General features: G+C 42.7%; 9 protein-coding genes across 15 annotated transcripts; 3 read left to right on the top strand and 6 right to left on the bottom strand.

Moving 5' to 3' along the window:
* Nucleotides 1-764: 764 nt before the first annotated feature.
* Nucleotides 765-2559, bottom strand: LOC134457757 (vimentin-like). Its single transcript, XM_063209729.1, has 3 exons — nt 2133-2559; nt 1096-1746; nt 765-842 (listed from the first exon to the last, which is right to left on the bottom strand). Exons 1-3 carry the CDS (start codon nt 2557-2559, stop codon nt 817-819), a joined length of 1104 nt encoding a protein of 367 aa, XP_063065799.1. The 3' UTR covers nt 765-816.
* A 3040-nt stretch (nt 2560-5599) lies between these two features.
* Nucleotides 5600-7361, top strand: LOC134457756 (vimentin-like). The gene is made up of 3 exons (XM_063209728.1): nt 5600-6038; nt 6435-7085; nt 7336-7361. The coding sequence occupies exons 1-3, from the start codon at nt 5612-5614 to the stop codon at nt 7359-7361; spliced, it is 1104 nt and encodes a 367-aa protein (XP_063065798.1). The 5' UTR covers nt 5600-5611.
* A 4647-nt stretch (nt 7362-12008) lies between these two features.
* LOC134457755 (vimentin-like) lies at nt 12009-13858 on the bottom strand. The gene is made up of 3 exons (XM_063209727.1): nt 13432-13858; nt 12401-13051; nt 12009-12152 (listed from the first exon to the last, which is right to left on the bottom strand). The coding sequence occupies exons 1-3, from the start codon at nt 13856-13858 to the stop codon at nt 12127-12129; spliced, it is 1104 nt and encodes a 367-aa protein (XP_063065797.1). The 3' UTR covers nt 12009-12126.
* A 5369-nt stretch (nt 13859-19227) lies between these two features.
* On the top strand, nt 19228-21168 carry LOC134457753 (vimentin-like). Its single transcript, XM_063209726.1, has 3 exons — nt 19228-19636; nt 20024-20675; nt 21016-21168. Coding segments are annotated over exons 1-3 (1062 nt in total). The 3' UTR covers nt 21017-21168.
* A 12035-nt stretch (nt 21169-33203) lies between these two features.
* On the bottom strand, nt 33204-35013 carry LOC134457752 (vimentin-like). Its single transcript, XM_063209725.1, has 3 exons — nt 34605-35013; nt 33545-34205; nt 33204-33405 (listed from the first exon to the last, which is right to left on the bottom strand). Exons 1-3 carry the CDS (start codon nt 35011-35013, stop codon nt 33204-33206), a joined length of 1272 nt encoding a protein of 423 aa, XP_063065795.1.
* A 2974-nt stretch (nt 35014-37987) lies between these two features.
* On the top strand, nt 37988-50014 carry LOC134458370 (cytochrome P450 3A30-like). The gene is made up of 13 exons (XM_063210664.1): nt 37988-38202; nt 38996-39089; nt 39548-39600; nt 40255-40354; nt 40892-41005; nt 41670-41758; nt 42873-43021; nt 43670-43797; nt 44039-44123; nt 45059-45219; nt 46284-46510; nt 48131-48293; nt 49826-50014. Exons 1-13 carry the CDS (start codon nt 38129-38131, stop codon nt 49928-49930), a joined length of 1542 nt encoding a protein of 513 aa, XP_063066734.1. The 5' UTR covers nt 37988-38128; the 3' UTR covers nt 49931-50014.
* Nucleotides 50015-52507: 2493 nt separating this feature from the next.
* Nucleotides 52508-55966, bottom strand: LOC134459001 (vimentin-like). Its single transcript, XM_063211360.1, has 3 exons — nt 55263-55966; nt 54284-54935; nt 52508-53987 (listed from the first exon to the last, which is right to left on the bottom strand). Coding segments are annotated over exons 1-3 (1080 nt in total). The 5' UTR covers nt 55690-55966; the 3' UTR covers nt 52508-53986.
* Nucleotides 55967-65602: 9636 nt separating this feature from the next.
* nop14 (NOP14 nucleolar protein homolog (yeast)) lies at nt 65603-96314 on the bottom strand. The gene is made up of 19 exons (XM_063210663.1): nt 95431-96314; nt 94613-94799; nt 94347-94481; nt 94019-94160; nt 93643-93788; nt 91789-91920; nt 91297-91419; nt 90729-90860; nt 89872-90223; nt 89005-89135; nt 88372-88457; nt 87146-87281; nt 86749-86850; nt 84651-84804; nt 79207-79369; nt 69742-69886; nt 68338-68456; nt 67540-67695; nt 65603-66460 (listed from the first exon to the last, which is right to left on the bottom strand). The coding sequence occupies exons 2-19, from the start codon at nt 94790-94792 to the stop codon at nt 66364-66366; spliced, it is 2631 nt and encodes an 876-aa protein (XP_063066733.1). The 5' UTR covers nt 94793-94799; nt 95431-96314; the 3' UTR covers nt 65603-66363.
* Nucleotides 96315-96344: 30 nt separating this feature from the next.
* On the bottom strand, nt 96345-137825 carry add1 (adducin 1 (alpha)). Of its 7 annotated transcripts, XM_063210660.1 has the most exons (19): nt 137675-137825; nt 125463-125671; nt 123525-123687; nt 120445-120596; nt 119595-119675; nt 118605-118754; nt 117743-117886; nt 117205-117303; nt 116671-116844; nt 115905-116174; nt 111768-111863; nt 111123-111218; nt 110959-110976; nt 108858-108944; nt 107953-108112; nt 106946-107335; nt 102384-102518; nt 100453-100486; nt 98551-98640 (listed from the first exon to the last, which is right to left on the bottom strand). In XM_063210660.1, coding segments are annotated over exons 2-19 (2445 nt in total). In that variant the 5' UTR covers nt 125658-125671; nt 137675-137825; the 3' UTR covers nt 98551-98639. The 7 variants fall into 7 exon arrangements, with proteins under 7 accessions (XP_063066726.1, XP_063066727.1, XP_063066731.1 ...); XM_063210656.1 differs by lacking the exon at nt 100453-100486 and having other exon boundaries at nt 96345-98640; nt 137675-137823; XM_063210657.1 differs by lacking the exon at nt 100453-100486 and having other exon boundaries at nt 96345-98640; nt 106958-107335; nt 137675-137823.
* Nucleotides 137826-144179: the final 6354 nt, after the last annotated feature.

Below are 144179 nucleotides of genomic sequence, written 5' to 3'. Positions count from 1 at the left end.
CCATTATGAAGACAGAGAATGTCCTAACCAAGAATTGACCATTGCATGTTATGTAGAAAGTACCAAATTTCAACTGATTTAATGTGACCCGAATTTTGATGAAGAAAAAAGTGATTTTATAACAATATTCTAATAATGCGAATTCCCCAATTCATGGGTTTTTTGAGCTGGAAGGCCAACGTATATAAAAAGAAAAAAAAATAATGATTGGAATAGTTTAAAAACTGGGCCATGAATCTACAATCCATGACAGTTTAACATTATTGATGGAATTATGGAAATAAATCAACTTTTCCATGGTATTCTAATAAAAAGGCCTGGAGCTGTATATCGCACTGGCAGTATATCGCACTGGCACTTTGATTTGAAAACAAGTGCAAGTCTCGTTCCGGTTCTGAAATCACGTGAGAGTTTCGTTGCATGAAGAGGAATGTTCATCATTTCAGAGTAAAATATAAGTATAAAGTGAAGAAGCGAAGTGAAAGCCCAACTGTGAAAGTCCAAATCCAAATTGTGACACAGCCCTCCACAGCACATAACACTTATGATGAAGCCTAGGGGTGTTTATTCATAAAAAAGTGAGAACCACTGCTCTAGGGGCTTGTGTACCAATGTACACCCCAAATCACAGAAAGACTGCAAAAACCAAGTATGCACACTAAAGTCAAGGTTTATTTTAAATAGCACATCAACTCAAACTCAAAATGGCTGTGGGAACAACACGTGTCCCCCAAACTGCCGAGTTAATGTGGGTGTGGCAGGACGTGGTGTTGGGGTTCCGGTGGAAAGGCTGAAGGTCATGTGAAGGTCGTCTGTTTATGCCTCAATGGCCAACTGGCTCTCTGCGGTGAGAGGAGAGAAAGACAAAACACATTAATGTTTTCTGATGTCTAATGACTGAATTTGCTATTTTCTAATATTAAACACATTTCCAATGTGCAATTTATCTCAGATAAACAGAAATGGGCAATGGGCAACATTTTGCCAGTTGTTTCCAAATTCTTTTTCATGTTTAACCAATCTAACACTACTGACAATTCAAATGTGTGAGTTTGATGCATTCAAAGCATAGTGGTTGCCAGATAAAGTGCGTACCAACTCCCAGCCTATTCTCCTCGCATTCCAGAAGTTTCCTGTAGGTAGTGATCTCTGCATCCACCTTCAGCTTGATGTGCAGAAGCTCCTGATAGTCTGCCATGTGCTTGCTCATCTCCATCTTTGTCGCGCTGAGCTCTGCCTCCAGCTGTGCAATGACGGCCTCCAGTGATGCTGCCTTGTTCACGTGGGCGGAATCCATGGTGTCCAGCTGCTGCTGCAGGGCGGCATTGCGTGCCCGCATGCCGTCGATCTGGCTCTGCAGGTCGGTCACCTGGGAGTGGTAGGAGCCGATCTCAGCCTTCATGGTCTTCATCTGAACCTCATGCTGGCCGGACTTCTCCTTGAGCGTGTCAAACTTGCTCTTGTACCACTTCTCGGCCTCCTGTGCGTTGCGGGCGGCAACCGCCTCCATCTCAGCGCGCATGTTGCGCAGGTAATCGGCGAGGTCCGGGCGCTCTGAGTCCTGCTCCACGGTCACCTTGGAGTCCTCGATCTGCTGCATCAGGTCAGCCACTTCCTCGTCGTGCAGCTTCTTGAGGACCTCGATCTCGGCCACCAGCTGCTCCACGCGGCTCTCCAGCTCGGCCTTCTGCAGTGTGGCACTGTCCACGTCCTTGCGGAACTCACGCAGGATCACCTCAGCTTCGTCTGTAAGTCCAGATCAAGTCAGGTCAGAGTTGCATGACAGTGTAAAGCCTCAGGATACTTTGAAGTGTTAAGAACACACCATGTAATTATCCAATTATCTGTCTTGTCGAGGGGCAGACTTCAATTACATTATCCCATTTACAACCAAGGACACTTTAAGACTTCATTCAATGTTGCATATGACTACCATCTTCTAATATTTTTTACATTATGATATTGGAAGTTGTAGCGATAGCTGTACTGGTCACAATTTTGCTCTGCATTATAATGAAGTGTATTATTGATTAAATAAGAGTATACAATTACTATTGATGGGCCTTTCCCATCTTACTTATTGATTATCATCAATGGAGGTTCATAGTATTCTTCTTCTCAGATCAGCCTACCTTTGAGGGCGAGCTCTTGCTCGATCTTCAGCCTCCACACCTCGGCCTCCTGCTCAAAGTATCCCCTCTCGATGTCAGCGGCACCCTTCTCTGCGGTCAGGGCCTCGATCAGGCCCCTCATCTCCTTGAACTTGAGCTCGTACTCGTCTCCGAGCCCGCCGAATCCCCCCTTGAAGCGTTCCTGCAAGGTGGCCAACTCTGCTTGCAGCTGGGCGTTCCTCGTTTCCAAGGATTGGACCTTGTCGATGTAGCCGGCGAAGCGCACATTGACCTCCTGCATTTCCTCCTTCTCGTTGGCGTGCTGCTTGTGGATCTCGGTGCCGACCTCAACGGCAGAGACACCGCCCTGGTAGCCAGTACGGCCACGGCTGTAGGAGGTTCCGCTGCGGACAACGGAAAGGGTCTTGTTGTACGAGGAGCCTCTCATGTTTCCTGATTCCCTTTTGGGTGTGTGTTGGTTGGTTGTAGGGGTGTCCGATGTAATACCAGTAGATCCACTGGATGTTCTGCGTCCCAGGAGGAGCTGTTGGAGCTTGCCACTGATGGTCCAGGGGGTCTTCCCTTGGCTTATAAAGGGCTGTCAGGAATCTGGCACCTTGGCTCGAAACCCTCGCAGGGTTTTGACATGTTTTAAATGTGGATCTGTAATGGTTTAAATGTGGATAGCTACTGCATGGTTTATATATCTTGGGAATGTGGCTAAAACAGGCTTTGATTTTGAAAGAAAAAGTAGTTCAAATCCGAAATATGGAAGTGTGCTACATTGATTCACAAATTAATGGCTGTGCAGCAATGTGTCAGAACAATTTGCCCATATTTTACTTTTTTTCATGAAATAGGCTCTTAGTTGTTTTGATTAACACTGTCAGACGCAACGAAAGTTAAATGAGGAATTATTTTAATAATACAACAGCAGTGACAATACATGCAGATTAATTTGAAACCCGTCAAAAACATGTAAACCTCCCTCTTGTGTTTGTGTCTTTGGTGACACCTGTAATGTAGATGACAGGGTAGCTTGTTCCACCTGTGACTAAATGGGAAAGCAAGAAATGTAATTTCAAATTCTTTGTATGACCAGTGCATGTAAAGAAACCTACTTGACTTGACTTGAAAAATGCGCTGGTTAATGAAACATTATAAGACATATAAGTATTCATTGTGATCCAATATTATAATCTTGCCGAGGGGTTCTTAAAGGAGCAGTTCAGCCAATTTCAATATGCTGTTGTATTGCTCGTGCTAACGTTGACTTGTCAGTCCCCGTCGACGCTGCATTTTTTTGCTCAGCCCTATTTCTGCGATCCTGGCTATTCTCATGGGGGCAGATTTTGATTACATTAAAAACTTTCTTAACATACGCCTACTCCAAATATTTTCCCAAAAGGTACCACTGTTTGCTAGTTGTCTGCTGATGTTGCATAACCTTTTGGATGTTTTTCAGAATATATATATAATTATTTTTTTAAATGTAAACAATCAACTGCCCCCATTACAATGACCAGGATCTTGGAAAAGACTGAAAAAACCTCTCAGATACTGACAAGTCCAGGGTAGTGTGTGAGCAGTACAACTGCATGTTGAAATTGTCTGGAGTTATCCTTTAACCTCTTTTATCCTCTTTAACCTTACCTGTTTTGAGGACAAGCCGCGCAGTCACGCAACCCCAACCTGAACTTTTACACGAGTATAAAGAACGTACGTAGTAAAAAATGATGTAAGTCATTTATTACAATGATTCCTCCTTGAGACATTAATCAATATCTTAATTAATGACTTAAAATGGTGACCAAAACATGTTTTGTCCAAGCCTCAACACTAACAAAATTCCACACACCCCCTGGAATCTCTGATGCACCCCCATGAGGTGCCCGCACCTCAGGTTAAGAACCACTGATCTAGCCTCCACTGAGAAGCACTTGGAGGCTTTTGTCACCACTATCAGACACTAAACGACGGTTTTGACTAGGGATGTAAATTATTGATTAATTTGTTAGTTGATTTATCTTATCGACTTAGGATTAATTGATAAGCTGCATTTTTCCCCAAATGTAAATATTTCTCCCAAAACCCAGATTAAACCTAAAAATCTTAATTAAAAATGAGATACAATGCTACTATGATACAATTTCACTTGCCTGTCGCCAGTTGAGTGGTGATTGATTTAATTTTAATTGACTAACGTATTCTTAGACTTAAGTCGATTAATCGATTCATTGTTGACATCCCTAGTGATATCTGACGGAGTTGACAAAAACCTATTTTGTTACATGATAGTCATAGTTTGTTCACTGTAGCTATTTTTTCCCTATAGGTACTTCATACTTCTTATCAAAAAGTATATATCCATGTTATGATCTATTTTTTATTTTATTTTTACAAAAGAAACAATGTTGACATGTTATCGTTGTGACAGTGCCCAAATCTTTGAACAAATTTAATAGAAAATAGTACACTTACAGGAGCGTCCATAATGGTCAAGTCAATAGCGCATTTCATACACATGTGCAACTCAATGTGCTTTACAAATACAAAGAGCCTTTAAAAGTATTTAAAAGCCAAAGATAATGGTGAAGCATGCAGTAGAGCTGAAGGTTTGAAAAGAGGCTAATGTAGATTACCTTATTCATGCCTGATTTTTTTCTCTTTTTTAAAGTATCTGACAGTGGTGGCGATACTTAGGGACACATTTTGAACAATTTTAGCAGAAAATAAGAGTAAATATAGTTCTGAACTCACTATTGGCAGTTCAGTAGAACTATTTCAATACAGTAATGAATAATGAAATATAATAAAATTACAATGAATCCATTAAAACAAATAAAATTTTAAAAATTTGAATTAAATTGCAATTAATCACAATTGGGTGGAAGTTACCCTATCACCACCTTAACAGGTGTCACCAAAGACACCAACATCAGAGGGGGTTTTACGGGTTTGGAATGAATCTGAAATGAATCTTCAGTGCTGTTGAATGATTAAAATGCTACTCATTTTTAATACAAACACAGTTTTTACACTTTTAATTGAGTCAGAAAGTGTCGACAAATACAACTAAGAGCCTATTTTAAGAAAAAAGTAAAATATGGGGAAATTGATCAGATAAATTGCTGCACAGCCAAGACCTTCATCAGTGAATTAATACAGCATACTTCCATATTTCGGATTTGAATTAGAATATTTGATTTTTTTTTAAATGAAAGCCTGTTTTAGCCACATTCACAGGATATATAAATAAAACAGTAGCTATCCACATTTAAACTATTACAGATACATATTTAAACCATGTCAAAACCCTGCCAGAGTTTCGAGCCAAGGTGCCAGATTCTTGATGGACCTTTATAAGCCAAGGGACGACCCCCTGGACCATCACTGGCAAACTCAGACAGCTCCTCCTGGGACACACAGCAACCAGAGGATCTATTACATTGGAAACCCCTACAACCAACCAACACACACCCAAAAGAGATCCAGGAAACATGAGAGGCTCCTCGTACAACAAGACCCTTTCCGTCGTCCGCAGCGGAACCTCCTACAGCCGTGGCCGTACTGGCTACCAGGGTGGTGTCTCTGCCGTTGAGGTCGGCACCGAGATCCACAAGCAGCACGCCAACGAGAAGGAGGAGATGCAGGAGGTCAATGTGCGCTTCGCCGGCTACATCGACAAGGTCCAGTCACTGGAGACTAGGAACGCACAGCTACAAGCAGAGATGGCCGCCCTGCAGGAACGCTTCAAGGGGGGATTCGGCGGGCTCGGAGACGAGTACGAGCTCAAGTTCAAGGAGATGAGGGGCCTGATCGAGGCCCTGACCGCAGAGAAGGGTGCCGCTGACATCGAGAGGGGATACTTTGAGCAGGAGGCCGAGGTGTGGAGGCTGAAGATCGAGCAAGAGCTCGCCCTCAAAGGTAGGCTGATCTGAGAAGAAGAATACTATGAACCTCCTTTGATGATTATCAATAAGTAAGATGGGAAAGGCCCATCAATAGTAATTGTATACTCTTATTTAATCAGTAATACACTTCATTATAATGCAGAGTAAAAGTGTGACCAGTACAGCTATCGCTACAACTTCCAATATCATAATGTGAAAAATATCAGAAGATGGTAGTCATATGCAACATTGAATGAAGTCTTAAAGTGTCCTTTGTTGTAAATGGGATAACGTAATTGAAGTCTGCCCCTCTGTATTGTCCACTTTGGATTCACATAGTATAATTGCATGGTGGGTTCTTAAGACTTCAAAGTATCCTGAGGCTTTACACTGTCATGCAACTTTGATCTGACCTGATCTGGACTTGCAGACGAAGCTGAGGTGATCCTGCGTGAGTTCCGCAAGGACGTGGACAGTGCCACACTGCAGAAGGCCGAGCTGGAGAGCCGCGTGGAGGAGCTGGTGGCCGAGATCGAGGTCCTCAAGAAGCTGCACGACGAGGAAGTGGCTGACCTGATGCAGCAGATTGAGGACTCCAAGGTGACCGTGGAGCAGGACTCTGAGCGCCCAGACCTCGCTGATTACCTGCGCAACATGCGCGCTGAGATGGAGGCGGTGGCCGCCCGCAACGCGCAGGAGGCCGAGAAGTGGTACAAGAGCAAGTTTGACACGCTCAAGGAGAAGTCCAGCCAGCATGAGGTTCAGATAAAGACCATGAAGGCTGAGATCGGCTCCTACCACTCCCAGGTGACCGACCTGCAGAGCCAGATCGACGGCATGCGGGCACGCAATGCCGCCCTGCAGCAGCAGCTGGACACCATGGATTCCGCCCACCTGGACAAGGCCACCGCACTGGAGGCCGTCATCGCACAGCTAGAGGCGGAGCTCAGCGCGACCAAGATGGAGATGAGCAAGCACATGGTAGACTATCAGGAGCTGCTGCACATCAAGCTGAAGCTGGACGCAGAGATTGCCACCTACAGGAAACTTCTGGAATGCGAGGAGAAGAGGCTGGGAGTTGGTACGCACTGTATCTGGCAACCACTATTCTTTGAATGCATCAAACTCACACATTTGAATTGTCAATAGAGTTATTGTTAAAACAGGAAAAAGAATTCAGAAACAATTGGCAAAATGTTGCCCATTGCCCTTTTCTGTTTACCTGAGATTAACTGCACATTGGGAATGTGTTAAATATTAGAAAATAGCAAATGTATCCATTAGACATCACAAAACATTAATGTGTTTTTCTTTGTCTCCTCTCTCTGCAGAGAGCCAGTTGGCCATTGAGGCATAAACAGACGACCTTAACATGACCTTCAGCCTTTCCTCCCAGGATACTCCACCACGGCTGTCCGTCATCCACCGAGACCCCAACACCACAGCACACCCACGTCCTGCCAACCCACACTAACTCGCCCGTTTGGGGGACACGTGTTGCTCCAACAGCCATTTTGAGTTTGAGTTGATGTTACCAGGTCTAATTCCGACAAAAAGGAAGGCTAATGGGGCTCCATACTCTGAAATAGTGATCCCAACACCATTATTTTTTAGAACTAATGGTAATAACGTCGTATGGTGTTGGAGATGAAGAACATTATGATGAAATATACTGTACATGCTGCCTAAAGTGAAACATGGGAGGGATGCAAATCTTATAAGGGGCACCACCTTTTGCACCACCATAATTCAAATGGAAAAATATGTCATACTAGTTATATAAATAACTTACTTTGTGGTAAGCTTCACATATGTATTAAACTTACACATTGCACATTTTGGTAATAACTTGTGTGTTTTTTGAAATATTGTTCAAAGTATTACTTTTCAAAAGGGGTTTACTCATTATTGGCGTGCACAATGTTGAAGTTTACGGCCTTGGTCAAAAACGTTTTTGCTTTTTCAAAAGTCAAAAAGCTCAAATACTCAAAAAGTCAAATTAATCTATTTATTTTCTAAAATTACCATATAACAATATGACCACCACTGATACTATCCAGAATATCAGCAATGGCCCAAACATAGTAGGCACCAACGCTTTCCAGAACAGTAGAACCTAGTAGATTTTACAGAAAAATTACAAGAAACAACGAAAGCATCCAAAGCACTTCGGCATTCCTAATTCTCACTCGCCCTGACCGTAATACAGAATGTACAGTTCAGGTGAAATGAAATAAGGAACTGCCTTGCTTTCCCTGTATGTCTGTATTTAAATGTTTGTGTGTGATACTTGTGTATGGGTGTGGTTAGGTGTAAGCAAATAATATTATTTGTTAGGTAATCAAAAATGTGTCAAGTGTAATCTGCTGCCATCCTCTTCAGACGTGGTCCTTAGGGGCTGGTTTTATCACTCTAGGTCCTCACTCATCTGTGGACATCCTGAGTCATGTAACCCTTTGATTAAACCAATACACATATAGTCAGCACACTCCTTTGTGGGTCCTTTGTACTGAAAAGATTGAAATCCAATGTTAGTCATTTCTCAATGTCATCTACTCCAGGCATCTAAAAATGATTAAGTCTCTGCTGGCCAGCATAACATCTTGTTCCCTTGAAAGAATGATAGTTCCAGCAGTTAGTCATGTTTGTTTTTCCTGTCTTCTTTCTGGACTTTGGACTCCTGTCAGATTTACTTAAGGATACAATCAATTCATCTAAAATCAAAGGACTGGTTATCAGCTTGTCTTAACAAGGTTTTGATGACATCTGCTAGACTCTCCTAAAAATAATAAGTGATTAATCAGAATTCATTTCATCTTCATCTCATGACTGTCACATGGGGCCATTACTCAATGGTTTGAGTACTCATTCTAACACACGGAAAAGCAAGACACAAAGTTATTGTAATGTTTTTAATCATTTTAAAATAGGCCTATTGTTGTAGGATTTCTTACAAATTAATTCCTGAACTACTTGTTGTAAGCCAAATGCATCAAATTTCAGCACCTCAGAATCTAGCCTATTTTCTAATAACAGTATGTACTGTGTGGACCCCAGGGAGAGTAGCTGATGTGTCTGTCAGCTAATGGAGATCCTAATAAAAACTTAATACTAAATCTAAAAAATAAATGGAAAAAATGAAATAAAATGCTAAATTTGAAATTTAGCTGCAAGCAACAATTAGGGGCCAAGCAGAAAATTCCGCGAGTCGCCACGGCGACAGAAAGAGCTGACCAGGCAGACGGTCAGAGGCACGCAGTGAATTTACACAAGCAGAAATGTACCTCCAAATTTGATGCGTGACCCCTTTTGCTAACTGCAGTACCCCCTAATAGCCAGGTCTGCTGGTGGCTCTAGAGGGTTTGGTGTGGGGGTCTACAATTTTGTACTCGGCAGACTGTGAAGAATGTGTTTGCCAAACTAGAGCATTTTCCTATGGAAAAAACATTGTTTTTTGAATTTTCACAAAATCCAAAATGGCCGACGATATGACGTCATAGAGTGTGTTGGATTTGTCTTGGCCCAAGGACTCCAACGGTTCCACCAGATTTCAAAGAGGGCATACGGTTCAAAAGTTACAGGCAGAAATGTAGCTAAAACTTTGACCTGTTGGTGGCACTAGAGAGTTTGAGCTAGGGACCCTAGCTGTAATTCCTTGTGGTACGTCATGAGATAGACAAGAACAGGTGTGAGAACTTTGGGTTCCCAAGATATGACCTCACTTGCTGTTTGGCGACTTTTAGGCCATTTTTGATTGGCTGTCACAGCCAAACAAAAACATTAGCGCAAAATCCACTTGATAACTTTTGTTCAGCTTTGTCCAAAGATCATGTGTACCCACTTACAGGACAATCCAACAAAATTCGAGCTTAAAAAAGCAATTTTATTTATTTTCACAAAATTCAAAATGGCAGGAAAACTATCATGGCGGAAAATGACGTCATATAGTGTGTTGGATTCGTCTGGGCCCAAGGATTGCAGAGGTACCAAGTTTTGGAAAATTGGACCAGCGGTTCAAAAGTTAATGTTGAGAGGGACTACACCTGTGTGCCAATTTTCAGAACTTTTCGACATATGGTTCTATGGGCTGCCATTGACGTATTACTAAGGAGAAGAAAGATGATTGAATAATAATAAGAAAACCTACTAACACTATAGGGGCCTTTGCCAGCTTCGCTGCTTGGCCCCTAATTAATTTCTATTTATTTGGACCACACAACAGAGGTCGCATGTCCGACGTGCAGCCACTAAAGTCGCAGTGCAGCGGTAGGGTTGGCTGTACCTCGGTTCACGTCAAATATGTGAGGCTCACGTTGTAGTCTCTAACACAGTTTTGCGCAAAAGCTAAAATAACCTTTCTTGTGTCCCGGAAATGAGTGGCCTTACGACGCATATCCAAACCTTTTAAATTCACTGCCATCAAATGTGAAACCCGGAGCACATGCCAAACGGGAAGAGGATTTAGCTTGACTCGCTCCATTAACTCCCATTTAAAATTTTGAGAGCTACAGCCCCATGGCTCGGAAGTAGAAGGGCATGACTTAGGTGCCCCATTACAACACTTCAAAGAAATGTGGTCAGCGAAATTTGGACGCTTAGCGTCGTGCCCCACTCCCCTTACCCGTTACAAATCGAACACAAACAACTGAACACCCATCTGAAACTATATTCCGTTTTCTAATTTACCTTTCATTCAGAAATGTCCATTCTCTCTAGGGTTCATTCTCTTGTTGAATGAATAACACTTTCACACACTGTGAATGTATGAAAGTGTGACCTCGCTCAGTGGGAACTTGTAATAAACCAGGTATAGCGCATGACTTAATGATCCACCCAAGGACGCAAAAAGTCTTCTGAATGAAAAGCATCAATCACCAATTGGCAGATTGCTGCTCCTATGTGTGTGTTCCAGACACTAGGCAGTGTATCAGAAGCAATCTCTTTTACCTCGGAGGTGCTAAAATCACACTAAATTGGTTACCACAGTAGCACAAGAATGTTAGATCTTAAAACTAATATAAAGCCACTAACTTATTCATATTAATATTAGTGAAATTGATCATATTAAAGTGAAGTGAAAGCCCACTGGGAAAGTCCAACTCTCATTGCCATTAATGAAATTGCATTTATGCCTCACCCGTGCAAGGGGGCAGCCACGAATGGCGACCGAAAGGGAGCAGTGAGGCAGGACAGTACTAGGGTACCTCAGTCATGGAGGAGGATGGGGGAGAGCACAACAACCGACAACCTTCGGGCAACACATCTGACACGCTAATTGCTTAGCCGTAATTGCCCTATTACCAGTCATTCCAGATGCTGCTGCACTTTAAATCATTCTTTACCTGGCGAAAATCCTTTAAACCTTTTTTTTTGAGTATGGGGAAGTGTGATATGTATTTATTTAATTGATTGAATCCATTTCCCTCACCATCTGACCAATGATGGACTTGCGAATGCTGCTGAAATTTGAAAATGGCATAGTATGATTAAAGGCCCTCTGTCATTTTTGGACCCAGCGTTTAGAAATCCTCAGCCCCGAGACAGCATCAATAATGGTTTGGGCAGCCATAACCTCATGGTTAGTGAGCTCGTCTTTAGATTAGAGGGTTGCCGGTTCAGTCCCTACACCCATGACTGAAGTGTCCTTGGGCAACCCCACATTGCTCTAGGATAGTTCAGAGAGATAGATTCAGAAAGATACCGCAGAGAGGCGGTGGTGCTTAGTTGCCATTGGGGGATGTTAGTCTAGTTTAATTTTTAATACTAAGGGGGGTGTTGGCAGGCATCATAAGGTCAAGTGGGCATTTGGAGGCTTATGATGAAGGCCAGGGGCGTCTATTCAAAAAACGTTGAGAACCACTGCTCTAGGGGCTTGTGTACACCCCAAATCACAGAAAGACTGCAAAAACAGTATACACACTAAATTCAAGTTTTATTTTAAATAGCACATCAACTCAAACTCAAAATGGCTGTGGGGACAACGTGTCCCCCCCAGACGGCCGAGTTAATTTGGGTGTGGCAGGACGTGGGTGTGTTGTGGTGTTGGGGTCTCGGTGGATGACGGACAGCCGTGGTGGAGCATTCTGGGAGGAAGGGGTGAAGGTCATGTGAAGGTCGTCTGTTTATGCCTCAATGGCCAACTGGCTCTCTGCGGAGAGAGGAGAGAAAGACAAAAACATTAATGTTTTGTGATATCTAATGTATACATTTGCTATTTTCTGATATTTAACACATTTCCAATGTGCAGTTAATCTCAGGTAAACAGAAATGGGCAATGGGCAACATTTTGCCAATTGTTTCTGAATTCTTTTTCCTGTTTTACCAATAACTATTGACAATACAAATGTGTGAGTTTGATGCATTAAAAAAATAGTGGTTGCAAGATACAGTGCGTACCAACTCCCAGCCTCTTCTCCTCGCATTCCAGAAGTTTCCTGTAGGTGGTGATCTCTGCATCCACCTTCAGCTTGATGTGCAGAAGCTCCTGATAGTCTGCCATGTGTTTGCTCATCTCCATCTTGGTCGCGCTGAGCTCCCCCTCCAGCTGTGCGATGACGGTCTCCAGTGATGCTGCCTTGTCCAGGTGGGCGGAGTCCATGGTGTCCAACTGCTGCTCCAGGGAGGAGTTGCGCGCCCGCATGCCGTCAATCTGGCTCTGCAGGTCGGTCACCTGGGAGTGGTAGGAGCCGATCTCAGCCCTCATGGTCTTCATCTGGACCTCGTGCTGGCCGGCCTTCTCCTTGAGCGTGTCGAACTTGCTCTTGTACCATTTCTCGGCCTCCTGTGCGTTGCGGGCGGCAACCGCCTCCATCTCGGCACGCATGTTGCGCAGGTAATCGGCGAGCTCCGGGCGCTCCGAGTCCTGCTCCACGGTCACCTTGGAGTCCTCGATCTGCTGCATCAGGTCGGCCACCTCCTCGTCGTGCAGCTTCTTGAGGACCTCGATCTCGGCCACCAGCTCCTCCACGCGGCTCTCCAGCTCGGCCTTCTGCAGTGTGGCACTGTCCACGTCCTTGCGGAACTCACGCAGGATCACCTCAGCTTCGTCTGCAAGTCCAGATCAGGTCAGGTCAGAGTTGCATGACAGTATAAAGCCTCAGGATACTTTAAAGTGTTAAGAACCCACCATGCAATTACATTATGTGAATCCAAAGTGGACAATACAGAGGGGCAGACTTCAATTACATTATCCCATTTACAACAAAGGACAATTTAAGACTTCATTCAATGTTGCATCTGACTACCATCTTCTAATATTTTTCACATTATGATATTGGAAGTTGTAACGATAGGTGTGCTGGTCACGCTTTTACTCTGCATTATAATGAAGTATATTACTGATTAAATAAGAGTATACAATTACTATTGATGGGCCATGATGATCATCAAAGGAGGTTCATAGTATTCTTCTTCTCAGATCAGCCTACCTTTGAGGGCGAGCTCTTGCTCGATCTTCAGCCTCCACACCTCGGCCTCCTGCTCAAAGTATCCCCTCTCGATGTCGGCGGCGCCCTTCTCTGCGGTCAGGGCCTCGATCAGGCCCCTCATCTCCTTGAACTTGAGCTCGTACTCGTCTCCGAGCCCGCCGAATCCCCCCTTGAAGCGTTCCTGAAAGGCGGCCAGCTCTGCTTGCAGCTGTGCGTTCCTTGTTTCCAGGGACTGGACCTTGTCGATGTAGCCGGCAAAGCGCACATTGACCTCCTGCATTTCCTCCTTCTCGTTGCCGTGCTGCTTGTGGATCTCGGTGCCGACCTCAACGGCAGAGACACCGCCCTGGTAGCCAGTACGGCCACGGCTGTAGGAGGTTCCGCTGCGGACGACGGAAAGGGTCTTGTTGTACGAGGAGCCTCTCATGTTTCCTGATTCCCTTTTGGGTGTGTGTTGGTTGGTTGTTGGGGTTTTCAATGTAATACCTATAGGTCTACTGGATGTTCCGCGTCCCAGGAGGAGCTGTCTGAGCTTGCCACTGATGGTCCAGGGGGTCTTCCCTTGGCTTATAAAGGGCAGTCAGGAATCTGGCACCCTGGCTCGAAACCCTCGCAGGGTTTTGACATGTTTCAAATGTGGATCTGTAATGGTTTAAATGTGGATAGCTACTGCATGGTTTATATATCTTGGGGATGTGGCTAAAATAGGCTTTGATTTTGATAGAAAAAATGGTTCAAATCCGAAATATGGAAGTGTGCTGCATTGATTCACAAATGAAGGTCTTGGCTGTGCAGCAATGTATCAGAACAATTGGCCCATATTTTTTTTTCATAAAATAGGCTCAGAAATAAAATAGGCTCAGGCTTAGTTGTTTTTGTAAACACTGTCAGACGCAACTAAAAGTTAAAAAAAAAAGAAAAAGAAAAAGTTTGTATTAAAATGAGGAAGTATTTTGATTCAACAGCATTGAAAACACATGCAGATTAATTTGAAACCCGTCATGTAAAACTCCCTCTTGTGTTGGTGTCTTTGGTGACACCTGTAATGTAGGTGACGGTGTAGCTTGTTCCACCTGTGACTAAAATGCGCTGGTTAATGAAACATTATAAGACATATAAGTATTCATTGTGATCCAATATCTTAATCTTGCCGAGTGGCAGTGGCGGAACCAGACATTTATTCTTGGGGGAGCAATGGGGTAGCCACATGAATTTCACAGGGGCATGCTCTTACACAAAGAAAACACAATAGAATAGATAAAGAGAATGATTTTCTCGGGTTCTTATGACACCTGTGACACCACACAGTCATTTCCAGAGAGAAAATAGTATAGAAAAGATCACATTCCAAGCAAAAACATGGCCATTTTGTATACTGCTAGCTGTCTTTTCTGAATACATTTTAACCATTGTAGAAGTAATTATTTAATATGTAGATGTGCCAAAAATGAAGGAAACATAAGTTTTTTTAGAAAAGTGATATGAAGGGCTGCTCTTATTTGGAAGGAAAATACCTAATACCTGGGTGCTAAGCCATTGGAATACACAGACAGGTGTGTACTCCTGTAGGCTATCTGTGTTTGTGTATACGAGAATCATATAGTGATTTGAGATGATAAAGATAAGTGTTTCACTGAAGCCCTATTGCAGATTTTCAACGTTTCTACAGAATTCTCAGAAATGAACTTAAAAGTTTCTGCATCAGAGACTTAGTAAAATTAGGTTGAAAGGAAATTAATGCTTAGGTGTCTGAGAGTTAATCAAATTATTTTCTACCATCTGTGTTTTTATGTGATTTCAAATTTCAAAGTTCAAATTGAACTCAGACTGCACATTAAAGAGTTACTTGAATACTAAAATCCAGTCACTGTAATGTTGCAATGCTGCTAAGAATTTGCTACAATTCACACATATAACAATGCTATCAAAGGTGCTGTACGGACATTCTTTTAAAATACTCATTAGCATCTAGTCTATTCCAACACAAAGACAGCAATTAGCATATGCCAGTGAATATTTGGACTTTAGACATGAGGTTTGAGTTGAATTCACAGGAATTAATCATGAAGCTACTTTCATTTACCACCAACAACGAATCTATTGATTTATCACATGGGATATAGAACATTATATAGAACTGAAAAAGCTTAAATGGCACACAGCTAACTTTTCATTAAAAGGTAAACGTCTCGACTGAAATAAGCAGTTTTTTTCTAATGCTTTTCTTCTTCAGGATGGAAAAGCACACATCTGCCATTCACATTGCCGTCAGACCGTACAACACAGAGAGTTCCTATGCATACCACTAGACAGACGGCTTTCTATGCTTTCGAATGGTACCCCTTATGCCCCAATTCATGAGGCTGGTGTGTACACAAACTTGCATCAAAATGTGTGTGGGGAAAATGGTTATCCTTTCTTCACTCGCGATACCGATTTGCGGGCGATCTATGCGCTTCGTGTAACACGAGTGGGCGGGACTACTGTCCATTTTCTGGGGGAGCACTTGGGGTAGCCAATCACATTTCAGGGGGGTCAAATGCTACCCTAGCCACCCCTGTAGCTCCGCCCCTGCCGAGTGGTAAAGGAGCAGATCAGCCAATTTCAATATGCTGTTGTATTGCTCACGCTACCTTTGACTTGTCAGTACCCACCGCCGCTGCACTTTTTTGCTCAGCCCTTTCCGAGATCTGGGGTCCGTATATCGAAAGCGTCTTTGCTAACGACGGTAGCAACGTCCTTCGTAAGAGCAACTCAACTCTCTCTCGACAGCGACGCTCACCACTAAGTCCAAGGGAATAGTGAGACGGTCTTAAGACTGTCTTAAGACGGTTAGCAACGACAAGAATCGAGAAACGGACCCCTGAGCTATTCTCATGGAAGCAGCTTTTGTTTACACTACAAACTTTCTTGACACACGCCTACTACAAATATTTACCCAAAAGGTATCGCTGTTTGCTAGTTGTCTGCTGATGTTGCATAACCTTTTGAATGTTTTTCAGAAAAATTTTACTTTTCTTTTTTTATGTAAACAAACAATTGCCCCAATTACAATGACCAGGATCTTGGAAAAGGCTGAAAAAAAAACTCTGACAAGTACTGACAAGTCCAGGGTAGTGTGAACAGTACAACTGCATGTTGAAATTGGCTGGAGTTATCGTTTAACCTTTTTTCTTATCGCACCCCCTTACCTGTGTTGAGGACAAGCCGCGCAGTCACGCAACCCCAACCTGAACTTTTACACGAGTATACATACTACAAAATGATTTAAGTCATAAATTACAATGATTCCTCCTTGAAACATTAATCAATACCTTAATGACTTTAAATAGTGACCAAAACATGTTTTGTCCAAGCCTCAACACAAACAAAATTCCACGCACCCCCTGGAATCTCTGGCGCACCCCCATGGGGTGCCCGCACCCCAGGTTAAGAACCACTGATCTAACCTCCACTGAGAAGAATTCGGAGGCTTTTGTCACCACTATTAGACACTAAACGACGGTTTTGACTAGGGATGTAAATTATTGAGTAATTTGTTAGTTGATTTATCTTATCGACTTGTAATTGATAAATGTCAATGTTTCTCCCAAGTCTAAATCTAAAAATCTAAATTAAAAATGAGATACAATGCTAAATTTGAATTAATTTCATCATGCTGCATTTCAAGTTTTTTTTTCAGTTTCTTCACTGAAGCTATTTTTTTCCCTCTGTAGGTACTTTACCTCTTATCAAAAAGTATATATCAATGTTATGATCTAATACTTTTTTTTTTTTTTTACAAAAGAAACAATGTTGACATGTTAACGTTGTGACAGTAGCAGTGCCCAAATCAATTAACAAATTTAATAGAAAATAGTACAGTTAAGCCTGATTTATCCTTTGGACGGATAGCCTCTGCGTACGTCCGTCCTGTGTCCCCCAGAGGCGCAGAGGCTCTGTGCCTGTCGTCGAGCGGCTCAAAAAATTCCTGACTATCTGTTGGACGGACGCGGAGGACGCAGACAAAAAGGCGCGGCCATTGGTCGTCTCGCTACTTCCTTGTTCTTGTGGCAGCGCAATGCCAGTAGTATTAATGCCTAATGTGTAAATGCATGTATATACACGAAGCTACAAGCTAAGTAACAAATGCATCAGTAGAACATTCGTGGCACAATGCCTGCAGTCTGACTACCATAGCCTGTTGTTCACCGAATGCAAACACAGATCGGCAGAGTCAACTGTTTTGCTCGCATTTTCTGCATGTGAAAACAGACTGGGTATGTCAAATAATTATAGGTCTACCAGTACATTGCCTTTGCAGTTTGTGCCTCTTACTGCAGATGGGGTCGCCGGCGGGCCTATTCACTATTTGCTGAAAATACTCAACTACATCATAACAACATTGCTATGACAGTGTCGAGAGTAACAGATTAAGGCATAGACATTACAATTTTGGTGACAGTAAGGTTATAACATAGGTGCTGTGCTAAGGGGTTAATAATAGCCGCAGTGCTTGCAATGTAGCGAAGCGTTAGCGAGCGCTATTTCAAATGTGGCTCGTGACACGAGACCTCGGGCGCAGATGCATGAAGGAAAAGCGGGTTCGTGACCACTCCCAAGCGACATTTGACGCGTGCAGTTGCTGAAGTCTAATCTGTCCTTTACAGGAGCGTCCGTAATGGTGAAGCATGCAGTAGAGCTGAAGGTTTGAAAAGAGGCTAATGTAGATGACCTTATTCATTTTTTCTCTTTTTGAAAGTGTCTGCCGAATACGTAGGGACACATTTTGAACAATTTTAGCAGAATATAAGAGTAAATATAGTTCTTAACTCAATATTTGCAGTTCAGTAGAACTATTTCAATAAAGTAATGAATAAGGAAATGTAATAAAATGACAATGAATCCATTAAAACAAATCACTTTTTTTTTTTAAATTGCAATGAATCGCCAACTCGCCCTGCTGACAGCCAAGTGAAATGGGCATGATAAAATTAATTTCAATTTAGTATTTTATCTCCTTTTTAATTTTAATAATTAATTAATCCATAATTTACATCCCTAGTCAAAATTGTTGTTTAGTGTCTGATGGCAGTGACCAGGCCTTGGTGACCAAATGCTTCTCAGTCGAGGCTAGATTATAATATTGGATCACAATGAATACTTATATGTCTTATAATGTTTAATTAAGCAGCGCAATTTAGTCTCCGGTGGAACAAGTTACCCCATCACCACCTTTACAGGTGTCACCATAGACACCAACATCAGAGGGGGTTTTACGGGTTTGAAATGAATCTGCCTACCATATGTATCTTCGGTGCTGTTGAATGATTAAAATGATTACTCATTTTAATACAAACACAGTTTTCAAACTTTTAATTGAGTCTGACAAAACAACTAAGAGCCTATTTTATGAAAAAATATGGGGAAATAGATCCAATAAATTGCTGCACAGCCAAAACCTTACTTTGTGAATTAATACAGCATACTTCCATATTTCGGACTTGAATTAGAATATGTGATTTTTTTCTTTTAAAATGAAAGCCTGTTTTAGCCACATTCCCAGGATATATAAATAAAGCAGTAGCTATCCACATTTAAACCATTACAGATACTTATTTTAACCGTGTCAAAACCCTGCCAGAGTTTCGAGCCAAGGTGCCAGATTCCTGGTGGCCCTTTATAAGCCAAGGGACGACCCCCTGGACCATCAGCAAGCTCCGACAGCTCCTCCTGGGACACACAGCATCCAGTAGATCTACTACATTGGAAACCCCTACAACCAACCAACATACACCCAAAAGGGAACCAGGAAACATGAGAGGCTCCTCGTACAACAAGACCCTTTCCGTCGTCCGAAGCGGAACCTCCTACAACCGTGGCCGTGTCTCTGCCGTTGAGGTCGGCACCGAGATCCACAAGCAGCACACCAACGAGAAGGAGGAGATGCAGGAGCTCAACGTGCGCTTCGCCGGCTACATCGACAAGGTCCAGTCCTTGGAAACGAGAAATGCCCAGCTGCAAGCAGAGTTGGCCGCCCTGCAGGAACGCTTCAAGGGGGGATTTGGCGGGCTCGGAGATGAGTACGAGCTCAAGTTCAAGGAGATGAGGGGCCTGATCGAGGCCCTGACAGCAGAGAAGGGTGCCGCTGACATCGAGAGGGGATACTTTGAGCAGGAGGCTGAGGTGTGGAGGCAGAAGATCGAGGAAGAGCTCGCCCTCAAAGGTAGGCTGATCTGAGAAGAAGAATCTGAACCATCTTTGATGATGATCAATAAGTGATATGGGAAAGGCCCATCAATAGTAATTACATATTCTTGGTAATCAGTAGTATACTTTATTATAATACAGAGCAAAAGTGTAACCAGTACACCTATGTGTAAAAATATCAGAAGATGATAGTCAGATGCAACATTGATAAAGCCTGTTGTCTTTTGCTGTAAATTGGATAACATTATGAAGGCCATGCAATTGAATTCTGTCCCTCTGTCTTGTTTTCTTTGGATTCACATAGTATTATTGCATGGTTTGCTCAGTTCAAAGTATCCTGAGGCTTTACATTTACATTCAATTTTGACCCATTTCTCTATTGCCCCCCAATCTGGACTTGCAGACGAAGCTGAGGTGATCCTGCGTGAGTTCCGCAAGGACGTGGACAGTGCCACACTGCAGAAGGCCGAGCTGGAGAGCCGCGTGGAGCAGCTGGTGGCCGAGATCGAGGTCCTCAAGAAGCTGCACGATGAGGAAGTGGCTGACCTGATGCAGCAGATTGAGGACTCTAAGGTGACCGTGGAGCAGGATTCGCAGCGCCCGGACCTGGCCGATTACTTGCGCAACATGCGCGCTGAGATGGAGGCGGTTGCCGCCCGCAACGCGCAGGAGGCCGAGAAGTGGTACAAGAGCAAGTTCGACACGCTCAAGGAGAAGTCCGGCCAGCACGAGGAACAGGTGAAGACCATGAAGGCTGAGATCGGCTCCTACCACTCCCAGGTGACCGACCTGCAGAGCCAGATCGATGGCATGAGGGCGCGCAACGCCTCCCTGGAGCAGCAGCTTGTCACCATGGACTCCACCCATCAGGACAAGGCGGCAGCACAGGAGTCCGTCATCGCACAGCTGGAGGCACAGCTCTGCGAGACCAAGTTGGAGATGAGCAAGTACATGGCAGACTATCAGGAGCTGCTGCACATCAAGCTGAAGCTGGACGCAGAGATCGCCACCTACAGGAAACTGCTGGAGAGCGAGGAGAATAGGCTTGGAGTTTGGTACGCATTGTATCTGGCAACCATTATGATTTGTCCTTTTTGTTGAGGCTAAGAGGCTGAGAGCTTCAGACATTAAGCTTTTCTGTAATGGCATTTTGAATGCATCAAATGCACACATTTGATTTGACATAACTAGTTTACACTCCGTAGAGTTAGACCAGTAAGGCATGAAAAATATTTGGGAACACCTGATTGTAAGGGGATATTTGCCCACTACTGCTTCTATTTACCTGAGAATAACTACACATTTGAAATGTGTTAAATATTAGAAACTGAACAAATATATGCCTTAGAAATCACAAATCAAGAATGTTTTTTTCTTTGTCTCCTCTCTCCTCAGAGAGCCAGTTGGCCATTCAGGAATAAACGGACGACCTTCACATGACCTTCACCCCTACAACCTGGACGCTCCACCACAGCTGTCCGTCATCCACCGAGACCCCAACACAGCAGCACACCCACGTCCTGCCACACCCACACTAACTCGGCCGTCTGGGGAGACATGTTGTTCCCACAGCCATTTTGAGTTTGAGTTGATGTAAAAGGATGTTCCCAGGTGCTTTTTAAAATAAAGCTTGACTTCAGTGTCCATACTTGGTTTTTGAAGTGTTTTCTATGTTGAGTTTTTGTATGGTTTAAATGTGTGGACTCCAGGAAAAAATGTATAATTCTCCTGCTTATAGGTCCATACAGTGCACAACAGAAATGAGTACACCCCTTTTGACAAGTAACATTTTGAAAAATATTTCCGTAAACACAAAATATATGCATAGGCCTGTGTAATACAATATCTGTTGAATGTACAACATAAAAGTAAGTTTTATAATATGACTCTTATTATATATTTTTCAGTTTTGATCAAATTAGGGTGGAAATGAGTACACGCCAAGGACAGTTTTAGAGGAAAGTTAGAGTTTATTAATTGAGTCAGCATTAAATCAGTCTCAGAAGAGTTTAAGGATTCATTACAGCTTTCTATCAAACAGTTGCCTATAAAACCGTATTTCGCAGCGCAAACTCCTTCCCATTCCTGGCTGTAAGCAATGCCACCACATGGAAGAGAAAGGGCAAAAGGCCAGACCAAGAAGAAAAGGGTCAATGCTATTAGAAGACCATCAAAACTTACCCTATCAGTCAAAAAACGGTATCTATTGTGGTCCAAAACTTTAGGACGGATGCATTTGCAACTGTCTTGCAGAGACGTCCAGGTGGGCCACAGACATCGAAGGCTAATGGGACTCCATACTCTGAAATAGTGATCCCAAAATCATTATTTTTTAGAACTGATGGCATCAACGTTGTCAAATACTGTATACAGTTGAGGACGATATTATTAGCCTCCCTCCTGAAATTAGACATTTCTCTTGATTTCTCAGTAAGAATGATCATTATGAACCGTTACTGTTATTCTGGAAACAAATACACTCATGGAGATAATGTCCAATGAGTTGAATTTGCATTTTTCTATCGTTACAATGAGTTTAATCAAAAAAGGTAAAAAAATGACAAGGACAAAATTATTAGCCCCCTGATCATTAATAGTCAATATGATGCCATTTATGATCCAAAAGGCACTTTGATCAGTTCTTACTTAGGTTGGCACATGCTCCACTAGAGATTTTGGCCCATTTCTTCACTGCAAAGTGTTCTAGCTGGTCCAAATTGCATGGATGCTGAGCATAGACATTTGCCACAGACTCTCAGTGGAATTGAGGACTGGACTATGAGCGGGTCATTCCAGTATCATGGTTTTAGTGTCCTTGAAGAACCTCTGAACTAATTTAAATGTTTACTTTGGGTTACAATGTTGTTGGAGGACCCAGCAATCCAGATCCAGACCCAGTCTCCCTGTGTCTGAGGCTGAATAACAGTCTAAAAACTAGATGCCCCCACCACTATGTGTAACTGTGGAAACTGCGTAGTCTCATTAGACCAAAGAAGCATTGGACACCTGCCTAGATGATTGTTATTGACCTGGCCTCACCTGGAGTTTTTATTTCAAGAAAGACAACTGTTAGGGCTTGTCATCATATTGGGCTTTGGGGCCATCATCACAGAAGAACCCTTTTACTAAAGGCGGTGCATATCAGAGTGTTATTGAGCTTTGCCTATGAACATTTGAAAGTCAAAAATGAGTTTTGAAAGTCTCTGCTTTCATCTGATGAGATTCAATTGCACCTGCTTTGATGCATGAATTCTGCTCCTGTCAGGTGAAGAAATGGATAGTCCTTAAAATTTCATAACATGGTTTCCACAATTAAACATGGTGGTGAAAGCATCATTCCGTGTTGGCCTCAGCCACAGGAAACCTTGTTTGGGTGTACGGCACCATAAAAACAGAAGATTATGATAGAATGTGGAAGGTGACCATGCAAAAATATGCTCATAGAGGAAGCTAAGATCTTCACTGGATCTTTCAATAAGATGATAACCCAAAACTATCATCCAAAATTGTTCAAATGTTCTTCAGGGATACTAAATGTGTGGTGTGGTTCAGATCTCAATCCTTTAGATAGTCTTTGAGGAGTGCTGAAAATGAATGTCCATCCTCAACATCCATGCAATTTGGACCATCTTAACTATTTGCGATGAAAAAATGGACCAAAATCCCTGGTAGGGCATGTGCCAACATAGTTAACAACTAATTAAAGTGCCTGATGTCAGTTTTGGTTCATAAATGGCACTCTATTGACTATTAATGATAAGGGGGCTAATAATTTTGTCCTTGCCATTTTTACCCTTTTTTGTTTAAACTCATTGTGAAAATGGAAAAATCCAAATTCAACTCATTGGATATGATCTCCATCAGTGTATTTGTTTCCAGAATAACAGAAACGGTTCATAATGGTCATTCTCACTGAAACATCAAGAGAGATGTCTAATTTCAGGAGGGGGCTAATAATATCGTCCTCAACTAGAGATGATAAAAAACCCGGAGGATCCGGTTGGAGAGCCGGGTAAAGACCTCATCCGAACAGACCGGATGGCTGTCGTGCATTGAGCCGCCAAAGGCGGGTCAGACGGCATTTCATTAATATGTCAGCAAAATGGCAGTTACAGCGCGAGAAATTGTGAAACCGGAATATAGGCTATCCTCTTTAGTTGACTACAACAGCCATTCTCTAATCTCCCTAGTATGCTGTTCAGTCACGAACACTCACTGAGTAAAACTGAACCAACTCCCGCCTCGTCATTCATCGAGCCTGTTTGACCCGTCCAGCCTATGTTGTGGCCAATTGAGTGTTTGAGTCGCGGATCCCCGCTCCCTATGCGTGTGCTTCTGACTCTGTTGAGGTCTACATTTTAATGTTAATAGTGCTCTGCCAACGCTTTAACATCTCAGTCTGTAGGCTACTCTTAGGGAAATTATAGTCTACAGACGTGACTCGATCACTCACTGCGTTACAGCGTAGGCTACAGTCTTTAAAGCCACTGCTGCCGTCACTCCCCTCGCTCAGCAGCGGCGCCCTCGGCGACTCGGTGAGACGAATCCTGACTGAGTTGTTGGTAGCAGCGAATCCCCTACGGATCGGATCAATCGCTTAAGTTTCGTTTTTGCCACGAGTGTGTGAGTCGCAAGGCAACTCGGCAGCGGAAGCGAGTGGTCATCTGCTGCTCGCCTCCTGACTGTCCCTGCTCAACTAGACTTCTGCTCCCAAATGTTTGACTTTTAGTCTTAAATAGGCTACAAACACACACATTATTTATTGCAAAATCAGGAACATGCCGTTTCACTGCTGCCAAAGGCTGTTCGAGTTGTGGTTGCATGTTTAGTGAGGAGACCCAGGTGGGTCGGATCGCAGCATGAGTTTAGGAACTGTTACATTCATAAAGTGAGTTTTGTTGATCAAACTGTCTTACTCTTTGATTTATCAACGTGAATTGATAAATGGAACAACAAAGGCGAGGCGCATAGCTACTTAACGGCAGAAACGTTTTAAAAAATACATTATTTTTTATTTATTTTTAATTATTTTAAATAAGTGATCCGTGTGATCCGATTGATCCGTCTAATCCGGGTACCCTCCTTGGAATGATCCAATCAATCCGGACGCCTCAAAGATTCGAGTTAAGCACCTCTATCCTCAACTGTACATGCTGCCAAAAGTGAACTCAGCAGTCTGAGGACACTTGTTTCTTCCACGGCCATTTTCAGTTTGAGTTGATGTGCTACTTAAAATAAAGCTTGTCTTCAGTGCACATACTTGGTTTGTGCAGTCTTTCTGTGATTTGGGGTGTACATTGGTACAAAATCCCTAGAGCAGTCGTTCTCAACATTTTTGAATTAACGCCCCTGGGCTTCATCATAAGCCTCCCAAAGCCCACTTTACCTCATCATGCCTGCCAATAACCCTTAGTATTAAAAAATAAAAGACTAATATCCCCCAATTTCAACTAGCACCAGCCCTCTCTGAGGTATCTTTCTGAATTTATCTTTCAGAACTATCCTAGCAAGGTTGGGTTAGGTTACTTGCTCAAGGACACTTCAGTCATGGGTGCTGCAGGGCCTGAACCGACAACCTTCTAATCTAAAGACCAGCTCACTAACCATTACGGTATGGTTGCCCAAACTATCATGAATGCCGTATCAGGTAAAGTGCAGAGGATTTTAAAATTCTGGGTTCAAAAATGACAGAGGCCCTTTAATCGTACTATGCAATTTTCAAATTTCCGTAGCATTCACAAGACTGTCATTGGTCAGATGGTGAGGGAAATGTATTCAATCAATTAACTGAATAAATATTTCACGTCCCTATACTCCAACAAAAAGGTTTAAAAGGTGTTCACCGGGTAAAGAATGAATGTAAGTGCAGCAGCATATGGAATGGCTGGTCATGGGGCAATCATGGGTAAGCGGTTGTGGCATCAGACTTGCAGTCCTAAGGTTGTCAGTTTGAGTCCCGGCCCGCCAGGTTGGTGGGGGAAGTATTTAACCAGTGCTCTCCCCCATCCTCCTCTATGATATGGTACCCTGAGCATGGTACCGTCCTGCCGCACTGCCCTCTTTCGGGTGCCATTGGGGGCTGCCCCCTTGCATGGATGAGGCATAAATGCAATTTCATTGTGTGCAGTGTTCACTTGAGTGCTGTGTCACAATGACAATGGGAGTTGGAGTTTCCCCGTTGGGCTTTCACTTCACTTTAATTGGATCAATTTCGCTAATGTTAATATGAATAAGGTGGTGGATTTATATTACTGTGTTAGGATCCAACATTTCTAGTGGCACCGTGGTAATCAATTTAGTGTGATTTCAGCACCTCTGAAGTACAGTAAAAGGGTTTGTTTGTGATGCACTGCCTAGTGTCTAGAACACACACATAGGACCAGCAATCTGCCAATGGGTGATTGATGCTTTTCATTCAGAAGACTTTTTGCGTCCTTGGGTGGATCATTAAGTCATGCGCTCTACCTGGTTTATTACAAGTTCCCACTGAGCGAGGTCACACTTTCACACATTTACACACACATTGTCCATCGACTGTTATGGGCTTTTGCAGGCGCGCGCATAGTACCAACAAGTGATGAGTGAAAGGCTGCTTATTATAAAGTTGTTCTGTAATGTTTCCATGCCAATAATGTGTGAACCAGGCATATGGTTTTGATAGCAAGACTTGTGGCTTTGTTGTCGGATGGTGTCACGTTTCTGCAGTGTGCAATGTATTTTACGTGGAACGTTTAGAAATTGCCTCTCAGCCACTACGTATTTGGCTAGCATGACAAGCAGCGTAAGCAATGCAGTCAAAGAAAGTGGATGTAACCAAGAAGCGTCATTTTGTTTCTTTTCTGGTATCCACTTTATGTCGGGTGAACGCCCCTTTAGGAGACCTTCGGTTAGGAGACCTTCGGAGTCCTGATGTTGAGAATCAATGAAGTCCCCTTAGCGCTGTAGATGGCGGTAGCGCACGTCTTGCGCAAACACCTCAAAAAGAGAAGAAGAAGTAGGGGACAACGCCCCCTTAGGAGACCCAACTTGAGCACACGCTTTTGCATTGAGTGGGCGTGGTTTGCGATATCTTTGTTTGATTCAGTATTTTTGATGCAGTCTTTAGACAGAGAGCGCCAATCTGCACCAATCTTTGTCTACAGTCAGTAGGCTATTTGACCACATGTAGCAATGGGATTTCACTTCAAATTCCCTGGAGTGTCCCTTTAATAACTCATTAGTGACGTTTATATTTTCCAACATTGAACTAATAGATAAGGGGACCGGGACCCATTCCTCTTAGTACTGTTTTCAGGCCGATAAGAACGGAGCCGGAGCTTGTGCCGGTGCCAGTGCCTGTGTAACAGGTTGGACTAGGTCCCCTGTTAGTGTGCATGTTGTAATTGAAAACAGCTGCCCGTGTGGGCGAGGGTGGAGCCCTTCCGGTTAGTATAAATTGCCTACTATGGGGCACCTAAGTCACGCCCTTCTACTTCCGATCTATGGGGCTGGAGCTCGCAAAATTTTGAATGCGAGTTAATGGAGCGAGTCAAGCTAAATCCTCATCCCGTTTGGCATGTGCTCCGGATTTCACATATGATGACAGTGAATTTGAAAGGTTTGGATTTGCGTCGTAAGACCACTCATTTTCGGCACGCAAGAAACGTTATTTTAGCTTTTGTGCAAAACTGTGTTGGAGACTACACGTGCGCCTCGCATATCTGACGTGAACCGAGGCACAGCCAACCCTACCGCTGCACCGTGGCTTAAGTGGCTGCACGTCGGACATGCGACGTCTTATGTAGTCCAAATAATTACATATTTTTGCACACACACAACTCAAAAATCGCTTGCCAAGTGAAGTCAGTAAGCACACCATTGGTTGTTATTAATTCTGAGGCACAGCATATGTGTGATCGAAGGGGAAATGCGAGGTGGGTCGGAAAATAGCTTTGATCAGTCCATTACAGCCCAGTCAAAAGTTTTTCCGTTGCCAGCCCCACAAGCCGCCCGGAAGGGGTGGAGACTTAGGTGCCCCATGTTGGCTGTTAGCCAGGTGTGGCTAACCTCAGTACCGGTTGGCGCTTGGGGAAGCCCTGTACGCTGGGTGAAGTAGGTGATGTTGGCGTGTTGGGTGTTGGACCCACACTGGAGCGCGTAGAGCGCAGCTGAAATGCGGACGCCAGGTTGCCGCATGTAGCCTAACCGGCTCGAAGGTAAGCCCTTCTGTGTGCACCTGGCGATACCCAATTATGTTTGTACTGTGGCTAACGTGATGTTGTTTCACTGCAGCATTGAATGGTGAAGCAAGGGTCAACCGTAGACTTCCAAGCTCGGTCCAGTGCTTACCAATTGCGACTTAAGGTAATTTCTAATTTACCGTCACTCTGTGCCTGTGGCTTTCACGCCACACCTTGCACATTGATGATGGCATTTCCCTGGCATTAACCCAGTCTCTCTTGTGCTTCTAGGTTGAGCACATATTGTCTATGGGCTGGGGTGGGGGGTGCCGCCGTCTTTTCCCTGTTTTGTGTTTTGTTTTACCACGAGTTCTTTTAGTAAGCAGGAGGTAGCGAGTGGCTTGTTTTAGGCCTACACAGAAGTACGTTTTCTCACTTTGTGCTGTCTGGCACGACTGGCTCTGATCATCCACTCCTGGGGCCAGGAGTGAATCACAGGAGACCAGTTGGTTGGCTCGGTTTCATTGTGTAGATTTATTGTGACGGGGTTGACCCACCTGAGTTAGTGCATAATCTCTCATCGGAGTGGTTTGATTCCTGAATATCGCTTCACTGTGAAATATCTTGTGTGCTGTGATTTTCTTTCTCTTAAGTTTTTGAGGTATTTACTTTTGATTTATTTCTCATTTTGGCGTTTTATTTAGGCCTCTATGTTTTCCTTTGTGTTTGATTTGCTGTGTGGTTTTTTTGTAGTTCACAGTGTTGCGATTGTTCATTTAAATTTATATATTGGGCTACTCAGTGGCATCAGGCCTCAGCCTTCTGGTTTGCACATAACCATACTACCTTGTGGAAGCTTTTGTGTGAATATCTAGTGAACTGTACTTGTTCTCCTACCTGCCTACCTAGACCCTTTTTAGAGAAAGACTTGATGTGCAAGGAGAAAATAAAGAGAATCATATGTATTAACAGCTGTGTCCCCGTTCCTCATCCAGAACCTGTCGGGGGAAAATTGTTTTTTAACATCTGGGTTGTCTCACCCTTTAACGAGACTGGCGTAGTCACCTTTTAAAACCTAATTGCTTAAAAGTCTGAAATCTTAGGAAACTCCACTCTGCTACACCTGCACCAGTTACGTTTGCCACTAAAGTGCTTACCTGCGAACCACCCGTGTTCATACAGAGTTCTGAACTTTTTCCGCACGTGACTGTGTTACCTGGATGAACCTGCTGACGCCCGCATTGTCGTCACCGTTGGTGGACAAAAACAATATTTTTTAGGCTTGCATTGCGCACCAACTTTTCGGTTCACGAAAGCTAAGATCTGCCAGAGCCATACAGAGGGGAGAGTTACGCGATTGGAGGACCAGGAATTAAATTGCAGCCCCCCCTTTCAACGAGATAAGGTCGTGCCTAAGGCGGCTGTCTTTCCATAGACTCAACATAGAACCACCACATTAACAGCCAAAATTAAGGACTAACGAACTATACTGCGGGATAATCACCACAAATATGCAGTGTTTCCCATACATTGAGGAAACTATGGCGGCCCGCCATAGTTTAAATTTGGCCGCCATAGTTTCCGAAAATGTAAAAAAAAAAAAAAAATTTTTTTTTTTTTTTTTTTTTATTTTTTTTTTTATTTTTTTTTTTACGATTTCCGTGTTTGTTAAAAGCGATTTCAATTACGATTTCCTTCGCATGTTCCTCCTGGAGTAAATACATCCTATAGAGAAAACCACAAGTGCTTGAAAGAGAGAGGGATCAAAAGCCTTGTCAAGTTGTTGTAGTTAACTTGGGTTTGGGAGCAATAAAAAAAAAAAAACCTTCCGAGAAGGGACAGTTGGGATGAGTTTACTAACACTCCCCAGCCCAGGCTTTGTTTTACAGTTGTAATGAGTTAGGTGACAGGCCTTCATTGACAAGGCAGAGGAGACATCGGGCTGCATATAGAAATGAATGTGTATAATGAATGTGAATATAGACATAAATGTGTAATATGTTGTTCAGCCCTTTTAATGGGAGGAATTTTGAAAAACTGGCCCTGTGACCAGCACCCCTCATGTAGAATGTGTGTGTGGGGAAAAGGCATAGCCTACCCTCTTAGACCATTTTTGTTTATGCGTTAACAATTTCACAGCGATCTTAAATTCTTATCTCTGCTCCTATTTTGTTTTATTATTTTTTTCATTACATAGACCCCTGCATGTGTATTATGTAGCCTTATGTCTCAAAATATAAATGGCTGAAATGTAGGCGTAGGCCTATAGTTTCTCCATGCGCCAATGTCATACTGTACTCATTGTTTTGCCATTTTGCATTTACACTGCGTGAATATCCCCCCCCCGCCCCCCCCCCCCCCCCCCAAAAAAAAAGGCCCGGGAAAAGACACCCAACCCCCCCGCCCCGGACAAAAAAAACCCCCGCTGCCCCCATAGTTTCCAAAATTTCTGTGGGAAACACTGAATATGTAAACTATCAACTGTCTCGGTGGTGATAATCACAACAGTTTTACCATCTGTGATGTTTATCTGAAGTTATTACTACGAACAGCAAGTCTTGTCATATTCCCTGCATTGCATCGCATTGCATTTGCTGTGTGCTACGCCCACTACTAGGCACTAATATTCACAATGCTGAGCAGTACTGAGAAGATAAAACAGCTAAGTTTGCTAATGAGGAAGTCGGCCCAAGCACACAGCAGAGATTGCCTGACTTTGTCCTCTGTATGGCTCTGCTGTGAGTGTACTATTTTTTTTTTGTTAGGACACTGCTACTGTCACAACGATAACATGTCCTCATTGTTTCTTTTGGATAAAAATATTAGTAGATCATAACATTAATATACTTTTTGAGAAGAGGTGTGAAGTACGTACCGAGAGAAAAAATGGCTATTATGAACAAACTTTGACTATTACATAAAAAAAAATAGGCCACTAGGGATGTCAACAATGAATCGATAAATCGTCTTCAGGTGATTAAAACAGTAGACGATTGAAATCTCAATTATTCACCAACTCGGCTGGCAACAGCAGGTGAAATGGGCATGATGAAGTGCGTGCGAAGAGAGGGATGTTAAGAGTGGGAACATTTCAATCCCCTTGGGATCAAATAATATAAATCATTACACAGTAAATGTTGTGGTGTTAATTCAGCACTTAGAGAGTTCATTTGAGTCCAAATGATGTCAAATCAACTCTCTACGTGTTAAATGAGCACTGCAGAATTTACTGTGTAACTTCATTAAAACTTTGCATTTTATCTAATTTTTCACTTCCATTTTTAGATTTAGTACTTGGTATTTTATTAGGATCCCCATTAGCTGACAGACACATCAGCTACTCTCCCTGGGGTCCACACAGAACATACAACAGACAAGACATCAACATTCAAGACTACAGATACAGTGCAGAAGTTTAAAGGCCAACTTCCGATAAAACTCAGTTTTACTCACTCCTTTTGAAGATCGGACGGTCACCCCAAGTTAAACTCACTTGCAAGGCTCTCATAGCGGTGCGTCAACTCTCCTGGCTGTGTTTCCCGGTGTTTCCCAATTTACATAAATATTGCAGAGAAACGAGCGAATCACGAAAGCCTTTCTGTGTTTCGTCACGTCGAAAGAAGGCGTTGCCCACAAAGGTTTATATCGACCCATTTATCTAAAAACATGTCGAGTAATTTTTTTCTGCTTGTTTTCAAAACAAGCAACATCTTGTGGCCCGAAACATAGCTTAGCTTAGCTATCAGCTGGTTGCTACTCTCAGGTACACACACAGCACAAAGCCTCATACATAAAGCCTGCTCACTCTGGTTGCTCCGTGCCTGCAGCTCGCCTAGGGGTCGCTGTCGAAAGAGCACAGCCCTGAATGGAGCCTGCACGCCTCCGTTGGCGCCCCTATAGTGCAGTACCACCCGGGGAAGTGGCGACTTTGTTTCCCATTACATTCTCTCCAAGAACTGGAGGACTGAGCCAATCAGAGACGCGTTTCTTCGAGAGCAGGAGGAGTGAGCCAATCAGAGACGCATTTCCACGAGAAACACGGAACACTCTCTCGTTTCTCCACAAGCCACCTTGCCAGCTTGCAAAAACGTCTTGAAACAAAGCAACCAGAACGTTTTTTAAAACAGGACCAACGCGTAACACATTCAATAACAATTGGGAACACGGCAATATTAATTAAATGACGTTGAGAGGCCATCTTTAATGTAACATCTGTGAAGCTATTACCACAAAGTAAGTTATTTATATAACCGATATGACATATTTTTCCATTTCTATAAAATCATGCTGGTGCAAAAGTGAGTATACCCCAGACTAATGCAGCTTCAAAACTGCCAATGTATGTTCAAATGAGTTCAGGTCAGGTGTCGTGCTTAATCACTGATACACCACTTCAGAATATCAGCATTGGCCATAGGCGTGTGTTTGGAGTCATTGTCAAGTTGGAAAACAACACAGTAGCCAACAATGGAAGTCATTGAGTAACAGTACCATAGCTTTTTGTAGAGCACTGTATGTAGAGCTATGTATTCATGCTTCCATCCATGAAAACAGCTCTACAACACCAGTAGCACTCATGCAGCCCCACATAACACCTGCATCCCTCCAATGTTTCACTTTTGGCAGCATGTATACAGTATTTGACAACGTTGATGCCATCAGTTCTAAAAAATAATGATCTTGGGATCACTATTTCAGAGTATGGAGTTCCATTAGCCTTCAATGTCTGTGGCCCACCTGGACGTCTCTGCAAGACAGTTGCAAATGCATCCGTCCTAAAGTTTTGGACCACAATAGATACCGTTTTTTGACTGATAGGGTAAGTTTTGATGGTCTTCTAATAGCATTGACCCTTTTCTTCTTGGTCAGGCCTTTTGCCCTTTCTCTTCCATGTGGTGGCATTGCTTACAGCCAGGAATGGGAAGGAGTTTGCGCTGCGAAATACGGTTTTATAGGCAACTGTTTGATAGAAAACTGTGTAATGAATCCTTAAACTCTTCTGAGACTGATTTAATGCTCACTCAATTAATAAACTCTAACTTTCCTCTAAAACTGTCCTTGGCGTGTACTCATTTCTGAACCACCCTAATTTGATCAAAACTGAAAAATATATAATAAGAGTCATATTATAAAACTTACTTTTATGTTGTACATTCAACAGATATTGTATTACACAGGCTTATGCATATTGTGGAGATACATTTTGCGTTTACGAAAATATTTCTCAAAATGTTACTTTTCAAAAGGGGTGTACTCATTTCTGTTGTGCACTGTATATATGGACCTATAAGCAGGAGAATTTTTTTTTTTTTCCTGGAGTCCACACATTTAAACCATACAAAAACTCAACATAGAAACACTTCAAAAACCAAGTATGGACACTGAAGTCAAGCTTTATTTTAAGAAGCACCTGGGAACATCCTTTTACATCAACTCAAACTCAAAACGGCTGTGGGAACAACATGTGTCCCCAGACGGCCGAGTTAGTGTGGGTGTGGCAGGACATGGGTGTGTTGTGGTGTTGGGGTCCCGGTGGATGACAGACAGCCGTGGTGGAGCATCCTGGGAGGAAAGGCTGAAGGTCATGTGAAGGTCGTCTGTTTGTCCTGAATGGCCATGTGGTTCTCTGAGGAGAGAGGAGACAAAGAACAAAAAACATGAATGTTTTGTGATTTCTAATGAATACATTTGCTAAGTTTCTAATTCTGAAGCTCTCAGCCTCTTGGCCTCAACGAAAAGGACAAATCATAATGGTTGCCAGATACAATGCGTACCAAACTCCCAGCCTCTTCTCCTCGCTCTCCAGCAGTTTCCTGTAGGTGGCGATCTCTGCATCCAGCTTCAGCTTGATGTGCAGCAGCTCCTGATAGTCCGCCATGTACTTGCTCATCTCCATCTTGGTCTCGCTGAGCTGCGCCTCCAGCTGTGCGATGACGGACTCCAGTGCGGTCGCCTTGTCCACGTGGGCGGAGTCCATGGTGACCAGCTGCTGCTCCAGGGAGGCGTTGCGCGCCCTCATGCCGTCGATCTGGCTCTGCAGGTCGGTCACCTGGGAGTGGTAGGAGCCGATCTCAGCCCTCATGGTCTTCATCTGGACCTCGTGCTGACCGGACTTCTCCTTGAGCGTGTCGAACTTGCTCTTGTACCACTTCTCGGCCTCCTGTGCGTTGCGGGCGGCAACCGCCTCCATCTCAGCACGCATGTTGCGCAGGTAATCGGCCAGGTCTGGGCGCTCGGAGTCTTTCTCTACGGTCACCTTGGAGTCCTCGATCTGCTGCATCAGGTCGGCCACCTCGTCGTCGTGCAGCTTCCTGAGGAGCTCGATCTCAGCCACCAGCTGCTCCACGCGGCTCTCCAGCTCGGCCTTCTGCTGCGTGGCGTTGTCCACGTCCTTGCGGAACTCACGCAGGATCGCCTCAGCTTCGTCTGCAAGTCCAGATTGGGGGGCGAGAGAGAAATGGGTCAGAATTGAATGTGTAAAGCCTCATGATACTTTGAAGTGTTAAGAACAAACAATGCAAATCCTGTATACTATGTGAATAGAAAGTGGACAAGACAGACGAGCAGAATTCAATTGCATGGCATTCATAATGTTATCCAGTTTACATCAAAAGACAAAAGACTTTATCAATGTTGCATCTGACTATTATCTTCTTTACATGTACACATACCGTAGGTGTACTGTTTACACTTTTGCTCTATTACAATTACGTATACTACTGAGTGCCAAGCCCATGTAATTACTATTGGTGGGCCCGCCTTTCCCATATCACTCATTGATTATCATCAAAGAAGGTTCATATTCTTCTTCTCAGATCAGCCTACCTTTGAGGGCAAGCTCCTCCTCGATCTTCAGCCTCCACACCTGAACCTCCTCTTCAAAGTATGCCCTCTCTATGTCGGCAGCGCCCTTCTCGGCGGTCAGGGCCTCGATCAGGCCCCTCATCTCCTTGAACTTGAGCTCATACTCGTCTCCGAGCCCGCCGAATCCCCCCTTGAAGCGTTCCTGCAAGGCGGCCAGCTCTGCTTGCAGCTGGGCGTTTCTCGTTTCCAGGGACTGGACCTTGTCGATGTAGCCGGCGAAGCGCACATTGAGCTCCTGCATCTCCTCCTTCTCGTTGGCGTGCTGCTTGTGGATCTCGGTGCCGACCTCAACGGCAGAGACACGGCCACGGTTGTAGGAGGTTCCGCTGCGGACGACGGAAAGGGTCTTGTTGTACGAGGAGCCTCTCATGTTTCCTGGTTCCCTTTTGGGTGTGTGTTGGTTGGTTGTAGGGGTTTCCAATGTAGTAGATCTACTGGATGCTGTGTGTCCCAGGAGGAGCTGTCAGAGCTTGCTGATGGTCCAGGGGGTCGTCCCTTGGCTTATAAAGGGCCACCAGGAATCTGGCACCTTGGCTCGAAACTCTCACAGGGTTTTGACATGGTTTAAATATGTATCTGTAATGGTTTAAATGTGGATAGCTACTGCATTATGTATATATTTTCAGAATGTGGCTAAAACAGGCTTTTATTATGAAAGAAAAAGTAGTTCAAATCCGAAATATGGAAGTAACCTAGGCTATAGGCCTATTATCACAAAAGAAGGTCTTGGCTGTGAAGCAATGAACCTCCCGATATTCTACTTTTTCCATAAACCAGGCGCTTAATTGTTCTTGTTTTATCCAAGTGGAACTTTAGAGGTTATCCTAAAATAATAATCATCAAACTGATACTTGTAATTGCACGACTACGCCACTGGGGGACCTCCACCCCAGAATATATTTTGATTTCTACCAATAAGGCACAACAGGTTCGGATAGAATGGACAAGAGACATACCTTTGTTTAAAGGAATAACAATCTTTTCTTTATTAATACAATTGAAGTCAATAGTTAAAACCCTGCGCCGCTGAGATAAAAACAGTAATGCTCATTAGAACGGGGTTGGCTGCCACCGGATAAAGGGTTTCACCGAGCTAGGCCAGCCGGGCAGGCTTACTAGTTGAGAATAAATTAGTTCACCACTCGTGCACGAAACCAAGCCTATGGTAAACACCAATCACACACGCTCATAGGCTCACTACGCTATGTAAGTGATTAAATCACAATAGGATATCCACTACACACAGAATAAATCCGTAGAATAATACACACTCAAACTACTAGTCTACTGTATGGCCCTGCCCGACTAGAGCAGCATACTAGAACTGTGACAGCCAAACCCCGTCAGATAACAAAGTGACAAGCTGAAGCGGCGGACAGGCAAAAGAAAATCAAACAAACAAACAAAAAGGCTTTACTTTCGCTATGGGCAAAACAGCGGTGAGCAGCTGCCGCAAGCCGTCTGCCCACAGAGACCCTCGACGTACTCTGAGGTGTCTGGAATCAGGTGAACACACACACACACGGATCAGTACATGTTACATACAAATAGTGGACAAATGTTTAACATGAGCTACGCCTATAAAGGATCTTTACAAGCTCACCTCCACAACACTGAGGGGGGGGGGAGCCACGAGACTGGGGTTAGACACCACGGGAACTCTGGCTCCTGAGAATGAACAATATATGTTTAAATACACATCTCTAGATGGTTGCAGTCATCTAGACAAAACTGTGATCACACATACCTTGCTGCACCAGTAGCAAAGGCATCGGGCATCATCAGCGAATACCGGCACACCGGGAAGGCTCCAATGAGCCGGTCTAATTCATCTGATTTTATAAAAACAATGGCATAGCCACCAATTACGGATTAGCCACTGAGCGGCTACCTGAGTCCCGTGACGTCATTTGGGTATGGGAACTGCTGAGGGACACACCTTACTGAACAGACAGTGCGCCCTGTTACATTGTCAACACCGTCAGACAAAGATCGTCAAAGTAAAAAAGATGTGTTTGTATTAAAATGAAGAATTGTTTTAATAATTCAACAGCACTGAAGATACAAAAGTATATTCAATTAAAACATGTAAAAAAACATGTAAAACTTCCTCTCATGTTGGTATCTTTGGTGACAACAATATAATCTTAGTGATGGTATAATGGTGTTTCAACTGGTTAATGAAACATTATAAGACATTTTGGACTTTGGCCTTCATTACGATTGGACAGTGAAGAGAGACGGGAGTGTGTGAAGAGAGAGATGGGTTAGGGTTGGGAAATATCCCAAGCCAGACTCCAACTTGTGTCCGTGGGCAATGTGGGCCGTTCATGGCCAGGTATATTCGCATGCTATGCCACAACACCCGAGGTGGAGGTTTTTACTCTACATGGACCAACATTGATAGAGTGCCCTTTGGCCATAGCCTATCATACAAATTGGCATACTTGAGTCCATTATCGCTCAGATAGTGAGGGACATGGTCTCAATCATTTAAACCAACAATATCCTATATCAAACAAAACATTTTCAAAGACCACCAGAAATGTCAGTAACACTTAACAATAATGGTGCATGAGTTATAGTGGAATAATGTTGTAAGTAACTAATGAAGACACGAAATATGTAGGAAGTGATGTTTACAGTAACTCATTAGTCATCAATAATGACTCACCGTTGACCAGTTTTGACCTGAAAATAGCTCGTCGCCCTAGGTAGCCTATATACAGTAATGTTCCATCTGACCTTTTGGTTGAAATTGCCCTAATCATATTGCAGTACCATTGCTTGCTTATGCCACCCTAGAAGGTGTTTTTTTTTAAGTTTTATGCATTTTTGGAGTGTAATTGTCAAACCTATATGCTTAGTTCTATGAATTATAAGGGTCTATCTGATGGTATGCAGCATCTTTAATCAGCTGTTTTTCATTTGTCATGAACTAATGTTTCCAGTGCTCCAGGCTCAGTGTTAACATTGGGTTACAAAATGGTGCAACTATGAGCTTCTTTTTGTCATACACAACGGCAATGCAGACTCCAATGCAACCCTGTTTATTTGGCCTGCAAAAAGCGGTACAGCTATGCACCGAGTTGGACCTTGATCATGATATTTATCACTTAGATGAAAGCGACACTGACGTAGGCTGAATTTGATGTCGAAACATATTCAAGGTATAAACATATACCTTGTGTCCTTAAATCCAAAGGGTATTGATCAGTGTTTGCATTTCAGGTCATATTAAACCACAGGAATCTTGATAATGCAAAAAACCCTGTTTTGGCTATGAGTGCATTTTGCACAGAGTACCCACATTTAAGTTAATGAGCAGTCTTCCATGTGCCAACATGCCTGGTGCAAGCCGTATCAATAAATGATTTACCAGATACACAGCGACAGGTAGTCTATCTATCTACAGCAAGACTGGACTGCATACACAGTTTACTGTAGCTTGCTTGCTTGTTTGCTCTCCAGGTGTTTTCATCAAGATGTGGCATTACCTGGGCTTCTTACCTGTTCACACCTGGGTCCTATTTCTACTCTTCCTGGTGCTGCTTTTAGTGTAAGTTACATTGCTTTATAACCTCATCATAATGCATGTCATTCCTGCAGTGGAACTCTCTACAGTGGGCTACTAGTTGTTCTGGGTCATGACACTGACGTGGTAGGCTACTGCAGGTCAGTGGGTCCTGCTTTCAAGTGTAGGTGGCTTAGCTGTTGCATCATCATGCACACCAGTGCTGTAGGCACAAAACACAAACACAAATAAAGTGTTTTGCTATATTTGTATAGATATGGATACTGGCTCTATGGACACATATGAGCAGCCTGTGTGTTTTTGTTTGTTGGCCCCATTTTCCATGAAATAATTGACAGTTTAGTTACTGCATTACCATCTAATTACTTCAATGACTTGATTAGTGTCTTTCATTCCTTTGCTGTGTAATACCTGACTGTAACCATGTAGGCCTACTTACTAACATTTAACTGTTTTAGTTGAAAGCTGTATGCATTGCTATTACCAAGAAAGTGAAGCGTAATTGCACTGGATACTGCGTGGTCATTTCTTTGATATAGTTATAAACAATCATTACCATGCAATGACACTGAAATTAAACTAACATGCACTAACAATTATTCCACACCACAATATACAAATTTGCCACCAGCTGGTGTCACGATGGCACCTTCCACTGCAAGAGGTGGCAGCAGGCTGGCTGGGATAGCCAACGCTGTGTCTGGCAAAGATCAGAAGGTTGCATTTGACCCCACATTGCTACAGGGACTACTTCCATGAAATTACTACCTTATTAGCGATCCGTAATGTAAAGTGTTATGCTACTTTTAAAAAATAGATATGGATACTGGCCCTATGACACCTTCCAGAAACTGGGCATCCCAGGCCCAAAGCCTGTGCTGTTTTTTGGAAACATGCTCAACTACAAAAAGGTCAGTGGTCTTTTTATTTTAAGCAGAATTCACCTTTTAAACAAACATCAGTGTGCCCCATCACTATAATTCATCATGTGCTCATAGGGGATTGCTTGGGCTGCCACTGTACACACACTGGCGTAACACGAGTACTTCACGCCCCCTTGCAAGTTACCACCTCGTATGGGCCCCCCTGCCTTGCGGGGGCTGCGGTGGTATACTTGCGGTGGTATACGTATATGCTGTTACATATTAAACCTTTTCATTGTTTTTCAAATCACAAACATGAAAATTTTAACTACAATTTCAGAGCGAGATAATATGACGTGTCATCAAATCACCTCTTTGTTGACACGACAGACCAGAGGATAGTAATCCATGCCTATCCAACTAGCAGCCCGCGGGCCAGATATGACCCATTAAAAAATCTAATGGCCGCAGCAACTGACTTCACATTTTATTGTTTTTTTTTTTAGGGTTTCCACAACTTTGACATGGAGTGTTTCCACAAGTATGGGAAGATGTGGGGGTAAGAAACTATTTGGATTCTAGGTCACCTTGAAAGAGTCATGGCCAGATGTGGGCTATGTGCAAGGAAATTCGGCTTCTGTTTTTCGTAATTATCACAAAACAGTGTTTACTTGCATTTCAATGGCTGGTAATGGTCAAGACTTTTTGAAGTGTACAGTATAATATAGCATCATAGGAGATACTGATTTTGAGTCATTTTTTTGACTGCACCATGATTGCTCCTTGGAAGGTATAGCTGGGAGCACCTTGGATCTGTCGTGGAAATTCTTGGTAGGCACATATGGAACAGGATAAACCAACGCAGTCTCACCCCAAGTAGTCAATTTCTGACTACCTTGGACCAGACTGCAATTTTTGACGTCTTGGGTATTCCTTCCACGTCACATTTTGACTATGTGGCCTAACCCTAAACCTATTCCTAAACCTAACCTCAATGATGTTATGCTGCCACAAGGGGGCGCCTTTGAGGACATAGTCAAAATGTGACGTGGAAGGAATACCCAAGACGTCAAAAATTGCAGTCTGGTCAAAGGTACTCAGATATTGACTACTTGGGGTGAGACTGTGTAGCATAAAATGGGTGGCTTCTACAGTGCTGGCACTTCCCCCACACCCGCTTAATAAGTCCCTAGTATTCGTTTCCTTTTTTTAGAATTTTTGATGGGCGGCAACCTATCCTCTGCACCATGGACACAGAGCTGATCAAAACGGTCATGGTGAAGGAGTGCTACTCCTATTTTACCAACAGACGGGTAAGCTACTGTTAAAACGTTACATTAATTTACATTACATTACATTACTTCAGATGGGTAGGCTACTCTCATTAGATTGCATTACATTACATGACATTGCATTACGTTACAGACATTATATTATACTACATTAGCCCACTGTCATTACATACGTAACATTGTTACAGGTAGACTGCTGTTATTATCACATTGCATTAAATTACATTACAGACATATTCCATTACAGACAGGTATGGCCACTGTTCTCACAATATTAGTAGTTTACTGTTATTACATTACTTTACAGCAGGGTAGGTTACTACCATTATATCACATTCAATTACATTACACACAGGTAGGCTACTGCTTTCACATTACATCATGCTTTCACATTACACACAGCAAGGCTACTGTTATCTCATTACATTACATTACAAAGTGGAAGGCTATCTTTATTACATTACAAATGGGTAGGGACCTGTTATTACATAACATTGCATTACATTACAGACGGGTAGGCTACAGTTGTCACATTATATTATATGCCTCTGCTCATAGAATTTTGGTCTCAATGGGCCCATGTATGATGCAATCTTCAATGCTGAGGATGAGGACTGGAGGAGGATTCGCAGTGTGCTGTCTCCCTCTTTCACCAGCGGACGACTGAAGGAGGTTTGTCTACCTGCCTGACTGCTTGTACAAGATCTTCAGTGAAATATAATTTAATGTAATCTATTTCAGATCTGAGGTTTGGAACAGCATGTATGCATATATCTTTGTTCTCACAGGAGAACAGGCTTCTTGTGGTTGTGTGTCTCTCGCTGGAGAGCAGCTGTCTGAGCAGGTGGACCGATCATTAAAGTGCGATTAGTGGTGTACGGAGATTACGATTAGAGTAGTGTTTTGGACAAGATCGCTGGCCATGGTGCTGAAGTACTGCCAAGCCAGAGAAATGCCTACGTGGTAAACATTGTCAAGGTTGGGGTACTGGACTTGGGAGGAAGTGAGGGCAGGATCGAACATCGGTAGAAGGGAGGCGAGTGGGGAGGTGGTGGGTGCGAGCGAGAAAGGTTTCTGCCTGGAGACAGGTGAGCGGAGAAAAAAAGCTGTGTGATTAATTAAGGGGCGTACCAATTTCGTTGGGCTTAAATTACACCGATTGACAGCTGAGCGGAGAATAAGAAGCAGGTGGTTAGTTAGGGTGTCAAATTTCGTTACGCTTCTCCCAAACTTTCGCTTTTAAAGGTGCACTGTGTAATATTTTTAGTTTTAGTACTCATCTGATAATGTCATGTACACGAATTTCCATATCCATGTTCCTATAATCTTCCATCAGATGTTTGGGATCATGAAGTCTCACTCCTCCAACCTGGTCAAGAGCATGAGGAAGGATGCTAATGTCAGCAAGCCTTCCAACACCAAAGAGTAAGTGGTCAAGATTCCAGAATATTCCAGAATATGTGGTATCCATGCATGCTGTGTTGTCAGTAGTCAAGCTTCCACAATATTCCTTAATCCATGGTATCCACATACGTCGTGTGAATAGACAAGCTTTCAGAATATTTCAGTGTCCCACGTGTAGCGTTAGGAGGATGTTGACCTGGTCAAGCCGTATAACACTAAGGAGTGAGTAGTCTGACTTCCAGAATATTGCAGAATCCATGCATGCCATGTAGTGTTAGAAGGATGTTGACCTCGGGAAGCTTTTAGTTTAGTTTAGTTTATTAGGATCCCCATTAGCTGTTCTTCCTAGGGTCCAACTATAAAACACACACAGTTAAACACAAATCTGTACATTAATTTAAGCACCATACATTGAAAAGAAAATATATAATATAAACATTTAAATTACTATAATAATGGTTTAAGACCTTGTGAGAAACATCTCTACCTCTGCACTAACCTAGTTTATGTATGATAGGCTCAGATGTTTTTTCACTTGTTTTTTAAAAAACAGTTTACTCTATTGCTCTTTGGGATGCTCAGTCTCCCTGCTGCTGCAAGCCTTGTGTTATATGTATATGAATATCACAACTTTTACGGAGGAGATTATAGCGATTTAATGGCGCTTTGTTGTGTAAAACTGCCAAAGTTGATGTTAATAAAGCCTTCACTAAAGAATGGTTAAACTGCCAGAATATGCCAGAATCTACGGTGACCACGCAAGCTGCGCGTAGTAATCAAAAGATTTTTACATGGGCAAGCATTCCAACACCACAATTAACACTATTTTTTAAGTGGGACCAGCAGTTATCCAAAACTGAGTTAAGCAGTGGTATTAGCACTGGTATTTGTACTGTGCCGAGAATGCAGTCTGTTTCCCTTTCATGACAAGATGGAAGACAGCCCATATTGTACAACCTGTCCAACAAGGTTGACACACTAAAAAGACTAAAATATAAACAGACAGACAGAGAACATGGGTCATGAAGAGACGATAAAGAAAGAAAAAAGATATCAGAGAGAGAGAGAGAGAGAGAAAGCTTTTTGCCTGTGTACAAAATGCTGTGTCTTTTTCATAACTCTTTTTCCCCCACAGGTATTTTGGTGCGTACAGCATGGATGTGGTGACCAGCACTGCGTTCAGTGTGGACATTGACTCCCTCAACAACCCCAAAGACCCCTTCGTCACCCACATCAAGAAGATGCTCAAGTTTGACCTGCTGAACCCTCTCCTCATTATCGTCTGTAAGATACTGTCTCATATATTGTCTCAATGAATGAATGAATGAATGAATGAATGAATGAATGAACGAAGGAATACCTATTGCTCACCTCCATCCTCCACCATTCACACAGACTATTCTATTCTATTCTATTCTATTCTATTCTATTCTATTCTATTTGTATTCGATTAATGTGTTTTCTATTCTAACGTAGCCCCTTAATGCACGCCGTAACTCCTGTGGCACGCTGTAATAGACATTGAACATTAACTACTATAGTACTACACTACTATGACAGTGCACAGGGCCTTTAGTAATACATTACAACTTGGTCATTGCCATTCTGGTAACAGCTCATTTATAATGCCGTGTCTTAAGGAGCTAAATGTATTCTATTGTATACGTTGTACAAAGGCACAGCACTTTGCCTTTTATCTTTAGTTGGATAATGTGAATTTACCTCTGAGCAGAACAATTGATGGCATTTATTAATATTTAAGCACAACAACAACCAACTCACAACAAAGTAAAACACAGCACAATACAAAATTACCCTCTCCTCTCCATATCTCTTGTAGGCCTATCTCTCAACAACACAGCACAATATAATATCAATCTCTCCATTAGGTTCAAATCTAATAATGACTTTTCTTCTATTTTTTTTCCACAGTATTCTTCCCTTTCATGACACCTGTCCTGGAGAGGATGGGGTTCGCCCTGTTCCCCCTATCTGTGACAGACTTCTTTTACGCTTCCCTGAAGAACATCCAGGCCCAGAGGGAGACCATCACTCCTAAGGTGCAGAACAATGACTACATTGTGTGTGTGTGTGTGTGTGTGTGTGTGTGTGTGTGTGTGTGTGTGTGTGTGTGTGTGTGTGTGTGTGTGTGTGTGTGTGTGTGTGTGTGTGTGTGTGTGTGTGTGTGTGTGTGTTTGTGTGTGTGTGTCTGTGTGTGTGTCTGTGTGTGTTGTCACATTTTAAATATAACATTTTGATAAACTGATCTTATTTACTGCTATGTGTTTTTGACGATTGCAGAAAAGAGTTGACTTCCTACAGCTGATGATGGACTCACAGTCCACAAAGGCTAGAGACAACATAACAGGAGAAGAGATACACAAGGGTATAAATCATCTCTCTCTTTAACTTTATAAGTCAGTACATATAAGTATACAGTATATCAAGCGTTGACTCAGATCTTCAAACTCTCTCTACTGTCCTCTCTGAGCTGAACACTGGTATTCCGGCGCAGTCTGTCACTCAGGGCTCAACTTTCTGGTTACCCGGAAATCGCTATTCAACTCGGATATTTAAATTCATCTAAGTCATTATCAAGCATAGGTAGAAATAATAATAAAAAACATATTGTATATCAGAGGAAGAAATACCCAAAGATAGCATCCGCATTTTTTGGAGCATGGAGTTCTGTTTGGAACTTGGTAGCTTTGCTCTCTTTTGTTTCTTGACACAAAAAGAAAAATAAATGATAAAGGTCCGCAAGACTGTGTTCTATGCCCCCAACAAAGTTTAATGGCACAATGTTTTGGACGCTCAGACCTTCCTCAAAGTGCAACCTGTGAAGGACTGAGCGTCCGAAACATTGTGCCATTAAACTTTATGGGAGCATAGAACAGTGCTTCGGACCTTTATGATTTCCTTTCATTTCCTTCTGTTTGGTCCAGCACCTGTGCTACTGATGTGCGTGCATTTTCTGAATTTCTGACACAAAAAGGTCACTAAACCCAAACACAGTAGCCTAGGGCCTAGCAGCCTAGGGGCTCCACCTGCCAGGAGGCCCCTGATTGACCATAAGTAAAAAAAAGATAATAATTTAAAAAAAAATGCAGGATTGTGACAGGATGCAATATTGAAAAAATCATGTGTCATTTTGAGTACAGTTGGTTGACATGTTATCTTGAATTCCTAGCTTGCAATTATGACACCGTCTATGTAAATTCGTCAGGAAATCTGCCTTCCAGGGGGCCCACAGCAACCTGTAGTCTTGAGGCCCCAGACCATCTTAATCCGGCCCTGTATGTGTGCATATATCTCATCTAGGTCTGAACGACCATGAGATTCTGTCTCAGTCGTTGCTGTTCATCTTTGCTGGCTACGAGACCACCAGCACAACCTTGAACTTCCTGTGTTACAACTTGGCCACAAACCCAGACACCATGAAGAAGCTGCAGGATGAGATCGATGAGGTCTTCCCAGACAAGGTGACCCTTCACCACCACTTCCTGCACTGAAAAAGGGCAGCTGTGGTACCTGTGGTGCCCTGTCGTGGCCTAACGGTTTGGGAGTTGGACTATAGAGCAGAGGTTCCATAGAGGTAGAATATTAGACTAGAGTGAACCCGCTCCCTTTTTCACAATAATTCAGCCATTATTTGGAGGTAGACATGGAATGTGAATGAATGGAAAAGGGGGCTCACCTCTGTCAAAAATGGCTTAATAATGTAAAAATGTCCAGCAACACACTATGCACTGACAATAGTTGAAGTGTGTTGCTAAATACTGTATTTACATAATTAATATAAAGTGATTTTAAAATGTATTTTATAGACACATACGATTTAAGTAGATATTCAGCCTGACATTTCACACAGTTTTAGTAATTTTTTGACAGTGGTGAGCATGCTCTCCATTGATTTGCAATGACTGAAGAGTACCTACACTACCTACACAAGATGGAGGCTGCACTTGCCATTTTCCAGTGCTGTTACAAATTGTCGCGTCAACTCTAATATCCTACCTCTATAAGTGGTTCTCAAAGTGGGGTCGACAAACAAGGTTGTTAGAAATCCATACACGAAAATGCTTCTGCACCAGGCAATTTTTCTAGGAACTCACTCTGTGGGAACTTTCAAGTCTCTTCTCTTCTCTTCTCTTCTCTTCTCTTCTCTTCTCTTCTCTTCTCTTCTCTTCTCTTCTCTTCTCTTCTCTTCTCTTCTCTTCTCTTCTCTTCTCTTCTCTTCTCTTCTCTTCTCTGTTGTTCTTCTCATCTTTCATCTGCTCACTCGCTTGCCCTTTCTTCTCTTCTCTTCTCTTCTCTTCTCTTCTCTTCTCTTCTCTTCTCTTCTCTTCTCTGTTGTTCTTCTCATCTTTCATCTGCTCACTCGCTTGCCCTTTCTTCTCTTCTCTTCTCTTCTCTTCTCTTCTCTTCTCTTCTCTTCTCTTCTCTTCTCTTCTCTTCTCTTCTCTTCTCCCCCATTCCCCTACTCTCTTCTTCTCTCCTTTCTCCTCTCCTCTCCTCTCCTCTCCTCTCCTCTCATCCTCTACAGTCCGATGTCCAATACGAGCCCTTGATGCAGATGGAGTATCTGGACTGTGTGATCAATGAAACCCTACGCCTCTACCCGCCCGCTGCTCGCGTTGACAGGGTCTGCAAGAAGACAGTGGACATCCGCGGCGTCCTCATCCCCAAGGGGATGGTGGTCATGGCCCCCACGTTTCCCCTCCAAAGAGATCCGGACCTTTGGACCGACCCAGACACTTTCAATCCAGAGAGGTGGGCAGAGGTTTGATCGAGTCGCAAAGCAGTATTTGACAGCAGCCTCAGGACAAGTTGTTGGACAGACAAGCAGGCAGACATGCAGGCAGAAGAATAATGTAGTACAGTGTAGATAGATATATACGTCAGGCTTGTACGAAATTCCAAATTGGATGAATTTCAACTCAAAGTATACGAATAATACGAACACTAGGTGGTGTCATTACCTTGAATTTCTTTGAATTTACAGTTTTTCTCGATTGCCTCCACACAAGTTCTGGTACTTCACACACAATTCTCGGAACATCTCACCTATTTCTCAACTCCCCTAACCAATGTCACTGAACACTAAACACAATTCCTTATTTACACTCATATTTCAGTTTTAAAACACACTCTTTTCAAACCACTACACACAATTATCTGGATTACACACAATTTCCATGAAGGAAATCCCTCGTACACACTGTCATTCAAAATACTAAAATCAACTGCCATACTATGTTCACTTCCTCATCACATGGGCAGACTCTCTTCATACCAGTTTACAATCTGAAATCATCACCCCATAAGGACACACCTTGCATGTGATATTGATGAAAACATGAGTGGATGCAGTGAGAAAACACATTTGTTTAGTTTTTGAACTCCAAAATGTTATACAGGAGATCACTTTCATGTGGCTACCCAATATTTTACAATAAATTAGTGCAATTTTTCAAATGTCAGAAAATATGTAAACTATACAGACATCTGTGTACTCCAATTCCAAAAATAATATTTCAGTATTTTACTACAGAAAAATACCCTCTTTAGTAAGTAGAACACAAAGAAAATAAGTTTCTACTGTGTGTCAAGTTGAGTATAGAGTTTTACCATGTGCATATTACTGTTCAATGGTTCACATAAGAGTGTATTAAAATGACTGCTCGTGTGTGTCATTTGAGAACAAAATGACCTTTTTAGAAGACGTGCATTTTTCAGAGGTAGTGAGGAGTTTTGCCCACTGTGTGTGAGGTATGGAGATTTGTGTGTAGAGTTTGGAGAATTCGAGAACTGATTCCGAAAATTGTGTGTAAGCAATCGAGAAAAACTGTAAGCTACACCACCCATTGAGAGTACATAGAACACCACCACCTAGTGTTCGTATTATGGCATTACTTTGAATTCAAATTCATCCAATTCGGAATTTCGTACAAGCCTGAATACACGTAGACAGACAGGCAGACAAACAGAGAGACTCTTTATTACAAATATTCACTACACACAAATTCGAACAGTTGAAATTGCAGAATCAATGTCGATGAGTGATGCAATGCACCCTTGATGTTTGAAACAACGATTTCATTTGTTTTCCCCTTCTCCACCATGTTTAAACTTTGACTACATCACAACTTTGAAAATCCTGCAAACCTGATTCGCTCTATTGCATTTTGGTTCGGGAGCAGGGCAAATCTGAAGATCCTCCAGAACCTTGTGTGAGCTGACACAGCTGTGCGCAAATACACAAAGATCTGGCGAGAGTCAGGCTACTTTGATTGAAGTTGTAAAGAAATATTGACTATCTCTTACTGTAGGTTCAGCTTTGATTGAAGGTAAACCCAAGAGCCGTTTTTTTTCCATTGTCTCCTCTCGCAGGTTCAGTAAGGAGAACAAGGACAGCATTGACCCCTATTCATTCCTGCCGTTTGGGATTGGACCCAGGAACTGTCTGGGGATGCGGTTCGCTCTGGTGAGCATGAAGCTGGCCATTGTGGAACTCCTGCAGAACTTCACTCTCTCCACCTGTGCAGAGACAGAGGTGAGTTGAGTGGCTACAAGGCCAATTTGGCAAGTATCGTGCATATTATGATACAAGCATTAAATTTGGCAGGTATGTGCTTAAGATTAATATAATCAAATCTACCCGATTTACCATTTGCAATAGTGGTCATTTTCCAAGATGGCCACCAAAGAAGACCTCAGAAATGGATTGATTGCACAGAATTGACCTAGCAAATTACGATACAAGCATGCAGTAAAATTCTACATGTATGTGCTCAAGACCAGTACAATTAAATGTACCCAATTTGCCAATTGAATTGGTGCCAATTGAATTTTCCAAGATGGGTGCCACAGAGGACCTCAGACATTGATTTACTTCACATAGAATTGACCATGGTGTCACAATTCTGCAATTATTCATCCCCCTCTTTGGCCAAACAGGGGGCCCCTGGCAGGTGAGGGGCTCTCTAGACTGTAGCCCAGGGCGATTCAAATGGCGGCCCTTGGACAGCAAGGTTCTGTCCCCCCACAAGCCCCTTGAAATCAGTGTTGCCAGATTGGGCGGTGTCCCGCCCAATTGGGCTGCTTAGGACATCCGTCTGCGGGAAAAAATGGATTTTGGAGAAACCATTTTGGCCATAGAAATCAATAGAATTGGGCGGGATTTAGTGCTTCCAGGTGGGTTTTGAGAATTTTTTTGGGCTGGAAATCATCAGCCTCATCTGGCAACCCTGCTTGAAATACAGAATCATTTTTCGGAATTTAGAGATAAAAGTATGGCTTCCATTATCATGCTGAAACGGGACACAGGCGTTAAAATGCTGTAAATTACATCTAAGAAATGCAACATTTTCTGGGGGAGGACCCCAGACCCTCCGATTCAATTAAGTCTCCCATATTTTTTTCATTGACCGTCTGTTACCACCAGGTTTAGTTTGGTGTTTTTTTTCCCTATCAATTCCTGTCTTGTTGGGACCCTTAATTTAATGGTTGCCTTCAACAGACTTGCAGTGCTGATCAGTGGCGACAGCTGTGGATTGGGGCGGAGCACTGGGTATTTAACCGGAGGGTGACCACATCTCTCCCTCCTCCATCGAGCATCCGGCTTTGCACTTCCTCCGTCGTGCCCTGACTACCTACTACCTTTGACTTTTTGAAACTCTCGCCTTTTTTGTTGATGTCACTGTTTAGAGAAGCGTTTTTGGTTTTGTTTATATGTAGGAGCTCGGCTCCTCTTTTTGTTCATACCCTAGACTTTGTTTAATAAATATCCTTTTTTGATACCGTTTTTCACTTCTCGAGTCCCCCTTATGTTGCGTTTGTAACACCGTCGGCAATCGTAATACATATGTATAGTTCGACCCCTTTACTGGGAGGAATTAGAAAAACTGGCCCTCGTCGCCATTTAATTGAATAGCCCTGCTGTAGCCATATCTAGCCTGTGCATTAATTCGGCCCTAGACAGAGGTGAGGGCAAAGGATACTGTACTGTGGGTTTTATAGCAATTTGGAAAATAACTCTTTATCATATGGGCTACTAATCCTCACAGATCAAATCTTCTTGTTTAGATCCCACTGGAGTTGGACACGTTTGGGTTCATGGCTCCGAAGAGATCCATCAAACTACAGCTGGTACCCAGATCATCTGCAGCTCAGCCCAGCCCCAGAGGATGAACACACACACACACACACACACACACACACACACACACACACACACACACACACACACACACACACACACACACACACACACACACACACACACACACACACACACACACACACATCCAAATGCACTGGATATCTAGCATCTCTCACATTGCTATCTCAATGGAGCTATCAAAGGATGTTAATTATGTAGTCGTCACCACCACCCACTCTCCCATGCGTGGGATATTGCACTGTCTCCTAAACTCAGTGAAATGCTTCTAGATGATTTGTTGACTGATAGCCATCCACATGCACTGAATATCTCACCCCCCTCCTCACCTCAGCTGTCCATTATGCTAGTCATATAGTATCATCCATCCACATACACTAGATTTCTATCTCATTTCTAGCCCAACACAGCTGTCAAATTATGCTTTGGATAAGTCTCTGCAAAATGTAATGTAATGTAATGCAATGCAATGGAATGCAATGTAATGTAATGTAATGCAAAATATCCAAAGAAAGTCACGGCAAGTTCATGTTCATGTTTATAGTTCAAGGTCAGGTTTAAGTTGATTTATTTGCTCTCAAAGGGAGCAGGACAGGTATTTAAAAATACACACAACAGACACCAGATGACATATAACAAAAACGTAACAAAGACACTGAGACACGTGTGATCGGAGCACATACAGACATGTCCAACACAGAAAAGGCACAGGCCATTTCAGCTGTAGACTGAGGGTCCAAACAGAGATGTCCAAAGTAACAGTAGAAATAAATGAATGGTGAAAGCACAGCACACCAGTACACATGATGCAGTTAATTGTTACACCAGTTATTCCTGCTTAAAATGTCATCCAGCTTAGAGTCAGCTGATCATAAGACCACTGTAGCCTACAGTCATTTCTAAACCAGTTTTTCTCTGTGAAGTCATCTACTGTAGGGTGTTGGAAGGAAACTGTAGCATTTTTGTTAACTTCTACTTTAACTCCTGACACCTCTGAGACCAATTCACCAGGGCCTAGTTTCCCGATAACGATGGTTCTTAGCCTTACGTGTGTCGTTAACCAGTGATCCTACGAATGTTCTTAGATTTCCTACGACTGTTTCCCAAAGACACTCGTACATGAACGCGCGTGCACAGCCTCTAAGATCATTCGTAGCGTCGCTCTTAAGGATCGCTGTCCACATATGTGGTGCTGAAGTGTAGCCTACTCGGAGTGAACTGCGCCGTCATCTGCTGCTAAACCATTTACAAAATGTAAGGCGTGTGTCAGTATCAAAAGTTGTTTTCTATAAGGGTGGGACTACATTTGTAGCAGTTTGCAACTATCGACAGGAGTTATTGTTGGCAAATGAAATAAAATGCACACACACAATGAAATCATGCAAAACTCCCAACTGACGGCAATAATGAGCTACGCCGTTAAGACCCAGATAAAGCGCGTGCACTTGGCTACTGCAGCTTAATATTTAAGAAGACAAGTAGGCTAGGCCTAGTTGGAGTTCCAAATTGGGATGCGCAAAGTTACAACCTCAAGGCGTTCAAGGCTTGACAACTGTCGGGAGCACGTCGGCATGCTGTTATGAAAAACAATGTCCATCAAAATGGACACATCCTCTCGCTGCCTTTTTGTTATTGCTTAGCCTACTAGAGTCGGAATAGGGAGAGGAGCTTGGCACATGTGGTGAGCGGTGCGCAAAGTACCGCACGCTCAAGACTTTCACAACTGTGAGGACATTTTTGCACGGCAGTCTGCTGTTATTAAAACAAAAAATCTACACGAATCCCCATCGCTGCCTTTTTATCATTTTATCATTTTTGTCATAGCTTACCCTTCGCCTACAACTATCATGTATTTTCGGCGTCGCCTTCCCTTTCTTAGGCTACTTGAAAATGAAAGAGGGTGCAACAACTCGCTGACCATTTTTCTTCAAAAAATATAAAATAAATAAAGTTTCGGAAGTGGCCCTCCGACATCAACACTCTTGTCTCTGGTTGCCGAAGAAGCCCCTTATTCATTTTGCCTTGTTCTTGTTCATGAAGCACCCACACAAATTATGATTGATCACAGTTTAATTATGCCCAGGTTTATCAAACACAGTCGAACTATTTCACTACCTGTAAAATATTTCCAAACACATTACTTTTATTGTATAGGCCTACACATCCACAATTAATGTTACCTTCTTATTTTCGTTGCAGTGTCAACTGTGCTGCCATGATATTTAGGCTACACTCCCGTCTTAAAACATCAACTTGAAGCGCAAGTTTCCTCTTTTCCTATGGGTGTCTCCACTGTGCCATGCCTCTCGCGTCTTAAAACAGCAATCTTATGCGCAGGTTTCTTCTTTTCCCTTCATATCCTGTGGGTGTCTCCACTGTGCCATGCCGCTACGATCAATCTTAGCGCGTTAAGACTACTCTAGACCACTCGTGGATTGCTCTTAGAGTTACGTGTCAACCTGCGATGGTTCTTTGCTAAGTTGGCTTTGGGAAACGCTCCGTGAGCTCTACGATGGTGTTACGTGTGAACTTAAGTAGCACGTAGCGTTAAGTAGTACTTACGGCCCTTTCGGAAACGAGGCCCAGGTAAGTAGTCCAGTTAGTAGTCCAATTAGTGAAATTGATCTTATAACCAGATATTAGATGCTGCTGTATGCCTACTTAAAATTATTCTTTACCCCGTTCACTGTCATCTTCCACGGTCTGATAAATAATTGGAGTATATTATTTAATTGATTGAAGCCATGTCCCTCACCATCTGACCAAGACTTGTGAATCCTACTGAAATTTGAAATTTGCATTGTACTATTTAAGGGCCCATGTCATTTTTGGACCCATAGTTTGGAAACCCGAGACAGCAGCCACAATGGTTTGGGTAGCCATAACCTAATGGTAAGTGAACTGGATTAGATCCAGTTGATCTTCAGATTAGAGGGTTGGTGGTTCAGTCCCATCACCTATGGCTGAAGGGGGCGTTGGGAGCTCTAGGAGGGCGTTCAGAAAGATACAGCTGAGAGGAAGCATTCAGCCCCTCTGAAGTTTGAGAACCACTGCCTTAAGCTATTCATAGCCTATTTCACGATTTTGGCTTTGTGCCAACTAGCAAATCAGTTCTATGGGTAGTTAGCCAATTCAAGCTACTTGACCTACAAACTGTACATTCACAATGTTTTGTTTGGCACTGAACGTTTATCCTTGATTGTGCAAATGGGGAAGAGAAACGCATGTTAGTCTAAATTTTCCCCCAGTTGAACAACTCATTGCCTACAGCATTTAACTCGTTTGGTCTTCTAGTCTTATGGAATGTAAACAAACGGCTTTTGCAGAGGATACTCCTGAAACACAATGTTGCCCTCTGGTGAGAGAAAGGGGTTCCATCTGATGTGTGTGTGTCTGGGCCATGACCTGCTTTGCAGCATTCAACGCAGCTTCGTTGGTAGTATGAGAGACCCCTTTACCCTTGCCTCCATTTTGTTTGTGTCCATTGAAGGATGCAGAAGAACTATAAATCAAGGGGGTGTTGGCAGGCTTATGATGAGGTCATGGGGTTGTTGGGAGGCTCATGATGAGGACCAGGGGGCATGGGAGTGTTGGCAGGCTTATGATGAGGTCAAGGTTGGGGCTTATGATGATGCCCAGGGGGCGTTTATTCAAAAAAGGTTGAGAACCACTGCTGTAGGGACTGTAACCAATAGCCTGGTAAGTTGCTTTGCATAAATGTGTCTTTTATGTGTAATGTCTTGTAATATCCAGAATGCATACACCCCAAACCACAGAAAGACTGCAAAAACATGTATGTGCACTGACTGACGTCAAGCTTTATTTTTATTTTTTTTAAAGTAGCACCATGTGACACCTTTTAGATCAACTCAAACTCCAAATTGCTGTGGGAACAACACATGTCCCCCCTACATCCGAGTTAGTGTGGGTTGGAAGGACGTGGGTGTGTTGCGGTGTTGGGGTCTCGGTGGATGACAGACAGCCGTGGTGGAGTGTCCTGGGAGGAAGGGGTGAAGGTCATGCGCAGGTCAAGGTCGTCTGTTTATTCCTGAATGGCCAAGTGGTTTTCTGAGGAGAGAGGAGACAAAGAAAAACATGAATGTGATTTTCAGCACACAAATTCACTAATTTCTAATATGTAATGCATTTCGAATGTGAAATTATTCTCAGGTAAACAAACGTAATGGGTAAATTTTCCCTTCCTGGGCTTTTTGCCAATGTGTTCTAAATTCTTTTCTAACAATTGATCTAATAATACTGTGCCAACTAATCATGTGAATTCAAATGTGTGAGTTTTATAAGCTCAACCTCTTGGCCTCAGATTAAAGTAAATAAACATAATGGTTGCCAGATACAATGCGTACCAAACTCCCAGCCTCATCTCCTCGCTCTCCAGGAGTTTCCTGTAGGTGGCGATCTCTGCGTCCAGCTTCAGCTTGATGTTCAGCAGTTCCTGATAGTCTCCCATGTACTTGCTCATCTCCATCTTGGTCTCACAGAGCTGTGCCTCCAGCTGTGCGATGACGGACTCCAGTGCGGCTGCCTTGTCCAGGTGGGTGGAGTCCATGGTGTCCAGCTGCTGCTGCAGAGCGGCGTTGCGCGCCCGCATGCCGTCGATCTGGCTCTGCAGGTCGGTCACCTGCGAGTGGTAGGAGCCGATCTCAGCCTTCATGGTCTTCACCTGTTCCTCGTGCTGGCCGGCCTTCTCCTTGAGCGTGTCGAACTTGCTCTTGTACCACTTCTCGGCCTCCTGTGCGTTGCGGGCGGCTACCGCCTCCATCTCAGCGCGCATGTTTCGCAGGTAATCGGCCAGGTCTGGGCGCTCAGAGTCCTGCTCCACGGTCACCTTGGAGTCCTCGATCTGCTGCATCAGATCAGCCACCTCCTCGTCGTGCAGCTTCTTGAGGAGCTCGATTTCGGCCACCAGCTGCTCCACACGGCTCTCCAGCTCAGCCTTCTGCTGCGTGGCGTTGTCCACGTCCTGGCGGAACTCACGCAGGATCGCCTCAGCTTCGTCTGCAAGTCCAGATTGGGGGTGCAAGAGAGAAATGGGTCAGAATTGCATGAAAGTGTAAAACCTGTGGATACTTTGAAGTGTTAAGAACAAACCATGCAATTATACTACGTGAATCCAAAGTGGACAAGACAGAGGGGCAGAATCCACTTTATTCAATGTTGCATCTGACTACCATCTTTTTTACATTATGATATTGGAAGTTGTAGCAGCTACAGGTGTACTGGTTACACTTTGCAATTACTATTGCAAACTATACTATACTTTCCCATATCACTTGTTGATAATTATCAAAGAAGGTTCAGATTCTTCTTTTCAGATCAGCCTACCTTTGAGGGCGAGCTCTTCCTCGATCTTCAGCCTCCACACCTCGGCCTCCTGCTCAAAGTATCCCCTCTCGATGTCAGCGGCGCCCTTCTCTGCGGTCAGGGCCTCAATCAGGCCCCTCATCTCCTTGAACTTGAGCTCATACTCGTCTCCGAGCCCGCCGAATCCCCCCTTGAAGCGTTCCTGCAGGGTGGCCAGCTCTGCTTGCAGCTGGGCGTTTCTCGTTTCCAGGGACTGGACCTTGTCGATGTAGCCGGCGAAGCGCACATTGAGCTCCTGCATCTCTTCCTTCTCATTGGCGTGCTGCTTGTGGAGCTCAGTGCCGACCTCAACGGCAGAGACACCACCCTGGTAGCCAGTACGGCCACGGCTGTAGGAGGTTCCGCTGCGGACAACGGAAAGGGTCTTGTTGTACGAGGAGCCTCTCATGTTTCCTGGATCTCTTTTGGGTGTGTGTTGGTTGGTTGTAGGGGTTTCCAATGTAATAGATCCACTGGATGCTGTGTGTCCCAGGAGGAGCTATCAGAGCTTGCCACTGATGGTCCAGGGACTCGTCCCTTGGCTTATAAAGGGCAGTCAGGAATCTGGCACCTTGGCTCGAAACTCTCGCAGGGTTTTGACACGGTTTAAATATGTATTTGTAATGGTTTAAATGTGGATAGCTACTGCATGGTTTCTATATGTATCTTGAGAATGTGGCTAAATGAGAATGTGGCTTTCATTTTGAAAGAAAAAAAAAGTTAAAATCCAAAATATGGAAGTAGATTACATTATCACAAATGGTCTTGTCTGTGCAGCAATGTATCGGGACAATTTCCCCATATTTTACTTTTTTCATAAAATAGGTTATTAGTTGTTTTTATCAACACCGTCAATTAAAAGTAAAGAAAACACTTTATTTTAGTGTTATGATTCTATTAGCACTAATACATGTAATGTTAATGCCTGTATACATGTAAGTAACTTGTAAGGCATGTAATAAGCAAAATCAAACATTTGCTAGGCATGTGTTCGCAAATGTCTTGTTCATGCACAATAAGGGATTTATTACCAATATAACCTTAGTAAGGACCTAGTAGGCCTAGAGTTCTATTTATTAGTAAGCAGTAAGTGCCAGATGCAATGTGTATGTTGGACTAGCCACCTGGCATAGCAGGCATTTCCCCACCCTGGTGGGCCCCTATTTTCAGAATTTTTTTTTAAAAAAAAAAGTTCTGCACCGCTAATGATGAAGAGCACCTTTAAGCCAAAAGTGCCCGGGCCCTATTTCTCCCCCAGACCGGCCCTGCTTGGTACACTGTGTGAACAAACCCTGAACAGTGTGAAAACAGATGTGGGCCATTCTACGAAATGGGTGCCTTTTCCATGTCAGAATTGGTCAAAAATCAAGTTTTTAATTTATTTATTTTAAACACTGAATATAATATCACACACATTTACCTATTTGAAAAAAGGTATGGGGCCATCTTAAAGCCTCTTAAATATATATTTTTCCTGTTTAAAAAGCTTTTAAAAGTATCGTGCTCAGTCCTGTTATCAAAATATATTCGGCTTTCATCCTGTAAAATCCCTTATTGAAAACAAAATGACTGTCCTTTTCTTGAAATAACTTACATTACTCCAAAATGAACATACATGAGTGAATGATTTAGTAACAGGAATGAACTGTTGATAACAAAATTTTAACAGTAGTGAAATGTAGCAATGTGGAGGTTATGCTATCAATGCAAGGTCAATTTGCACATTGTTGTAATTCACCAACATTAGTGATTTTTTAAAATCAACAAAAAAATCTGAGACATAATTTAGGTAACGGGACTGAGTACCAAGAGTGTGCACTCTTATAAAATAAAATACAGAAATTTAAATATTGACCAGATCATCAGAGAACATGCTTTTGCTTTTCCCATGTCCTACAGAATGGTAGAAGGTATAACTGACTGTTGAATATGAATGTGATTGAATATGATCGGGGAAAATCCCAAAAATGTCAGTGCAGCGATGTGTTAATGGCAGTCATGGGTAAGCGGTTAGGGTGTCAGACTTGTAGCCCAAAGGTTACCGGTTCGACTCGACCCGCCAGGTTGGTGGGGGAATAATTAACCAGTGCTCGTCAAAAAAGGTACTGCAACTATGCTGCTCATTGAAACTGGGCTGCCTATTGCCAAATTTGATCTTTACATGAAAGTTTACTAAGTAAACTTACTTTTCAAGTAAGATCCAAGTACAGTCATTTTTGCAGCTAAAAATGGCTATTTTTGGAAATTCAAAATGGCGGACCATGGAGAAGATCCCCCTTTTCATGTATGAAAAGTGCAATTTTTCTAGTCATAATGAATACTTAGAATTTGATGGTGGTGGTCAGTATTCATGAAAAAGGTAACATTAGTGAATGGGCAGCATGAATTTTGGAAATAAATAACAACAAATCTCACACAGTGTCCCTTTAAGGATTTTATTCATTATTATTTCATCGATAAGTTAAGTATTTTAGCATCGGGACAGGTATGAAATGCATGTTTATCCATATTCAGGGTAGCTTTTCAAAATGTTTTCATATCTTTTTTCAAGTTTTTTCTTCAAAATGTATCTAAGAAATGTTGATTTATTAGGACCTACAATTCATAGATAATTTAAAGCTATTTTTCATCATAGTTAAATGCTCGGACATAAAAGGCACCGATTTCGTAGAATGGTCCATGTAGAATAAGCACAAATGACAGGCCAACTCATCACTCTGGGTCACTAAAGTCAGGCATTGCTCAGCCCAGGAGGCTTAGTTGCCCCCAAGCTACCCAGGGCCCACCCTTGAGCGGCAAAGTGGAAGAATTTAAAGAGGCCATGCCAATTTTTTTTAAACCTTCTTGCATGATTATATGTTATAACAGCTCATAATATCTTTTCCTGGTCGTGTTAATGTGAAAGATTTTTTTTATTTCGTTTGATTGTTGTAGTTTATGAAAATAACAAAACGGCTAAGCCTGACCAATTGAAAAAACAGGGCAGGCTTACGTCACCCTGACTACCCGCCACTTAGCCACGCCCACTTTTGACGAGTCAAAATTAATAAACATTATGAATGGAGCATCTTGGCAACTCGTTACCAAACCTTGTTACTCATATCACAATAAGTCCGTCTCCCAGAGGTAGCAAGACTGTCCTCTTTCATGACTATCTACTACTAGACCAATGCTTGATCTGCCCTAGCCCCAGGCCAGACTCTTGACATGATGTGTATGTGTGTGTGTGTGTATTCTACTTTACTAAAAAAAATCTAACTGAGCCTTCTTCACATCTGCACTTGTTATGTATATTTCATGTGCACTTTGAAATTTAGCTCCAAGGTGCATGATGGGTATGGCTGATTCTACGACTCGGGTGCGCTTTTAAGTCCATGGATTTTATTTGCCAATTCCACTAACTATTAACGACATCCAATGATGTTTTGGACATTAGCACACATTTATCTTTCATATAATACAGAAATTGAAGACATAACATTATTTTCCTCTGCAAGACTGAATATTTTATTTATACAGGTTTTTGGACGTTTTCATGCCGTCCTCGTTTTCCAAATGTCAGATTCAGTCTTCCTATTAGCATGTAAAAAACATTGTTATTTCCAAGATTATTGCAAATGTTGATTCACGGTAGTTATAGCAATAGAACAAAACTGTTAAAAGTCTATTGTGCTTTCCATTATGCATTAAATTAGCCATTTTGTGTGCGTCCCAGAAAACTGTGTTAACCATGTCACACACTGAAATCCCCGCCATAAATCAGTAAGGGTTTGGTCCTAAGTCCTCTAACCAACCAACAGCATAAAATGTCATTACCTCTTCGGGTGGTGATATGAAGACTGTTCCATGAGTTTTGAGTTCACCTCTTCCATAATTTAATTCATTATTCTTTATGGTCTTACAGCAAGAAAATTGCCTGTCAACCGTATTCTCAACATAATCACAAGAACCTGAATTGGAAATCAAAAGTAGAAAAACAGACGAAGCGTACAAAGGCATAAATTGATTAAGGTGTCTTGGTGGAAGCTCTGAGGTTTTCAGTTTGCACAACAACCTGAAAATGGCTGAAATGTCAAGCGGTGTCACCGTCAACTGTGTTACGCATCAGTTATGACAGTTGAGGCGGAGTGTGTTTTTTCCAATTTATCTCCATACTGATGGACAAACAAACAAAATCATTTTTTTTTAGGGAGAAAAAAAGTGCCGACTTGTTCCCCTGCACTGTTAACTGTAACACAGTTGAGTAACACAGTTGACTGTTTTGAAAGTGGTGTTGAAAAAACCCTATGAACAGATACTAGGATTATCTCTAGAGAAGGAGGTTGACTAAATTCAAATCAGACGTTACAGGGATTTTTAATGAAAAAAAGTGTCAGTCGGTATCACAGTGAATCATAAAATCCTACTTATGAAGCTCAACAATCACATTTTCCATCAATTACACAGATTAATGACAACAGTGTTGCTAATGGACATAAGAACTTTCAAACATCACTCAACTGTGTAGTATTTTTATATATGCTTGAAATGACATAGTATTTGTCCATAACACTGTTGACAAAAAATAAAGCAAATGTTCGCTTTCATTCAAATATTTAACAAATTAAGCTTGGCAATTTGTTTGTTTGGAAACTTAAATGTATACACTATGGAAACATCTAGGTCATTTTTTTTTAAATACAGATAATTGACATAAAAGAGGAAAAAGGAGAGTGCTGCGTTGGGTCAATTGTTTGTCAAAGAATCAGGTGCTCTTCAGAAAGGACAAGATAACTTCATTAATTGGCTTGTGACTATCTCCAAAGTGTGAAGGTCCAAAAAAAAGGTTCCTTGTTGAAAGTGGTAGTCAGAAGAATGATCCGAGGCACACTGATCTTAGTGAAAAAAGTTAAAAATCCTTTATTTTAATGGATAACGCCTACGCGTTTCGAGTCTTCATCAGGGCAAACTTTGTTGCTTCTTGCAAAGATGTTTTTAAAATGGATTCCATGTCATGTGACACAGAGACACAGCCAATCAAAATCAGTGCAGTGTGACATACATTTTAACATAAAAATCCCATCACCAGTGCATTTGCAAAGTAAACAATAGACAAGGACAAACAATAACAAAAAAGTCTTCAAGGGCCCAGTTAAGTTCTTAGTTAAAACAGGGGCCTAGATGCAGACATCTATAGGTGCATAGGCAGAGGTAAATTCAGAAGACTATGGCATTTTCACTGGCCATATAAGGCAGTCTACAACACAACATAATTAAAAAATACGATAAGGGGCAAACATGGGGTACTTCATAAAAAAGGAGAAAAGTCTATTTCTTCATTAAGACCAGGGTAGGATGTGGCCCTCAATGTATGGATCCAAAATGTTTCTCCACAGTGGGTTTACATACAGTGTTGAATCTCGCCCTCAAACCCGTGCCTGCAGTTCACCTAGGGAGCGCTGTCGAGACAGCAGAGGTCATAAGGCTGGCGCTAATAACTGACAATTGTGCTCGCTGTCTGCTGAAACTTGACAATATTACTGTAAGTTCTGTGAAACCAATGTGGATTTCAATGAAATGTACAATAATATGGGAGTTATGTCCTTCTGATTTCCTACAGCTTTGGCATTTATGAGTCAGGCTCCGCTAGCATCTTGCTAACAAAATTGCTTTACGGCCGTCGTGATCACAGCAATGCAGCCGGCCGACCAATCCAAACGCAGTGTGTGAAGCCACTCGTGACGTCATATTGACAATAAAGACGTATTTTACAAAGATCCAGCAAGTTTAAACATTCAAACTAACTGCTGTTTGAAAGGATAATCCATCCTGCCTTTTGGAAAAATAAAATGAAACGATGATACCAATTCTCTCCCAAAGCAATGGCAGCATCGTGGTTGAGCTCCATGGGACCACATTCATTTCAACAGCCTCTGCGCTCCTTGGCGCTCCTCTGCGCTGCCTGGATGGCGCCACTTAGTGGACAGTACCACCCGGAAAAAGTAGCGAGATTGCTCTCTCGTACTACCCATAAACACTCTCTGGTTTCTCTCTGTAAGAGCCGTTTCAGTCTGTCACCCCCTCTGGTGCTTTTTGGAATGGTTTCAATGACCATGGCTTTTAGAGTCATGTGGTTGGTATGACCAGCATTTTTGTAGTGTTGAGCCATTGGGTAGTTGGGGTTCACTGTTTTGATGGCATTCTTATGTTCAGCCAGTCTTTGCCGAAGTTTTCGTTTGGTGCGGCCCACATAAAAACATCCACATTCACATTCCAATCTGTAAACCACAAATGTTGAATTGCAATTTGCAAATTCACGACAATAGAAGAGTCTCTGTGTAAAAACATCCACAAACTTGTCCTCCCTCTTAATATTGTCACAGTGATTACAGGCACCACATCTGTAAGTGCCTTTTGGCTTAGGGAAGTGCAGCTTGGGTTTGTCAGCTGGTAAGTGGCTTTTGACCAAACTGTCTTTGAGTGTTGGGGCCCTTCGAAAGGAGACAGTTGGAGGTGCTGAAAACAATGAGGAAAGCGTGTCATCGCTCAATAATATGTCCCAGTTTCGTGTGATTGCATTTTTTACTTTGTAGGCCATGTTGCTGTATTGTGTAGAAAAAAATATTCTTGACATTTTCCTTTTGCCAAAAGCGCATTCGAAACGTAGAATCAGTCGTATGCAATCTACAGACAACCTACCCTGCTCTGAGCCTACCTACGTCCTTAGCTCCTCTTCCTCACTCATGCAATTGAGTTGTTATCCAAACAATTTTGCCCATCTTCTAGTTGTTATGAGCTGATATTTGTATCTTTATTTGTATTTTATTTAGTAATGTTTGTTTTTTTATACAAAAGAAAGTGTTGACGTTATCTTTATGACAGTAGCAGAGTCCAAACCAATTGACCAATCCCAAGCCCCGCCCATTGATTGTTACATCATGCTTCCTCTGACAAATTCGATAGGATAGGATAGGCTATTGTTTGTGAACTGTAACAAATTTCATGAGAATAATGACTAGTATTTTTTATTTCTCTTTAGACTAGGCTACTTTGAAGACAGGAGTAGTAGCAGTTTGAACATTCTCCTGGTGCAAGTTGTCCGAGGGTTCTAACCAGCTGAATTATGATGCACCAAAAATGGGCGTGGCTTGTGATCGGTCAATTCACAAATTCATACCTGCCAACCTTTTAAAAAAAAATTGAGTAGCAACTTATCGCGGCGCGGCAATTCACGGCGCAACAACTTGGCATGGCAAAGCAACGGGGTCGTCGGCGGGCCCATCTGAGAGCCTACTTTGTTTTGCATAGTCTGCCCTACACCTAGGGTTGCCAAATGTCAACAGGGAAGATATGAGACACTTCATTCAGGCAGGGGGGTCCTCCCCCAGAAAAAAATGCTTTTCTTAGATGCAATTTCCTGCATTTTAATGCATTTTAGCCTAACATCCCGTGTATCTGGCAAATAGTTTATCTTGCTCTTCACAGTACTTTGAACTACCATAATTTATTAAACTTTCATGAAAGATTTTTTTTTTTTGTTTCACACCATAACACCAATGAAATGCTATGATATAGTGTGCTGGAATTCAGGCCTCTAAATTAACTTTACTGATCACCAGCCAATATTGCTGTTAATCTTACTAGTCAAACATACCACCAGTCTGGCTAGTAGGCCTAAGTGGCTATTAAGTTATCCTATGTACCAGCCAAACAGAGCATTTGGTCACTTGGGGGGTGTTAAGGAGCTGGAATTGAGTATGAAATTGAAGCATTTGCAGATTATTTGTTTGGCTGTAGAAGGTACATGTAGGAAAATGTATAATTTGATCATAAAATACAGAGGCATTTCAGTGATTTTTATGAACAAAAAGTTGAATTGTAATGATTCTTACATCATCTCCCCCAATACTAATAAATGGTGATGTCACCTTCTGTGAAGAAGCATCAGCAGTAGAGAAAAAGATAAAGAAAAGTGTTATCTACAGTAAGATAGGATAATATCAGGTTAATATTATTACCTTGGGGGCTAACATCAAAATCACACTTTCAGCATTCATTCAGTACAAAATGCGTCATGTAGTGGCTCTGAGGGACGGGGGCTAATGGCCAATGCTCTTGGAACTTCCACAGTAACTTTTGAGGGGCATCGCTTCTTTTTTTCACTTCTCTGCATAATAGTAGGCCTATCTACCCTCATCTGCCGTCATGAGTTGGCTATTGTTCACTGTTCGGCACATATATGATGATAGGATAATTGATTTTATTAATAGATTGCCATACGTGATTACGGATAGTAGTCGTGGAGTGATGCATATTTGGTATGACGCACGACCTGTTACACCTGTTCACAGAATGGGCCATGACTCAGGGGGAACAGTATTCCTATACGGTGTCATGGTAGGTTACAGATGTAGACCTACTCCGAGCACAACCGTTAGAACTATCGCATTATTTTCCCGAGTTAAAATGATCCGGCGCAAAGGGAAACCGAATTTAGTTTGCTGCTAATCAGCTAATTTATAGCGCGGTCATCGACACATTTTCTCATTCGGAAGTAATCTCGTTTCGGTCCAATATCAAAACAAGCAACAACATATTGCCGTCAAATACGGCAAAACATTGGGTGAATCATTACGACAGACCTCGGCCTTTATTTATTTTCATAAGTTTAGGGATTTAGCAATTGGACGCAATTCACTATTCCCATACAGGCTATTTCTCAAAGTCCATTTACCTTTGAAACGGTGATTTTGACGGTGCTCACTTGTAAAACTACAGCGACAGTACCAAGATGGATAATACATGATGACAGGAGGAGGACACTTGTTTCAGAGATTATAGGAGTAGGCTACATTAACCAGTCTCTCTGCTTGTGTGATTTCGAAGCAAACTTTCTGTCGGCACGCAGCTGATGCCTCGGCTCGAGAGGAGCGCAGCATAACAAATGAAGACATCCAAACTAGCGCTCTGATTGGTCAATATTCCCCCCCACACGTTGCTGGCCAATGGAAAGGCCAGCGCGAGACAATTGCAAGCAGAGCCATGTCTACGGCTCTGTCTGGTTGCAAGTCTACAGAGCAATTTATAAGGGCCCATGAACACACTTTGCTATTGGTTTTTCCCGTATTTTGAAGTGACAGCGCCGTAGTTTGATGTCAAAATCCGTATCTGCTACACAAAATGCGTAATGGTCGGCAGGTATGCAAATTTAAGAGAAAATAGTACACTTATTGACCCGTTCAGAATCGACGACCTCACTGAATGCGTGCGCATCGTTGACTCAACACACCAGAGATGTTTTAAGGGTATTACGAGAGACTCCCCTCTTCCGGGTGGCACTGCACTCTAGGGGCGCCAACGGAGGAGTGTTGACTCCATTCAGAATGAATGGGCTGCGCTCAGAGCTGTTACGGCTCTGGATGCACTCTCTCGACAGCGACCCCTAGGTGAACTGCTGGCATGGGTAAAATAGGGAGTGGGGAGGCTGTATGTAAAACTGGCTGTGAACACACACACGAACAGACAGTGCAGACCCTAAAGAGAGAAAACCTGCCGTCCTGAAGCGTGTACGTTAGTAAAGTAGAAATTCAGAAAAGTACACTTGTTATGCTGTTTTGAGAGGGAAGAGGCTGTTCCAGAAGCATAGGAGATGTTTGTTGTTACAACTACTTACTGGACTGAGGACATCATCAATTCAATCAGAGAGTTTTTTCTTTAATCAATTGAAATGATTATGTCCATGTTTGGGACAGCAGGCTTTATGGGGAGTGGGAAAATATTCAGAGCCACTGTCATTTTTGGACCCATAGTTTAAAAATCCTCAGCTCTTTACCCGAGACATTACATTACACTTTGCTGACACTTTTTTAAAATCCAAAGCGACTTACAGGTTTTTAGATACAGGGTATTGGTTATTATAGTCCCTGGAATAACGTGGGGTTAGGTGCCTTGCTCAAGAGCACCTCAGCCATGGATAGCGGTGTAGGGAGAGGTAAGGGTGGGATTTGAACTTGCAACCCTCTGATCACAAGTCCACCTCTCTAACCACTATCCCATAATGGCTGAGGCAGCCATATCCTAATGGCAAGTAGACTTGTCTTCAGCTTATATTGTTGCAGTTTCAACCCCTACACCCATGGCTGAAGAGTCCTTGAGAAAGGCACCCAAAGCCACATTGCTCTAGGTGTAGTGTTTCTCATCGGGGGCTCTGTAAGGTTAGCAAGGCTCCTGAACCCATAGGTCTTCCAGGCCCAGGGACTGTAAGCAATAACCTTTAAATATACTAAGTGCAATCAGAAACTGTCTATTGTTTACAATGCACTGCCTGGTAAGTGGAATACCGCACACGTAGCACCTACAATGTGCAAATGTGTGGTTTATTTGAAGACATTCAGAAGACATTTTGCATTCTTGGATAGCTCATTGAAGGCATGCGCTACATCTGAAACATTGGATTCCAATTCCTATTGACAACGTCAAAATGACATTCCGCTAGATGAACCCCAGTAAATGTGAAGCATTACAGTAGAAAATTCTGCACAGGCAGGCCATTTACATGGGAATTTAAATTGTTTTAATAAAAAAAGAGATATAGTCTGTTACAGTCTGCTAGAGAATGAACCATAATCTTCAGATGGATTTTCAGTTGTGCTTCTGCTTTGCACTGGGTATTTTTCAGAAAGACAATGTCAGAATATGCTACTCTGTTTTGTTTTACAACAGAAGTAATAGATTTAATACATTTGTAGTTCAAAATTGTATTATTCACAACACATACACATATATGAAAAGTCAGCATCCCCCACACGCATCCCTTCTCAGGTGTCCAATTATGCCATAAAAACTGAAAAAAAAAAATAAAACAAAAAAAATTCAAGTCCGGTCACACAGCTGTGTGTGTCTAAAAAGATTTTCGCCAAGTCAGCAATCCATCTCCATGACAACATGACATGGAGGCGCCGAGTTCCATAGGGACAGACCAGTGTTATGGCAGTGCACTGCGATCCACTGTGCTCCTTGTACAGTAAGTGGCGTTGAGAGTGTGTGTGTGGGTGTGAAAGAGAAGAAGGAACATAAAAGTTCAGGTTGTTCCAGATGTTATTGCTCATTTCTTCTTCATCTTCTTCATGGCTTTCCACTCTCCCTCCTGAGTAGACAAGCTGCCCATCAGCTCCTTCACCTTCCTCTTCCTCTCTGAATCCCTGTGGTGTGCACAACAGACACATGACAAACATAAGACAAGGCAAAACTAACAAGCAAAACAAACACACACGCATGCACGCACACACGGGGGGAGGTGCACACGAACATCACCTCTCTCTCGCTCTCTCTCTCTCTCTCTCTCTCTCTCTCAATCGCGCTCTCTCGCTCTCTCTTTCTCTCATGCACACGTGTTTCCTGATATGCATGGTGACAATATACACTAATCCACAGGCATTGCCACTCAACTTTAGGTGGTCAAAACCCTGTCATGTAGTAATCTTGTTTGGGCAATCATCAAAGGCGATTCATTGTCTACAATTAACACATCTTGTCACATCTTTCTTGTCTGTTGATTTGTGCGTGCTTATTACGACAATGTTTGGATGAAAGATGTGGAAGGGATTTCATGGTTTTATCAAAATGTACAGGTAACAAATATGCATTAGGAACTGTGAAAGCAAACTGTTGACAGTTGTGGTAATGCAAACACACACCCTCATAATGTTGGCATAGATTTTATCATTTTACACAGCAACCAAATAGAGGAATTGTGAGAATGGGCCAATGACAACGTTTCAGTAGCACATGTCAGGGTGGTGCAAGCACAGTCAAAAGCACCATTGTATGGATGAAATTATTTTTTCTTTGGATTTAATGGAGAGAATCATAAGAATCATATCCATTGCTGTACATGCATTACCAATTACTATTTAATTTATGGACATTAGCTGTTGTAGCACCTGACGTCTGAGCTCCCAACAGAAACGCCACTGACCCGAATACAACAATGCCAACAGCTATGCCAAGAGGAACGCAAAAGGTAAATGGACTGAATTTCTATAGTGCCTTTCCACTCCAAGCGCTTTACATTGCATGCCTCACATTCACCCATTCCGACACTGGCCACAGTGGCTGCCACACAGGGCACCACCCTGACACCAGGAACAAATTGGGGTCAAGTATCTTGCCCAAGGACACATCCATGTGGTCAGGTAGAGCGGGGCTCCTGCCTGCAACCTTTTGGTTGCTGAACAGTCTCCCCTACCACATAAGCCGCCACCACCGCTGTCACACGTACCTCTTCATGATGTCGGAGAGCTTCTCCTGGGCGAGGAAGCGCGAGTCCTTCCTGATCTCCCGCAGGGCTCCCTTGAACTCCTTCTTGTACTTGTGCTTCAGGCGCTCCTGCTCCCGCTGCTCCTTGGTGTTGCCTCGCTTCTTGCCGTAGTCCAGCCTGCACGCAGCCAAGGGGACCACATGGAGGACATGGATGGGTTAATGTGGGGCGGAAATACGTTTCATGGTGCTATTATACTGTACATAAGCAGGGGTGTAGTGGGCGTGGTACGCGGGGGTACGCAGTCCACACACTTCTCCTGAGGTGAGACTTAAAAAAGAAAAATACTGTCCGTGTTTCAATACAAAAAGGGGGTTGACATGATAAGTTGCCTATAAGTTGACATGATAAGTTGACCTCACAAATCGGGCACCCCCACTTTAAAAATTCCTACTGCACCACTGTACATAAGTGAATATGTATTGTACTACATTACATTTAGCACACACGCAGGCAGGCAGGCACGCGTACACACACACACACAAACTTTGAGTACGGAACATAGCATTAGCAACTATGTACTGGGTAATATATAGAATATTGTATTGTATCAGTCATTTAGTACACCCTTTCAAGTCTTCATTTTAAGATGTGACAGTGAGGATGGGGACAAGAGTGGGAGATGGCTTGGCCTTGAAAAAACAATCATGACTGAACATAGGTTAACATGGGCGTTAATAGCAGAGCTGGCTGAAATGGAAAATAAAAAAAGTTATCATGTCCATTACAAAACAAAACCCATTAGATCATCAAACTTACACTTCTACGATCTTGGGGGTAAGCATTTTGAGAGGAATGGGCTTTTTCTTGTCAAAGACAAGTGGAGGTTGCTGGGCAGGCGTTTCTGGTAAAAGCTCCAGGACCTCTGTATGACGTTCCTGGTAAACACCAAAATAGAGGAGTTACAACACATTCTTCTTCAGCTGCCCTGGTGCACAGAGAATCATTGGCATATCAAGCAAACGGTTGTATATTAGAGTGGACGTGCAGTATGGTTCAAGGGATTTGAGGCAGTTTCAACTGTTTGTTTGCAAGCAGGATTTCCTGGTTGGAATTACCAATCAGGGGTCCGTTTCTCGATTCTTGTCGTTGCTAACCGCCTTAAGACGTAACACCATTCCCTTGGATTTAGTGGTGAGCGTCGCTGTCGAAAGACAGTTGAGTCGCTCTTACGAAGGACGTTGCTACCGTCGTTAGCAAAGACGCTTTCGAGATACGGACCCCAGAAACGCCCACTCAATAACATGTCATGCACCCTGATGCAGAGCCATGGAATATTCAGGGGTGAATTTCTCGAAACCAAAGTTGCTTACTACATTAGCTACTTCGTTGCTTTCAATGCATTTTCCCATTGGCAACTACCGAAGTTGCTAACAGGCTAACAACTTCCCTTTTGAGAAACTCACCCCAGAGTTGTGACAACCGGGGTACAGGAAGTAATTTGGTGACTAGACATGCTTCACAAATTCAAATAATTCCAGGCAGCAGCTTTCTTTTTACTAGACACTACTAACACAGAACCACTACATAAGAAGAAAGAATAAAACAATGAATTACATTTACGTTTACTGCAATTTCTGTGTTGTACGATCACTTCCTGGAACTATTTTGGATTTATGTCAATGGCAATTTGTGTGTCAAAGGCTCCATGAGCCGCCATCTTTGTTTAAAACTGGAACACTGAGGTCAATGGGATTAGCCTAACTCAGGGGTCCCCAACCTTTCTGGGTCTGAGGGCTACTGAGGGCTACCCGAGGGCTACTTTTGTTCAAAAATCCTCTACTGATGTCTTGGCATCATTATCATATCACACTATTATTGAATGATAATTTGCCTAAAGGTTATAAAGAATAAATAATCTCATATTTAAATTCAGAAAAGCATGAACTGTGACTAAAACCTTATAGTGATCACTGTTTATTATCCTTGGTGGGCACCTCAGAAGCTCCTGGAGGGCTACCTGGTGCCCGCGGGCACAATGTTGGTGACGCCTGGCCTAACTCTTACTTCCATGACTCTGCCCTGATGTGGCGTGGGCATTTCTGATTGGCAGTTCCAAGCAGGAAATCCAGCGCTCTGGTTGCAAATAACAGTGGAAATGGCTACAGATCCTCGGAATGGCGCTGCGCCCATCGAGTGTTACTATACAGTCATTGACCTCACCTGTAACGCGGAGGGGAAGCTCTGCAGAGGAAGCTGCTGTAAGGCCATTCTGATTGGCCGAAAGATGTGGAAGAAGGAAGGCGTGTCCTTGTACAACATGGCGAACCTCTTCACAAGGTCCAAGCAGGTGTCCAGCAAAGACAATCTGAAAAATACGACAAAGGAGATTTAGAACAAGGCTTTTGATGCCTTTATTTCAGACAGGACAGTGGGGGGAGAGACAGGAAATGAGAGGGGAGAGAGAAATGGGGAAGGATCGGCAAAAGACACGGGCCAGAATCGAACCCTGGTCGCCGGCGTAGTAACCCAATGCCCTACCGTTTGGCCACAGCAGGGCCTAGGGCTGCCTTTCTGCATGTGCACTATGCCCTTATCCTTCATCATTAGTTCATCATTTGAGTACATCTTAAAGGGGTATGCCACTATTTTGGGGCTTAATACAGTTAAAATACAGTGCCCTCCATAATTATTGGCACCCCTGGTTGAGATGTGTTAAAAGCCTTAAAATCAGGGCTTTGAACCGTTATTTTTTTCCAAACGTTCCGTTCCGAACAGAAACGGAATTATAACGTTTCCGGTTATGAGTTCCACCAATAAATTGACGTTCCCGAACCGGTTAGAACAAAAAAATATTGTTTCCGGAACGGTTAATTTCGTTCCTGTCAGCTGATTACTCCCCATAGGCCTAACTGACGTTAATTAACCAAGAAAGACGGAAGTGCAAATGAGTCAGCCTACATTCCAAACTGTTTATTCAAGTGGATGAAAAGAATATCCTCCAGAATTTTGTCATTCAGGGACGACCTAAGGGGAGAAGCGGAGAATAAACCTCAATGATGAAAATGCACGCTTCACGCTGACTTGGGTCACAGGGAGCGCTATGATGGACATTGTGAGTTTGTGCATATTTGAAGCGGCCATGGATGCCCAATAACGTAGAACATTCTCTGTGCGCTTCACACGTGCTTCTCTGCAATGTCTTACAATGATGCAATGGAAATGTATGACAGTGGTTTGTCTTATTTAAGATGCGGAGTGGAGACTTAGTAATCCACAGCTCTCTCTCCATTCAGAGTATGTCTGATGTCACACAGGACGTGAATCTCATCCGTCATGGTAACGTGTGCAGGAAAATAGTTGCTTTTTTAATTTTATTTGAGGAACGCTATTAACAGGTATTAACCGGTTACCATTATTTTCAAATAAGTGTTCCCGTTCCAGAACATAAAAAATAATAAAGTTTCCGGTTTCGTTTCTGTTCCCTGTAAAATACAAAAAGTTCCCGGTTTTCGTTTTCGTTCCTTGAACCGGTTCAAAGCCCTGCTTAAAATAAATTCAGTGTTTATTGCAGAAGAATACTGTCACACTGAAAATTGTAGGAAAATGTAGCCTTCAACTCAAATGAATTGTAAGAAAATAAAAAAATCCCTGACTAAAAAATAATTATTTTTCATTAACCCTCTAGCTACCATAACGGCCATGAACGTCCGGCTGGATCTGTACCAGAACGGCCGCGGCCGGCTGGAATATTTTCATATGAAAATACGGCTGAACGGCCGTCATCATGCAGTTTTTCCAGCTTTCAAACACTTTAGCTCAATATTACAGACCCTCCTCGATATACTTTCAGTATAAAAACTATATGTTTATATTATATTATTTTTCAGTATTTAGATTTTATTACGAGATGCGCCGCTTTATGCGATTTGGCAATCTGCCGTCAATTCAAATGACGGCCGTCCGAGATTGGATGGCTACAAACACAACCACTCTGTTTCTACAACCAATATACACTAAATATGAAAACTTCCAACCCTCTTCGATCTATTTTCATGGTCACCAGCACATGTTTATGACTATTTAGGCTATTTTTAGATCATGTTGTTTTATTAGGCTTATGAGATGGTGTTCAACTGTGATGAGTTCTGCCATGGTCCTAAATAGCAAACACAACTGTCCAGCCGATGTCTACACGCTACATATTAAAAATGTAAACTGTCTTCGATGTGTTTTCAGAGTCAAACCATATGTTGGTATCCAACTATCTTAGTTTCCTGGAACAACGGACAGCTACAGCTCTGCGTAACAGCGCATCTGGAAGCGCAGCATGATAGGCTACTCTTTTTGCGTGTCAGCTTTGGCAAAGCAGTCAAGGACTGTTACTACTCCACGTGTCCTTCATAAAAATGTGCGTGAATACGTTGAGTTGAATGCTAACTTCCAATAATAGCTTACCAACGTGGTGTTTGTAGCACTTCAATTCCGTATTAGTCGGTGATGCCTGGCGCGTCTTACCTGTGCCAAGTCGGGAGGGGAAACTTCCTTACAGCTCCATTCATGTCCTGTCTGCTATCACGGACACTTCTACGGTTATCCTTACACGTCTTTGGCATGGTTTAGTTCAAACATTATTAGCTACTGTAGTCCATTACAGTTATACCGCTTGAAACCGCTTGAAAACAGGACTTTTGGGTGAACGACATTTGTTGTCGTCACATGATCATTGTTCAACTTTGACCCTGGATGGATGGATGGATAGACGAAGGATAGATAGATAGATGTATAGAGAGATCGATAGATAGATAGATAGGCCTAAATATATAGATATATAGATAGATAGGCCTAGATAATATCGGATTTTATCACATTTTTATCATTTAATCCACATCAAAGGCACTCTATGGGAATACTGAACAATGAATTATCCATAAATGATATACCATTTGAAAGTGTGTTTTCTCTACTTTAATATGAAAGTAACTTGTAATTGACACTTCATTTCTTTTCAAGTTATTTGACATTATTTAAAATATGACCAAAATGTCAATTTTTCCTTAGAATTCCTGGTAGAATTCCGACCTATTCAAAAAAAATCCTGGTAGCTAGAGGGTTAAATCACCTGTTCCACAATTATTGGCACCCTTAACAATTCCCAGGAAATAAATATAATTGAAGCATTTCTGTCATTTCTACAGAAGTTTACAAAGTTTACCAGAGTATGTAGGAACATTTAATTAGTAATTCATCACTTCCTGTTTCCCTGGGGTATAAATATGACGTGACACAGAGGCCATTTCTCTTATCCACTCTTAAACATGGGAAAGACAAAGGAACACAGCATACAAGTGAGGCAGATGTGTGTCGACCTTCACAGGTCAGGCAGAGGCTACAAGAAGATTGCCACTTAACTGCAGCTGCCCATATCCACTGTGAGAGGAATAATTAAGAAGTTCAAAACAACTGGAACAGTGGTAAACAAGCCTGGACGAGGACCCAAGTTTATTTTGCCACCACGCACAGTGAGAAGGATGGTAAGAGAAATCAAAAGATGTCCAAAGCTCACTGTTACAGAATTACAACAAATGGTAGCATCCTGGGGTCACAAAGTCTCCAAATCAACCATCAGGCGCTGTCTACACGCCAACAAGCTGTTTGGGAGGCATGCATGGAGAAAACCTTTCCTCACTCACAATCATAAACGCAAACGTCTGGAGTTCGCCAAGCGGTATTGGGGCTTCAACTGGGACCGTGTGCTTTGGTCAGATGAGACCAAGATTGAGTATTTTGGCAACAAACACTCTAAGTGGGTCTGGCGTGCCACGAAAGATGCGCATGCTGAAAAGCACCTCATACCCACTGTGAAGTATGGGGGTGGGTCAGTGATGCTGTGGGGCTGTTTCGCTTCCAAAGGCCCTGGGAACCTCGTTAGGGTGCATGGCATCATGAATGCTTTGAAATACCAGGACATTTTAAATCAAAATCTGTTGCCCTCTGCCCGAAAGCTGAAGATGGGTTGTCACTGGGTCTTTCAGCAAGACAATGACCCTAAACATATGGCCAAATCTACACAGAAATGGTTCACCAGACACAAAATCAAGCTCCTCCCATGGCCATCTCAGTCCCCAGACCTCAACCCCATTGAGAACCTGTGGGGTGAGCTGAAGAGGAGAGTACAGAGGTGAGGACCCAGGTCTCTGGATGATTTAGAGAGATTCTGCAAAGAGGAATGGCTGAAGATCCCTCTTTCTGTCTTTTCCCATCTTGTGAAACATTATAGGAGAAGATTAGGTGCTCTTTTGTTGGCAAAAGGGGGTTGTACAAAATATTAACACCAGGGGTGCTAATAATTGTGACACACATTATTTGATGTCAAATAATTATTTCTTTATGTGGGATTTTTTCCCCACTGAATAAATGCACTTGTATTGAAGGTTGGATTTTTCTCTTTTTTTCCATTAAGGTCCCATATTATTTAGAAAAATAAATAAATAATTGGAAGCTAAAAAACACATCTCAACCAGGGGTGCCAATAATTATGGAGGGCACTGTAGTTGGCTGGGGTTTATAAAGGCGGTAAAGTGTCTTATTTTTCATGTTAAGCGTTGTCTTGCTTTGAGACAAGTTAAAAGAGGGAGTATGTCGCTAAGCTAGTGAAAGTCAATGGATCCGTGTAGTGGCATACCCCTTTAACAATATTAGGTAACTGCTCTGTGCTCTGTTGAAATTTCATGCTACAAGTAAAAACACACAAATTAACAGTACAACTATTCATAACCATTTCATTTTCATCTATCCAGGAAAGACAGGAAAAAAAGATGACGCAGACACAATGGGCTTCACACTTTGTCAAAGAGAACAGGACATATATACACACTCTGACCACGTGTGACCCTAACATGAACGCAACAATACCAGGTACAATATGAATACGCACACACAGTAGCAGCTGCTATAGTATAGTATTAAGCTGTAAAGACACAAGGCCTTGGCAAAGACCACTTCAGCCAAGCCAGGGGAGGCCAAGTCTGGTAACGCGTGCGATCATTATCGCGGGCCTGGGACTCTTTGCACACACTCGCGGCTCAGCATCTGTCTTTGTAAAGCCCTGAAGAATCCGGGCAATTAGGATCAGCCTGCGGGACACCTCCACGCGAAAGACACCGCAGCCATTCCTCACGAGTGTGGTCACTCTGGCAGGGGACACACAGGTCTCATGGGGGTCCCTACTCCCTACGGTGTAATTCACCCCATGGGAACTCAGCAGAGAGCAAGAGGATAGTGATGACACTACAGATAGGGCTGTCACAATATTCAATAAGTTAATATATCGTACAATAAGTTTTTTTCAAGCATGATAACTTTTTTTGTCACAATAAGTTATCGCATGCTTCTTTGTTTTCCTTGTCACTCTCTATTAGACTGAATATCGATAGGCACATTTCACTCAGCGCAATGATGCTTAAACGTTGGTGTACTTTTAATTTTCAGTCTGTATACCTTGTCTATCTCTCTATCTACCCCTCTATCTAGCACCCCCTGCTGTGACGCTTTCAAAATTAGAAAGGGTGTATTTGCATTTCTATCCCATTGTCTTTATATATATATTTTAAAAATAACCGAGAAGACAATATTATCGTTTAGCGCAATAATTTCTTGGCCAATCGTCCAGCAAATTTTTTTATCGTGACAAGGCCTAACTACAGATGCAATACGACGCCATGTTTGAAGACACTTCCTGTTACGAGATGGCCTGTGTTGTTGTGTTGCGTTGCCAAGAGCCACTTTCAGGGTGATCTGCACCTTATTCTGAGAACTCTCAGTAGAACAGTAAACAATTTTTTTAGTAAATTAATTTTTAGTAACTTAATTAGTAACTTATTAACTCTTTTTTCTAGTAACTTTTAGAAACTTATTTTTAGTAACTTAACTTGGTAACTTTTTAAACTTTTATTGGACTGTGCTGCCCTAACAGTTTATGGACCTAGACGACTAGACTATATAGGCCATGTTGTGTTTTGTGTGTCTTTAATGTGCATTTACATGTGGATTGTGGAGAAGTGTCATGCAAGACAAATTTCTGTACAGACAATAAAAGTTTATCTTATCTTTATCTTATCTTAAAAAGTATGAGCACCATCAATGTTACATTATCAAAGCATTTATGACACATTAGTTTCTAGGAAAGGCCATGTATTTGTTTCACGTTTTAGATAACTGATTAAGTTTGTCTTGGATTCTTGTTTGCACTTTTCAAATGCATTTATAAAAAAATAAATAAAGACCATACAGATTAAAACTGTAGTTTATCCATGATTAATTCCACTGGGCAATAAATTACATCATCTGCACAAAGAAATCCCAGCTGAAAATCAATAGGACACATAACAAAACTCTTCAGCATCATCAGAGAATGGATCAACTGAGAACAGTTAAGGGAGCACATCACTAACCAATAAAATACTCTCCAAACATCTTCCCAGCCTAGTGCCTCCCTGTGTAATATCTAAATGACAGCTGAAGGGGTAACCGTCATATCAATGGCCAGAAAAAAATACAACACTACGATCTAATTAAAGTTGTCAGCATAGTCACTATAGTGTGTCAGGGCTCTGACACGGTGATAATATAGGACCACAACTGGATTGCATTACAGCGCGATCCAGAATGGGGCGGTGGCATGGTGAAAAAAAGAGGAGGCAGACAGCTTTGGCGTCTCGGCATTAAAGTAATAAATCAAGCAATTCATCAGCCACCATTAGCCACCCCTGACCCTCGCATGCAGGCTAAACAACAGCACAATGGAGGGACACACAGTCACAAACCTCAGAGAAGGCACACAGGAGGGACGCCCACCCGCTCATAAACCAACCTAACCACAGCCACATACTGTTATGCTTAAAATAATAGCAGTGTTTTTACAAAAGTGAATAAACGTTAATATTCTTCGAATAATTTGTACTGTAATGAGCACAAATGTACCGAGCCAACTCTGTCCTAACTGCCCCCAATGCGTGAAAATAAACAACCGTCGGGTTGGTGTAGAGACCCCATAAGAGAGGCCTCTGTAGAGTGGCATGAGGACTGACATCATTGAGGGGGAGGCCAAGCCAAAAACCACGAACAGTCCACCAGGCAAATGAATCAGAATCAGAAATGTGAAAGGTGTACTCACTTCTGTGATACATGCCTAGAAAGCTTAGGGTATTGGCTCAGATTATGACTGCGTGTTCCAATAACTGCAGGGCCTAGAATGTTCATGTGAATAAATAAGAACATGTTAACGTCATGTCAAGGCCTAACATGCATGCACAATCCCTTACGGTTGGTCATGGTAAGAGGTAGAGAAAGTTCACAGTCATTACCTCATCATAGCTGCACAGATGTGCCCTGCCGGTGGACCCGTTCATGATCCATGGCTGAAAAGACTCAGCTACATGATAACATTGCTATGACATGACCGAGAGGATTGAGTAATAGATTAACCCTGTGTCTCAATCCATGCACTTGAGCACTTCGGGCACTGTTTTTCGGTGCCTAGGGCGCTCACACTGAAAAATTCGGTTGAGCCAGTGCACTGAAAACGCCCGGATGATCCCCTAACAATGGCGGAAAACGCAGTGCTTGAACGAGGGACACTGCACGTTGCAGTGCACTGTCAACAGTCTCCAAATTCTGTAAGTAATGTTGCTGAGACACCAACCTTTTCATGCAAACCCAGGTAGTGTTTCCCATACATCGATGAAATTATGGCGCACCGCCATAGTTTAAATTAAATTTTTCGTAGTTTCCAAAAATGGATAAAACATTTTTTTTTATTTTTTATTTTATTTTTGGAAAATGAAAAAAAAAAAAAAACTTGGGGAAACAACAATTTCCTTTGCATTTTCCTCCTGGAGTAAATACATCCCATAGAGAAAACCATGAGTGCTTGAAAGGCAGAAGGATCAAAAGCTTGTTGTAGTTAACTTGAGTTTGGAAGCAATAAAAAACCTTCAGAGAAGGGACACTTGGGATGAGTTTACTGACACTGCCCAGGCTTTGTTTTACAGTTGTATGATAATGAGTTAGGTAGCAGGCCTTCATTGAAACAGCAGAGGAGACATAGGGCTGCATATAGATATGAGTGTGTATGAATGTGAATATGTTCAGCCCTTTTACTGGGAGGAATTTTTAAAAATTGGGCGTGTGACCAGCACCCCTCATGTAGAATGTGTCTCGTCTGTGCTCCTTTTTTTTTTTTCATTGCCGAGACCCCTGCACGAGGGACGAATGAAAGTGTGCTGTAAACAGAAATGATTCACTGTACTGTACTTTTTAATATAAAGGACAATATACTACTATGCATGTCATGGGTAAAATGTTATGTCATTTCTCTAAATATAAATGGCTGAAGTGTAGGCCTATAGTTTATCCATGTCATACTGAACTCATTGTTTTGCAGCTTTTCATTAACGCCGTTGCCATGTGAACCCCACCCCCCAAAAAAAATTCCGGCTGCCCCCATAGTTTCCAAAAATTCTATGGGAAACTGCCAGGTATTGTACCTGTGATTGTTACTAATACCATCACTTCCAGCGAGGGCACAGTGCATAGTGCTCAAAATTTCCCACGACACTGTACACTGAAGACCTCAGTGCACTGTGTGCACTAGCCATCAGTGCACTGACACAAGTGCGTGGATTGAGACACAGGGAAAGTTCACAGCCATTACCTCATCGTAGCTGCACAGATGTGCCCTGCTGGTGGACCTGTTCATGATCCATGGCTGAGAAGACTCAGCTACATGATAACAGCATTGCTATGACATGACTAGAGAGGATTGAGTAACAGATTAAGACTTGGTCGTTACAATTTTGGGGCCAGTAAGATAATAACTTAGGTTCTGCACAAAGGGGTTAAAAACAGCAGCTCTTGCACCTAATATCATACAAATATTATTTCAAGTGATGTATTCCTATTGATATGCAGTGTGAAGCTCACTAGCTCAGTCTTCAGAGTATGCATCATCACGACTTTCAAGCTCTAGTGTGAGACTGCACTAGGTGTCATCAATTCATGAAGTGTTTGCGATAAAAAAACAAAAAGTACACAAAATGATCACTCGAAATGATCTATTCTATTTATGAGGATGTGAATGCACTTTCACTCTTACAGTTTGCATAACTGAGACATTTTAGAGAAGCATTCTTGCCCTGAAACAGCAGTGCATGCTAAAAGTGGACAGGCTGGTTTGGCAACACTAAACCACAGAGCAACCAAATAGCTCTCCTTTCACTTGTCACTGCTTCATAAACTACCCCATGCCTGTAAGACCAAGTACTGCTGTTCATTTACGCAGACTATGTTACCCAAAAAGTTCTATTGTATGCAATTCGACTTATGCTTTTGTTTTGATTCTTGAAGTTTCCTCTCCGAAGAATAACAAAGACTTGACTACGCAATGCAATCAGAGATGTCAATCTAGTCCTCTGGTCAATGCTAGATGCACACGTTTCAAGTCATACATGACTTTGGTAATGTGCATTTGGTGCGCACAGCAGACGACCCAAAACAATGTGGGCTGGCAAGCAAGCAAACAAACACAGACAGACAGACAGACAGACAGACAGACAGACAGACAGACAGACAGACAGACAGACATTGCAACACCTGGCCCAACCCCCTATAGGTGATCAGGTATCTCACCTGTGGTGGTCTTTCTCCAGGTCGGTGGTTAGTTGGAGCCCTTGGGCTGCCGAGAGGGGCAGAGGCTTCCTGCTCCAGCCCTCCGTGGCTTCCCTGGGGGAACTCAGTACCAGCAGGTCACTGCTCCTGCCCACCTGCTTGAAAGGTGCCACCACCGAGTAGCCTACAACACAAGACAGAGCACAGGGTTAGATATTACGAAGTAGCCAACAACACAACACAGAGCACAGCACAGGGTTAGATACTACGGAGTAGCCTACAACACAAGACAGGGCACAGGGTTAGCTATTACGGAGTAGCCTACAACACAAGACAGAGCACAGGGTTAGATATTACGGAGTAGCCTACAACACAAGACAGAGCACAGGGTTAGATATTACGGAGTAGCCTACAACACCAGACCGATCACAGGGTTAGATATTACGGAGTAGCCTACAACACAAGACAGAGCACAGGGTTAGATATTACGGAGTAGCCTACAACACAAGACAGAGCACAGGGTTAGATATTACGGAGTAGCCTACAACAACAGACAGAGCACAGGGTTAGATATTACGGAGTAGCCAGAACACCAGACAGAGCACAGGGTTAGATATTACGGAGTAGCCTACAACACCAGACAGAGCACAGGGTTAGATATTACGGAGTAGCCTACAACACAAGACGGAGCACAGGGTTAGATATTACGGAGTAGCCTACAACACAAGACAGAGCACAGGGTTAGATATTACGGAGTAGCCAGAACACCAGACAGAGCACAGGGTTAGATATTACGGAGTAGCCTACAACACAAGACAGAGCACAGGGTTAGATATTACGGAGTAGCCTACAACACCAGACAGAGCACAGGGTTAGATATTACTGAGTGTTCTACAACACCAGACCGATTAAAGGGCTACAGGTTGGTGAGTATTCCACAACACCAGACAGATTAAAGGGTTGGAGGTTGTCATTCTGTCTGTATGTGTTCCCTTTTTAATCCAGTTGAAATGGATTGTTTAATTGTATTGTATTATTACTATTCTATGGAAAACTCTTAAAATAAAGTGTTCAAAAAAAAAAGTGTTAGAGGTTGCTGAGTATTCTACTCTTTTGTGTAGAGTTCTTGCACAGCTCCTTTGGCCAGGTGCATAGGAGGGGAACCCCTGATGAGGGGAACCCCTGGGTCATCAAGGTTAATGAATAGAAGGCACCTGCACACTGTCCACATTTACAACATTGTCATTTATTTACAACATGTACACATTGTCCAATGCAGCAAAATGTGGACAGTGTGCGGGGGGCTTTCTTGTCTCTACCGAGTATTCTACAACACAACACAGATCACAGGGTTACTGAACATCCTATCCTATCCTATCACTCACACACACGCTCACACTCACACAAGTGCCTTGTACCAAACCGAACACTGTGTACAATTGGAGTATGGTTACCACAATCAGGGGACACTCAGGGGGAAATAAGAACATCTTGTTTAAAACCTATGCTACTGTTTATGACTAGGGATTTAGATGATCACAAAATGTTGAAGTCTCATATTTCAGTCTGAAATGTAAGTCTAAGTGTAATTTTTAGGAAATGCGATATGTATAAAGAATGGAAAAAACATACAAGTCCCAGATCAGTTCAGACATCTGCTTAAAATACAAAAATTTAGATAGGAGACTATAAAGCAGGATAACATGGCATTGTACATTAAGCTGACGTCATTCATTGTTTTTTTATAAAACAAAGAGGGAGGAGATCATGAGCACATTGACAATGAGCATGCGCTAAAAGTTCGCACCGGGTTTATTCTCATTTGTCACCATGTGTGAAGCCGAGCGTCATCACAACAACTACCCAAACAAAAACACAAGAAGTCCTGATGAGGCAGGAGAGTATCGGACACGCCTGCTCACGCCCCGGCTTCGCATACTTGTGCCCTGAACAGTCACAGTGTAGACTGGTGGCCTGAGCGGCGACAGCACTGCTGACTTTATGACTTGCTGCTCCAGTGCTACACACGGTACTCAGAAAAGGCCACTGGCAGGGCAAAGAAAGCATTTCAACTGGGAGTGTGACTGAGCTGGACTGCACTGCACTGCAGAGGCTCCTAATGCCTGGGTTAGTGTACATGCCTGTCTGTCTGTCTGTCTGTCTGTCTGTCTGTCTGTCTGTCTGTCTGTCTGTCTGTCTGTCTGTCTGTCTGTCTGTCTGTCTGTCTGTCTGTCTGTCTGTCTGTCTGTCTGTCTGTTGTGACAACATGAAATGTAATTAAATGATATTCAATTGTATAAAATTGACAAAATTACTATCACGATATAAACGATATAGGAGAAAGGTCACGATATACACTTTTATATCAGGATAACGATGTATATCGTCATATTGCTCAGCCCTACTGCAGCCTTTGGGAGTCCAGGCGAAGTCTAATGGCAAACGTCAGCCAGAGCAAAAGTAGAATCAATCACCTTGGATGAGAATACATAATGGCATGCAAAGTTGAAATCTGCCATCTCTTTGTGAAACATTCTGTAACAATGGTTGGCAAAGTAAAATACAAACTGAGGTTGAAATATAATGGACACTTTATCAATAACATTTTCGGAGCATTCAAAGACCATTCCAGCAGAAAATTAAAACAAGGCTCCTGCATTGCAAGCCCTTGTGAACAGATATGTTAAAATTAGAGATGCACCGGATCCTGATTTTTAGGATCCTGCCGGATATCGGATCCACTGCTTAAGATCCTGCCGGATCCGGAACCGGATACCGGATCCTACGAAAGGGTTGAAACACATAGCCTACTCGCACTTGTGGGCCCTTTTTATTACGTTGACTCAAACTATTTTTTAGACTCATTGGCTTACTGCCACACTGCCTGCACTGGGCGCTTCCAAAGTTCTTTCACTCCATGCAGCAATTGGGGTTGTGAAAGACTGACTGAAAAACCTATTCTAGAGATGCCCAGGATCCTGATTTTTAGGTAACTGCCGGATACCGGATCCACTGCTTAAGATCCTGCCGGATCCGGATCCTGTGAAAAACTCTATTATCCTGCCGGATCCGGAACCGGCTCTTGGCTCCAGTGCATCTCTAGTTAAAATGGAATATCTTGGCCAGAAGGAGGTAGGATATATTTAGGGGGGGAAAACATGTGCGGACATGAACACCCCGCTTCAGTATGAGGGTGGGCTGATGCAGCAGCAAAAAAAGCTGGCATTGAGAATAGTTATGAAATAGCAACATTCACCAACAACAACAACTCTACTTACTGTTATAGTATTTGCATGTAACACATTTGAAATAATGTCGAACACATATAAGACATTTACATAATGTCAAATGACTCTGAATTTTGTATTTTGCTGAACATGTCAAATACAAAAGATTTATCAAATGTAATCACAATGAGATAAAAAAAACATGGCAAATTATACAACAAGACAGGAGGATAGCTTTAAGGCATTAACACCTCTAAAATGTTGTATGATATTATTCCCTCCCCTCTTCAACAAATAGAGATCATATTTGCCAATAATTTATATCTTAAAAGGCAAAGCAGAAGTTTTGGCCAGAGAAATAACAGTAGAACCATGTGGAGCATCTCAAATTTAAGGGTGCTGTCTGCACCCCAAAGATCCTACAATTTATGCCTCTTGCACGAAGAAAGAAAACCAGGGAATTTCCAAAAACAGGAGTTAAAAGGAACAAGTTAACAGGAAAGTGTTGTGTCGCTGTGATGCTTGCCAAAAGAAGTGTTACTCTGGATTGACCATAACACTTTAGCTCAGAGCAATTTCCTTTACTGTTGTTTTTAATGCAAAAAGAAATGGGTCTTTTTTTTCTTTCCCCAGTGAAGAAATGGGTTGCCTCACTATAATATGGAGTTTGCTGGGCTGTGATTGACAAAGAACAAAAAAAAAAAATCGGGAGTATGTATAGGGCATATGGCACAATTTCATACCAACCACCAAGCTTTCTATGGTGACAGTTGTATACATACATTTTCAGGTTAGCCAATCAGGAATTCTTGATGAAGAAAGAAAAATATTTTGGTTGTTATCCAAAACTCACTATGCTGTGCCAGAGACATTTCATACAGGAGGAAAGTGACTTTGGCTTTGTGCCACAAAATTGCCATGGACAAGAGTCTGGTCCGACAAACAAATTGTCTCTGCAAGCTAATGATAAATTTGTACTAACTGCATTAACATGGCAGCGCACACGCGCACACGCGCACACGCACACACGCACAACAGAAGAAAGTAAACATCTTTGCACGGCCATTTTAATGTTTGGGGATCACTCACAAATCCTTGCTGTCAAAAGAGAAGGAAAACATCTCCCGATCATTAAAGTAACATTAACTAGCCCCAGCGCAAGTGATGAAAACGATGTTGATCTAGTAAATGAATATTGTACTTGGAAACATCTTAACAAGCACACAAAGCCTAATTAAGACAGTTCGTCGGTAATGAGTTCCCAGGGATATCAGGTTTGCTCTCCACAAGGCATTCCAGCCAACTTTCATTTCTCATTTTCAGGGCAATTGATCATATCCTTACGATGTCACGCCACAATTACCTCTGAACCACTGAATCTTTTTCTGATTGGAAACAAAAAGAAAAGCCGTAAAACCAGCATGTTTTGGTGGAATGATTGTAATAAACGAGCAATAACAAGTCTTGGTTTGATAATTAAAATTGAGACGACCGTCTCTTTTGAGACAAGGCTCTGCTGATTAAAATATGAAAACTCAACTGAAAACAAATGTCTTTTGACACAGCTCAAGACACTACAGCTGATTCAAATGTGACATCACAGCACCCCCTGCTGGCTCTTTGCATTAACACACCCAGGAGGACTGACTGGTGACGAAAAGACAAAGGCTTCTTCAGTACTGTGATTGTGACTGCCTGAACTGGTTGTACGTACCTACGCACACGCAAAAGCCCACCCTCCTCATAATACTCCATGCAAAATGTTGAAAATAAATGTTGTAAAACGGTTATAAATTGAGAGTGCACACGCACATTCACACACACAAACACTGTCCTCATAACACTCTGTTGCAAAATGTTTGTAAACACCCACACACACACACACACACACACACACACACACACACACACACACACACACACACACACACACACACACACACACACACGCACGCACGCACGCACGCACGCACGCACGCACGCACACACCTCCATTGCAAAATTCCCCAATACTATGCAGAAAATGCCACAACTGGTATCTGTAGGTGAATATAAGTATGGGTAAAAAGTACAGGCAACTTGGGAAGTGTGTGAACCGCCTAGACTTTTTTCAGCTTAATCAGGGATTGTCGTGTGGGGGCGTTCAGAGATTTGGCGTGGAATGGCCCAAAAGACGAACAGAAGGAAGGAGAAAAGAAGATGGTAAATAAATAGTAGTAAACAAAATACACATCATACCGAGTGCTTCCTTGTTGGCCACAGCGAGGTGCAGCACTCCGAGCAGGAAGTTGATGACCTCGGGGAGGAAGCGCTGGGAGAGGGCGATGTACTCTACAGCCAAGCAGCAGAGCACCAGGCCACACGCCACGTCCTGCAGGGACCCCACTGGACACTATGCGCACAAAGACAACGCACACGTAGGATAAGTACAGGAAATACACTTCATAGATGGATTAAAAAATATAATAATAAGAATACATTTAGAGATATAGACATATGGGGGCAGTCACGGGTAAGCGGTTAGGGCGTCAGACTTGTAGCCCAAAGGTTGCCGATTCAACTCCAGAGACGCCAGGTTGCTGGGGGAAGTAATTAACCAGTGCTCCCCCCTATCCTCCTCCATGACTGAGGTACCCTGAGCATGGTACCATCCCACCACACTGCTCCCTTGGGGCGCCATTGGGGGCTACCGCCTTGCACGGGTGAGGCATAAAATGCAATTTTGTTGTGTGCAGTGAACACTTGTGTGCTGTGGAGTGCTGTGTCACAATGACAATGGGAGTTGTTGTTTCCCCCTTCACTTTCATATATAAAAGGTGCATAACATGGAAAAGATAGATAGACAGATAGATAGATAGACACATGTGCACATGATACAATTCTTGGTGGAATAACAGTAGAATAAAACGTCTTTATACAGTGCATTGAGCACAAACCCACATACTCTACTCCCCCCCATTGCATCCACCACCTTAGCAATGTATGTGACCCCTTCTCCAGAGGTCACGTACTTAACTTTTCCTACACTTACACTCCCCGGACTCGAGCCAACTTTCCATTCTCACGCTACGCACGCAGCGCGACACGACCAAAGCAACAGCGTAAATATCATCAGCTGCCTGCGCGCCACATAACATAAATGAGCGCCGTTGACCTTCTAGCACCTTCCTCATGGTTACCAACTCATTACACTGTTTTGATTGTGCACTTGTGCTGCGTGGAGGTGAGTGAGTGAGTGAGTGATCATTTTTTCCCCTCCTCTCCCCCTCTCTGTAGCCGGGAGTCGTGTTGCTTTGACAACCGCGTCTGTATTTGAGCACCGAAGCATGCAACCAGTTTGCACACACACACACACACACACACACACACACACACACACACACACACACACACACACACACACACACACACACACACAGACACACACACACACACACACTGTACTTTAACATGTTGGAGCGGGCCTGCCAAGCACTTACTGTGCCGCTGGAATCAGTGTTTGTGTCTGGCGGTGTGCCAGCCCACATAAACAAGCTTGGGGTTGGGGAAGACGGGTTTCCCTGACGCACAGTGCTTTCGCATTGGCCCTCCGATACACACATACACATGTAAACACACTCACACACACAAACACAAAGAGCCCCATTTGACACCGGCATCTGAATGTAGCACGTGCGTGCACGCACACACGCATTTAGTCCCAATTGACACCTGCATCTGTACGTGCGACAGGTGGGCAAAAAACCCCCACTGAAAACCACATAAGGGAAATGGAACAGTCATACACATAATAAAACATCAGGTAATGACACATCCATCAATCCTAAAAGCCACCTTGTACAGTACCATAGGACTTGTGTAGTCTGTGTCTATGTCTGCATGGGAAAGTAGGAAACGTAATTTCAATTCTTTGTATGACCAGTACATGTAAAGAAATTGACAATAAAACCAACTTGACTTGACTTGACGTGTTTGTGTTCAGTTCAGTTCAGTTATGGTTTATTTGAGTAGGGACAAATACACATCATGTAGGCTGTACAACAACCTAACAGATAGGCATCATAGCATTTGTAGCCATAGGCTAATTTCCAATGCCCGTCCCTCAAAGGGCTTTTAAAGTAAAATATAAAAAACTGTGTAGTGCTGCGTAGTGTTTGTGTGGCGCTATTTGTAAGTATTGCTAGTCTCACAGTATTAATACACCTGCCAAGTACAAACACTCACAAACAAAAATAGACAGTAACATTGACACACAAAGCCACACATACACACAGTGGCACACAGAGTCGGCCACAGAATAGAGTCTCACTCGCACACATATACGCACGCACACTACCTTGGTTAGGGCCTGGCTGATGCAGAGGAAGGCTGGTGTCGTGACCGGATGTCGAAAATCTGAAGTGGGGAACAGCAGAGCTGTGATCTTCAGATAGAGCACCTAAAAATGATGAGAAGAGAACGCCACAATAACCTTTGGTCAAAATCACTTAAAACCATAAGAAAATCTCAACGGCATTTGATCAAAACCCGCTCCACCACAGCAACCTCCGCCGCATTGCAAACCTCAACAACCGAAATCACAACACAGCTGCTCACTAACCGTGCCATGTTATTTTATTACTCTTACAATAACAAATGTTTAAATACAAAAAAGTGCTCCATCCTTTTCAGTTGCATAATGTCTGACCTGTCGGCAATAAAGAAATCAAAGTGCTTGTTGAAAGTCAAGTTACCGTGTCTAGTTCTGGGAAAGCAGCCCGCCCCGTGCCCTCCGTCGTTTCTTCAATACTATGCACACTGTCGCTAAGCAACGTCTGCATGATCTTGCAGGCCTCACCAGGAAAGAGCTGACAGAGGCCGTGGAGTTGCCTTAGAGACGGAGGGTTGGTGGTGGTAGAGGTTGGGAGAGGGAGAGACAGAGAGGGAGTGGGAGAGAGGGGGGGGGGGGGGTTAAATCAGGTTATAGAACAAAATAAGGTGACTGCGGCAATGAAGTCTAATTGTTTACAACCAAATGAATCTTTTGGACTAAGGTGATCTGGATGAATGCTAATTTCCATAGTCTCTAGTTTCCATAGACTAAGATTGCTGTTTAGGCAAAAATAGAGAAAAAGAGAATATCAACACATTATTACAGTTCCTACAAAAGGTACAGTCATTTTTAATGCTTTTTTTTGTAAATGTTTGTCATAAATGTATGCACTGGAGGAGCAGTTCATTTTAATTCCATAGTACAATCTCGACTCAGAAAACGTTGGAGCATTTTGCGACATGCAAAAGAAAAAAACAACAACAACTATGATCGTACAATCATACAAGCAATATATTTGTTGTAGAATAGTCCTCAGATTATACTGCATATCGCTTTTCATATCACACGGAAACTAGACTTTTTGTGTGTTAAATTCAAGTGCTTCAAATGCAACATGTTTTTTATATAAACTTGTATTGGTGGAATACTATAGAAATAAGTGCAAAATGTCCTTAACAATTCTGAGCTGGCACTGTACATGTCGTGAAACATTAATATAGCCTTCTACTAGGGATGCACCGATACCACTTTTTTGAAAACCGATACAAGTACGAGTACATTAATGTGTGTACTTGCCGATACAGAGTACCGATACCGATACCTTTTACCACCAAAATACAATGAAAATAAATGCATGGCCTTGTTTTTTTTCCACCTGTGATATTTTTATTGTCCATTTCCATGTAGATTTAAATGTTAGTAAATGTATGAGATGGCACTTTTTTCCATGCTGCTTTCAAGTCCACAGAACCGTGACAAGATTTTGCATTGTTTTGTGTAATAGCAGTATCGTTCCTGGTATCGACAAGTGCTTGACGAGTACGAGTATAATGAGCAGTATTGGGTGCCGATACCAGTATCGGTATCGGTGCATCCCTACCTTCTACTGCCATTCCATTCCCCTTTGCTATCTCCTACCATACTTACGGGATGAGGACGTTAACAGTGTTCAGCTCTGGTGGTTTACTGCAGGCCAACTCCCCCATGTACTCCAGCAGGAAACCAAACATTTTCTAGGAGAGCAATCACAGATACACCCGATTAACATAATTCAATTCTTTAATAAAATAAAGTGTCTTTACCATCTTCCAGGGTTCCCACACTTTTTTCATGAACAAATTCAAGCACTTTTCAAGCACCTTCAAGCACCAATTTTTCAGTTTTCCAGCACCTTTAAATAGGTCGCGGGAAGGGGGTGTGGGGGTCCTCCCCCAGAAATGTTTGTGTTTTAAGATGCAATTTCCTGCATTCGAATCAATTTTAGGGTGTCGAATGGCAAATACCATCTGACATCTTACTCCCTCAGATTTTTGATGTACCTTAACCATTTATTTCTATTATTTGGCTTTCTCAGTTTGACTTGACACAAATTTCAACCATTTTCAAGCACCTCACCAAAAATTCAAGCATTTCCACAACCTTGAAAACACTTAATTGAAATTCAAGCATTTTCAAGGAATTCAAGCACCAGTGGGAACCCTGATCTTCGTTACTGTACTGTACACATACCGGCGGTGATCATTGTATCATTGTCATTATTGTGAGCCGCACTGTGATTACCTGTAGCTTTAGCTTGTTGCCCACTCCTAAACTGGGGTGGTTGCACTTGAGCGTCCTGTCCAGTATGAGGCGCTGTTTCTCTGGGGAGTATCCCTGCAGCATGCTCTTCAGCTCCTCCACACTCTCTGGGGCTAACGTAGTTCATGTGAGAAAAAAAGAGAAGGACAGTAAGGGACCAAGATATGAAAGAATAGAAACATTGATCATCTTCACAAAAAAAAACGTTGTTAGCTCCAAATGTGTACTGGCAATACAACTGTGTAGTTCAGAGATAAATTGTCTTTGTAGAATTCTGAGGTAGGTAAAAATCAAAATGCTAAGCACACTACATGCTTCGCCTACAGCAGTAGCAGCAGACATTCTCAATTTCTGCAAAAAGACATTTTCAATTGCCATCTGTGTCCAAATTCTTCAGGTATTCATGTTGGTTTCATTGTCATACGTAGTACTACTGTGTGTCGTGACAATTGAAGTTATTCTAAGGGCCAAAACATACCAAGGCGGAACGGAACGGTCTCGGGACGAACGCTGTCTTTCTGCTTAGTTTCGGCCGGTGTGTTTTTCTCTGCCTCTCACACTGACAGCGTCGGCGTGCGCGGCCAGTCCTGTTCAAAAACCCCCCACAGCTAAAGCTAGCGTGCTACTTTGCCATTCATTTGAATGAGACACCGCCGGTCGCCGGCGTGAAAAATACGCTCGAGTTCTATTTTCCAAATGCAGCGCGACGTGGAGCCGGCTCCCGGTTGGTGTGTAAGGACAGATAAGTTTCAATGTATTTTCACTGATGCCAGTAAAAATCGCGGCCGTTCCGCGACGCTTTACCGCCCAGGTGTGTAAGACCCCTAACAGTGTGTCGGGTGGGTTTACCTTTGAAGGTGTAGGGCAGCTCTGCCTTCGCTGCCTCCTGCTGAGCCTTCCTCTCCTCCTCACTCAGCTGCTTTGGCGCGCTCTCCGTCTCCACCAATGCTTGCTCTTCATTATCCTCCTCCTCATCATTATCATCACCTTCCTCTTCCTCTTCTTCACTGCCTTGCTCCGAGTCTATGTCCGAGTGAGCATCTTCTTCATCATCCTCACTGTCGTCTTCCTCATCATCATCCTCATCATCATCTCCTTCTTCTTCTTCTTCACCCAGCTCTTCATCTTCTCCTTTCTCACCCTCTTCTTCCTCACCATCCCCCTTCTCCTCCTCCTCCTCATCCATATTCCACTTTCCATCCTATGAGACAAACACATAATACCATTGGCCGACTGGAGTGTGTGACCACTCTTCAAGGACTAATTCACTCGTGCTAATTCACACAGCTTGACATGGGACCCCTATCTGATGAAGTCTCTTTAAGGAAGAAAAGAAACATCTTGAAGCTTCGAAAAGAAGTTACCTACAACTAAGCTGGGGTGTATTTCTCGAAACCATAGTTGCTAACCACATTAGCTAATTAGTTGTTTGCAATGAATTTCCCATTGGCAACTACCAAAGTTGCTAACTGGCTAACAACTACGCTTTGGAGAAACGCACCCCTGTTTGGCCTAAGATGAATGAGAACCTTAATAAAGGAGAATCTCCAGAGCATTAGCCGAAGTATTTCTCTGTTATTTCAGATACCGGTATTTCCACAATGTTACTCAAATATCAGGTCTCGCTGTGAACACAAAATGTGCAATAACTACGTACAGTTGGAAATATCTTAGGACAGAATGAACATTGTCTTTCGCCATGTTACCTGATAAGCCAGCATCTTCCTATCCTCCTTGTCCAAAATGAATCCGTCATTGAGGTCATCAGCAGAAAAGTGGACAACCTTCTTCTTGGACTTCTCGGGCGCCTCTCCTTTCATCCGACTCAATCGGTCTGCCTACATGACCGCAGACAAAAAATGAAGATAAGTTCACAGTCTTTCAGGAATCAAATCGGTTGTGAATCTATCAAGACTGGGATACAAATGATAACATGATAAACAGTCTTGTCCACGTGTAAACACTACAAAAAGCAAAATGGTTTCCCAGTCCTGGAGAGTCATGTCATGCGTCATGTGTTCTTGGAAAACTGCTTTTACATCATGGTCCACTTTTCTTTTTTTTCTTTTAAAATATATTTTTATGGGTTTCTATGCCTTTATTTGACAGGACAGTTGAAGATGGTGACAGGAAGCGAATGGGGCAGAGAGACGGGGGAGGATCGGGAAATGACCCCGGCCGGACTCGGACCGGGGTCCCCGAGGGTGGGCATGCAAGCCCAAATGTGGGAGGCTTATCGCGCTGCGCCACAGCCCCCATGGTCCACTTTCTTACCTCCAGTTTCTGCAGCCTCTCTCTCTCCTCCCGAGCCAGCTCCTCCTCGCTCTTCAGCTTCTCCGAAGGCTGCGCCTTCATCTCAAAGCCCAGCTCACGCACCATCATGTCATATTCATCCAGCTGTTACACACACACACACACACACACACACACACACACACACACACACACACACACACACACACACACACACACACACACACACACACACACACACACACACACACACACACACACACACACACACACACACACACACACACACAATTAGGACAACTGCAGCAAGAAGATATAGACCAAAACGCACATCAAACAAGACAAAGGCCAAAAGATACAGACAGTAACAGACGTCAACAAGATCCATGTATTTTATGACTAATCTCACATATGCAAACCTCTCAAATGCCATCAGCAGTTGAGTCCATCAACTTTGGTATACCGGTATGAGTATCAACTGTGATCTATCATCTTAGTTTGCTCGAGCTTCACCTTGGGCTTCTCTGCCTCCTCCTTGCTGGCCCTTGAGCCTTTATGCGACAGCAGGCCCTGGATGGACTTCCAGTCCTCATCCAGCTTCTGGGTCAGGACCTGGGACTCTTCCTTCTGAGTCTGCCGCTCTCTCTGGAAAAAAACAGGGCCAAACAGTAAGCCAGGTGCTTACAACATGCTGAAGTTTACAGACGCAATGTTCAGTGTAATGGTATCTACTTGTGAAATAATGCATGTGATGCATTTTGATTTCTACAGGGATACAGACCACACCATTGAAATAATCCAAGACCTGCTATTTGTGAAAGTGAAAGTGAAAGTGAAAGCCCATTGGGAAACTCCAACTCCCATTGTCATTGTGACACAGCACTCCACAGCACACAAGTGAACACTGCACACTGCACACAACGAAATTGCATTTATGCCTCACCCGTGCAAGGGGGCAGCCCTCAGTGGCGCCCCCATGGGGAGCAGTGCGGTGGGACGGTACCATGCTCAGGGTACCTCAGTCATGGAGGAGGATGGGGGAGAGCACTGGTTGATTACTCCCCCCACCAACCTGGCGGGTCGGGAGTCGAACCGGCAACCTCTGGGATGCAAGTCTGACGCCCTAACCGCTCACCCATGACTGCCCATGACTATTTGGCAAGTCAAAATAAAAAATATTTTCCATTACACAACAACAAACGTTACAGTGAATTCCAGCAAATTCCTGCTTAATAGCATGCACATTGAAATTGCACATGCAAAATGGCAAGTGTATGGACAATCACCAATCAGACCTATCACCCTAAATACAGGCGCGCCGCAGGGATGTGTGTTGAGCCCTTTTTTGTACTCCCTCTTCACTCATGACTGTGATCCTAAGCACAGCACAAACACCATCATTAAATTTGCTGACGACACAACCGTGATTGGCCTGATCTCTGACAACAACGAGACGGCCTACAGAGAGGAGGTGGAGCAGCTGGCACACTGGAGCCAAGACAACAACCTGGACCTGAACTCCAAGAAAACGAAGGAGGTGATCCTGGACTTCAGGCGGTGTGGCCAGGGCAACCACTACCACCAACCCATCAACATCGGAGGGGAGCCAGTGGAGGTTGTACAGAGCTTCAGATTCCTGGGTGTGCACATCAGCGAGGACTTGTCATGGAGCGCCAACACCTCTGCAATGGCTAAAAAGGGATCCCAAAGGCTATATTTCCTTCGCACTCTAAAGAAGGCCCAGCTACCACGAGATCTGCTCACTAACTTCTACAGGTGTACAATTGAATCAGTAATTACATACAGCATCACATCTTGGTACACCAGCTGCACACACAACAACAAGAAGATGTTACAGCGCATCATTAAAACAGCAGAGAGAATCATTGGGTGCCAACTACCCACACTTGAGGAGATCCACCATACACGCTGCACAAACAGAGCATTAAACATCCTTAAAGATCACACACACCCTGGTCACAGGCTCTTCACCATGCTACCATCTGGCAGGCGCTTTAGGACTCTGCGTGCCCGCACTACGAGAATGAAGGACAGCTTTTATCCAACTGCCATTAGACTCTTGAACGCAATACGTCACCTGCCCCCCCTCAATACTTCAGGACTATCGATACTGTGACATGCACATGGATTTTTATGGATTTTTATATATTATTTATTTACTGTTTAATCTTTTATTTTGTGGGCATTTGTGGGTTGCTACTAAACACAATCTCGCTATATTTGTATAGTGACAATAAAAGTCTACTCTCTACTCTCTACTCTAATCAGGCCAAATTGCAGATGTCCTACAATCTAGCAACAATTTCCAAAGTTGAAAACTTAACGTAGCTTCCGACAAGAACAAACCTTCTCCTGTTTGGACTTGATGATGAGTTCCTCAATGAGTTCCTGTCGTGATTTGGCTCTCTGTGGTCCGTCCTCCTCTTTCTCTCCCGGGGCCTTCTTCCTCAGAAGACCACCGCCTCCTCCGAAATGCGACGCCGTCAACTCCGCTAGTGTGGAACCACAGAGAAGTGACAAGCGTTAGGAAAACAGAAAAATGGTTAATAAGCACAGAGTGACTATGGCCCAGGGAGGGCTGAGATGTGAATTCAGAAGCCCAAACCTGTTATGGTTCCAACAAGCTCACTGTATTGAAAAGGTGGGGTGAGCTCTCAGGAATGAAAATAATTTTTTTCAAGTTTTTTTCAAAAGCAACCAGTGGTTGATTGTGTACACTTACCAGACAAGAGCCCCTTCTCTTCTGAATCACTGTCACTCTCGACCAGGTCGTTAAACTTTTCCATCTCAGCCAGAGACTGGCCATAATGGGTCAGCTCCTCATCCTCATTTAGGTTATAGAGGTCCTTCTTATCCAAGGTCCGCTACAAGGATATTTAAGTAAGGACCAGATAAGATTTCATCTCACACAGCTAATTTTACGCATACAGTAAATAAGTCGTGCTTAATTCCATTAATTGTTTTGTCTACAAAGTAATGTAGTTCAGGAAATTGATGTGTAAATGAATTGTCATAAGAAATTAAGGTCAGACAAATAAGATATTGCATACCTGTCTTTCCATAGAAAATCTCTGCAGAATTTTTTCCTCCGGTGCCATCTTGGTGTCATATTCACCAAATCGTCTGTCAATAAACTTATTAGCCTTGTCTTTCTGTTTATACTCCTTCAATAGTGTATTTTTACGCTGAAAAGGAAAAAAAGAACGTGTAAATGAATGTGCTCATGAAGTCATGCAGGCGGATTCAATGTTGGTCAATTCTGTAAACAAGTATAAGTTGTCAAACTGCACAGTCAATGCACGTGCACTCTCCTTACTTTGTTGATCGCCTTGGATCTCGATACGCCAGGCAGTCCAACATCGTGCTTGGTCTTCCTTCCAAGGATGTCAAACTTTTTTCTATTGATTTTCACTTCGAATGGATTGTTCTTGATCTCCTTTGATGTCTTGAATTTGCGGACTTTATCCGCAATGTTCCTCTTTTGTGGTTTCCCCATGGTCAATCTAAAGGAATTGAAAGCACGTATTGAAGCTATCCACAAGGTAAGGGGATGGAGACTCCCAACTGAGATCGCTCCCGGACGTGCGGTCCCAGGTGTTTCTATCACTCCCGGACGTGCGGTCCCACCCGATTATATTTCACGTATTATCATATACTGCCACATACAAGCAATTTAGGGTTAGGGTTAGGGTTAGGGTTAGGTTTAGGGTTAAGGTTAGGGTTAGGGTTAGAAACAAAAAACTAACATCAACAACATAACTAGCTCCGTCATATGGCGGTGGTACCGATAGTCTGGCTAGTGGGAGCGAGATGAAATGGGAGCGTCCTGGGTTGGGAGCGTCAATCAGGGAATCATCCACAACCAGAGAGGACAACAACACAGTTGAACACTTGTAACATGTGATCTGAAGGACTGTCAAACAGTGTGGTCGTCATGGAATTGACACATATTTTGATGCAATACATCAAGTTTATGATGCATTTGGGGAAAGTATTGCAATACTTTTCTGAACCAAAGTGGAAACAGCTTTACTCAAAACACCGAAGTTAGCATTCACTCAGAGGGTGTATTTTATGTCGCAAACGCCTTTACTGTTAGGGAATGAAAGTCCGGATATATCTATGTCAACTTACCTGATTACTTATGTAATCAGAACGGAGAAATATTCAAACATTAGCTAGTTTGCAGTCCAAAAAGTCTACTGTATTTTCCTTTGCGTTACCCACGTTGTTTCCACAAGAGCTGGTGACGTCACGGTCGAAAGCAGAGGTGAAAGGGCAAGAGGTAGGCTTACAGAAATTCCTTTGTCGCCACCTAGCGGGGATCCTCCAACTGACCAGACACAAATAATTCTAACAAGATTTGCCAAGCAGCTCTCAGGATAGTATTGCTTTAATGTTTCTCAATGTTTTAAATCTGACCTATTCTTTTATATTCATACTTATACACCCAATTTAATGGGTAGACAATATAGTAAATTATGACATCTATAAGTGGTTAGAGTGTCATGGGTAAGCGGTTGTCAGACTTGTAGCCCAAAGGTTGCCAGTTCGACTCCTGACCGGCCAGGTTTGTAGTGGTGGGGAGTAATTAACCAGTGCTCTCCCCCATCCATGATTGCGGTACCCTGAACATGATACCATCCTGCCACACTGCTCCCTTGGGGCGCCATTGCGGTCTGCCCCCTTGCACGGGTGAGGCATTAATGCAATTTTGTTGTGTGCAGTATGCAATTGTGTGCTGTGGAGTGCTGTGTCACAATGACAATTAGAGTTGAAGTTTCCCAGGTGAGCTTTCTTGTCAAAATACAAATGATAGTGTTGTCAATGTAGGACCTCATCTTGGCCCTCTCGAAGACACAGTCAATTCTACAAATAGGCTATTTGTCTAATAAAGCAATTAATCAGAACTCATCTACTCCTGGGTATATCTAAGGAATCACCATGGGCCGACAGCACATATGGATGGAATATACTTATGCTCGATTGAGATAAGTAATATTTCCCATTCCTGATAAACATACCACTCGGTGCACATTTTCCAAAAGTGGGATTGTAAGGAGGAAGTTTTATTCATGGATTCACAAATAAAACAGTTCCATGAAAATGCAGATGTAATCTCATAATTGTACTACACAGAAATAAAACCAGGGCACAAAATGCTGAACATAGCTGCGTCTGTACAGCAACATAATCTAAATACTAAAAACAAAACAAACAAACAAAACTACTATGCCAGTGTTGTTATGCAAAATAGCATTTGAGCACATTATGAACAGGGATACAGATTGAATGTACAGAGGGGAAAAAAACAATGCAAGTGTAAGCGTTAAATGCCATGCAGTTCTGTAAGAAAGACCTCTGTCAATTTGCACAGATACATACTGATTCATCAGTGGTCTACTATCCAAGCTGTGTTAGTGTGATAATAATTGGTCCAGTCTCGTATATGTCAGCCTCCAGTTCAAATACATTAGCTTGATCAAAGTACCCTAACTCAGTTTGGGACGCCACCTGCTCCTACATTGTGAGTGGAGAGCACCAGGGCTGTGACAGGAGACAGCTAGTGGTTTTGTCATAGACATTAAATCATGTGAGTTAAGTTTGGCTCAGATGCTTCTTGCTTTTCTTATCTTGTAAAAGCACACAGAAGCTCAGGTTGGCTTATTTTTAGTTTCACAGGCTTGGTTCTGGTTATTGTTTTTTACTTAACCCGTAGATCTGGCAGATTCTCAAGTCATTTGTTTCCTTAGAACAGAACACCAGAGGAAAAGATCACAATTACTGTACGTGGACCTTTGCTTACTGTTTCTTTCAATTTGAGGAAAAACTCACATTCACAGAATAACTGACCGAAACGATGGTCTGCAACTCTCTTCCTACGGGTCAAAACATAGTACTCATTGGGGGAAATTACAATTCATTGGTCTTTCCCCCCTCACTCGTCTTTGTGAGTTGGTTCCACATGGTGAAACATTCTTTTGGTTCTGTTCAAATCTGGTGTCCCAAGAACATCACAGTCCCTGGTAAGTTGAGTGACTGATTGACATGGGTTATGGTGACATTGGCCCAATGGATTTGATCAGGTGGTAGTGGTACCAGAAGAAAATTCTCAAATTATAACAAAGAATAAAATAAAGAACAAATAGCTCTCAGCTTTCTACAGTTTATCAATTACAAGCTGCATCAAGTTTCAATAATCAAAATAGATGTAAATAAAACATTTCTACTTAATCAATTACTTCAGATTAGTGAAATAGAGTGAAAACTGCATTTTCATTGTTTTTTCCCTTGGGTGTTGCAGGTATGCATGCATACTGCTCATGACTTCTACCTTTTACTTTTTTCCTTCATATTTTCACTTTCTTGAGAATTTTCTTCTTCATTTTATTTCTGTAATTTACAAGTCAATAGGTAAAGAAGCATGGACCCCAGTACACAGACAATGTATATGGCCAACACTTAATATTGACTGAATTGTATGTAATATATATATAATTTAGCACCGTGCAGTTTGTATTTTATTAAAAGGGTTATTTTATAACATGTCTGACATGATTTCACAGGTCATTTTCTGCATTCATTTTTTTTTCCAAAGACACTTGGAGTACAATTTCATACAATCCCAATACATTCTACTGATGATTACCGGTAATTGGGTTTATCCATGTTTTCTAAAAAATACTGTAGAATTAAAATGGCTCACTTTACAAGTGGGCCGAAGAACAAACATGCAAAAGAAGCCACAGAAATCATAGTGGACCAGACTGGATGCCTTCACCCATTACTCAAAGAAAACCAAAGCAATTCTTCACACTTTCTCTCTCCCAATTCCTCGCTCGTTCTCTCTCTCTCTCTCTCAAATCAAAAACAAAAAACCCTAAATTGGCACACACTGTACTGTAGGTCAACATAAAATAAGCTCATAACGTATATATATAAAAAAGGAGTGGACTACTAAAAACTGAAGTAAGATGAGGCCTTCTCATTTTTCCCCCACCTGCAAAGAAAAATAATAAGAGACATCTGTCTAGGTTTCCGTCTTCTTTTTGTTTTTCTTCAGGAAAGATGGTGTCCGGAACTTCTTCTTTTTCTTGGAGGGAGATTTGCCTGGCGACTCGTCGCTGCCTTGGTCTTGGTCTTGGTCTTGCTCTCCGGCGTCGTCAGGGCAACCTGGCTCCTCCCCCTCAGCTTGTTGAGTGAGGTCGGTGTGGGCGGGGCCAGAGTCTTCTTCAGCAGGAAGTGCGGGGGCTTCAGAGGGGTCGTCCGGGGTCAGGTCAGGGAGGGTCTGTCTCAGTGTGGCCGCGTCACTCTCATCCTTGAAGGTCGGTTCTCGCTGAGACTCTGAGGAGGGGTGGCGGCAGCGAGGGGAAGACATGTTAGACAAACCTGTGTATGCTGGCGTGTGGGGTGTGGCGCCTAGATTAAAGGACATTCTGCTGAGGACTTGCACAATAACTCATCAATAGCAAGCTACTTTACTACAGTAAACAAACCATAAGCATATAAGCAATGCAGAAGTAATTGAGTTATTGAACTTGGACAATAGCGGACTTCGCTGATGTGTAACATTGGGCTGAAAAATTAGATGAGCCAATATTTTCATACGAATCTGAGATACCTTCATGGATGAAAAATTTTGACTAATCGAAAAAACCTTGAATTTGACTAAACAGACCAAGCAGTATGCTTCAAAATCAATATATATGTACAGTTGCACTGAGATGGTCTGTGGCTATGGCTGCTAGGGAGTAGCCAATAGATACATGTAAGTTTGGTAACAGTAGTAGAGAAGAGATTGTACAAGACCATAACCACCATAAATGGTTTGACTTCAATGCTTAATTTGACCATTTTAAAGGATAAAACGCCTATATCATAACTGTATGCTCACAGACTATTTTGGAACACTGATCAAAATTAAAATGATTACAACTGGCACTCATGAGTTTTAGCTATTTACCCAGATTAAATGTGTGGCTATTTTTTGGGAAAAGTGTGATATGGCTGAACAGGTAGACTGGTTTCTCATTTCTTTTATTATAATTATCTTTCTAGACACTGGAACGCATAGAAGTTAGAACACTCATTAAAAACGGCATATAAAACCTGACACTTGAATTGCTAATGCTTACGTTGGGCGCTTCAATAGTATTAAATGTTAATTGTGTCTTGTCATCAGTACTGTGCTTTTGCATGTTATGCAATGCTCAAAGCTTCACAAGCTGTAAAGGCAAACACAAACACACTTCTACTGTACAGTTACTACATGGTACAGATAGTACCTCAGGAAAACCTTGTCTGGGAAAGAAATATAAAATTGTCCACATACATTACCTGGGTCACAGGCCACTAACATACTTTTCACCTACTAAAACGCAACCTACTTTAGACAATATACTAAGGCAGTGTACTTCAAAACCACAGGATGTAACTAGGGAGAAAAGGGTGATGTAAAATCTATAGGTTGATAAGAGACATGTTGCTGTGTCCGCCTTTAAGCACTCTTGTCAGTTCAGGCTTTTTCAACTCGTTGAATCCCTTTCTGTGTAATATGAGACAAAGAGAAACTGTCCTCATAGTGGTGATAGACTCCATATTTTTGGGAATTTCAAGTATTTATAAATGGAAATATGCCTAGACAAACTGACCCATTTAAGATGGACTTGAACTACAGGATTTTTTACCTCATGGCTGAAGTATAACTTTATAGGTTCTGCATTGGTGACATTTACAACACAAACATCAGATACAGAACAACCGATGGGGGTTTCTTTGATCTTAAAACAGTGTGTGATTGCTAAAAATGTGTTGGTAGAAAACATTTTAAATCCTGTAGCTTGAGCCCATCTTCAGAGGGCTTTAAGATTGACACATTAGGAAAAACAGAAGCGTACAGACTAGTGTGTGTGTGTTCGCATATTTTCTTGGTTGTGTGAAAGAAAAAAGAAAAAATAAGAGAGCGCGTTCTAAAAAGCTAAGCATCTAACAGAAAAGAAGCGAGAATCAACCCCATCAGATGATTAAGGGCAGAGAGCGGAATGAGAATGAAGCCATGCAGAGAGGTTACAACCAGAACACAAGCGTGAAGGGCAAAGGTCAAGGTCAAAAAGGGCAGAGGTGAGGGGCAGGGCACAGGGGAGGAACCATACTTACTAGGGCAACAGGTATTCTTTTGCATTTCCTTCTCCTGATTGTAAACGCAGCCACAAAGAAGAAAGAGCACAAGTGGAAAAAACAATGTCTATGCAAGTCAAAAAACCACAGCCACCGTGTTAAACAAACAAACAAATAAACAAACAGAAAAAAGTGTTAAATAAAAATACAGAAAAAAACAGACCACCAGTAAGGAGAAAAAAGAATGGGCAGAAGCCATTCTTACAAGACCCCAGAGAGATGAGTATGAGAAGATGGATGTGAAGAGATATTCAGACAAGTAACAAAACCGAATAAGGTAGTGGATTAGTTTATACCTGTCAAACGAGGGCATGCTGATTTGATTCAGATATTTGAGCCGTTCCTTGCACTAGCCTGGGTGAAGCTAGCATAGCATTTGCTTGATGTTGGATCAATGCAAATGACTGGTCAAGTTAAAGCAACAGTAAGCCGTTTCCCCCAAGCTTTCAAATGCACTCTCAAAAGGCATTTTAGCATTTCATCAACAGGGAGGAAAAGCACTTGCCCACACCTCATGGGGAATACTTTCACTATGCAAGTTTGGAAGCATCTCTCCACAGTTCGAATGAGAGGCAATACCACTTCCAACCTACAGGGTGATCAAAGACCAAAAACTGCTTTGTGTTGCTTAAAGGGACACTGTGTGAGATTTTTAGTTGTTGATTTCCAGAATTCATGCTGCCCATTCACTAACGTTGCCTTTTTCATGAATACTTACCACCACCATCAAATTCTAAGTATTCATTATGACTGGAAAAATTACACTTTTCATACATAAAAAGGGGGATCTTCTCCATGGTCCGCCATTTTGAATTACCAAAAAAAGCCATTTTTAGCTGCAAAAATGACTGAACTTGGACCATACTAGAAAATATTTGTTTAACACTTAGTAAACTTTCATGTAAAGGTCAAATTTGGCAATAGGCAGCCCAATTTCAATAAGCAGCATAGTTGCAGTACCTTTTTTGACCATTTCCTGCACAGTGTCCCTTTAAACAAATTGTGCTGGTCCTTAAGGACTTGTCTGAAAAGAGCACGGTACAGGGGAAGCCCCATTCTCATTCATGTAATTACTCAAAACTGGGGAAAAAAGATACAAATGAGTAATTTTCAAATCTGTTTTGATCCATATGAAAAGTGAAACAGGTATATATATAATCCAACGATAATAAAGACCAAGAGGGGAAAATTAAATTATATAAAAAGCAGACAAAATAGAAGGAACCCTAAGCGGCACGGTTTGTCTGTTTAGTAAAATATATACTGTATATAAATCAAAGTGACATTTCCCTGTGATATCACGGATACCATCTACTCTAACAATTTGCAGTCATTTTATTTTATTGCAGGCTGTATTTTCTGCATGTTCACTCTTCCTATTAATTTTACTTTTTCACTTATGAACCTTAATGAAGCAAAACACTTCAGGTGAAATACCACAAGCTATTAATTTAAGTCACTTTTTTAATAGCAAATAGTCAACAGCCAGATTACCGCCCATCCCATCTGCACCAAAAGGTTACCATACCTTTTACTATTCCCTCACAGTGAGTAAAATAGTTATGAAGTAATTCCAAGTGTATATGATCTAACAAAACACCCTCTCTAATTACATTTGTGTCTAATTTTTACACCATCACAGTGTTTCAAACCTCTTGGTCTGTTATTACCAATACAAGACAATATTATACACCTATGGTTAGGGAAGAACAATCAACATACAAGACAAGAAGTTTGAAAGCATTCCTAGGGTAAGGGTTGTTTCCCGAGCATTAAGTCAAAGTCAGAGGAGCCATGCTGAGGAAGGGCCGACCAAACGACGACCGCGCTGTACACCTGTCCACCTATCTGTCTGTCTGTCTGTCTCTGTGTCCGTCTGTCTGTCTGTCTGTCTGTCTGTGGGGACCCACCTTCTTCTGGCCTGACCGGTGTGCTGGGGGGTGTGCAGGTGGGGCTCTGCTCCTTCACCTCCTGCTCCACTGCGTCTCCTCCATCTCCTTCTACTTCTCCTTCACGTTCTCCCTCTTCACCCTCCTGGGAGGCGTCTGTGGAGCCAGGCAAAGTTATTTTCAGACAACCGCTATTTTACTGGTGAGGTTAGAGGTTAGTAACCTGACTCTCGCCAGATGAATGGGTACGGCCTTGCTCTACGAACATTCATCTGGTGCTACACCATATGTGTCGGTCTGTATTGGAAAAACATTTGCCTGCCATTTTTAATGAGGTTGAAAGTTGAAATTGCATAAGGGTCAAAGACGTCCAAAAAGGAACTGTCATTCAGTGTAACGGATACCTTCTGCTGACTGCAACTGTAAAAAAACAACATGATTTTTAAAATTGTTTCAAGTGAATGGATGACAGCAGAGGCTTTCATGAATTCACTGGAAAATATTTTAAGTCAAGTCAAGTAGGTTTTATTGTCAATTTCTTTACATGCACTGGTCATACAAAGAATTTGAAATTACATTTCTTGCTTTCCCATACAGACATAGACTAATTAAGGTAAGGACATAGGCAGTATAGACATAGACAGTACTTATACATGGACTTAAGACAGTATGGACATAGACAGTGCTCATACAGACATTTAAAGTGCAAGACTGGACAACAGAAGACTTGTAGAGGACATACATTAAGAGGTATTTGTTGTGTTTTTGTGCTTTTCCTAAAAAAAGTCCTTTATAGCGTTCTGATATGGTAATAGTAGCATTTTGAAGAAAATAAATATAAAAAGGTCTGTCAAGTACACCAGCAGCAGTGTGTGTGTGTGTGTGTGTGTGTGTGTGTGTGTGTGTGTGTGTGTGTGTGTGTGTGTGTGTGTGTGTTTGTATGTGTTTAGTGCAGGTAGAAGGTGCGGTGTGCGTCTTGTGTGTGTGTTCGTGTGTCTGTGTGTGTGTGTGTGTGTGTGTGTGTGTGTAGTGTGTGTGTGTGTGTGTGTGTGTGTGTGTGTGTGTGTGTGTGTCAGTGTGTGTATGTTGGGTTTAGTGCAGAAAGTGCAGTGTGCTTGTGTGTGTGTGTGTGTGTGTGTTGTGTGTGTGTGTGTGTGTGTGTGTGTGTGTGTGTGTGTGTGTGGTGTGTGTGTGTGTGTGTGTGTGTGTGTGTGAGTGCATGTTTTGAGTTAGTGCAGGTTGAAAGTTCAGTCACAAGTATAGTAGTGCAGGTGGAATGTTCAGTCGCAGATATGGTGGTGGGGGATGGGGGGGGGGTTGTCAGTGGCCTTGCTGGCTAGAGAGGCTGACAGTTGGGGGGGGGGGTTGTCAGTGGCCTTGCTGGCTAGAGGCTGACAGTGGAGGGAGAGTGGGTTGAGTGTTCAGCATCTTGATCGCTTGGTGCATTGTGCTGCTCGCCAGCCGGGTGGTGCGGGAACGGAGGCGCCTGTACCTCTTTCCAGAGGGCAGGAGGCTGAACAGTTTGTGTGCAGGGTGGCTTGTGTCTTTGATGATCATCAGTGCTTTCCGGGTGAGGCGTGTGGTGTAAATGTCCTGCAGGGAGGGGAGTGGTACTCCAATGATCTTCTTCGCTGTGTTCACAACACGCTGGAGTGTCTTCCTGTTTTTCTCCGTGCAGCTTCCTCCCCACACTGTGATGCAGTTGGACACGACGCTCTCTATGGTTCCTCTGTAGAATGTTGTCATGATGGAGGGGGTAGCACTTGCCTTCTTTAGTTTGCGCAGGAAGTAGAGACGCTGATGGGCCTTCTTCGCCAGTGATGTAGTGTTGGTGGTCCAAGAGAGGTCGTCGCTGATGTGCACTCCAAGGAACTTGGTGCTGCTCACTCTCTCCACAGCATCGCCGTCGATGGTCAGTGGTGGCAGTTGTTTTTGGACCCTTTGGAAGTTGACAACAATCTCCTTGGTCTTGTTGACATTCAGCAGGAGGTTGTTGTCTTTGCACCATCTGGCCAGCAGGTCTACTTCTTCTCTGTAGTGAGTCTCATCGCCCTTGGTGATGAGGCCCACCAGTGTTGTATCATCCGCAAACTTCACTAGATGGTTAGTGCTGTGGGTCGTTGTGCAGTCGTGTGTCAGCAGCGTGAACAGCAGGGGGCTGAGAACACAGCCTTGCGGAGCCCCGTGCTCAGGGTCAGGGTGCTCGAGGTGTTGTTCCTTACCCGTACTGCTTGTGGTCTTTGCATCAGGAAGTCCAGCAGCCAGTTGCAGAGGGAGGTGCTGAAACCTAGTTTGTCCAGTTTTCTGATGAGTTGTTGTGGTATTATGGTATTGAATGCTGAACTGAAGTCAATGAACAGCATTCTCACATATGAGTCTTTATTGTCCAAGTGGGTGAGGGCTGGATGGAGGGCAGAGCAAATTGCATCCTCCGTGGATCGCTTGGCTCGGTATGCGAACTGGTAGGGGTCTAGGGTGGGGGGTAGGGTGGCTTTGATGTGTGACAGGACTAGCCGTTCGAAGCACTTCATGATTATGGGCGTCAGTGCTACAGGACGGTAGTCATTGAAGCATGATGGTGATGATTTCTTAATTAATTAATTAATAAAAAGAGTCATGTTTACAGTTACAGTCAGCAGAAGGTATCCGTTACACTGAATGACAATTCCTCTTTGACCCATAAACAATGTTGGTTGCATGGCGGTTTGGGAGCAGGGCGAATCGGAAGGTTCTCCAGACACTTGTGAGTGTCTGGCGAGAGTCAGGCTAAGAGGTTAGCGTTTTTTTGGTTCTTTTTTTTTTACAGATCATCTACAACAACAATTTAGTCACGGTTTAATGGATTCAAATTTTTTGTTGATTGATTCCACATGAAACCCTGTGATCATTTCTGATGCAAAATTAATTCTGTGGCACGGAAAAGGAATCAGTCTAAAATATTGATTGAAATGTTGTACTGCAGCAACACAGTTATCCTGTAGCAAAGCATTGCTGAAACATCAAAAATCAATCTTAGAAGATTTGGCAAGGCCTCACTTTCATTGCGGTTGCCATTCATTTCATTTCATCAGTTTGCAACGGTCATATTTCCAGTGAAGTGAGCAAACACACACACACACACACACACACACACACACACACACACACACACACACACACACACACACACACACACACACACACACACACACACACACACACACACACACACACACACACACACACACATTATAATACACACACACATTATACACACACACACATTATACACACACACACACACACACACACACACACACAAAACCCAAACACATTATACACACACACCAAACCAGAGAAGAATGCAAGGGCTGATTAGAGCGGGTTGAGGGGGATGGCAGAAGAGTCAAACGATTCCACCCACAAGAGGAAGCATCTCCCAAAATCCACCTCTTAGAAATACACAATCACCAACATCTCCTGGATGGGCCTAATGATGGTCCCATTGTTCCACAAGATGTGTTTATTAGTACAAGAAGCCAAAAAACAAAAGAACGAAAAACGTTTAAAAAAAAAATGAAAATAAAAAAAGGTCACCCAGCACACAACAAATCCAGGTTAGAAAAAGAGGAGGATTCCCTTTGCCCACTTTTGCCTCAGGAGTCCTGCTCTCTTATGACCACGACAAATGAGTGAACAGTGAAATCACAGATTCCGGAGGTAATCATTGTGAGGCGAAATCATTTTGGAGAGGCGGGAGAAGGGAGTGGGGAAGGAGAGCGCACAGGTTTGAGTCGAGTTGAGAGAAGAGGGGGGGCATTGGATTATAGTCTGGTAAACGAGCTTCTACTAGCGCTATTCGTTTTGTAGAATGGGTGCGTTCATATCATTGGGTTGTCACTGGCAGAATCTTGTCTGACCAATCATCAAAACGCTGGTGTTTTACATTTCACAATTTCTGTCAATATGCTCCTTTTACACCTCCCTTTGAGTTAAATAATTGAATTTTACCCTTCTCTTGTTGTTCCAGCAGTTCTCAGAGTCTTGCGACGCAACTTGAACCTCCAAGCTAGCATGTAATATTGAACAGGACTCTAGAAGCTAGACGCTAAACTCCAGCTAACTTAGGACTGGAAGTAATACAACGAGACTCAGAGAACTGTGGGAAAAACAGGAGAAATGTAAAACTCAATAATTTTACTCAAGGAGAACTGGGTGGACTGTTGCTTCAATGCTGGCCTCACCCATTTACCAACATACAATCAAGGTCATCACTCACAAACATTCAGTCTGATTGCTGAGGCAAATTTCTGCCTGAGACAAACCATGCCGGTTGTTGACACACAACCAGACCCTCTGCACAAAATGAAGTAAAGTGCATGGAGCTGGTTTACCAGGATAAGTGAATTACGGAGGGACGACAGACAGTGGGGAGGACAGGGAGGGAGAATCAGACTCAGGCCGAAGAGACGATGGCTCCAGTGGGGGTGTTGGGTTGTTGGGGGGGGGGGGGGGGCAGGCTTGAGGGGGTCGAGTACAGTAGGCAGTCGGACAGGCAGTCAGGCAGGCAGTCAGGCAGACACAGCCAGCTCCTCAGTCAGTACCTGCAGACTCACTGTCAACTCTGATCTGCGTGTTGGAGCTCAGCGCGCGCAGTACAGCGTAGTGAAAGTCTTTGTGGGGCGAGTGTGGGGACGCCGAGGCGGCGGCACCTCCCGCTCCTGGCGGAGAACCGCTTTTCTCAGCCGAGTCGGCCACGCTCAACTCCCTGTCTCGGCTCGGGGCGAAGGAGCAGGGAGGGGCCGCCAAGATGGCCGCCTCCTGAGGCTCTCGGACTGCTCCCACCTCCACCTCCACCGGCTCGCTCAGGGTCACCCTTGAAACCTCCCCAGCCACGGGGAAGTGAGAGGGGCTGGACGCTGCTGCTACTGCTACCGCTGCTGCTGCTGCTGCTGCTGACCTGGGTTTGGAAGGGCTCCTACTTTCAACCTGTACTGGATGGATGCAACACAACATGTTCTCTTCCTAGGTCCAGATGAGCTAGAATGAACGTCTGGAAACGTGCCTCTGTGGCAAGGTGAAAAAAGTCACTCAGCAGAGGGCAGGGACAGCAAAAGTACCTCTCAGCTATTCGTCAAAATGACAAAATTGTGTCGAAAATCCATTAAAAGCATACATGAACAAATACACTAAACATGTCTACAGGTACTTTAGAGATGCCTCAACATGGGGGTCTGGCTAATTCCACATCACATAATGCAGACCTACTAGATACACCAAAGCTCAAACATTTATTACAATTTGTAGACATCAAAATCTCACCACCTTCAATACACATGTCAGGAAATTAAATAATTGAGTAGAAAAAAAAACATGTCTAACTAAACTGGTTCATCTATGTACAATTGAGCTCCTACAAAAAGATATAAAAGGTGTTCTCCTGGAACACCTTGCCATGAGAGAGAGAGAGAGAGAGAGAGAGAGAGAGAGAGAGAGAGAGAGAGAGAGAGAGAGAGAGAGAGAGAGAGAGAGAGAGAGAGAGAGAGAGAGAGAGAGAGAGACAGACAGACAGACAGACAGAGAGAGAGAGAGAGAAGAGATGTCTTCTTACCTTCTTCCCCTTCCTTCTGCTTGAGTGCCACCTCCCTGTGGTACTCCTCCAGCTCCTCGTTGTTGATCTTGGTGAAGGGGTTGGGCCCGGTCTTGCTCACGATGACTCTCGGCTGGTACTCCTTCTCAATGATGGCTTTTGAAGCAGTCACCAGCTCACCCTGCGCAGACAGACCCAGGTAGAAAGAGAGAGAGAGAGAGAGAGAGAGAGCAGTCAAAAAACGAAATTATTTTAAAATTTGAGTTTGAAGCGTCACTTGTGGACAGCTACTGTGGAGATGAGTAGAAATATATAGACAATACAAGGACAACATGTAACTACTACTACTATTATTAAAAATACCTTAAAGAGAAGGGCAAATATTTATTCATGATAACAAGTAAGTTAATTAGCAGTTCACGATTCAAGTTGACAGTTATGTACAGTAGTTAGGCTACACAGTTACGTTCGGGGATGGTAAAACGACAATTTGGTACCACAAGAAAAGGCAAACAGTATTAACATTGAAACTCGAAGACATCTCGGTACAAACCACTAATACGGTGTATAAACAATTGGAGTGTTATATAACACAGAACTTTAATTAATTACACACACAGAACACTGCATACTTGAGGAAACGGCATCACAATTCGTGGAATGAGCTATATTAGGGATAATGGTAGATTTGTAAAAGTGATCATGATGAAACGGACCGGAGGGTGACTTCCAAGAGTGTAATTATGAACATACCAGCAGTCAGTAGAACAGAAAAGTACAATTATGCCTTGATCATGTGCGTGTATGCTGTTAGTGAACCAGAGACTATATGGCTTGCCCAGAAACAAAAAAAAGATGAGGAAAAATGCTACAACAGGTGGCAAGGAGAGTTGTGGGCAATCGGCTAGTTTGGTCTGTTCATGTACCTTTCTAATAGATCTAGCGGGGCTATAGCCCTGCTCAGAGAGATCAAGGCCATCGATAGTGTCCGTACAGTCAGAGAGAGGGGCGTCCTGCAACAGTAAACCGGGTGAGGAGGAGGATACAGCACCCAACCACCACACCACCACCCGGCATGTTCCGCACAGCACTCCATGCAGTACACTAGTACACAGCCATGCACGCACTCTTCTCCCCCCCCCCTTTCCCCAACATACGACTCTATTATAATACTACTCTTTATGGTAAATAAGCCCTATAATCACTTCTATTGAAATGTACATGCACGTACACTATAACTGAGAACACAGGATTAAGTACACTAACTGTCCCTGGCTTACTAACAATCAGGCACAAACACACACATTCGCAGCCACACCACCACACACAAGCATACACACATTCAGAAATAAAGAGAGACAGACAGAGACACAGAAATGACAGAGAACGCACACACAACACACACCCAACGTAAACAGTCTCTCAAAGTCATATGGGCACATGCATGCAGACTAGCGAATGAAACCGACTCAAGCAACGGAAGCAACAGAATGAGTAGATCTGAATCATGCATTATAGCATGACTCAGCATGTTACATGCTAATCGTCAATCATCTTGTTACTATTATTTATTTCCTGGGCATTTGGAATAAAGTATCCTCGGATATTATTTGGAATTTACAAGTGATGGAATGCTCTAGATATTTAATTAAAAGATATTTCAGTACCTAATGACAGTTTCCATCTTTTATCATCCTGACTGGATCATTACACAGTATACTATTGGGAGGGAAAGTGGAAAACAGCGATCCTAGCGGTTACGTTCCAAACACCAGGGTGATCCTATTGAAACTCCCATAGACAAGTTTTTTAAAAAATCCCACAAAGATATGACTTGGAACTATAACACCAGACACATTTTTCAGCGTACACAATAGCATGAACTACTACCTGTGAAAATCTCAAGTCATTTTTTGCCCTTTTAAGAAAAATAGAAATTGTGCCAATCTGGTCGGAAACGGACTACAGCTCCCAGCATGCTGTGCTTCGCGCCTCGTTGACAACACAGAGAAACAAATGAACGCGAACGAACGCAAGTTCTTCGCATATCTTCACATTCTTGTAATCCTATGAGTTCCACATTGTCTTCTTATTACACATATATACACGCGATCATTTTGGTATGGTTTTAAATTCTCTAGTAGATATGATGGCTTCTGTGGTGACGAGTAACCACCTCTCTGGCTCATGTTTGGCTATGCTAATTTGGCTATGCTAATTACATGGAGTAAACAAGCCACACATGCCAGTCAGTGTAGTTCTGTATTAGCTTTTTAAAGAATATTAAAATCAGCTCAGATCAGTGAAAAACCGAACATTTTACCACCTGGTTCGATAAAACGGGCCAACATGCCCATAATATGACTGCCACTACTTCTACTTCGTCGTCAGGGCCGAGATGTAATTTTTCAAAGAAAAAAAACATTCATTTGTTGCAGGGGGTTGGAACGTTGCCAGCAGGGGGCGATGAGATTACTTTCCCTCCCTATAAAGGGTTGAAAGTTGCCGTGAAGGTGCATGTCTTTCATCATACAAAATGAACGACGAGGCTGATTTCAAGATGGCCACACTCTTGAATATTTGTTAAAAGCAAAGAGCAGCAGTTGGAGATCTGTGATAGTAGTCACAGATTCAAACTGCTGTTTTGCTTCTGATCCAAGACATTGTCTGTGATCTCCCACAAAGATTAGAACCAGGTCGAATAGTTCATGTGCACACATCACTAAAAACTACTCAATGTCAGAAAAAACAGCTGGCTGAACTCAGGAAAAAGCATGGCAAATGTTGCTGAAAGAGCCATGCAAACTCGTCGTTCATGTAGAAATGGAGGTGAACGTAAGTCGCTGAGTTGAGTTAAGTTGTTGTCAACCTGATTACAATGACAAAAAAACATGGCGTGCTATTACCACAAACAAAACCAAACCAAACTCAGTGGCCAGAAACGCAACCAAAAACCACCTCAGAGTGTGACGAGGAGTTGTGCGCCACACACACACACACACACGCATCTCAGCGTAGTATACTTACCTGCCAGAGAGACACCCTCTGCAGTCAGAAAATAATGGCACAGTTAAATAAATAAACAAGCACTGGCTGGCTGTGGCAACCAGTAGTATTGGAGACAGGCACACAGGGGTGGGCAGAGCAGGCACACAGGCGAGGGGGAGGGGGAGGGGGAGGTGGACACTGACCTGGTTGAAGGTAGAGCGCTCAACGACAGCACCAGCACACAACACCTGGGACTGGGGACCAGCCGTCTTTATGTCCTGCAGGTTCTGCTCCCGGATCTACAAGAAAAGAAGATAAAATGGCATAATTGGTGAGATAGCGTGCCGTGTACTGTACACTAAGTATAATTGCGATAAAACTTTCCCTTCAGACATCAGAAAATGTGGATAAGCTACACTGAATTAATTCTTGGAGCTGCCCAAAAAAATCCCATACGCCCACTTGAAATGTTCACAACTGTTCGGAGCCCATATTTGATCCCATAAACAATACAAGTCAAATAAATACTCAACAGCGACACACACACACAAATATTATTTTGATTTTTAGAAAATTATTTCAAGGCCCACTTGCCCACTTGAAATCACTGTTCAACTAGTGGACCTCGGGCCATATGCCACCCATTTAAAATGTCCCTGTGACTCACTTAAAATTGAGTGTAGTTCCATGGATATTACATATTGGCTTATTTCATGTGACCTTTTCAAAGACCCAGTGATTTTCCATTCAGTCCTCTTGGTACTACAATTGCATTGCACTACGTTTAAATAAATCAATTAATTGTGACGAATCAACATAATCTAGCTCGGTGTCAGGGGATTCCATACCTTGTTGCGCATCTCCTGCACCTCTTTGGGGTTTGTGTTGAGCGGAACAAACTGATTGGCCACTGCAGCCTGCCGTAGCCCCTCCTCCTTCGTCCACTGTAAGGTTCAAATAAACAAATTAAAATGGCCGCCAAACACTTCTAATGCACAAAACATGACAAAAAAAACAGATCTACAACAGACAAGCTTTAACACAGTAAAACATATGATGGCATGCATATCATAACGGAAACCGAAGAAACAAGAAAAAAAACAACATCAGAGAGCAGGGAACCAATGATGATGTAGTAACTGAAACCAATAAATCAAATCCAACCTGCTGGTAGTCTGTTTAGCAATCAGAAACTAATCGAAACAAAGGGAATGGAGGTGTCGTGCCGAAAAGCGAGTCCCTGCCAGAACACGAGTGCCCTCATTGAAACCAATGACCAATTTTTCAGATATTTTTTACCCATTTTTGCAGACAAATCCGACACAATTTAAGATGGAAAGCCTATCAATAAAGCATCTACATTCCTTCTGGAAGTATTACAAAGAGCTGGTTACAATTTCAGTATTATTTCCATAAAAGATTCGAAGAATTGTCATAACAAATGTTACGGTTTTATTGAAATAGCTCATATTAAGTGGAGGACGAGTAATGTTTCATAAGCATATTTTTAGTTCATAAATTATGTAATTCATTCTGCAAAAATTAGTATAATTTTCTCTCAAAAAATGCCATTGGTTTCAATGAGGGCACTCGTGTTCTGGCAGGGACTCGCTTTTCGGCACGACAGAGGCAGTACTGCACTTGAAGATCTTTTCAAATTTACAGAAGAGTTCTACACGTACAATATTGTCTCCCTTTCCTTTCTCTCAATTATCTACTCTAAAAGGTTTGGCAAGCACTCATACGTTTAAAAAAAATGAACAAAGAGAGTATAAAGAATGCTGCTACTCTTGTGAAAATTCATCAGAAACTAAAACACTTCACATACCAAGTGATGACAGTTCGTGAGGAACGATTTGCTGGAGCAGAACTACAGCTATGGTGTACAGCTACAGCCATGCATTTCAACTGTGTCCTATTCAGCCCTGTATACTCTATATACTCTGGGTCTATCCAGACCTCAGGCATTAACAAAACGGATGGGCCATGAAAAAAAATGTTGTTGGCCCACCCCAAAACTTGTGCATTACAGTAACAGCGATTCTAACCGAGCTAGGCCTCTGGTAGTCGGATAGGCCTGATTTAACAGCTATAGTTACTATAGCATATTAGCTCTACCACTGAATGTCCTCTTTTGTTATCCAATTTGGGCAAAAGTGCAGGCCGTGCAACAGGCCGACATCATTATCATTTGTTCACCATCTCCTGATGGACTGAACTGTACAGTACACGAGAGAAATCAGTTAGGGGTCTATTCAAAATGTCTGTGCACCGCGGTGACAAAATGCTAGCCCATTTACTCGACAACAGACAAAAGTGACGTGGTGAAAACATAGCAGCTTTCGCCTTCTCCTCCTCCTCCTTCTCCTCCTCCACGCCATCATCATCATTGTTACGTGTGCTACAGACACCAAAGAGGGGTACATTAAGACACACAGAGGAGAAACGTAAAGCATCACACAGATGAGGAAGCAGAGTGATAGTGGTGAGGGGAATGACTAGTGATGGTGGGAGTGAGTGAGTGATATGTGGATGGATGGCTGGCTTACGAAGCAGTGTTGAAGCCCTGTGTAGCTCGAGTGAGACATCAGCAAAGTAATACGTCAGGAAAAATGGACATAAGAGACTCAACTCCACTTAGACACACACCCACCCATCGATCCATCCATCCAACCATGCATTCATTCAGACAGACAGGCACACACCCAGACAGACTAACATCCGTACACAAGTGATTATACTACAGGCTACTCAGTAGTAAAAAAAATATGAAAATATATTCATGTCAACTCATGTCTTTATCAGTCTAAATTCCTGAGGTGAATTTAATAAGTCAATGGCCTGGTGATATTACAGAGTATCAGCCTGATTTCCACCCCGCGACTTTGTTATAGTCGACAGTGATGAAAAACAATAATAATAATAAAAAAATGTAATGTGTCCCTACCATTAATCCAGCTGATATAACAGAGAAAACTTTAGAACAAAAGCCCTACGCTCAACAATCAACTTTCATTAACTGCTGAAATGAGGCGATGCTAGATGTATTAGCATTTCATTTCCTGTCATGCAGGGATTTGGAAGCACTTAACAGGGGTATGCTATCGGGCTAATAAAGCTAGCATGGAGCGGGCTAAAGGGGCTAAGCATGAGTATGGCTTATTATCTGCTAATTACAGAATTTGGCTTTAGCATATTAGCACTGAATGAGGAGGTGTTTCCATGGAGAAAGGGCTTTGGATGGAATGGACAGGTAAACATGAGATACTCACTGGTCACGAGTCTCACAACACAACACTCGCACTTTCCCACTAGAGATAATCATTTGAATAGAGTTAAGGGACAGATGTCGATTTACTTTTTTTTTTTATTCTCCCTTTAATATTTCAACAAAACACTCATGCTCAAAGAACACTCCAGTTGATAGGAGTGAGCTTTTTTCAACCCAAAAAAAAGATATAATAACCAGCAACAAAATGTCAGTCAACAAAACTTTCCAATGAAACTAAAATAAACAAAAAGGCAGGAGAAGCTGGGAGGGAGTCAGGAGAAAAAAAAGCAAGCAGCGACTCCTGGGATTTTTAAGTCCATACCCCGCTATACGATATCAGGACGTCTGGACTGAAATCCATCATGCCCTGCCTTCACTCTGTGGCTTTGGACTATAAAGCTTCAGAGCTCAGGATCAGCTGAAAAAAGCACCAGTGGTCAAATACCGCCCAGGGTCAACATCAGACAGGCCTGGGCTGGGAGGATACTATAATAGATGTGCTTGTGCTACAGCCCACTGGTAATGAACAACCAGATCTTTTGGAACATCATGTTCTTAGAGCTAATAAATATGACTCCTTCCTGCCACCAAGAGGAAGACACAAAAAATGCTACTCTACATGTGGTGGACTTAGATCATTCCTAAGACTTAAATAATACTAAAAACATGCCCATGCTTACATTTGAGGGTGTTGTGAATATCCCTTATGCTGTTGCGAGTACTCAATGCTTCCTCTGTAGAGGTTGCTGCTGACTATTTGACTAATTCAGAGGCACTGTTCCACAGTTGTCGTAGAGTCACGAGGCACAAACATGATAGAAACGCACAGCTACCCACAGTGCACCCTGGGGCAGTCAGGGGACCTCTAGACCAAACCCTGTGAGGGCACCACTGGGTGTCGGCAACAGACAACACAAGGCAAAATGAAGCGGAAGGGAAAGCCAACACACACGTACACACATACCAAAACACGCGCGCGCGCACACACACACACACACACGCACGCACGCACGCACACCGCCAGCGAAAAAGGAAGAAAGAAAAGCTGCATAAAAGCAACGACACCATCCAGCCATGTCCGTGAACAGGCACGTGCGACCCAGGTCACCAGGACGCTACCCACCACCACCAAGCAACTGATTATCCATGCAGTTGGGCATGCATTGAGCAGCTGGGGAGCATCTTGAAGGTCATAAGCCACGACAGAGGTCACTGAGGCAAAGATCTATGATATAGGTATAGGTAGGGCAACATAACACATGTGATAACATGGGAACACTTAAGGGCTTTGGCCCTTAAAAGAGACGAGAGGTCAAAGGTCAAGTAGCATATCTAGGGGAAACACCAGGCTTGAAACAGGCTGGATTACAGATTTCATGCAATGCACAAATGCCAAAGGCATTCATGTTACAGTATGCATTGAAATCTGAAATATAGTTAGTATATATATATATATAGAGTTTGACAATTTTTGAAACAAGGGAAGACATGGGGCTAAGAAAGGGGAAGGGGGGGCAATTAAGATCACGACTAAGAGACCGTCAAGGTTGCCCGCCAGCTGCCCAAAAACCACAAGTAGCAAGTTAACATCTAAACTATGAACAGTAAGGTAGGCACAGACCAAGCAGTTGGTAATACAGCTTGGCACGCAGACACCGGACGAGAGAGACTGCAGCAAGGGTTTGACGTGATCGTGTGAAATGTTCGTCCACACCTTAGTCTTCGCCTTGGGGCTGCTGCCGCCGTCCTGGGACCCGTCCTCGCAGGACTCGTCTGCCGCGGGCCGGCCGGAGCTCAGCCAGCGGCTTTTGTCCCGCTGCTGCCGCTGAAAGCTGTGCTTGAGGGGGGAGCGTGCGCCTGAGTCACTGTCCTCGGCGTACGAGCTGCTGTAGCCCGTGGCGGTCGGCGGGACCTCCACGTCACTGTACTTTTTAGCTTTGTCGCGCAGCGAGGGGCAGCGGTACGGATAACCGGTCCTGTAGCCCTGTTGTTGTTGTTGTTGGGAGGGGGTAGCGGGAGGTTACAGGAAATGAAATCATAACAGGAAGGAAGGAACAAACGGAACAGGAAGAGGAAGTGGAGTAGAGATAATAAAAAAAGAGAGTGATGGATAAAGGAGGATAGAAATGAAAGAGTTAATTGGGCACATCACAGTCAGAGAAAACAAATATACGAACTAAATTTCAATATAATATCTATACAATTATAGTGTACAATTTAATTGTTGTGTAGTTGCATACATGCACACAATTACTTTTCTCCTTGTTAAGTGAAGTAGAACAGAATCAGCAATGTTCATTTACCCACAATACACTGCACCACGCAGAGTGAGAGTTGCATTCTTTTGTGCTTATAAGGGATAAAACTATGTAGTCTGTGTTGTATAATAAGAAACTTTTTGAGACACCACATCTACTGGTCTTTTAACGATAGCGAACTTGTGCATGGAAAGAAAAATAAGTCAGACAGGGTAATCCTACCAGATTATCCAGCATCCGCATCAGTGCCTCAAACTCTTGCTCTCCGACCTGCCACTTGGGATGTGTGCTGGTGCCGTCCGAGACCTGCTCCAGGTGCCTGGGACGGGCCTTGTACTTCTCTGGGTCCAGCATCACCAGGTTCTCGGGCCCTCCGGCGCTGGCCAGAGTACGCACCTGACAGGGCAGACACAAGGGGTTGGTTGTAAAAATGTTAACAGGCTAGTGGCGTGGTTAAGTGATGTATGGACTTATGGTGGTTCCCAAAGTGGTAGTCACAAGGTACTGCAGGAGGGGCACACGCATAAGTGACTTAATAGAAAGGTTAACATTTAACACAATTCCATAAATTGTACCATTACTACTACTGTATTAGATTGGACTACGCTTTCATTTTTGGATATCCGGAATAGAGGTCCAATATCATGAGGGATGTCACAACAACAGCACTGAACAAGTTATGCTACTTGTGAAACTGAAGCGATGATCACATCGTACACCACAATTAAATGCCAGAAAGATGATTTCAGAACTTACCTGAATTTCACATGCTGTGACCAGGTTGTGGATGTAATAGAATGCCTCTTCAACAGTCTCACCCACAGACACAAGTCCATGGTTTCTAAGAATCAGCACCTGTACAGAAACACGGAAATAAAACAAATAATAAACTTCGAGTTCTCTCCAGTCAGAACTAGACATATATATTACCTTTGCTGTTCTTTGAGCTCCTCGTTGCATGTGGATGTGCTTCTGGATGAGAACACCATGATGTTCTGTGCTTCTCTATAGTATGTTATAGTTCTATGAGCTCTTCCATAATATATGCTCTATGCCATTCTATGTTCTAGTTCTATATCCTCCTCTTCTATATACCTTGCCTTTGGGCCCAGGTTATTCTGGATGAGGATGTTTTAAGATGTTCTATGATATTCCATGTTCTAGTTCTATATTCTCCTTGCACATGGGCCCCAGGTTCTACATTCTGGTTCCATGTTCCCCTCTATACATCTTGCACATACCTTGCCCAGGTTCTACATTCTAGTTCTATGTTCTCCTGTTCTACTGTATATACCTTGCTCGTGGGTCCCAGGTTCCTCTGAATGAGCACATTCTCCTCCTCGTCCACCAGGATGCCATGGTAGTCATGGTAGGCCACCTCCCCCAAGGCCAGTGCTTCTGGAGATATGGGCAGCAGCCCACACTTCATGGCAGACACCTGGAGGGGTTAGGAGACGTAACAGTCAGGTTTGAAATCTCTATAAAATACACACTAGGCTCATTTAGTGCATAACAATGGGGCATTCCATCCTGTCGTGGTATAACCAGAGAGAGTAGAGAGAGAGAGGTTCCATTGGCCCATTGTTTCCGGGTTCTATTATTGCAAAGGGGAGGGGGTGGAAATACCCTTTAGGCAGACCTAGGCAGACCTAAGGACTGTTCTATTCAATGCTAGGAGTATTATGACACGCCCCTTTAGGCAGACCGGAACCTGGTCATGTTAGGTGCCCATAGCAACCTATTACATTGGCATATCCCTACTTAAAGAATCTCTGGTATAACTGGGAGTTAAAGCTGGTCAGCAGGGCGACACTTCATGGCACACCTGCAGCGAGAACTGAAGTACAACACCGTGAAGTGCTCTGCACACTGCTTGTACTGTATGCTCCAAAACACATTTTATTATTTATTATTAAATGGGCTTTTTCTCGGACGTGAATACAAACCATTGATGCACAAAGGCCAGACAAACGTTACATACCATGTCACCCACAAGAATAATCTCTATGGTTTGTGAGACAGAAAGGGTTTTGGTCAGTTGGCAGGAGCCAATGTCAAGCCCTGAACGTGACAGGAAGAGCCTAGAAGATAAGGGCATTTGTGCACGTGTGTGCGTGTGTGTGTGTGTGTATGTGTGTGTGTAGTAGGATACTCACAGCAGCTCCAGCGGGCGTGTGGATGTGCACGATGCACTTGACGTCGGGCCGCGCGGCGTAGATGGCGGAGTGCAGCATGAAGCCGGCTTGGTTGACCCCCAAGTTGGTGCTGCCCCTGTCCACTATCTCCCCCGCCAGGTTGATCTTCACCTGTGAGAGTGGAGGTCACACAGACACACATGAGGAGACATGGCAGAGGAGTTTAGACTTATTATTTTACAGACTGCCTACCAAACCTTACCAAAATCCTTTTTAGAGTAAAGAATTCTAAAATTATTTTCCAAGACTAGACAGACTATTGAGATCAGAAAATAAAAATCTTGCAAAGTTTTCTGTTTAAATACTGGTGACTTCATAAACACTCAAGACATCAGTCATTCTTTGATCAGTGGATTAAAGGGACAGTTTGGTCAATTTCACTATGCTGTTGTATTGCTCACGCTACCCTTGACTTGTCAGTACCTGGTGATGCCACATTTTTCGGCTCAGCCCTTTCCGAGATATGAGCAATTCTAATGGGGGCAGCGTTTGTTTACATTTTTAAAAAATGAAACATAGGCCAACTCCAAATATTTTCCCAAAAGGTACTGCTGTTTGCTAGTTGTCTGCTGATGTTTTATAACCTTTTGGATGTTTTTGGGAATAAATAAAAATGTTTTTTTGAAATGTAAACAAAGAGCTGCCCCCATTACAATGACCAGGATCTTGGAAACGGCTGAAGAAGAAGAAAAAAAAATCTCAGGCACTGACAAGTCCAGGGTAGGGTGAGCATTACAACTGCATGTTGAAATTGACCAAACTGTCCCTTTAAGGGCGGAGTGGATCAAATTTGTGATCAGGCGCAGGGACCTCTGCCACACACTTCAAGAATAATCCTGTAAAGTGCCATAATATAAAAACTACAAACACCTAGTTGACCTAACGTGACTCGTGTTTTGCTTTCTCAGTTGGATGAATAGGTAATAAGGGCAGAGTGCTCTTAACTCTTACCAGACTGGAGGCAGACACCTCACTGTACAGAAGGCCAAACGGGACAATCAGAAAGCGCTCCTGCTCCGAGTTCAGACGGACCTGGGACACAAAGGCAAAGGGATGAGTCATCTTACGCGAGCTATAAAAGGTAAGGTACCATTTACACAAATAAACGAAGAAAGGAAATCCGCACACCGTTACTGCTCACCGATTTATTGAACGCAACGTTTCGACCTCAGACGGTCTTCGTCAGGTGTATAGGTGATATCAGGTCACCTATACACCTGACGAAGACCGCCTGAGGTCGAAACGTTGTGTTCAATAAATCGGTGAGCAGTAACAGTGTGCAGATTTCCTTTCTTCTTTTACGCACGTTTGTTTGATCCAGCACCTGTTTTACTGGATGTGCGCGCATCACCTACACTACCATTTACACAAAAACACAAACCATTTTTTATAATTATATCAACTTTTAATTCCAAAATGGTTACAGCGTTTCCTCAACTGGATGGATTAGAAAATCATATCAAGATGTTCTGCTTGAATGAGAGTAGAAATTCGTTGGGGAAGCCTTGGTAGCATGGTGTCTAGACTGGTTATTTTTGTTCAGCTTGAATCAGATTTCACTCTTAAATACTTCGACTGTGAGGGTGCTGGCCCTTTATCAGAAAAGACGCCGCATCTTGCATAATGTATTTCACATACCCTGATGAAGGCTGTAGGGCCAATATGCATTAGTTGTTTTCTGTAATTAGCAGTACATTTGCCCAACAAAAAAAGAGTTTCTGGACTGTTTAAAATTAAATCAAATGGGGGATCTTTTTCCTTCCGTTTTATCAGTTGGTAAACATCACGACTGAACACTCACAGTCAGGTGGTTGTAGATGAGCTGAGACCATCCGAACAGATCTGCCAGGCGGTAAAATGCGGCCAGCTTACAGCGCAGCAGCTTCTCCCCTTTCTCATAGGCGATGGAGTCCGAGCCCCGCAGGTCATTTACCGGCGTCACCATTCCCAGACCTGGATTCACACACACACAAAAGCACGCAGACACGCACAGACTGTTAGAGGTATCCGATATAGGAATCAAATTCAATGCAATTTTTAAAATCAGTATATCATAAAGATTTCAAACTATTGAAAGTGCCCCACTGTTGTGGATTCATGTGAAAGTAAAGTACAGTCCCAAGAAAAAGTTTGTACACCCTTTGAAATTTCTTACATTTCTGTCAAAATTTATCATAAAACATGGTCTGATCTTCCCGGAAATCTCAAGAAGGAACAATCAGAGTCTGCTTTAACTAATTCCACACAAACATTTACATGTTATCATATTTTTATTGGCCATAAGGCTATAACATTCACAGGACAGCAAGGCATAAGTAAGTACACCCTTGCATTAAATAGGTTTTAACCCTCAGTTAGTTGCAATATCCTCAACCAGACTTGTCCTGTAATTGCAGATCAGATTAACAAAAATATCTGGATGTATCTTGTCTCCCTCTTCTTTAGAGAACTGCCTCTCGTCAGCAAGGTTTCTGGGATGTCTGGAGTGCATAGCTTTATTGACTTCATGCCATATAATCTCAATTATTTTTAGTCAGGGCTTTGACTGGACTATTCCAGAATGTGTATTTCATTGTTATGAAGGCATTCTAATTTAGATTTGCTTCTAAAGTATGGGTTGTTGTCACATTTCAGCACCTATCCTCTTATGTGCTTCAACTGTGTGACAGACTTCCTCACGTTTTTTCTGTAAAATATCACAATAAACTTGAGTTCATTGCTCCACTGATAATAGCAAACTTTCAAAGGCCTGAGGCAGCAAGGTAGCCGCATATAATGATGCTCCCGCCACCATACTCAGAAGTGGAGATGTAACCAAGAATAACTAAAAATGGGGTTCATTCTGCCAATCTAAAATGAATGGGGTTTCTGTCCAAAAAAATATTGCTGCACCTTTGAGGTTTGCGAAAAAGCATTTATATGCTTCATAAAATTACTGCAAAATATTCTGTAGACCAACGTTGAAACCAAAGTTGAATTTTTCAGGGGAACACATAGTATCATGTTTGGAGGAGAACTGGAGAACCACACCTTCACCAAAACATCATCTCCACCTTTGAGTATGGTGGCGGGAGAATCATTATATGCGGCTACCTTGGTGCCTCAGGCCCTTGTCAGTTTGCTATTATTAGTGGAACAATGAACTCAGAAGTTCATTGAGATATTTTACAGAAAAAATGTGAGGTAGTCTGTCACACAGTTGAGGCACACAAGAGGATGGGTGCTGAAATGGGACAACAACCCATATTTTAGAGGCAATTGACTTTTGAATTGCTTCATAACAATGAAATACACATTCTGGAATAGCCCAGTCAAAGCTCTGACAAAAAACATTTGAGATGATATGGCATGAAGTCAAGAAAGCTATTCACTCCAGATATCCCAGAAACCTTGCTGCAGAAGGGCAGTTTTCTAAAGAAGAGGGAGTCAAGATACATCCAGATTGTTTTGTTAATCTGATCTGCAACTACAGGAAACATCTGGTTGAGGTTATTGCGACAAACTTAGGGTTAAAACCTATTGAATGCAAGGGTGTACTTACTTATGCCTTTCTGTCCTGTGAATGTTTACATCTTATGGCCAATGAAAATAAGTAAACTTGTAAATGCTTGGGTTGAATTAGTTAAAGCAGACTCTGGTTGTTCCTTCTTGTGATTTCCGGGAAGATCAGATCATGCTTTATGACCTGAAAGGGTGTACAAACTTTTTCTTGGGACTGTATATAAAAAAAGCTTGATTTGAACATTTGAATTATTGTTGAAAGGTCCCGTAAATGTCATCCTTTCCCATATGCTTTATCTATAAAAGCTGCGCTATTATTATTGACATGTTTCTTTGTATGTTACTAATGTGATATTACTTGAGGAGCTTGAGGGACAGCTTTTGTGGTTGTTTTTTCACAACTTCACTCTGTACAATCGAATGAGAGAATGCTTTGAGGATTGCTCATATAGCCCATTGCAGTCCTTCTTCCAACATTACATTTGATACTCTCTGAGCCAGTTATGCAGAGAGTGAAATTAAACTAGCTGTTTTAGCAATAGTTTCTGCTACAAAATCACAATGTGTGTGTGTGGGTAGGGCCATAATACCCATAGCAGACAATAGGACTGACTGACTCTACCGTGACTGAGCTGGGGATGTTAGCAGGTCATATGCCTGGATATGACGATGGCTTAATCCTGTCACATGTCATGAGGGGGGAGGTCACAGTAGAGGACAGTCAGAGAGTGTGGAGGCCTTTTGAGGATCAGTGTAGCCGGAGGCACTCACGCCAAACAAGGCTTAATAATTACACTCATGGCACGGAAAACAAAGGAGGATTCTGTCAGTTTATGGAGTATGGCGTGCTCTTATCCAGATATTTTTTTGGCTTCTTGGGTTTTGGTGCTCTTTAGTCCAAGGTATAGTACTCCCAAAAAAATGAGAATAAATTCTCTGACTAAGGCACTCCAAATTAAAATGTCTTTATTAATATGACAGGTCCTACATGGACATATTAAAAACAAGGCAGATTCTGTAGACTTTTAACACCAGGTGCATTTCTTCGTTCGTTCGAGATTTAAGTACAGAAATTCATGTATATTTTTAAGTAAAAGTATTTATAAGTGTTTTTACTATAACAAAAATTAATGGTCCGAATTGAGGCTCAGACTTAGTCCCTGTGTCCTGCTGTGGCAATGTCCATCCCGTCTCATATATTATATTACTTTCCATCCGATGAAGAAAAACGGTATAAAGAGCACAGGAATAACAAGGTTTGTGTACCGGTAGTTGTAAAGTTGGATACTGAGTGTCTGAAGATTCTCATTCATCCATGTCAAGTTGTCCAAAGAGCTCAAGCAACTCGACTCCTCCAAATGCTTGCAATTTAAGACTTACTCATGTTGAGAGCGGCCATGCCCCCCTGTGGCGCGGCTGGGTACATGGTGGGTACACTGGTGGTCATGAAGTCAGCGATCTGCTGCAGGGCCAACAGGCTAGTGGGCGTCTTGCCCTTCTTCAGCTGGTCCTGAATCATCGTCTCCAACTCATCACAGAAGGCCTGAGAGGGAGGAAGGGAGAGAGGAAGGAAGGAAGGAAGGAAGAAAGGAAGAAGGAAGAAAAGGGAAGAAAGAAAGGTGAAAAAAGGACAAAAGAAATAAAAGACAAAAACAACGAAAGAAAGGACAAACGAACGGACAAAAGGATGAAAGAAAGAAAGAAAAAAAAGAAAGAAAGAAAGAGTTACAGGGACACAGCAGGAGGTTGTATTTCTGCTGTGGATCATGGAGATATGACAGAGGAAACCTTTTACTTCTTGTCCTTTTGTTTAAAAAATAAAAACGATGACACTGACCGTTTATCGTGTGGTGAGGAAAACAAACGGAACCGAAGTAAAATGATTCAAAACTCGAAACTAAAGTAAATCTAAACTAAACTAAAGCATGTCGTTTTCCCTCCCTGGGTTTTGAGAGCCAGTGTTTTCTGCAGTGCACAATTACAGTTGGCCTCATCGTTTGCAAACAATACACTTAAACCATGTTGTGCAAGACAGTAGGGCGTACATGACGTGACGCGACACAGACCTCTGTGTTTGCTCACAAGAGATTTCCAAGCCCTAGTTTAAACAGTGTCTGGGCCTGACACTGACACACACGTCTATTGTCTCCCTTATCAGTGAAGGAAGCTCTGGAACTAATAGAGTGAGGGGACTGTAAATTGAGTTAGTCAGCTGCACAGCTGCAATGGTATTTGATGACTGACTACACCCTTCTAGAAGTTGTCTTTTAGAAAGAGAGTATGTCGGTTGTTCCTGTGTCTACGACATTTCTTTCTGTGACTATGGGGTGTACCGTGTACCATTGCAATTATGTGATGATGGAAGGTATCAATGTCATCATTAAAAATATATTGTGTCTAACAGAAACAAAAAGGAAAAAAAAAGACGCTGAAGAGGGCTTAGGCCAAATCGTCCTGTCTGTCTGCCATGCTAACCCAGTATTAAAACTGCAAGAACTTCATCCGGGAGTGTGGCTTTTTTACAAAATAAATACTTTACAGAGACGAGAAAAAAAAATGTTTTGGTTTTCAGTAACAAGTGAGATCTTACATTAAGTTGATGTGAATCTTTGTGTCCTAAGACGGTTTAGAAGAAAACAGTTCAGGACTTAATAGATCTAGTCGTTGTTACAAACTTCAGAAATTTAAGTCTGAAGTCAGATAAAACAGTACAGCAAATCCAATCCAAGTTCAACAAGATCAACTTCAAAAACAGTGTTTTTATTGTCCCCTGGGGGGTTCACAGGGGTGGATAAATCCATATGCAAAAAGACAAAGGATATATTGTTGTGATAAGCATTTCCCCCCTCTGGCTGTGTGTGTGTGTGTGTGTGTGTGTGTGTGTGTGTGTGTGTGTGTGTGTGTGTGTGTGTGTGTGTGTGTGTGTGTGTGTGTGTGTGTGTGTGTGTGTGTGTGTGTGTGTGTGTGTGTACTATATAATCTATACGTCTGTATTTATGGAAGACTAACCGGTCTCTGCAGAATGCGCGTGTGTGTGTGTGTGTGTGTGTGTGTGTGTGTGTGTGTGTGTGTGTGAGTATACTGTATATACTCCATATGTCTGTATTTATTGAGGACTAACCGGGCTCTGCAGGATCATGGAGACCCTCTTCCTCTGTGTGTGTGTGTGTGTGTGTGTGTGTGTGTGTGTGTGTGTGTGTGTGTGTGTGTGTGTGTGTGTGTGTGTATGCATGTGTGTGTGTATGCATGTGTGTGTGTATGCATGTGTATGCATGTGTGTGTGTGTGTGTGTGTGCGTGCGTGCGCGTGCGTACTAACCGGGCTCTGCAGGATCATGGAGACCCTCTTCCTCTGCTCCATCATGTTGAAGTCCTGCCGCAGGTCGGGGGCCATGTTCCTCTCGCGCTGGTACTCGGGGTTGCTCTCGTCCACGCGGTCAAAGTAGCGCTCCTTGTGGGGCGGGTTGGTGGGCGGGGGGGCCGTCACCACCCCTGCACCTGAGTCACCGTTCATCCTGACGCCTGATCCTGGAGAGGGACAGGAGACACAACAAGAACAACAACATCAAGGACAATTGGCTCGTTCTTTTGAAACTCGATTGCGGGAAACTCCGGCTTCCGCCTCGGAAAAGTGTAAAAGAATGGGTACTCAAATCGGGGTTCCGAAACACAAACTCGGAGCGCAACTGTGTACTCCGAGTTCGTTTAACATTAGTGTTTTCAGACGTTTGTATTGTCCCTAGCGGTTTCAATAGAACGCATTTACAACGGTTGTCGGGAGAACAACCTCGGATCTACCGATGGCCGAGTTTCAAAAGAATGAGCCAATTGTCATTATTTGATAGGCTTCCTGCTTGTACTACACATAATGCAATTAACTTAAATTGATCCCGTTCAGCATCAAGAATGATCACATCCTAAAGGGTCATGTTCATATTGATATGCTTGTAGAGATTTAACTTACTTGTGCACAATCCCTGGTGCTGAACAAAAAGATTACGTATTTTTTGAAAAAAGGTTTGCACACTCCTTTGGATTTTTTTCTTCTTTAAATTATGTTTTCTTCTTTTTATTCATTCATTCATTCAATGGCAGTGATGTTTCGACCTCTCGGTCTTCCTCAGATTCACCTTCCTCAGATTCTACACAACTCTGACTGAAAGACCATGCCGAGGAAGTCAATTGAATTAAGGAAATATGCTGAGGAGGACCTTGAGCTTGCCCATGACCTGTGCATGCATGTCTGCATACAAACCAATGTGACAAACTTCTATGGAAAAAAGGGTAGCTTTACAGACTACACTCTAGTAGTGCCACTCCATTCACTGAATTATAAATGATTCCAATGAGTCCAAATCTATAGCCAGGAATTTGCCGGTAATTTTGAAGTCACCCAAGCTAAGTGCAGGTAGGTGATTCCAGTCCAAAACAGGTAGTTCTAAATGGTAGCTCCTGAATCATCATTCCCTTGCTTGAGTGTTCCCATCACTGAGTTCAAAGTCACGCGCTCCTCCTAGTCGGCGGCCATGATGCGAGTGCTTAGCCGGTCCAGTGAGTATTGATTTCTCCCTGTCTGCAAGTGCCCTCTCCATCTGGCTCTGACAGGAAGAGAGGAGCCAATCTCAAACCACATCCTCCCATCCAACCAGAGACGCAGACGCTTGCACAGGAGATTTGGGATATGGCAGAGAATTTTTAAATTATAGTTTTTATGATGTATAGGTTTAGTTGGCAGAAAGAGACAGAAAGGTATAGGGGACAAGAAGAGAGCATGCTTTTGACTCTTCCTCCTCAAGGGAATACCATTACCAGACAAAGGAAGTCCATTAGCATCCGTTTTAGAGGAAATTAGATGTTTTTGCTCGATATACATTACATACGTATTCCTGACGAAGGTCCAGGGGATCAAGTAGTTGCATTTCATGGAATAAAGGTTAGATTTTTGGAGAGTAATTAAGCAGTGTGCAGTCCAACCGTTACGGTCTTGCACCTGCAAAAGTGAATTTGGATGTGCGCACCCCGTCAAGGACGTTCACTTGATGTTGAGCCAAGTAAGCTCAGAACAAACAATTTACTAGCTACATAGACATGAGTTCTTTTTGCATCAAATTATTTTTCCCCGCATTAATCCTCCCAGCAGAGGGAGGTGTTTTTTTCTCCCAGACACAAAACAAAGTCTCAACAAAGCACCGTGCACAAGCAATGACCAGAGCAGAGCAAAGCCCATAACAGAGTCCATTGTCTTGATTGTATTCATTGTTAGGTTTGGCAGCAGGAGTACAGTAAAATCTGCCCCATCCTTGTTGTGTGCAAAATGTGCAGTTTCAAAAGCAACGCTCAAATGAAAACTAGCCAGACACACTGACGTCCAAAGGGTGGGGTTGCATGTGCTGTATCTGGGCTGACTAACATCAGCGGCCCCTTAGCCTTCAATCCTGACTATACACAGTTGCTAGCAGCTATGCTCTCGCAGCCATGACAACCTGTTGGCGAGGCAGAACCATCCGGAGCCAACTCACAAAAGTGAGTGAGCAAGTGGCCTATGCTGACTCGAATCACAAGAAGCCACACAGACACAAAACACAACAGCAGGCAGCAAACAATGAGCCCACCTATTGTACTAGAATCTAATTCACCTCAGGCTCAAGCAGCACCCATGCAAAACAGACTTCCTCTTTCATCTCCTCCACCATCTCATCTCTCATGGGGTCGCCATAATCAGGTGAGAAGGGAGGCCTGCCAGGGGCAATTCATTTTTTCGGACAAATCCTTTCATTAAGCGGACGACTGAATTGTGTGTGTGTGCCGCAAAAATGTGACTGACACATGGACATAATGTAGTGACATGGCGGTGTGAGAAAGTGAAAAAGTTAAATAGTTCCCAGAATGACCTTCAAAGACTTATGTAAGAACATAAAAAAGTCACACGCTGTGTGAGGGATTTCACACGTATCTCCTTCCATTGCTTATCAACTGTTGGTGATTATTAAGTACTGAACACTCAGTTTGGAAATGTTACAGGCGTAAAGAAAGTGCAGAACACCTAAGAGAAAGGAAGGAGGATAGAATGGAAAGGAATAAGCTTACAACAGCAAAGAAGAGAAAAGAAAAAGGGCAGTGGGGAGAAGCAACAATAAAAAAAAAACAGAGAGAGGACAGGACAAAAATCGAGCAGCAGGCAGGCAGGCAGGCAGGCGGCCCCCTCCCTCCCTCCCCAGTCCTCACTGATGCAAAGCAGGAAATAACTGAAGCATTGTGTAACAGTACCTCCCCATCGGGCTGATGTGATGTGTGGTGGATGGAGTATGCCTTGCCTGAGTTAAAACAGAGCTGTGCGGAGGAGTGAGTGCACTGCGAGGGAGGAGGGTCACTGGAGTGCACTGCCAGCAGCAATCACAGCTCTGACGGCTCCCAGTGCACACAGCTGCATGCTGCCCATGATCACACTTATAAACCCTGGTGCCTGTGCTAAAGCGTTACAGACAACGTTATGAAATTGACCACTACGAATATGGTTTGCAGTATACTTACTGTACTGTATAGTAAATACATTATACAGTATATACAGTATTCTTACTGTACTGTATATTTACTTGAGCAACCAGTATGGTTTAAAATGCACCTTTTTTACCAACCTCTCAGTTGTTTACACTTGAACAGTCCATATTATGTGACCAAACAGTGGAAACGGTTTTGATGGGCACTTTAGGGGGGGGAAATGGTTACAATCTCTTCATGTCATGTGGTGCAGGTTTCAGTAAAATCTATTTGACCTGTAGGTCCTAGGCAGGCCATTAATATAAAACAGGGTCATGTGAACCAGTCATAGCAAGAGGGAGACATCCCCCTGCCTTGCAGGAATCCTGGGTGCAGCAGTATCAGGTTACAGGCAGTGAGGCCCTGGCCCATGCTAGTGCTTTCAATAGCAATTTCTAATCAATCCCGGAGCTCCCCGCGGAGGAGCAGCATAAAGTAAGTCCTGCAGCTAGGTTTTGATATCAGTATCGGTGTATCGGTATCAGGTTCAGATTTCAACATAATTCAGAGATCGGATCGGATCGGCTTTTTCCCAAAGTATTGGAATTTTCCTCATACTGACATTGAGCCAGGTTTAATGTTAATTTCACTTGCATATTAGTTTTCAGGATGAGATTGTTACTTTTTTACTTGTTACTTTTTACTTATTAATTGGTTTCCTGTTCTTCTGACTTCCTTTTCTGACCAAATAGTCTACGTGGGCCTACTTCAAATTGAAACCCATGCATATATGTGGTTTTGATATAGGATTGGAGTGGTATCGATATCGGCAGATATCCAAATTTAGATATCGGGATCGGATCGGAAGTGAAAAGATGTGTATCGGTGCAGCCCTACCTGCAGCCTGTCCCTCTGTGACTGCCCAGCCACAGCTGGTTGCTAACCAAACACAAACACACTGGAGCTAATGTATATATACAGTATAATCGAATGGAATGGAGGAAAAGTATTGCATGTTTGTGAAGCTTCTTCTTCATTCAAGTCATGGTAGTCAAAAGGGTTCAAGTTGAAGCAACTGGACTTTTTGGAGCTTGAAGACCTGGGGCTTCAAGCAAAGAGCATCTTGAGAATATGACAAAAAAAGAGAAAGAATATAAGACGGACAGAACAGACTTCTCTTCTGTTTTGTTACTTTCCAACATAATTCATATTCACACAACTTAAAGGTGCCCTATTATGCTATTTAGAATAACTTTCATTGTTAATATTTTGCTTTACTGTGGTTAGTGGAGTTAATTTTGAATGATCACTTGTTTTCATGTCCATTATTTTTTATCATTGTGTACATGCACCCTACGCCGCCTGTTTGAAACGCGTGGAAGTGCAGAATGTTAGACCCTTCAACATTCTGAAATCTCGACGCAGCATGGAGCGTTTCATCAAGCATTCTATTACTAATATTACGTCAGCAGCACAGCTGTTTTTGACCTGGAATCCAACCCTGTAGCCTATGTCTAAAGTTGACAGCCAAATAGTTCACCCAATGTCCACAATTAATCTAAAAAAGGACGCATCATAAGTCCCACGTTGTTATTTGTGCACCTTGCTGTGTCATTTGCTGAAACCCAGTCCCTATCCAATGCGAGTCTTCCGTGCATGGGCTTCAGTTTGATTTCAAAATCGGTTGGGACAATTAGGCTGCCATTAATCTGAGAAAGGGTTGAAAGTGCTGGGTACAGGCTATTGCTTCCGATTTGAGGTTTCATGAAATAATACGCATATTGCATATGATGCGTAATAACGCGATTGTGACCATATTAAAAAAAAAAAAAACTAATAGCCATCTGCGCTGTCTTGTTTATTTCTGATATCCTGCGCTGAAGAATCTTTATCTCAAACATTATTAACGCAACAGTAGGGGCCTGATTGGTTAACCCGCTGTCTAGCCTTGCATACTGTAGCCCTAAAGTTGAAGTTATCAGCCAAGTTTACTGCTCGCAAACAGACAAGTGTCGCGCTGGTCTAGGTGGGAGAAGTCTAGATCTGCTGTTGACAGGTGGAAATTTGAAGACACAAAGAATGTTCTGGGATTGAAATCAGACCATCCCTTGTTAATGACAAGTTGACCTTCGCAAAATAGGCTATCCAATAAGCTAATCATCTGCAATTGCTGTACACAGTTCAAAGGATAGGCCTATTTATTCAGCGAAGTTGTGGACATTTTCTTCGCTCCCGCGGCAGCCCCCATCTGGCTGTCAAAGACGCAGTCCGAAATTGAAAGAGTGCGCCCAGTAAGACAAGGGCACGACTTGTCGGACTCAAACCTATCAATTCAACGTCTGTCAGTGATATCGTGACACCCTATTTGTGATATGAACTCCGTGTTCAAATTCGTCCTGTGGTCTATTTGCAAGCCAGACTGAATAGGCTACTGAGCGCACGCGTTGTTGGCTTTTAAACATGAGTTCCTGTTTGCTCGTTGTCTGTAGGCCTAATGCACAATGGTGATAGGCTATGCTTCATAAAAATACATTTCAAGGTATTTTCAGGTGCATGGTTTCATTTTAGTAACTGCATTTCTATTTAGTCCCCGGCAGAAATGATGCGCCCACTGGATTGGAAGCGCAATGGGCAGTCCTCGATGGATTGGTTTCATTCTGGGTCTTATAATAACGCCTAGGCCTAGTCTCGGTTTCGTGGTTTTTTTGTTCGCATTTATCGACAGGACATGATTTTTTTATATAACAATAGGCCCTATCCGTTTCAGTTTCATTATTTTTGGCATGCCGCCCGACGACTCGACCAGTTTTAAACGACGTCAAGCCAATATCCACGTTGCTCTTGCAGATATGATGAACAAAACTGCGTTGCATTTTAATTACTGAATTGTAGCCTACGCATAGCCTATACTAACTGGCTAATCCTTGCCAACATTGCTGATGCAAACGGCTGCTGGTCATGTCGTGATACCTATTTGGATAACATCAGCGCACGTCTTCTAATTAATGTTATGCTTCAAGCGGCAATACAAGTGTAGGCCTAGGGTTTTCACATCTTACCAAACAAAAGTTAGTCTTGCCAACAGCATATGCAAAATGGCCCTGAAGCGAATAGAGAGAGAAAGGAGAGATTCGAGTCTTTCACCCACTTGGAAGTGTTTTGGATTCTCAGTGCGCAACTGCGTTAACGCGTTCTGCCTGTTTTCGACCTTCCTCATTCAACTGTTTCTGACCCGTTAGCCATAGGCCTACCAACCGGTATTTTATCAATGTCAATTGGAGCTTTAATATCACAATGAAACAAAAATATATAACTTGGGCCACAGGTGAGTGTAGCCTCCAGTCTAGACCGATGCTGTAGCCTATTGACGGAGCCGATTTATGAATTGAAAAAAAAATTACATGCGTAATGGAATAAACTTGTGAATGGCGAAATCCTACACTATCATTGTAGGCTACACTATTCTTGTACACTATTTTGTACACTGAGTGGTGTATTCACAAATAGGATACATCTCATCACAATACTGTCAAATTCAGATAGGCCTAGGCTATGTGGCTGCGATGAACAAATGCGCATTAGGTCTACTGTCTCTGCAATTAATAAATGGTCTGTGACATCGTCAACACTCCATCCCATAAGCAGCAATGTTAGGTACAGCATGACGTAGACCCGTACCGGAAACAAAAGCTATAGAATGTTGAAAACCCAACCACGCGTTCTCTGACAGTTGAGAAATAGCGTTCCTGCGGCAGAGAAATTCTCCCCCAAGAGGCCAATTTGTGAAATGCAGCTTTCACCAAGCTTTTACATACAACAGATGCTGTGTAACCCAATAAATAGGAAGTGGACATGAAAAAGCATAATAGGACCCCTTTAAAAAAATCTCTGTATACTCCAAGTCTATACCTGCTTGTTTGTGACAGCAGCAGCACCAAAAATATTCTCAGATATCAGCTACCAGCCAGTCCTACTTCAGTGAAGAGTGCAGAGGTGTCCGGCTATGCCCGTCATCACTATGGTAACACAGATCATTGCCATAGAAACCTTCGGATACCCCATTTTCTGATTATGCAACATTTGTATCACCACCTCCCACGCAAAAAAATCCTTTGCACCAAGTGCCACAGTAACTAACTCAACATTCCAATGCTCTAGCCCTTGTGTACCAGGGCATTCAGCACACTGCATATAAGCTACTCCAGATGGCTGAATGTTCACCACTTTAATTTGAGAGAGGAGATACCAGTGGCATTCATTCCTGTTCCTCTTAGCAATATTAGCCTATACCAGGGGTACTCAATTAAAAGCTCTCACATGCATAATGAGAATCACCTCAGGTTTTGTGAACAAGAAAATGGGACATTTGATGCAATTTTGATTAAATGCAACAGCCAATAATAAATGGTCAGGTTGCTTATAACTTTAATTGTAGTCTTGTGAGGGTCTCTTAGCATTCCAAACGAACCGCACGCACGCACGCACACACACACACACACACGCGCACACTTAGCTGGAGGGATATATGACCAGATTACGTCAGGCATAAAAATCACCTGGAGAGATGTATAAACAATGTCGTCATCACGACTGTAGTAATACACATCCAGAAAACTTTTCAGCCCACACCCTTTTCCTCTTCCCCTTCAAAATATGGCCCGCATTACGCCAATAAGAAAACAAACCAGATGTGAGCGCATGCTTTGGGGCTCTCAACTGCGTAAAGAGGGCAGGGCGTAACTGCTTCGCTGACAGAACTTGGTGCGCAAGTAGTGCGACATAAAACACTTCCATGAAAAAAAAGATAGAAAGACAGACAGAAGAGAAAAGCTTTCACCACATAACAAAGTACTCTGGCTGCCAAGCAGATTCTCTTTGCCAGTGAGAGCTTCCTATGTTGGCCAATCCCCTGTGGCGTTACAGAGCAGAGGCAGAAAAAAAGCCTTTATGGTGCACCAGTACGACTCCAATACTCCAGCCCCTCTACACCCAGACACTCTCATTCAGGCCACTGCTGTGAAACTCAATGGCCATCGGAAAATTGTATGGAAAAGCTGGTGAAAAAATACATTGAATGCATATGCAAATGTGACTGAAAGTTAGTTTGGGCTTGTATGTAAATGTATGTTAATAATATAATTTCTGGTCACATCACTAGAGTGGGTGTTAGGATAGCCATTGTAGGAGCTTTGAGAATGAATGAGCAAGAGGATTGCTTTCTAACGGTTCTGTCTTGGTAGGTAATGGGTCTTATGAAACGCTATGTTCGAAACAAAACAAAAAATTGATTTTAAATGCAAGAGCATGGCGAAAAGGAAGAAAGGAGTCGCACACAAGAGCTGAATGCAAAATCAAAACTGTATTAAACAAAGCCGAATAAAGTAAATAAAACAGACAGACAAGGGACAAACGTTTCGGGTCTAGCCCATCATCAGTGTTCCCAGTTTCAGAGAAATGGGAGAGCACTAACATAAGGTCCACCAACTCCTACCTGTGACACTGTTGTCAAGCACATTGTGTCCATGTATACATGAAAGGTGCTATATAAATACAATTTGATAAATCTGATTGAGGTTGTGTTTGAAGTGTAATATCAATGTCATAAACGTCCAGACTGAAAATGAGCTGACATTGATCAATAAATTATAACAGCATACCAGAACACTCTCAACCTTCGAAGAGACCTTCCCTTCATCATCACAATTCTAATTCTACTCATCCTTAGCCCTCTATACAGTAACCCTGTGTGCGCTTACTTTGTCCTGCTTGCACATACAATAGTCCTCCACAAATTATATTTTGCTGCACTTAGCTCTACATTGTTGCACTTTGTTTGCTTGTTCTACACATAAAAACATCTGCTAAATGTAATGTAATGTAACTAAAGACGTGAGCAAGGTTGCTGAATGACCGTGCTAAGTCTGAGGTCTGCTGAGATGGAAAGTGTTGCTATCTCCAGTATGTTATGCAGCTGAAGAGCGTGTGTATTATGACGTGTGCGTGTGTGTGTGTGTGTGTGTGTGTGTGTGTGTGTGTGTGTGTGTGTGTGTGTGTGTGTGTGTGTGTGTGTGTGTGTGTGTGTGTGTGCAGTGCATGCGAGTCGGTAGGGTCTAGGGTGGAGCAGGAGTCTTGATCCTTATCTGGGTGGGGCTAACTTAAAACCAGAAGAGAAGATCCCCTTTTTAAAAAGCTAAAGTATACTGCAGGCTGCAGGAAGGAAGTAATCCGGGTTATGCTTCACATGTAAATTACTGTACTGTACTCTGTGCGTGTGCGTGTGCGTGTGCGTGTGTGTGTGTGTGTGTGTGTGTGTGTGTGAGTGAGTGAGTGAGTGAGTGAGTGAGTGAGTGAGTGTGTGAGTGAGTGAGTGAGTGAGTGTGTGAGTGAGTGTGTGTGCTCGCGCATGGGTTGCTCCAGACATCCCTATCCACTTTCTTATTTTGCTCATCCCACCTCAGCTCATAGTGATGATGACAAGATGATAAGATGATGACAAGATGTGGGTACAGTACAATTCATTTTACCGTCCATGTTACATTTATTGAGTACAGTGTAACAATGTATTTAATTACAGGTAACTTTATGTACATGCACTGTACTTAAAGGGGTATGCCACTATTTTGGGGCTTAATATAGTTAAAATCGTTGGCTGGGGTTTATAAAGGTGGTACAGTGTCAAATTTTTCATGTAAGCCGTTGTCTTGCTTTAAGACAAGTTAAAAGAGGGAACATGTCGCTAAGCTAGTGAAAGTCAATGGATCCGTGTAGCATGCTACAATGCTACACGGATTCATTGACTTTCACTAGCTTAGCGACATATTCCCTCTTTTAACTTGTCTTAAAGCAAGACAATGCTTAACATGAAAAATAAGACCCTCTGCCACCTTTATATACCCCAGCCAACGATTTTTATTGTATTAAGCCCCACAATAGTGGCATACCCCTTTAAGGGATAGCATGCTACTGACATAAGCTTACATGAGTGTAACCGAAGATACATGATTGTTGATCTTTAGCATTTAGCGGTTGGGTGATATGGTCAAAAAAAGAATGTATCACAATGCATTTTCCATACGGAATGATGTGTTTATCTTGATTACGGCTGATCAATAGAGCCGTACAAATAATCTAGAACCTGCTTAGCAACTACATTAAATGACATTTCATTGGAGGTCAAATCATGTTACTAGCAGAATTGTTCCATCTGCTTATCTTTCACTATTACAACCTGCGGACAACAACACCCTGAGGTCATTTCCACAACTAAAAGGCTATGTGCCACTGCCAGAGACTGATTAAAAAGAAACGCATCAGTGGACAAGCAGCATGTTAATACCTTTCCAGTGAAAATGACCACTTAAGCCTGTTTTATTCCCTTGCACTGAAACAGGGTCAGCCTTTATGGAAATGACAACTGAGCCATTCAGATACAGTCAGGTCTTTACAGATGGTAAGTGCTATGGTTGTGTCTTTCTTCTTAAGTGTGACTCTGAACTGAGCCCACTGTCATCTGGGTTGAACAGTATAATTTCAAAGTCTGTACTCTGAACTGAGTGATTTCAATTTCATTGTGAATGTGCATAGTGTAAGTTGCACGTGTGAATGGTGACAATAAAGCACAATCTATTCTATGAGAGGGTTGGGAGATGAATCCTGGGGATCAATCAAAATAAAAACAAGCTAGCGTGAGAGCGAGAGAGTGTCACGTCAAATTATCGAAGTACATTTCCTTTACTACTGTCTTCTAGAAACATGCACCACAGCTAGCATGTTTGCTGCAACTTACTTAATGGCCGTTGGCCCGTTGTTGACCTACATAAGTAGTACAAAAAATGGATTGGATTTTTATCTCTTGGGGGATTGGGTGGGTGAGTGTTGAGGGATGACGAGCAGAGACAACACAGGGAAAACCCTGAAAGCCAGAAGAAGACAGCAATATGGTGACAAGGGCTGTGGGAGACTAAATATTGTATGTTAAAAATGGAGTGCCCACCAATACATGTAATTCTTAAATAATAAACGACATAGGTATGCTGAGAGGCACTCGTGTTGTGACCGGTCTCTCACAGCTTTCATGGTATTGTATGGTAATGTATGAACTAAATGGACTAACATAATTAGTATTAATCCTAATTTATGTTGCTGTTTTTTTCCTTTATTGCTCTTTTCTTTTTCTCTCAGTTGTCAAGGTATTCCAATACAAGCATGAGAGTGGTTTTACTACAGTCTTCTAGAAACATGCACCACAGCTAGCATGCATTTGTTTCCTCGCATCACATAAACTGACCAACTCCCTTCCTTCTGACCCCCTGGGTCGGTGGTAGGCCAAGCCTACGGGCCTATGAAAGCAAAATAATAACGTATAGTCTCACTGTTTCCACAGCACACAACCATGTGACAATGACTGCAGTGATCAGAAAAGGCATTTCGTGGTTTTCGAGATATATGTGGCTATACAAGAACAAAAATAAACCCAATGCATTATTTTTTCACCGACACTCCAATCGACCATATGTGGTCGTATGACCCATGGCAAGTCGCATGTATCAGTAGGCGTGACACCATTCACTGGCATACAGAGAGAGAAGCAATGCCGAATGGACAATGTGATGAACTGTGCAATTGACAGGTGTGTAATATGACTACTGGAGTAGAACTAGAACTGGAGTCCAATCTTGAAGGGCATACACACGCCGATTCACTTGACTTTGTTAAAAGCCTTGGCCTTCGTGTATTCTATGCGGCTCGACAGTCCACAGTATCCAAAACATGCTAGTCACCGACATGGAATGCACCCTACCCTACAACAAAATACTGCCACCAAAAAGAGTGCCCTTCGGTTGTTGTTGTGATGATACAGCATTAAAAGGCGTGAGAGATAGTTTGTTGAGCACGCACGCCCCTCCATTCGCCCCGCTAAGAACTACAGGATACATTGTAGCTACGCTAGCAAGCACATTCGTTACATTGTGCAAAGCCAGGAATTTAAATAATAAACATATCGGAAGTTCTATGCCACATGTCTTAGTTATATCTGCATTACATGTTCCTTACCCTTATTCTTCGGTACAGTTGATGTTGTAAAAGAATCAGACACCCGTCGATCAGAACGGTCCCCTTAGCAGATATTTTTGTCCACAACCCCACTGTTTTCAAAGGATCTCTAGTTCGTGGTCCTCACGAAGCTCCGCCCATCTTTACCCTCTTCTAGGGTGCGGCTGACAGACGGACAGTAAAAAGCGATTTGCTGATTGGATGCTTTCAGCGAAAATCTGGAAAATCCCCACCACCTTCAACCACTGACTCGTCTGAGTGGGAAGCTAATATCCATCGATAGGCTGGTGCGCTAATGCTTTCCCTTTCCACGAGATGTGAGATGTCCCATCATAGTCTTTTGCAGCATTATGCCGCTTGTTGCATAATATGGCTCAGCTCAAATGGTATTAATAAGCAGCGCTGCCACAACAGTCCTTAATCTACCTGCCGCACATTCACATACATTTAGGCTATATAGTTATATTGCATTAATATTTGCAGTGCAGCGTAGCAGTGCATGAATGACACAAGCGTGTCTTTACTTTTAGAATCATTCCATATGGCAAATGCTGAGATAATTCAGCAGCATTCATTTGGTCTTGCATAGGGACAGCACGCCATCTACTGGTGGAGACCCTGAAACTGCAGTGTACAACGGCAACTGTATTGATTCATATTCTCAATATTGTGTACGTTAAATGTCCCCTTACATTCATTATGCGCTTTCACTATATGACCCATATTTCAGAGAGAAAAAAAATCACAACAACGTTGCTTTCTACCAGTGAGTGCACCTCTGAGAAGAGAACATCGAACAGCACGGTTCATTAATCAACTCAACCAAAAGGTGGCGACACACGGAAATAACAAGAGTGCGTGTCCATCTACGTAATATCCTGTAGCTGGTTCCTGGTTTTGCCTGATGCGTTAAGGCTTTCCATCCAGAACATTCCTGAATTGAGCACACAGTTGTTCTAGATTCTCATTTCGAGGTAAATTTAACATGATTGACTGTTGTAAGATGTTGTATATTTACGCTACAACACTGTAAATCAACGTGACACCATGACACGCATGTTGTAAACACTGGGAAGATAGCTGGGAAGTCATAGCTCTCTGCTAGTTTTCATAACCCTATTGCTACGTCGGCTCTGTGAGCTGGTGTGATGAATACCTTTCTAGGCTCAGATCAAATAAGTATTACCTTTTCTCCTAACAGGTATTGTATTGAGGTAGTTCCAGGAAGAATAGCCGCTGCTTTGCAAAGTCTTTTGGGGATATAAATCAATAAAACGTGACGCAGTAACAACAGTGTAGTTTAATAGTGGTGGTGATATGTCAATGGGTTGTGCTGAATCAGCTGCTGTGCTGAAACATGTTCCTGCCCATTGGTGTATGGTGGTGGTACGCGTTTGCTGATCATAACACACAAGTAACTTCTGATCCTGAGTGTAATCACATTCACTGTCATAAAGTCTACATGTCATCAATGTACACAATGCATTTTGTTTTACAGGGCTTGAATTACCCACTGCCAACTGCTTCACAATGGTGTGCATTCCTTGCATCGTCATTCCAGTGCTTCTCTGGGTCTACAAGAGGTTTTTGGAGCCGATCCTTTACCCCTTCATTTCACCAATCATCAGCCGCTTCTGGACCAAGAAAGCTGTTCAAGAAAGTGGTACCGGAGATGTGAAGACAAGTGAAAAGGCAAATGGGACATGCAAGGTGAATAATCTTACACACTTAATTTGGCTGTCCTTGTGATATTAATTTGGTAGGGTGTACCAGCCACTGTGTCTGTGCTTGAATAGTATTAAGAACAATATTAATAATTCTAATCATAACTTTGCCTTTCAAAACACTTAATGTCACTTAACATAGCTTGTGTGTAGGTGTGTGGGGTTGTATGTATGTGTGCAGGTGTGTGTGTGCTTGTGGAAACTAGCAGCCAAAGTCCTCAGAGAAGAGACATGGTTTGGGGTGCCTTTTTAAATTGGCCAGTGAAGGGACATTCTGAATGTGGATGGGAGCAACTACTTGGAAGGCTCAGTTACTGGTGGCTTTAAGTCTGCTGCGAGGGATGGCCAGCTGTCCTTTGGAAGAGGACCAGGGATCTTGAAGGGGTATAGGGGTGGAGGAGTTCTGTGAGGTAGGGGGGCGTCAGACCATGGAGGGACTTGACAGCAAGGAGAGATCGATATATAGGAGGGTGTACTGACGTCATAACAGCGTAGTACGGAATGATGGCGAGCGGAGTACAATTCTTCTTCTACGGTCAGGATTGGAAGCATGGTTAAGTGCAATGCCACTTCCGCGAGGGTCGGAGTGTGGAACAGGTCATAGGACAGCGTGAATTTTTGTCAGCTGTCCATAATTAATCACAACCCCCCCCCCAATTACTGCTGACCAACAGCTGAAGTTAATTTGACCACACACTGAACACTGACAACCGGATATTCTCGTTTGGCACATTTTTGCGTACGGAGTATTGAGTACGGAAATTGTGGTGTCGCACCCACTGACCATGAGCAATGGGGTTAATTTTCTATCCACTCGTGTCCTCAGGCCAGGCCCCCGTACTAAACCGTGGCCAATGCATTTACCCCCGAGAGATTGTTCTTCTGTGTGTACCTTCTTTGCTTGAAAGTGAGCTGGAGGACTTGGTAGCGGATACGCAAATTGATGGGTAGCCAGTGGAGGTGTTTTAGTATTGGGGTGATGTGCTGCCAGGGCCTAGTGCCTAGTACCTGTGCGGACCCTTGCAGGGTTCTGGACATGTTGCATCTGTCTAAGGCCTTGTTGTGTAGAAGGTCCAGGGGATCGAATAATTATATTTCACTGAATAAAGGTTAGATTTTTGGAGAGCAAAAGCAGTGAGCAGACCAACCGTTTCCCACTGTCTGGTATTGTCTTGCACCCGCAAAAGTGAATTCAGATGTGTGCACCAGGTCGGGGGCGTTCACTTGATGTCAAGCTAAGTAAGCTCAGAACAAACAATTTAGTAGCTATATAGAGATGAGTTCTGTTTGCATTAAATTATTTTTTCCTGCTTGTAGACCAAGCAGATTGGCATTTCTATTAGTCCAAGAGGGAGGAGATGAAGGTGTTAGTGAGGGCCTCTGTAACTGTGTTTGAGAGGGAGGCCCTGAATCTGGAAATGTTTCTGAGATGGAAAAAAAGCAGATTTGGTGACTTTTTGATGTGGGATTGAAATGATGGTGATGAATCCAAGATGACCCTGGTTATGGACTTCATGAGATGGAGTGAGGGAGAAGCCATCAACGTCCAGGTGGAACACTCCGACGGAGAGAGTAGAGTAGAGAGAGAGAGAGAGAGGTTCCATTGGCCCATTGTTTCCGGGTTCTATTACTGCAAAGGGGAGAGGGGGGATCCCCCTTTAGGCAGACCTAGGCAGACCTAAGGACTTCTATTCAATGCTAGGAGTATTCCCAGGTGAAAAAGTGGTTCAATTTAGTACAATAAAAGCATGACTGAAGTGTACTTAGCATGTTAAAAGTGCACTCGTGCTTTTTGTGCTAAGAAAAAGTATGTTTACAATATGCTTATTTAAAGTGTACTTAAAATTAGATGTAATTAAGTTGCTCTCAAAGAAAGTACACTTAGCGAACCATACTTCAAGTGGACTTCGAAGATGTTTGGCTAAAGTGTATTTAGAGGAATATACTAATAGTGTTCTAATAGTGAACTTACTTAAAGTGTATTTTTTAATAGCATATTGCAATTGTATTTTTTTTAAAGTGCAATATGATTACACTTCACCCAAATGTCTTCGAAGTGTGATTTTCTATAGTGCGCTTTAAAGTAAATCGCTTTAACATATTGCAAGTACACTTTTTCTAAGTGCACCATGATTGTACTTCACCCAAATATCTTGAAAGTGTGCTTACACAAAGTGCATTTACCCATCATGCACCATCATGCATGTTCCATCATGCAATGCACATCTTGGAGCTAAATTTCTCAAACAGAAAGCCATTTATCTTGAAGGAATATTTTTGGTTTGCATGAAAATATTACTCATTGTTATATTCTGTGTTTATTGTAGGGGTTTTTAAAATTTAAAGTGGTACACAAAAAATGACCATGTTCCCACCGTCATTATGATGGTCACGTATATGTTCTGGTATATATAGGCTCACACTTCCCATGATATCATGGTGGGAGGTAAGTTGGAACTAGTTGTTCAAACAAAGATTGGAGGGTCACCATTAATGATCAATTCAAGTGATCAACTGCAGGAAGGTGGAGCAAGATTGAAATAAAGTGATATGTGTATCTGAAATCTCTGTAACAATGCAATGATTGTAAATGTCAGTCGTGCTAGGCATGCATACTGTAACACTACTGTGACATGTGGCTGTGTGTAATGTACAAGCTCTGAGGACCAGCATGGATTGTAGTATTACATTTATATTATTTCATGTACTTGGGAGTGTACTGTAAATATACTTCAAGCATACCTGTTATATATTTACAATACTTAATATGATATACTTTTTACAGACTTAAAATGTTCCAATGTAGTCCAAAGAAGCATGAAGTTAATATACTTTTATTGAACTTCTAGTAACAATAAAATGTTATAGAAGTGTACTCAAGCACACTCTTAATGCCATACGAATGCATGAAAAGCGTGTTTGGAGCATACTTTCAAAAGTATGCTTGTAGTGCACTTAAAGTTGTCCAAAAGCGGTGCCAATTTAGCATCCTCAGTGTGCTTTAAGTGTGCTGAAGTACTGCAGACCGGAACCTGGTCATGTTAGGTGCCCATAGCAACCTATTACATTGGCATATCTCTATCTATAATCTCTGACTCCAACCTTCCTGAGCAGCAGCGCCGGTCCCTGGTGCCACCACCATGAGCTCAGTTTTATTGTTGTTCAGTTTGAGAAGATGAGGTTGAGGATGGTTGAAGGAGAGGTTGAGGATGAGGATCTGTGCAGGGCTATTTGATGTTTTATCTGTTTTATTTCTTATTTAACCTGAAACTCAAATATCCCTATTTTTTTGCGATCAGTGTACTTATTTGCATTGAGTTATTTCTGCTGTAATGATGGCATCATTTTGATTCCTCTGTTCCAGACTGAGCTGAATGGGCAAGCGCATTCCCCGACTGCAAATGGAGTGACGACAGCTTCTGATAAGAAAACAGATTAACGTTTCCCTGTGACATGTGAAATTATATAATGAGATTATTTAGAATGAGTGTAAAAATGTAAGTAGGACTTTATGTTTATGTCAAGTCTTAATTTTTGGGTGTTTGTCTTTAGGTGTGTGGGAAATGTAATAAGTAAGATAAGTCATTATACAGAATTATGATTGCAATCAACATTGAAATGAAAGGACATGGATTTTTTCCCCCACTAATTTATTAAGTTCTGTTTCATGTGAGATGTATTTTAACCAAATGTACTCAAAATTGTGGTTCTTTCATTTGACAAATTATCCACCTCTATTTGGTTTTACAGACATCACATACGTAAGGTCTGCGTAGGAGTGTTTTTACTCTAAGATTGAACGTGTAACCTCACTAAGGCAAAAGACTCTAGAGAGAAGAGTTTATGCATTCTAATATAGCTTCCCAAAAGGTATATTAGGCTAAAATGGCAACATTTCAAAACTCCAGGGCACCAGACTTTCCTGGTGGTTTAAAGTGTTTGGATTGTGGTTAAATAGAACATGGGAGAGCTATACTAGTATGTATACCTTTTTTTGCACAAATTAACTATTTTTCATTTGGACAAAGTAACCATACAATTTTTAAAAAAAATCATCTGTAGAGAGCACCTTGATAGCATTGTGGTACCACAAGAAAATGGCTCCTTGTTGATCTGAGGTTGATGATTTACCCTGCTAACTTCGACTGGGTCTGTCACCCATCTTCATTTTTTTTTTCCTGAGACGCATTACAGCTTACCTTTTTTATGTCAGAATGTTAAGAGGCACGTGATTACCTTGTTTTTTGTAATTTGACAATAAAGGCATCAGTAATTTGCAGTTCCTGTGTATTCTGTTTAGATGCTCAGTAAGAAGCCCCATCATTACCTGGTCACCCAGAGGGGGGTCGGCCATGTATTGCAGTGACCCAGTCTGTGTGTTTGTTTACCTTCAGTGTGTGGGGGGCGTCTGCAGGAGATGCCAAACTCAAAACATCATATACAGTGCCCTCCATAATTATTGGCACCCCTGGTTGAGATGTGTTAAAAGCCTTAAAATAAATTCAGTGTTTATTGCAGAAGAATACTGTCACACTGAAAATTTTAGGAAAATGTAGCCTTCAACTCAAATGAATTGTAGGAAAATAAAAAAAATCCCTGACTAAAAAATAATTATTTTTCATTAAATCACCTGTTCCACAATTATTGGCACCCTTAACAATTCCCAGGAAATAAATATAATTGAAGCATTTCTGTCATTTCTACAGTAGTTTACAAAGTTTACCAGAGTATGTAGGAACATTTAATTAGTAATTCATCACTTCCTGTTTCCCTGGGGTATA

This window comes from Engraulis encrasicolus, chromosome 11, assembly GCF_034702125.1.
Source record: "Engraulis encrasicolus isolate BLACKSEA-1 chromosome 11, IST_EnEncr_1.0, whole genome shotgun sequence".
Taxonomy (NCBI): Eukaryota; Metazoa; Chordata; class Actinopteri; order Clupeiformes; family Engraulidae; genus Engraulis; species Engraulis encrasicolus.
The sequence above is the reverse complement of the archived record's forward strand: the minus strand, read 5'-3'. Positions and strand labels throughout refer to the sequence as shown.

Coding starts and splice junctions, on each gene's coding strand:
- LOC134457755 (XM_063209727.1), bottom strand. CDS start 13,858: ATGAGAGGCTCCTCGTACAACAAGACCCTTTCCGTCGTCCGCAGCGGA. Junction 13,052..13,431: donor GCAAGAGCTCGCCCTCAAAG/GTAGGCTGATCT, acceptor CTGGACTTGCAG/ACGAAGCTGAGGTGATCCTG. Junction 12,153..12,400: donor GGAGAAGAGGCTGGGAGTTG/GTACGCACTGTA, acceptor CTCTCTCCGCAG/AGAGCCAGTTGGCCATTGAG.
- LOC134457756 (XM_063209728.1), top strand. CDS start 5,612: ATGAGAGGCTCCTCGTACAACAAGACCCTTTCCGTCGTCCGCAGCGGA. Junction 6,039..6,434: donor GCAAGAGCTCGCCCTCAAAG/GTAGGCTGATCT, acceptor CTGGACTTGCAG/ACGAAGCTGAGGTGATCCTG. Junction 7,086..7,335: donor GGAGAAGAGGCTGGGAGTTG/GTACGCACTGTA, acceptor CTCTCTCTGCAG/AGAGCCAGTTGGCCATTGAG.
- LOC134457753 (XM_063209726.1), top strand. CDS start 19,228: ATGAGAGGCTCCTCGTACAACAAGACCCTTTCCGTCGTCCGAAGCGGA. Junction 19,637..20,023: donor GGAAGAGCTCGCCCTCAAAG/GTAGGCTGATCT, acceptor CTGGACTTGCAG/ACGAAGCTGAGGTGATCCTG.
- LOC134458370 (XM_063210664.1), top strand. CDS start 38,129: ATGTGGCATTACCTGGGCTTCTTACCTGTTCACACCTGGGTCCTATTT. Junction 43,022..43,669: donor CCCTCTCCTCATTATCGTCT/GTAAGATACTGT, acceptor TTTTTTCCACAG/TATTCTTCCCTTTCATGACA. Junction 45,220..46,283: donor ATGAGGTCTTCCCAGACAAG/GTGACCCTTCAC, acceptor CATCCTCTACAG/TCCGATGTCCAATACGAGCC.
- LOC134457752 (XM_063209725.1), bottom strand. CDS start 35,013: ATGAGAGGCTCCTCGTACAACAAGACCCTTTCCGTCGTCCGCAGCGGA. Junction 34,206..34,604: donor GGAGGAGCTTGCCCTCAAAG/GTAGGCTGATCT, acceptor CTGGACTTGCAG/ACGAAGCTGAGGCGATCCTG. Junction 33,406..33,544: donor CTGGGAGTTTGGTACGCATT/GTATCTGGCAAC, acceptor CTCTCTCCTCAG/AGAACCACATGGCCATTCAG.
- LOC134459001 (XM_063211360.1), bottom strand. CDS start 55,689: ATGAGAGGCTCCTCGTACAACAAGACCCTTTCCGTTGTCCGCAGCGGA. Junction 54,936..55,262: donor GGAAGAGCTCGCCCTCAAAG/GTAGGCTGATCT, acceptor CTGGACTTGCAG/ACGAAGCTGAGGCGATCCTG.
- LOC134457757 (XM_063209729.1), bottom strand. CDS start 2,559: ATGAGAGGCTCCTCGTACAACAAGACCCTTTCCGTTGTCCGCAGCGGA. Junction 1,747..2,132: donor GCAAGAGCTCGCCCTCAAAG/GTAGGCTGATCT, acceptor CTGGACTTACAG/ACGAAGCTGAGGTGATCCTG. Junction 843..1,095: donor GGAGAATAGGCTGGGAGTTG/GTACGCACTTTA, acceptor CTCTCACCGCAG/AGAGCCAGTTGGCCATTGAG.
- add1 (XM_063210656.1), bottom strand. CDS start 125,657: ATGAACGGTGACTCAGGTGCAGGGGTGGTGACGGCCCCCCCGCCCACC. Junction 123,688..125,462: donor CCATGATCCTGCAGAGCCCG/GTTAGTACGCAC, acceptor CCTCCCTCTCAG/GCCTTCTGTGATGAGTTGGA. Junction 107,336..107,952: donor GCAGAAGGAAGGGGAAGAAG/GTAAGAAGACAT, acceptor GCATCCATCCAG/TACAGGTTGAAAGTAGGAGC.
- nop14 (XM_063210663.1), bottom strand. CDS start 94,792: ATGGGGAAACCACAAAAGAGGAACATTGCGGATAAAGTCCGCAAATTC. Junction 94,482..94,612: donor GATCCAAGGCGATCAACAAA/GTAAGGAGAGTG, acceptor TTTCCTTTTCAG/CGTAAAAATACACTATTGAA. Junction 91,420..91,788: donor AGGAGGCAGAGAAGCCCAAG/GTGAAGCTCGAG, acceptor TGTGTGTAACAG/CTGGATGAATATGACATGAT.